This window comes from Mytilus californianus, unplaced genomic scaffold (assembly GCF_021869535.1).
Source record: "Mytilus californianus isolate M0D057914Y unplaced genomic scaffold, xbMytCali1.0.p SCAF_10, whole genome shotgun sequence".
Taxonomy (NCBI): Eukaryota; Metazoa; Mollusca; class Bivalvia; order Mytilida; family Mytilidae; genus Mytilus; species Mytilus californianus.
The window spans coordinates 74,582,928-74,727,106 of NW_026262582.1; the positions used below are offsets into that span (position 1 = coordinate 74,582,928).

The 144,179-nt window shown below is 33.4% G+C and overlaps 5 protein-coding genes and 2 long non-coding RNA genes across 12 annotated transcripts in view; 3 read left to right on the top strand and 4 right to left on the bottom strand.

Moving 5' to 3' along the window:
* Positions 1–8,219: 8,219 nt before the first annotated feature.
* Positions 8,220–20,209, top strand: LOC127718532 (uncharacterized). Of its 3 annotated transcripts, XM_052224601.1 has the most exons (8): positions 8,220–8,307; positions 10,726–11,085; positions 11,978–12,247; positions 13,736–14,026; positions 14,586–14,891; positions 17,869–17,982; positions 18,862–18,910; positions 19,957–20,209. In XM_052224601.1, exons 1-8 carry the CDS (start codon positions 8,256–8,258, stop codon positions 20,132–20,134), a joined length of 1,620 nt encoding a protein of 539 aa, XP_052080561.1. In that variant the 5' UTR covers positions 8,220–8,255; the 3' UTR covers positions 20,135–20,209. The 3 variants fall into 3 exon arrangements, with proteins under 3 accessions (XP_052080561.1, XP_052080562.1, XP_052080563.1); XM_052224602.1 differs by having other exon boundaries at positions 11,978–14,026; XM_052224603.1 differs by lacking the exons at positions 8,220–8,307; positions 10,726–11,085 and having other exon boundaries at positions 11,669–12,247.
* Positions 20,210–26,403: 6,194 nt separating this feature from the next.
* LOC127719168 (uncharacterized) lies at positions 26,404–30,199 on the bottom strand. The gene is made up of 2 exons (XM_052225191.1): positions 29,848–30,199; positions 26,404–26,867 (listed from the first exon to the last, which is right to left on the bottom strand). Exons 1-2 carry the CDS (start codon positions 30,197–30,199, stop codon positions 26,404–26,406), a joined length of 816 nt encoding a protein of 271 aa, XP_052081151.1.
* A 4,118-nt stretch (positions 30,200–34,317) lies between these two features.
* Positions 34,318–50,573, bottom strand: LOC127718533 (uncharacterized). The gene is made up of 3 exons (XR_007989882.1): positions 49,372–50,573; positions 38,433–38,558; positions 34,318–34,562 (listed from the first exon to the last, which is right to left on the bottom strand). It is a non-coding gene; the product is annotated as an uncharacterized LOC127718533 (long non-coding RNA).
* A 1,982-nt stretch (positions 50,574–52,555) lies between these two features.
* LOC127718534 (uncharacterized oxidoreductase YtbE-like) lies at positions 52,556–65,801 on the top strand. Of its 4 annotated transcripts, none has more exons than XM_052224606.1 (7): positions 52,556–52,686; positions 55,460–55,661; positions 56,050–56,178; positions 58,123–58,230; positions 59,507–59,725; positions 61,032–61,179; positions 63,025–65,801. In XM_052224606.1, exons 2-7 carry the CDS (start codon positions 55,471–55,473, stop codon positions 63,082–63,084), a joined length of 855 nt encoding a protein of 284 aa, XP_052080566.1. In that variant the 5' UTR covers positions 52,556–52,686; positions 55,460–55,470; the 3' UTR covers positions 63,085–65,801. The 4 variants fall into 4 exon arrangements, with proteins under 4 accessions (XP_052080566.1, XP_052080565.1, XP_052080564.1 ...); XM_052224605.1 differs by having other exon boundaries at positions 52,643–52,803; XM_052224604.1 differs by having other exon boundaries at positions 52,644–52,788.
* A 5,009-nt stretch (positions 65,802–70,810) lies between these two features.
* Positions 70,811–96,069, bottom strand: LOC127719169 (tereporin-Ca1-like). The gene is made up of 4 exons (XM_052225192.1): positions 96,057–96,069; positions 94,888–94,962; positions 94,113–94,366; positions 70,811–71,239 (listed from the first exon to the last, which is right to left on the bottom strand). The coding sequence occupies exons 1-4, from the start codon at positions 96,067–96,069 to the stop codon at positions 70,835–70,837; spliced, it is 747 nt and encodes a 248-aa protein (XP_052081152.1). The 3' UTR covers positions 70,811–70,834.
* A 3,292-nt stretch (positions 96,070–99,361) lies between these two features.
* On the bottom strand, positions 99,362–118,352 carry LOC127718535 (tubulin delta chain-like). Its single transcript, XM_052224608.1, has 12 exons — positions 118,256–118,352; positions 116,527–116,622; positions 115,829–115,881; positions 115,113–115,191; positions 114,205–114,263; positions 113,066–113,207; positions 111,505–111,657; positions 108,529–108,624; positions 107,801–107,873; positions 106,413–106,557; positions 102,011–102,171; positions 99,362–99,444 (listed from the first exon to the last, which is right to left on the bottom strand). Exons 4-12 carry the CDS (start codon positions 115,175–115,177, stop codon positions 99,376–99,378), a joined length of 963 nt encoding a protein of 320 aa, XP_052080568.1. The 5' UTR covers positions 115,178–115,191; positions 115,829–115,881; positions 116,527–116,622; positions 118,256–118,352; the 3' UTR covers positions 99,362–99,375.
* A 20,402-nt stretch (positions 118,353–138,754) lies between these two features.
* LOC127718541 (uncharacterized) overlaps positions 138,755–144,179 on the top strand; it is a 10,289-nt gene continuing 4,864 nt past the window's right edge. The window contains exon 1 of the long non-coding RNA XR_007989890.1: positions 138,755–138,980. This is a non-coding gene — a long non-coding RNA (uncharacterized LOC127718541). The remainder of the gene's footprint in view (positions 138,981–144,179) is intronic.

Consider the following 144,179-nt stretch of genomic DNA (forward strand, 5'->3'; position numbering starts at 1 on the left):
TTAAAAAAATTCTGTGGAGTAGTTAATTACGTACACTTCGCCTTAATCGAGAAAATCTAAAATTTGGGCGTTTTTTTTAGCATTTCTTCTTGTGGCAATGGCTTTTTACTGAAAAGTGCAGTATAACAATTTAAAAAAAATAACAGATATAAAAGACAAGGATTTTTTTTATTGTATAACATATATAATAGGTAAACAATACAGGTCAAATCGGAAATAATGCCGTGTCTTTTATTTTTATTTCTTTTTTAAATTTATTTTGCGGATAGTCAGGACGACCATTTGATATTCTAAGGAGAGGGAAAGGGGAGGGGCAGGACGATTTTTTTGCAGATTAATTATTCATTTTCACCGGTCGCTATGCATGCTTTTCTTTGGCGCGCGATAATTTATTTTCCCTTTTGAACAAAAATGTACACAACTGCTTCCTACAATTTGTGTTGCAAAATATTCATGTGCATCCTGCCTTGTGCAATGTTGTTTAGTTTCAGCCCTTACTTGTAACAAACCAGGAAATTCATTTTGAAAATCAAAATTAAGAAACATACATAAACTAAACATGAGATACATTTCTAGGCATTTTTTTCCCATACATCAAAACTATCCGTGTTCAATAATTTTATCTAGCACATTTGATTTTTATGGGGGGGGGGGGCTACTAGGATGAAAAAGTTTGTCCTGAATTTTTTTTTTGGTTGTAATCTCTGCTCTGCCTTTTTTTTTATTAGTTTATCCTGACTTTTTTTACATGAATTGTCATCCTCCCTTTTTTTTTGCCAAGTTGCTCATCCTGCCTCTTGTTTTACTTAAAACTCCTGTCCTGCCTTTTTTATTCAAATTTCATCCTAGCCCCCCCCCCTCCATAAAAAACAAATGGTAGCTCCCTAATGGCTAATTTTGGGACATACATATGGCAAATTTTTATATGTGTTTCTTATATCTCAGACTATCAAAACATATAACAGAAAAATTATGAAAGACGAAGACAACCACAATTCTGACCTTATGCATGATTCTTAGGGAGCTACCATTTGATTTTTATTGGGGGGGGGGGGGGGGGGGGGCTAGGATGAAATTTGAAAAAAAAAGGCAGGACAGGAGTTTTGAGTACAAAAAAGGCAGGATGAGCAACTTGGCAAAAAAAAAAAAAGGCAGGATGACAATTAATATAAAAAAAGTCAGGATAAACTAATAAAAAAAAAGAGGCAGGACCGAATAGAGTGAAAAATAAAAAGGCAGGACAGACATTACAACTAAAAAAAATGCAGGAGAAAAATTTTCATCCTAGCCCCACCCATAAAAATCAAATGGTGCCTCCCTTATACAGACTGTCACTTAAAAAACACGTTTCCCTATATGCGTATCTGGATAGGGTTTACATAATATAGAACAATGGGGACAAGATACAGAAAAAAGAAGAAGAAAAAATAAATAGACAAAAATAGACAAAAAATAATATAAAGGATCGAGATTATCTGGATGATAAGATATAAAGAATATAGAATATAGAATAATTGGCAATGAATTAAAAGGAAAGAGAAAGAGAAAACATAATAATTAAAGAATAAAGAAATGAAGGACACCCCCTATCCAGACCCTCACTTATAATACTTTTCGCACCAAATAAGGAATGTAACTACAACCTTTGCACTCTCTCGATGATTGTGTACGAGCAAAACACATTCAATCAGATTCAAACTGAGACTGAACACTTTATGTGGACGGGTTGTATTCGTTACAAATATCCTCTTGTCCTAATCTGTCAATCAAATAGACACTGCATACGTACGGAAATGTATAAAGGTTTGACAATAGAAAATGACACGGGATCCATTACTTAGATTATGTAATTGATATATATATATATCTATTTCTACGTATAGACATAAATAATTTTTCTTGTAGTTTTGACGCTACGTCGAATGACCACAGGAACTGAAAAAAATGTCATTAAATTTGTACAATTTCCCATTAAATTCGATATGTTTATAATTGAATATTAATTAATTACTTTTAGGGTTAGGGTACTAACAAAATGAAAGTTTGAAATCTTAAATTCAAATTTTTTTTAATCACAAACTATCTCAGAACATCGTTAAAATATTAAAATAAATTTTAATAATCGTTCTAGTGTAAACATATTTTATTATTTAAATTCATTGACAAGTTAAATGTTATAAAAATGCTGTTCACGCATGATGTGAAATCGGGGTCAGTGCAACAAGTAATGCGCTGTTGTTTCTATAGCACCACATAAACAAAGTGGTGAGGCCACTATATTTTTTACAAAAAGATGTTGATTTAGAAAACTGCATTGCATTCGAAGTCTTGAGTGATAAATTTGACCTAATCGCTTACCAATGTAATAATAATTTGGAGGCTTAGTCACCCGAGACTGGACACAATTCCTGAATGCCCCCACCGAAGTACTGGTCTTAGCATTCTCAGGGAGGAGATTCCATGAACTTACAGTTGCGGGTAAATAATAATTCGAATACAGGGCTGTTCTTGTTCGAACAGGGGGGGATTAGTGACGAGTTTCTCGTATTATGATTATTTATGGTTGCATGGGATTCTGGAACTTAGTTTGATAAATATTCCGGAGTAATATTATTTTTCATCTTGTAAAAATAAATGAATCTGTGGGCCTCCCTTCGATCTTTAAGCTTTTCCCAACCCGTTTCGAGATATAATCTCTCTATGGACACCAAACTAGTACCCCCAGTTACGATCCTGGCAGCCTCTGCTTGTACTTTTTAGAAAATGACGCAGTCAATTTTCTTTTACCATTGACCAGACTTCCAACCCGCATTCCGAACTCGGTTCCGTATTTTACATACTTAAAGTGAATGTTAGTATGCTCATACATTGGTAAAAGAAAGACAACTCCAGCGTTGCAAATGTACATTTTAAAATAATAGATGGTGTTGACTCCCTTCAATATGTCTTGTTGTGTACAAAATGGAGGTCATTAACCTTCGTGACCGTCGGACAATTTTCAATCATATTGTTGGAAATACAACTGGAATAGAATTAAATTTGTAATTTTCATTCTTTAATTTCTTAACCTGTCATACCTGCCAACTTGCACGATTCAGGCGTGAAATACTCGATTTTGACCCCTTGTCACGATTGCACGATTGTGATCGTGTAAAAACCTCTAAACCACGATTTTGTTAAATTCTACTGTTCCCAATATTTCGAACTTTCCTGAAACTTTTCCCAAGGGAGACAACTGTGATCAGCCAATCAAAATCGTTGTTTCTCCTGATCTTTGGGTATTGTAAACTGCAAATGTGCTAAATTTTGAACTTGTTAGGAACTCAGAATATTGTAGAAATCGTGATCATGGCAGACCAATTTCAATTACAAGAAGGTTCTTACACAGCTTAAGAAGTAAATCATGACTGATTGACAAAGTTAAAAGATACAGTTCAACCATAAACATAATAAACAGTAGCTAATGGACAAATTTTACACTTATGGTAACAGATCATACATGTTGTCATTCTTGAAATTAAATTACCAAATCAATTAAAGTACAATATTCTATCTTTTAATTTTCACAAGGGATCAGATATATTTCCTTCTTTGTGCATATTTTTATATTTGAAAAGTCAACAATCACTTTAATATTCCTGTGACCAATAATCTGATAATCCACCTTTAAGGTTCATCTAATATACACCAACAAAAAAGGCTGTGTTTACAGCATGAAATTTTCTCTGAATGCAGACAAAACTGTGTAATTCTAATAGTTTTAAATCCTGGCAGCACCTGGCCACAACTCCTCTTTTTCCTGTGGTACCTGAAAACAATAAACCGGTTTGGTACATTGTTGAGGTCTGAAAGTGACTTATAACTGCCAACAGCCACATTATTTGGACTCTGGTAGATAGTACATCAGACTGTTATCTCATTGGCAATCACACCCCATCTCCTTATTTTATTACGGGTCAATTATTTGAAATAAATGACTACGGTACTCAACATTAAATCATTTGAAAAAAAATAATTTTGCAATAATTTATGTTGTCATTTTAAGATTTCAGTGTAAGCTTGCTTACTACAGCCTCTTCACAATGAAATTAAGTTGTATAGATGGTGTCACTTTGTTTATAATTGTGAAACTAGTATAACAATACTATTGTCTAAATCTACAAAAATTGATCATGTTTAGGTAACTGAAATAACAATGTGATTTTGTCACTAGGTCATCTGTAACTTATCTCTTGAATAAGGACTATGTTGGGTATAAGAGCTTTCTTACTACAGGCTCTTCATAATCATTTTGTTAAATAATTCTACAAATAAGGGAAACACATTCACATATTACTTTGAATATTGTAGATTGTTCAGGTAGGCTTGAGCTATTTCTTTGTACAGCAGAACAACTAGTAGTTATTTTCACTTCACACACATATATATATATCTTGACAAACAAATAAAAATGCTATAGATTGTGGAAACAATTCATATCTATTCTATCAGTCACCCTACCTACCATAAATTGAAACGTCGCCTAAGATTCAGTAGGTAAATAAAGTAAAAATCAAGACTTGTATCAAAAATATCCCAATATGAGAGACAATGGCGTCATTTTTACTTAGAGCTTTCAGCTCTTTGATTCAATTTTATCAATCAAAAGATGTGTATTGTTGTCCCAGGTAACATCAGCATATTCTAATGATGGTCTTATATATGTTAGGTATATTGTCTCGAGTGTTCGTCTGTCAAGGATGAATTTAAATTTTCGTAGAACATTCAGTCGTTTGTATGTCTTTTCGGTTATAACATTCATATGTTTATGCCAAGTGCCATCGTTTGAAATATGTAATCCAAGGTGTTTATGGGTGGATACCTCAGTTACAGTTACGTTGTTCATGTGAACTACCATTTCATCGTACTGTTGTGTCATCTAATGTATAAAACATAATTTATCAAAATTATTCAAATTATAAGAACGTCTTTAAATCACTGAGATCAATACATAAATTAAATGTCTATAAGAAACATGCATTAACTATAAACATTGCACAAACTATGAATTGACCAATCAGGAGATCATTTGAGCCTTTAGCACTTTTACAATATTCTTAAATTGTAAGAAAATGATATTATATACTTAGTAATATATAAATAACACTTAGCTGAGAGGGTGATAGAGCAGATTGTTACCTTGAGAAAATATTGTCAACTAAGGCGAAGCCAAGATTGACATTGTCTTTTCGAGGGGTAACAATCTGCTCTATCACCCTCTCAGATATGTGTTATTTAATTTATTATACTGAATGTTCTGTTATTACTGTCTATTGAATTTCAAATTCAAAATAATAAACCATGTTGTCTTGTACATAACAATCATTCGTATTTATTAAAGCGCACACTTTAGCAAGCGCCTCCGTGAAGGGTAATAGAGTATTTGCCATGGGATAGAGTAAATTGTCTCCCTCGTATTAACCAATCAAAATCTGGCATTTTGACATGAAGTATGATAAATCATATTACATAACCATACATCGTGATTAAGTACTGCAGAAATTTCTTTGATTGGTTAATTAATTGATTGTTATTTGCATAACGTCCAGTGGAAAATATTTCATGCGTGTTCAGGATGAGAACCCCCTCCCCCAATTAATTCAATAGACATATCCTGCAATAGGGGTAGACCGGCATGGATGGTCGGACATTTGAAATGCTATTGAAAATGGGGGTATTTTTGATGGGGTCAGAAAATAAGCCACCAACAGACCTTTCAGAGTTGTTGCGCTAGTTATTAAAGTGCGAAGAGCGCAATAATTTCTCTAAACGAGGCATCGGATTTAATGTCCTCATTTTGACCAGACTTGGCTGCGAATTTATACATCCCACTCAGCAAAAAGGATGCCCAACGTTTGCAAGTGTTTTACTGCTGGTAATTACTATCCTTTAGAGCCCTATGTTTAACATAACGGTTTTCAATATTTAAATTAGATAAGGTAATACCCATTTAATTCCTTTCTGCACGGACGATTTCGGCGGTCAGTATATAAAGAAAATTTAAGGCGCGCTTGACCAAAGCGACGTTACTGTCAAGATAGTTAGGACACAGAAGCTAGATTTGTACATTATTTCCCACGCACCCTACCTTAGAAACCTTCTTACATATTACCTTTTCAGTTCGTATCGACTTGTGTATGGTGAATTTTGATGCATTTATGTATGTCTGATTGTAGATATGTTAAAAATATTATATTAAATGTGATCTTGTAGCGAACGCACAACCCTATACTGTGTTTGTTTTTTTCAATTATATCTAGTTAAGAAAAAAAATATTCTCGGAGGAGTGAAACGAGGGATAAAATAAAGAAGACCAAAATTGACAATATTTCTTAACCCCACTGAACCTTAGAGTAAATTTTCTTTGGACATTTACTTCAATCCCAGTTAACCGGTTAATCGGTCGATTATTTAAATACATGTGTAGCACCCGGCAATAGTTTTCTCTGATATTGAGTAATGAGGGTCTGGATGGGGTTTACTAAACAGAGAAGTGCAGAATCAAGCGCAAGAAAAAAAAAAGAAAAAAAGAATAGAGACAAAAAAGCCAAAAAATAGATATTAGTGAATAAGGGAAGTTATGAAGAATAGAAAAAAGTGGTCTCAAAAATTAAGGATTAAAGAACAGAAAGATCTCCATCCACACCTTCAATAATCCTTCTGTCCGTTTCTATTACCGCCACCGCTATAATATTGAAATGGAAAGATTCACTTTTCTGTTTAACTAGTTTGACAGTTTTCTACTCAGGATTTTGCTCAGTTTCGATAGTCACAATAAACATATCTGAATTGTTGGAAAATATATCGGTCATTTTACATGAATATGTTTTAAAAGAAAGGCTTTTGTATAATATGAATTTATTATTAAAAAAATCTGGAATCTAACATATACATTATTTTTCAACATTTTGATATTTTCCCTTTCCGTTTATGACTTTTTCTTTGTGGAAATTGGCATTATCTGGACGCTGCAAATTCGAACTTTAAAAAAAATGTCAGTAACTGTATGCTCATAACAGAAAATTCATACCAAGAAAGATTTATAAATATGGCATACGGAATAAAGCAAGTTCATTTTGTATATTTTAAAAATATAGGTCTTTGACCTATATTACGTGAAAATAAGCGCAAAATGATTATTTCGTATTGATACTTATGAGACTAGTTTATCTATCTAATAAAGAATGCGACGATCATAAGTTTTTTAAATTTCTAATCTGAACACTGCATGCTAAGTAAGTGGACGCTTACTAATTTTAAAAACAATGTGTTTCAATACCATTGCTGAAAAAATTGCACATTCAGACGTAAAACGCTCTTGACATAAAGAATCTTGTCATTTTAACTTTAAATAGACATTGATAATTCTGAACTCATAGTGGATGATGCAGAATTAGTGAACCGCCTCGGTGGTCTCGTGGTAGCATGTTCGCCTCGAGTGCGAGGGGTTCTTGAATTCAAAACCCGACCGGGTCAAACCAAAGTCTTGAACATTGATATTTGCTGATTCTCCTCTAAACACGCGACATTTAGGAGTGAGAGCAAAGACTGGTCGGCTCGGAGTCAAAATAAGATATCCGGGTAGGATGGCATGTCTACCAGCTGACTGTTATCTTATGAGCTAGCACGTTGAAAATCAGGATTAGCGGGTCGGTCTAGTACAAAACAGGGTTTATATTTATATCATATTATCATATTCTCGTCTTGAATATGCATTTAATCCCCCACTGGACGTTAAACAGCCATATATCCGACCATCACAATCAGCGTATTTCGTTTGATACATATTTTATTATCGTCGTCCAATCAAAACCAAACAGGTTTTCATGAATCTGTAAGAGTTATATCCCCTTATATACATTGTAACGGCATGAACATGACAATTAAAAAAAATATTGTTGCCTGGAAAAGGTTTTCATGTTTTGAAAAAAAAACCTATTTCTTCAAACACGCATTGCGTTTTCAACCTAAATAAGTACCCTATACAATTTTTGCTAAACTTTCAATGTCAATATGTATCAACCGTGTAAATACAATGTAGTACCATTCTATAATGTCATATACATTTTTTACATGTCTGTTTCCTGTGACCTACTAAGGAAATAACCATGAAATATACGGAAATATAGTTGTTTGCTAAACGTTTTTACAATTCGTTAGTCTATAAGGAAGTTATACAATGGTCTGAGTTTTATGTTAATTTTATAATTACAGAGATGGCAATGAAGGAACATTTTCAATCGTCAATTTTAGTTGGTTTGCTCATAAGTAAGTGGTTTTTATCGGACATTGTCAATTTTAATATGGTATTTATATCTATTCATAATGTTGCATATTGTAAACTCAATTAAAAAAAAGATAAAACGGCTTATACATGATGACATTTTATCTTGATTTTCAATATTAATATAATATTCGTTGTAAGAATCTAATTGATGCTAAATTGTCAAGACAAATGGAAAATGAATTGAAATGTAGTATCGCGGTTTTTTGTCTCGCCGGCGACGAAAGTATAATAATCCGGCGGCTGCTGCGTAAAGTATTTGATTAAAGCTTATATTTCAGATAGAAGAAGACCTGGATGCTTCATACCTTGTGTTCAGATACCTGATGTTACTAAGTTTCTGTCTGTCATATGTCCATAGTACTTGACCTCATTGTCATAGTTGATTGACTGCTTGAAAAAAAAAGTTTTTTGTTAAGTGAAATACTCACTTATTATGAGTAATAGGATAACTATATTTGATTTATGGGCCCCTTGTAACGTCTACTTGTCCGTCAGTTAAGGTTCACCTAACCTCGACCTTATTCCATGGATGAGTGATCAAGGTTAAAGTTACGTAGTCAAGTCCGTACCTCAGATACTATAATTAATAGGTCAACCATATTTGGTGTATGGAATGGTTGTAAAGTGTACATGTCTATGTAGCATGGTTCATCTCACCGTGACCTCATTTTCTAAGAACATTGATAATGTTATTAATAAGTTCATTTGATACTTGTAGTAAAACCTTCATATTTAAGACTTTCAGCATGAATTCAATAAGTAAAACAAGCACGACATTTCAGCGTGTGTACTCTTGTTCAATTCTTGGATTATGGTAAGGGATTATGTTTAGAAATATATCCAGGTTTATCTTATTCATGAAATCGAACACACAAAAGGTGCCAATCTAACGTTTGAAAAAGCGTAATTCATATTTCAGCTGTACCTTCTAATTCTGTATCTAATATTGTAACTAAAAGAAAGAAATACTTGATAAATTGCATGCGTCTAAAAAGCGTTTTTCTGGATCTAAACTGATAATGTTTTATCGGAGAAAATTTTCTTGATATCCTTTATATTTAGTATTAAATCCAACTTTAATAAATAAAACCGATAGACAAATTAAAACTTGAATAGCCATCATCACGAAAAAAGTCATATATCGACAAAAAGCTTTTAATGTTACACGTTTTCAGCAGTTAAACTCGTTTTTTTGTTTACATAATTTGACACTGAAAAACGGGTTAACTACGTTCCAATGCTATGTATTTAGTAAACGTGTCCCGTGTAAGGCAGTATCATGTTTAACTCACTGTTTAACTTGTAAATGACATAATTTGCGTGAATTGAATACTAGACACAGCAATAATACCGTATCTTAGAATTATGAAACATTAATAAATCAGATGAATGTTTGAACATGGTCCTTCTATAAGATGATTGATTGATTGATTGTTGGTTGCTTAACGTCTAGTGGCAAACATTTCATGCATATTCAGGACGAGAACAAATTAACAATAAATACAATAGGTAGGTTCTGTAATAGGGGCGTCCGGGTATAAGGTCGGAGAAATTTAGACTGCCACGGGAAATGAGGATATATTGGATAGGGACAGAAATGTACGGACCCCTCAAAGAGTTGTTGCAAGGGTTCTTAACGTGCAAAGAGCGTGGCACTCTCTTTACACGAGGCATCGGATTTAACGTCCCCATTCTGACCGGACGTGGCTGCAAATTTGTACATCCCGCACAGCCAAACGGACGCCCCACTTTAGCACGGGTTTTACTGCCGGTCGGAGGAAGACCAATGGTGACCATACTTCTATTCCCCAGTCACCCTTGGGGGGTTCTATAAGATGTGCTAACTCGTTCAGGATGAACAGTACAGCGTATCCCTTACTCATCACTTAGCTAAAGACAATGCGTTTTCTTAAAGGGCACACAATTGTCTTAAAAATCACATTGAATCGTCAGCTTCAATCTTTACTCGCATTGTTCAAAATCAATTGAAAATATTACGAGGCTGATTGGCTGTCATACAAGTAGCCTTGACGAGTACGCATACATTGTACTTCTTTCAATGAATCCAGTTTTCTTTAATTTCAACTCCTACGAAATTATGTTATGTGATAAGAAAGATGTGTTAAAGCACCAAATATACACTAGTTTTAGTGGCTGTTTCTAATTTTGTGTTTATCAATTTGGCCACGGTTTTGTATGCTTTTTTTTTTTTAAACTTTGATGGACTCCTTTGGTATCGTCTCATTCCTTTGATATACTGAATGCGCGGTAAAAATGTTTTATTATAAAAAAAAAGTATCGTATTCATCTGATGGGAAGCAGGGAGGATCATTGGTTTCGTATTTCTATCCATTGTTTCATTTAGAATTCGACTAACCAATTTATTTATCCAAATGTAGGTGCGACATTTGCAATAAAACTGATTCTTCAAGGACCAAAATATACAAGAAGGAATGATATTATCTCTATCAATTGTTCAACTGACACCCCGTCTGTTGGATTAGAAGCTGAGATATTAATCAATTCAAAAACTTACACCAACATGAGAACTCATAAAAACGAATGTTTTTCTGCAGTCCAAGGATTGGAGTGTGCAGAAGATGTTTGCCAGTGTTCAAAAAGAGGATATTGGTTTTCACACAAATACTATGTGAATGTAGATAATGTAGAAAATTATATTTTGAAAATAACTTGTGTAATGAAATATGGAGCTGATGGTGGTTACAAAGTTTCCAAGAGCATTTCTATCAAAATAATAGGTATGTACTTGTAATCAGAGATAGCAAAGCTTACCGATACACGAACAATTAACGAGGGTCTAGATGGGGTCCTTCATTTCTGTATTCTTTAATTTTTAGACCATTTTTCTCTATTCTTTATACTTTTTGCCCATTATTCTATATTCTTTATATTTTAGCACCTCATTATTCTCTATTCCTTATTTTTTTTTGGTCCATTTTTCTCTATTCTTTATATTTTTTCCCCCATTATTCTCTATTCTCTAAACCACAATCCACACCCTCAATAACACAATGGGTACCACATAATTAAACGTACTTTCTTTACTGGTAGTGCGGCATTAAGGAGTGAGAGCAAAGACTGGTCGGCTCGGAGTCAGAATAATGTGTCCGGGTAAGGTGACATGTCTTCCTGCGGACTGTTACCTTGTGAACTAGAACGTTAAAAATCCGTCTCAGCGTGTCGGTCAAGTACAAAACAGGGTTCATATTCATATAACATTAACATGTTCTCGTCCTGAATATACATATTAATTTGCTGTTGGACGTTAAACTGCCACCAATCATCATTCTTTACTGGTAGTGATCTTCAGGTTTCAAATGAGTCTTTAAACAACTGCATTTACACAAGAGTTGAAAACTTAACAAAAAAAAATAAAAATAAAAAAATAAATAAATAGAAATCATCCCCGAAAAAAGAAGAGAATAAATAGCCTTGAAGAGCAGATGTAAACATGAACATATAAATCGTTTACATCGGGAATATTTATTTATAAAAAAAAATCATAAAGACTTAAATTGCGCATATCTCGATATTATAAATTACAATGCATATTATATTCTGTGTTTTCAATCAAATTATAATAACAAAATGATTTCTTTTAAACATTACATCTACATTTTGATCCTTTAGATTTTTTAGATCCTACATTGAAAGTTGGTTCACCCCTAGTGGCTGGAACAATTGCACGTGTGACCTGTCAGGTTTTGACAAACCTTAAAGACGTCATTTTGCAGTGGAACTGTGGAAACAATGGACGTGAAAATACAACAAGAACATCTCACACATATATATCAGTGTTAACTTTTAAAGTAAAACCGTTTCATCAAAATACTAATTGCACGTGTACTGGTAGGTTTGATGAATTTCAAGTTTCATCGACTATACAATTGGATGTAGACAGTAAGCATATCAAAATAGTTATTCAAACAACGAAACGCGTTTTTTGTCGTTGTGGTCTTTACATAATCAAAATAGCCACTTATATACCTCGATTAACCAACATAATGACAATTTCATATATAATTTTGTGTAAAGGCAGTTTTTTAAAATTGATAAGTTTAATGAATTTGAATGTCACTTCTAGGTATTTTCCAACCTTTTGCCGTTATCAGCTTGTTATTTTGTATCAAAATAATAATATCTTTTAATGTGGAGGGTCATATTTTGCAAGTCTTTACATGACTGTCTAGAAACGGATGATGTGTTGTCCTTGCGTACTAAAAGTGTTGCTAGAAAAACCTTTTTCGTTTAAATATTACGTTTTAGTTACCAGACAACCAGACAACAGGAATCATACTGTAACATATTCGTTCTGTTCTTGTTAACCTTAACCATTAGCATTGTTTGTTTTGTAAATTATTTCTCACTATTACCTTCAAACAAGATTAGTCGCATGATAGACGGTACACCAATAAGAAAAGAGGGGCGAAAGATACCAGAGGGACATTCAAACTCATTCATCGAAAATAAACTGACAACGCCATGGCTAAAAAAGAAAAAGACAAACAGACAAACAAAAGTACACAAAACACAACATAGAAAACTAAAGAATAACTAAAGAACCCCACCAAAAACTGGGGGGTGATCTCAGGTGCTCCGGAAGGGTAAGCAGATCCTGCTCCACATGTGGCACCCGTCGTGTTGTTCATGTTATTACAAACCCGGTAAATAGTCTAATTCGGTAGGTCACATTCGTGAAAAGGGAACGGGATTGTAGTTACGATATTAGGAACATATCCGCTATCATCTGTGAAACGGTCAAACAACTCGTGATGGCGTCCGTAAAATTTACGAAGGGATGATTTCAACTTCACCATTTGGAACTCTTGATTTAATAGCTTCCTTGTGAGCATCAATCCTCTATCAAGGAAATCATGATAGGAAATACAAGGCCTGGAATATCGTATCAATTGCGAGATATATACTCCGTATGCAGGTGCTACTGGAATGTTGCTACATAGAAATGGAAAGTTCACAACTGGGAAGCTTAAATCGTCTCTTTTGTCGTAAAGTTTTGTTTTCAACCGACCCTCATTGTCAATTTCTAGATGTAAGTCAAGATATGAGGCAGATTAAACTGTATCTGTTGTATCCTTTATTTCTAGTTCGATAGGATAGATGCGTTCAACATATATGTTAACAAATTTCATATCACTGTTCATGCATGCCAAAAAATGATATAATCCGTAAGTTTCAGTAAGTTCTCAATTAGACTGACACGAACTGTACATACCATGTTTAGTATGAATTGAAGCGGTTTCACTTATTATAATCATGAAGGCAAAATTAGGTGGTACATTTACCTGTTAAGGTCTTTGAACTTCCTATACTGGTGCAATGAAAAAATTTTTTTTTTAACTTATTACAATTGTCTCTTTTTTGTTTCAGATAAGCCGATATTAAATTCAACAAAGAACGCAATTTGTAATATATCATCATCCGTACAACTGTTCTGTACACTGTATAGCGAAATGTCTTCATTTGGGTTTAATTCATGGACACATCTATTTAATGGTATAGCAGTACGTGTTCTACACGGAGTAACGTATGGGAATATGTCGATGTTAAACATTTCCTTTTGCTCCTACCAAGATGCTGGAATATACCTTTGCAGTGCATGGAACAAATTTAATGACCAAGCATACCATTCAAAAAGTAGTACAACACTTACATTCAATGGTATGAACTTTCTTAATAAAAAGATAATAACTAATATTTAAAGAAATCCTTATTTAGCTTTGCATCGATATCATTATAACAAATAACAAAAAATCGAAAAAAAATCAATGTGCATTTGTAGTTTAAGGGAAGTAACATTTTGGGCTCATGTTACACAACTTTGCCGAATGTTTTGTGAACCAGAATGTAAATGTATCAGGAACAGAAACGATGTGGCTCATGTTTCACAGTCTTTAATTATAAGTGCTCTTACACAATGCGTATCGCACTTGACTTATCTTAAATGATTTTGTAAAACAATTGAATAATTTTCTAAAACTGTAAGTTATTGATGTTGCACGAGTTCAAGAATACGTTTACTTTATCAAACTGACTTGTAACTATGGTAACTTCCATATCAATGGTCAATCTTTGACTCCGTCTGGTCAGTTAAAGTTAATTAAGATTATTATTATTAAAACTACGATTCCCCTCGTCATGTTTCAGATTTTGTAAAACCGATGAAAAATCGTTATTTCGTTTCATTTCATTTTATTTTGATTTGTTTCTGTTTTTAAAGGTCCACCAATAATTTTGTCAGCGAAGATAGTTAGAGAAAATGTCGTTACAATAACAGTCAATTTCTATTCCACCAGTGATATTCAAAGACCGGTTTGGTTTTCAATGTCAGAACCGATATTCAATACAACGGAGTTCAATGCAACACTCAAAAATACAACTCTATCATTACCAGTGCACAACCAATCATTAACTTGTAAAGGTTACGTTGCGAATTTGTCTATGGGAATCTATAGAAATATGAAATATACTGTACTTCTAAAAAATGAATTTGGAGATACAAGAAAAACCTTCGATTTGCATTCAGGTAAGCTACGCATTCATGTACATTGTGAAATCCATAATATATTCTTAAAATCAGTTTAGATGTATTTTAGGGGACGACCATTTGATATTCTGGGGGGGGCCAGGAGGATTTGTTTTGGATCGGTTATTTATTTTTGTAAACTAAGAGGACAGATTATCTATTTTCTGCACTATTGAAGCAAGATTTTTCATTTTCATTAAAGCAAGGGACTGATTATTTATTTTCACAACTATATTTTTAATATTCGAAAACATACAATTTTTAAATTATTTGTTTTTATGATAAATAATTCATGTATAGTCAAGTCATTATGTACCTTTTAATCAGAATTAATTATTATCCTCTGCAGAAATGAATCTTCTATATCCCCCAATGCATATACATGTATTGCATACATACACAGTATTAAAGTTTGGTTGTAACTAAGGCTCTTTTAAAAGTATTAGCAAACATGTTTCGCCGAGCGGATCGAGGCAAAATTTTTTTTGAAGGGTTTTTGAACCGCTGAAGGCCCAAGAAGCTATAGAACAAATGATGCAAAATCATGCCTTCTGGGTGTTCCCCAGACCCTTTCTTAAACTGAAAATGCAAGTTCTGTTGTAATAATTTTATGACAATATTTTGGTCTCAAAGCAAAATATCACGTTATAGATTCAGTGTAAGACTTAAGTTTCTAGGGACAACATCAAAAGACAAATATGCATGATAAAGCAAAAATGTAATTCACATAGTTAATTCTGTGGCTGCTGTGTTTTTTTAAACTCATGATCAAGTTAATAATAAAATTACTAAATTACAAAATGAATGCAACACTAACAGAATACAGAAGGGCAATCAATGAACAAAAGACAAATAAATAAGAAACATTGATCCCGAAAAATCAGGGGCTACATCTGAGGGAGAACAGAACTTGCTTCTTGCAAGGCACTCACAATGAACACAATTTGATATGGAGACAAGCGTTTGGTTTTGAAATTTCCTACATGAGGCATTTGTCTCAATGTAGTTACGGCCCTGATTTAATAAAAGTGAGGTAAGTGTTCCTGAGACAATTAACCTCAAGTTAAATGAAACCAATTTTCTGACATTTCAAGTATATTAAATTTAAATAATATTTATACTTTTATTATTAAAAGATATGGGAAGTGTTTCCCGATTTTTTTTTTGGAAAAAAAATGAATTTAAGAAAGAATCTGGTGCCATCTCATACTTTCGATTAGACCTGCTGAGTTATTTATTTTCAATACATTGCAAGTCAGGTAATTTATTTTCAAACTACCACAGAACAAACCATTTATTTTTGTGATTATCAAGGCTGAGTTATTTATTTTCAAAATCCTCCTGCCCCCCCCCCCCCCCAGAATATCAAATGGTCGTCCCCTTACATTAAAGACAAGAAAATTAAAATATTCTATAAAACACTACGCAAAAAAAAAAGAAAATCTCAGTTAAGATGATATGGGTGTCTTCCGCCAGCGTAGATTGTAAAATAGCAGAACACAATACAGAAGGTCTGGATTTTTATTTAGGTCAGCAAATGTCGATGCAGGAATGCAATCTAATAATACAAATTTTCATTTAAATGAACAAATGTATGTGATCTTCAGTTATAATGACTCATATTGTTACAAAAGAAGAATATTTGTGCTGGATTTAAATTTTTCTAAACTTTGTAATTGAGGAGAGGAATTTCAGAAAAGTATAATTTATGAAGAAATCTTAAGGAAATATTTCTATATTATGTTTAAGCATGCAAAAACGTGTGGACACCCATTTTTCTTTTGATAATCCGAAAGCATTTTTTACTGCTCTTTGGTCGGGTTGTAATCTCTTTGACACATTCCCCATTTCCATTCTCAATTTCATAAGAGCTCACTTCTTATATTTTTTTCAAAATTCTTTCATTTAGTTAACCTTCTATTCACACTATGATGCGTTTTCTCTGTATAATTTATACAAAATGTGTCATTTTTCACAACATGTAGCTTGTAAAGAAGCTCAGTTATCAATCATTTCTACTATATTTTTGAACATATCACTTTATATACTACATTTTGGCAAAGTATATTTTTTTTAATCATTTTTCGTTTAAACTCGTGATTTGCAAGTTACTGAACATTGTATTTATAAGCATATGCACTATTTATCAGTACATTTTCTTTTTCCATTACTAAATAATCTTTGAATACATTTCACTGGTAGTAATTAGTCTAAATCTGGTTATTCAATATTTGTGATTAATATGTGAATATTTGTGATAATTAAATGTACAGGCACATAACGAATTCCCGATGTTCAGTGGAGGGTGATAGAAGTTTAGTGTTGAACAATTCTTGTAACCAATAAAATCCCCCAAATCAATGCAAAAATCAGAATATACGATTCATATGAGTTCTTAAGGAAGTGAGAACAGGTGCACACATATAGCAAGTGCCTCCTACTAAGGCTTGATCACTCGCTATGAGAATCCGTGAGTGAGAAAGGGTATTGTAATCTATTTTATTCTATAGGTGACAAACTGAAAATAGATTTTTATTTCAAGTGAATCTTTAGACCCTTTTAACTTATGTGCTACTTGTTAACAATCCTATCAACTATAAGCGGACAACCAAAAACCTTTAGTCTAAGACAAATTGACAAAAACCCGGAAAATGTTAACCAGTCTTGGCTATACTTTTGGTCTTTTTCGGCTTTATCAGATATCCATAGTTTAAATACACGTTTGAATTTTTATATTTTGGGCTGGGCACCACTGAAGATATCAGCTATCCATAGTTTTAATACACGTTTGAATTTTTATATTTTGGCCTGGGCACCACTGAAGAGACATTTATTATCGCAATGCGTATATGTGACATAACGTTTGGTACCTTTTGATTTTATAACAATGGACAAATGATAACTCCGAAAGACGATACACATTTAACAAGTCTGTGGAACATGAAACTCATGAACGAGTATGTTTAAATATTTGCAGATCTGATTGTATCATTTGACTTTCGATTTTGGATTTTTGGATTGTCGATCTTTGGAGTATTTTTAGTGGCAACGACAATGACTATTGCAATTCTTAGAGGAAAACAGTATCAAAGTGAGTATATCATGGTGACGATATTTGACTAATATGTTTATTCCAAACGATTTATGTAAATGTTTTTACTTTGGCATTGGCCATGGTCATGCTTTTGCAAACTGATTATGAAGGCTTTACGCTGAATTCTTCGGAGGTGTAATCACTGTAAAATGAATTTTAGTCATAAATAACCACTTTGATCTGAAGATACCATGAACAGATTTTTTAAGAGTTTAAGTTGTTATCTCGGATAGTTTTATTAATTGTAAATTATAAATGAACAAGACTTATTTGATAATAATTTATTGTTTGGTCTTTTTAGACCTGTTGAAACATGTAAATGGCCGTTTCAGTTCCAGTTAAATTTTCTAGTGAATGATTTACGCTTTATTTATGATATCCATGTACAAGTCCTAGATGGAAGGACTAACAATATATCTAAAGACAAATTGGTCAGTTGATAGTTTTCACAATTACACAATGGTATAACCAAATTTAATTGATGAACCATAAGCGCATTTTGAACAAAAATGTACATTATTAGTGGTGCCTTTACTTGAAATATATTTTGCATAATTATGAGCGCTTATGGTGCCTTGTTAAACTTGTATGATTTATTGCAAAACACACTTCGTACTTCCTGTTTTATGTTTATATGTAATACATATATCGCTTTGTTTAACACTTATCCGTGCTGACATAATGTTGGCAAAAATCATAATCAATTTTAATTTGTTGATTGTGTCACGTATTAGAGACAAAGAACTAACTGTAAAACACATGTATTGGCGAAGTCCAAACGCGTTTGTTTTAATATCAACAGATTTAAATGTATGTTTTATATTCCATAGCTCAGTCGATACATTAACGTCTTGTACATTTTCTTTTATATTACAGATGTTGTTCATATTGTTGGTCCACTAGAACGATCACCAACTATTCCTATGCAAGTATCTTGATCTACTAGCATTTGTATTGCACATAGTCATAGAAGTAAATGTAGCTCAAAACTCTACAGTTTGAAAGAGAGTATACAAAAGCCCCAAAGGTTCTAAATTCACAATTTACAATAGAATTTTTAAAGTTTGATATTCGATATACGTAGAAAAATAATTAATTAGAGTCAAAATTAAAAAAAATAGAAGACAGCTTTTGTAGGGGGAGTGTGAAATTTTCTGATTTTCTACTTTATAACAGGCGGAGTATTACTGAAAGAGAAAGGGGTAAAATATCAAAGGGGCATTTATACTCATAAGTAGAAAATAAACTGACAACGCCATGTTAGAAAAAGAAAAAAGAGCAAAAGACAAACAACAGTTTGCAAAATACAACATAAAAATACTAAAGACTGAGCAACAAAAACCGGAGTGATCTCAAGTGCTCTGGAAGGGTATGCAGATCTTTCTCCTTATGTGGTACCCGTCGTGTTGCTCATGAAATTATTGTATTACAAATTATTCTTCCAATCTTAGAGCGAAACTTATGTGTTACCCAAAGAAAAAGTGAAAGCCGCGTTGATAATACGAAATTGAAATATTACTGCAAATTTCATTACAACTACTACTTGAATGATAAAAATGGAAACACAGTTAAAACATAAAAGATTATCTACATTACATCCGTATCATTTATTCTAGATTTAAAATAAGGAGATGTGGCATGTTTGTTAATGATACAGCTTTCCGTCAGAGACCAAATGACGTAGATGTGAGTAACTATAGGTCAATTTCGTACGAACTTCAACAATGACAAAAATGCATACCACATATCAAGCTATAAAAGGCTCCGCCATAACAAGACGTAACACAACTCAAACGAGAGAGCCAATGGACTGATATATGAACTAAACAACAAATAAAAATCGAATATAAGATACAACAACAAACGAAAACTATTTAATTTCAGGCTTCTGTCTTGGGACAGGCACATACAGAATGTGGCTGTTAAAAATTAATAATTCTATTATTCATTGCAATATAACAATACTTTCAGTTATCATTCAGCTCCAGAATCACTGGAAGACGACCATGTATATGAGCGAACAAATCACCAATATCTAGAGCTAATGGGAATTCCACAGGAAAGTCATTATTCTGATATTAAGGAAGAAGAGGATGAACTTCAACTGAGTGGAAATGATGATAGGGATGATTATGAAGAAATTGATTGACAAAAAGAGCTTCTTTTGTAACATCTATAATACTTGGCCCTTTTAACGCAGTTATTCATGTTGTCATGAATATAAGAAAATAAAAAAAAAATTCTTCTTGTTCATGTTGTTTTCTAATTAAAAAATATATCAAATTACAACTTCTCTAACTGAGTATTTTGACTGTTATTACCACTAAATAAATGCAAGGTTATTTTCTAGTATTTCTAATAAGGTTAACTAGTGTCTTGCATTTGGTAATATTGCTGTCGTGTGATGGACCACGATAATCATTATGAGCCAATCGTAATATCGAATTTTTTACAGGATATCAAAAGGAGGACGGTTTGGTATTTGAACGTCATAATCACCAAATCTGATATCATATTCGTTATTTACATAGCAGAGCTTTGTGCATCTATTATGAGTCGAGTGTTGATTGTTTTTGTGGTCTTTTCTGCTGTAAAATAGTTTCTTTTCATGTAGTAAACGTAAAATGATAGGTAATACATCTTCTGACATCAGACTCGGACTTCTCTTGAACTGAATTTTAATGTGCGTATTGTTATGCGTTTACTTTTCTACATTGGCTAGATGTATAGGGGGAGGATTGAGATCTCATAAACATGTTTAACCCCGCCGCATTTTTGCGCCTGTCCCAAGTCAGGAGCCTTGTATTATTTTTAATTATAGTTTCTTGTGTACAATTTGGAGTTTAGTATGGCGTTCATTATCACTGAACTAGTATATATATTTGTTTAGGGGCCAGCTGAAGGACGCCTCCGGGTGCGGGAATTTCTCGCTGCATTGAAGACCTGTTGGTGACCTTCTGCTGTTGTCTGTTCTATGGTCGGGTTGTTGTCTCTTTGACACATTCCCCATTTCCATTTTCAATTTTATATAGTTGAATCGAAGTAGAAATCCAGACAACACATGTCACAACATTCATTAACCAATCAAAAGGGAACATTCCCAATTGCATCTAGCACTTCGCGTTTTTCTTACGTCTGATCTTACTTCCGTACAATTTTCACTGTTTCATTATGCAACGTTTATCGAAACACAATTATGATACGTTAACAGTCTTATAAAGGTTATAATGGGACGAGAATTATTCAACAAGTATATGAAAGTAAAGCATAAAAACGAAACAACGGGCAGACAAATACTAGTCCAAAACACACTATAAACAGAAAACTAAAGTTTTAATCGAATAAATCCAACTATAAACAAGATGTTCTCTCAGATAATCAAAAATTTCTGCTTACTAGCGGCGCATGTCATGTTCATCAAAGAGAGTACACATTTAATGATTTTCGCATTTAAGATTAATCAAACGTGGAAAGAACACGTTGTTTTCCATAAATACCATCTTTTGATATTTTCAGACTTTTCAGTGATTTTCCTTATCGATTTTTGAAATTTTCAAGAAATTTTAAAGTATTTTCTTTTAATAAAAGAAGCAGTATTTATGTATCACTAGTTTTTACTGTTTATACAGTATATTCGCTTTGTTTCTATCTTTATCATATCTATTCGTTTGGTCTGATTATTATTGGTCGAGTGTCACACAAGATCGTAGATACAGCAAATATAAGATGATAAAATAATAAGAATTGACTTAATTTGCATTAGATTTCAGTAATTGCGAGTCATGATTTTTACAGTTTGCTCTTATAAAATTAAGAATGGAAATGGGAAATGTGTCAAAGAGATAACAACCCAACCAAACAGCAGAAAACAGCCCAATATTCACCAATGGGTCTTCAACAAATCGAGAAAATCCTGCACCCGGAGGCGGGATTCAGCTGGCCCCTTAACAAAAATGTGTACTAGTTCAGTGAAAATGGACGTCAAACTAAACTCCGAAACATATAAATGAACTACATAAAAAAAAAAAAACACGCAAGACTAGCAAAGGCCAAATGATCCTGACTTTGGGAACAGGCGCAAAAATGCGGCGGGGTTAAACATGTTTTGTGTGATCTCAACCCTCCTCCTATACCTCGAGCCAATGTAGAATAAACAAACACACAGCAATACGCACAGTAAAACACAGTTTAAAACAAGTCCGAGTCCGATAAGTTTGAATGTCCCTCTGGTACATGTATCTTTCGCCTCTCTTTTATAAACTGCAGTGTTTCAGCTTTTTTTTTATTCAGTAGAATGAGAAGTTAATGAATTGGATGTTGCAATATTCCGATTTGCTGTAAGTTAAAACTGGATATTTACCTATTATGTGCTAAACTTGTGGAGCTTGAACTACCAATGACAGCACCGGAGTTTACCTTTGGCCTTCGATTAGTTTCATGATGTACACAGCTCATAATGAAAGTTAATGAAGACAGATTAATGACCGAACCAACAACATTTTTCTTACATTTCTATATTCGTCATTTTTACACCATTATTGTCGTACATAGTTTCTTAATTATTTGTAAATTTATAAACTTGAGATTGATTATAAACTAGAAATATATTCATACCCCTGTCTTTGGGAACGAAGGTACGTTTTGCTTTACATGTGTACAGAATGTAACAATACACAGAACAGTCCAGTCAAAATATAAACACCTCAAGTTAATAAATTAAAATGGACATATAAATATCCATGCAAAATCTTATTAAGGGTCCCTGTGTGGCCTATGGTGAAGAAGAATAGTTAATCTTCATAAAATATCCTTTTCATATTTGAAAATTAAAGTTTTGAACAATATTTATGTAATTATAACTTAGCCATTGTATGCATTATTGTAGATAAGCCATAACTGTATAAGAACGTCTGCGTTCACATATGAAGCTGTGGTTCTGTGAATATCAGAAAAGATTCCAGAACTTTTTGCCTTTCTGTGATACTATTTTATGGTAAATTACACAACAGTTTATGCTGGTTTTTTTTTTATATTATTTTCAGTTAAAACCTCCTCGCAAATCCACGTAGAAGTCATATCGTTTATTCTTTGAAAATCCAAATTACCGTTGGAAATGAAAAGACAATTATCTGAAAGCGTTAATCTTATATTGCATGATATGGCAATTGTAGACAAAATTATAATAATTTATATATACTCCCTTTGCTAAAATCGAGACAAAACTTGCCGAGCCGTGTTTCTAAAACCTCATGCAAATCAATTTTAAATTTTCCTATAAAGAACATATAACTAAATCATAATAATTGTCTGATCCTATAAGATCTACATTTTATATTTGCAAAAAATAATGTTGCTATTTTTCAAGAGATATTGTAAAAAAAAAAAAAAAAAATAAAATGTGGAGAAAATATCATCGTGACAGCAATCCAACGATACAAAGAATGAATGAAACGGTAAAGAATGAATTTCTGTAAAGAATGAATTAGACGACAACGGACGAATTGCTAGTTAATTCTCAAATCCATATTTCAGAAAGAGTGTAGACCAGAATAGAACGGACCAGATATATCTATCAAAGAGACGGTTAATATCAGGATGATTTTGATGGTCAATTTTCATATTATAAATTGTGTAAATTTTATTTGGTAATTACAAGACCCTACGTTTAAGATCACATACGGTGTGTTTGGTCTTTTTTGTAAACTCGTTTAATATGTATGCTGAAAAACATGTTATATATTGAATTTAGGATTTCGAATGCACCTGATGTATTGAATACCAGAAACGCATGACGTGCCCATTGAAATATTCTCTATTCTATGTCACTGAATTATGTCGATATCGCTGCTTGTGAACCTTCAATTCTTCAGTGGTTATGTGTTTGCATGAAATGGTTGTGAATTTCTATTATATAAATCATCAGTTATGGAAAGCATGGACCATGGTGCTTTATTCTCAGAACATCAACTTTATTTAAAAAAAAAAAAAAAAAAATTGAACAAAGCAGGAATTAGAAAAAAAATCGGTTTCCTAATTCTAAGCAAATTATCTTTAAAAAAGAATTTTAGAATCAAATAATTAATTCTAAATCTTGCATTGGCAACTACATATATGCGGTTTGGGTTGTGGTAATCGTTGAACAACGTATGGTGATCTATAGTAGCTAACAACATTTTGTCTACGGTGGATATATATAGTTGTTTAAATTAAAATTAAGGAATTAATAGTGCTGTAGTTGAACGGTTGTCACCGTCAATTGAGGTTTTTATAGTAGCAAAATTACGTTCCTAATTGTTATAACACAGTGGTAACTTGTCAGAACTTCAAGATAACATACCAGAGTACACTTCAAAAGGATCTTCATTGTTTGTTATTATTACATTATTGTTTTTACACAATGGTCATTGTCCGAACTTGTGGCAAACATGACAGGATGTTGCGTTCAATTATTAATTAATAATCGAATGTTTTGTTTAATATTTCTGTCACTGTTACAGCTTTTATAATTCTATCTATATTACAAGTAAGTATTTTGATTAGTTAACGTCATTCAGATTGATGATTGTTGGTTGCTTAACGTCCAGTGGCAAATATTTCATACATGTTCAGGACGAGAACAAATTAACAATAAATACAACAGGTAGGTCCTGTATTAGAGGCCGTCCGGGATGAAGGTCGGGGAAATGTGTAGTGCCACTGAAAAATAAGGGTATATTAGATAGAGTAGACATCAAAGAGTTGTTACTAGGGTTTTTAAAGTGCAAAGAGCGTGGCAATCTTTTTACACGAGGCATCGTATTTTACGTCCCCAATCTGACCAGACGTGTCTGCGTAATTGTACATCCCACACAGCCAAACGGACTTCCTACTTTGGCAAGGGTTTTATTGCCGGTCGGCAAAAGAAGACCACGAGTGACCAAATGTGTATTCCTCGGGCATTCAGACAACAATCCAACAACAACTACTTCAAATAAAGACCAGATCTAACTATATTGTTCATTAGAATGGCAACTGTCCTTCATGCCTTCAATAAAATTAATCAAAATTGATGTCTGAACTGTATGACAGCAATTTGAAAACCAGAAGCTCCGCAACATGTAACACGATAGGTAAAAATATTGGAAAATAAAGTATATTTTGTCTTGAAAGAACACAGAAGTCACTCATAAAACGCTGATAGAACACATATCCTAACAATACTTTTGTCATTTAGATTAAACTGGTTTCGTCATTGCACATAGTGACTAGTTTATTAAATATTATACTATCTGCACAACTATAAGATAGCAACGGTCATAAACAAAGTGACCGTGGAGAGTTTTAGTATCATTTGTAAACTTTAATCTTTCTCAAGTTGGTATCTCAGAATACGCCTCATCTTTAGTGCATTAGCGGTCAGTAGAAATACTACAAAATATGAACGTTTTAATTTCAACACGGCGATTTAGCCGACTGGTTTGCTCGTCTTTATAACGTCGAAATAGTGTTTGAATTTTACAGAAATAGTACAAAATCCTACTACATCTGACTGCATATATATAAACCCTTTTTATCTCACCACTTTGTAATAACAATAATGTAATACCACCAAACACTAAAAGGCCATGTTTGCTTTTGCTATATCACTAGGCGTCCGTTGTAAACAAATAGTCTGCCGATTTCAATACATTTTGTGATGACACAACTGATGCACTGATCAAGTTTTTTATTGTGTATTTTTCGTGTTTTTTAGTCTTTAGTTTTCTATGATTTTTTTTTTTTGTAGACTCTTGTTTGTCTTTTGGTCGTTTTTCTATTTTTTTTTTTTTTTGGGCGTTGTCAGTTTGTCTTCAACTGGTGAGTTTTAAATATCCCTGCCCTGGTATCTTCTGCCTCTCTTTAAGTTTATTGTTTAGATAGGGAAATGGGTGATCACGTAAAACTGTTTTAGCCCCCATAACATTTTGTATCTGTACCAAGTTAGCAGGTAACCAGGTCACGTTAAAGCAAATAAAACATTTCAATAATACGGTTTTGAACATATTTAAAGGTCACATGTCCTTTCAAATGAGACTTTTAGATCGCAAAGTTTCCCGCCAACACCTACGGATCACGGGTTTGAGGCATGAAAAGAAATGAGTCATTTAAATGGTCTGTACTTGAGTATTAGTCTCGGTCATAGAGATGCATATTAAATTTTGTTTGTAAAAGTTAAGCGTCTGGGTAACTTAGACTGATTGAGTATACATTATCATGTATATTAATTTTGACAAACTCTGCAGTAACAAAAAACCTAACAAAAGTAACATAAATCAATGAGAGTTTTAATTTTTTGTGTGTGTATTTCTGCTGTTTTTATTATTTTTTTTTTTTACTTTATACACAAAAAAAAAAAAAAAAATAACTGAAGTCTTTGTCTATTGGACATCAATATCGTTTTTATTTTTCACACAGTTCTTTCCTTCCATACACAACATGTCTGGCTACTGATCCAATTGTTGTATTCAAATATTTGATATCGTTAAAATCATGTGTTAATTTATAAAATCGAATATATAAATGTATACCATAGTTTTCTGACCAATCAAAATTCTTCTCAAACAGCAGCGGGAGCTGTTGCCAACTTGGTCTTACAAACGTTTTATTTTCAACATGAATTAAATCCGGGTACTTTTTAGATAACAAATACGGCACAATTGTTGAATGATATCCCCACTGACGTTTATTGTACGTTTTGTATTTGGAATACCAAATGTTCAGGAAAGTTGCGTTTTTCTCTGCTAGAATGAGACCATTACTGAGATTCCAATCAACTGCACGACTCAAAGTAAATGGATATTTCCGTAGAGGATCCAGAGATCTAAGTATAATCTCATCTGTGTCAATGTAAATGCCTCCAAACCCTGCAACAGAGATGCTAAAATTAGACTGCATAAACATATGCAAAGTCGTTTCAGCAGAACAAATTGAATATTAAAATGAGGTATAAAAATATATCAATAAAAACGATCACTTATTTTATCATATACTTAGAGTAAATAACTTATATTTTTTACAGTATGATAAAGCATTACATTTACGTGAATTCCATATTTTCCAAAATGGTGCTTAGCGGGCTGATATGTAACATTTATTAAATGCTTCTAGTTATTATCGCATGCCTTTCCGTAAAGTTATCGCATGCATTTCAAAGGAACGTTTTTTTGTGAAAAACATAACAAGATCGAATAAAAACAAATATTAGGAAACAGAAAAATATATTATCAAAAATGCAAAACAAAAAATTAATACATGCATTTTATCAAAGTTTTAAATATAGCTCTTGTCTGCATTTCTTCTGCTGAAGTATATCATAAAAAGATCATTACATGTCATTTTTCATATCATACCCTTCATCGGCCCTCGTTCATCATATCATCCCTCGAGCCTTTCGATATATTGACATAAGGCCGATAGAGTGTCAGATATGAAGTATGCCATGTTCTAATCTATACATATTGATCAATACATACATCGATCAATAAATGAATTGATCAATTCGTACATCGTTTAATAAACATATCAATTAATACATATATCCATCAATACATATATCGATTAATACATACATCGATCAATAAACAAATCGAACAATAAACAAACCACACCCTCTTCACTTACCAAATAAATAATCAATAATTTATACCTGAAATAATCATCAAATTAATAAAGGTAGCCGACAAGTAAGCAAATAACAATGAATACAGCAGGTCCCAACCAAAATCATACCAAAATATTATAATAGACCTATTTGTATTAAAGGAGAGACAATCCAATCCTTATACGTAAGGGGAGACAATCCAAACTTTTTTTTTATATTAAAGGGGAATACTTTTTTAAATTAATGTCCATCATCTATGGGTAAATAAGACAGAACGACAATTTACAACCTTTTCACGAAAGGGAAGGCAACTTATTCAAAACATTTTGACGTAAAGGTTTTTATCAAAAATACAATTTACACATTTTAGTACAGGGGCCAAGGGGAGACAACAAAATGAACGCAAAGACAAACCTATTCCCTCTGGTTGATCAATTTTACAATAACCAAACGCGAAGACGTGGTATGATTGCCAAAGAAAAAATGTCTACCATCGACCAAAAAAGGAATGTTGACCACAACAGATTTGTACAATGTTGTACTCACTCTATCTATCAAAAACCAAAGGTCACGGATGTGAGGGCCACTGCATAAATGTACAAAGATGTACTTACTCTATCTATCAAAGACCAAAGAACAATGATGTGAGGGCCACTACGTGTATGTACAATGGTGTACTCACTCTATCCATCAAAGATCTAAGGACGAGTATGTGAAAGTCACTACATGTACGTACAAGGATGTACTCACTCTATCCATCAAAGATGTAAGGACGAGTATGTGAATGTCACTACATGTATGTACAATGATGTTCTCACTCTATCCATGAAAGATCTAAGAATGAGTATGTGAAAGTCACTACATGTAAGTACTAGAGTGTACTCACTCTATCCATCAAAGATCTAAGGACGAGGATGTGAAAGTCACTACATATATGTACAATGATGTACTCACTCTATCCATCAAAGATCTAAGGACGAGGATGTGAAAGTCACTACATGTATGTACAATGATGTTCTCTCTCTATCCATCAAAGATAGAAGGACGAGTATGTGAAAGTCATTACATGTACGTACAAGGATGACTTTTGTACTCACTCTATCTATCAAAAATCTAAGGAGGAGTATGTGAATGTCACTACATGTACGTTATAGAGTGTACTAACTCTATCCATCAAAGATCAAAGGACGAGGATGTGAAAGTCACTACATGTACGTACAAGGATGTACTCACTCTATCCATCAAAGATCTAAGGACGAGTATGTGAAAGTCACTACATGTACGTACAAGGATGTACTCACTCTATTCATCAAAGATCTAAGGACGAGTATGTGAAAGTCACTACATGTACGTACAAGGATGTACTCACTCTATCAATCAAAGATCTAAGGACGAGTATGTGAAAGTCACTACTTGTACGTTATAGAGTGTACTAACTCTATCCATCAAAGATCTAAGGACGAGTATGTGAAAGTCGCTACATGTACGTACAAGGATGTGATCACTCTATCCATCAATAGTAAAAGGGGCAAGGATTTAATACAATACAGCTTTGTACAAGGATGTACTCTCGTTATTCTTTAAATAACCACAGGACAAGTATGTTTGGGCCACAACAGGTATGTGAAAGAATGTACTCACTATATCCACAAAACACAAAAGGACAAGGAGGTGAGGGTCACTACAGGTATATAAAAGGATGTACTCACCTTATCTATCAAAAACCACACGACAAGGATATGAGGGTCACTATACGTATATAATCAAGAATTTACTCACTCTATCCACAAAACACAAAAGGACACGGATGTTAAGGTCACTACAGGTTTGTACAAGGATGTACTCCCTCTATCCACTAAATACCAAATGACAAGGATTAAAACAAGTATAGGTATGTAAAGAATGTACTCACTCTATCCACAAAACACAAAAGAACAAGGATGTGAGGGCCACTACAGCTACATAAAAGGATATACTCACTCGATCCACAAAATACAACAAAACAATGATGTGAGGGTCACTACAGGTATATAAAAGGATGTACTCACTCTATCCACCAACTAAAAAATGACAGGGATGAAAACCAATATAGGTATGTAAAAGAATTCACTCCCTCGATCCGCAAAACACAAAAGAACAATGATGAAAACCTATATAGGAATGTACAAGCACGTACTCACCTTATCTACCAAAGACCAAAGTAAAAGGGTGTGCGGCATAAGTATGTGCGAGCATGTACTCACTCTGTAAAGCCTGTATTCTGCCGATATCAGCTTTGTGTTCAATATTACCAAGGGGTTTTCCGAATACATCTTCTGGTGGACTTCTTTGAACATGCATTATATTTGGCACCAAAGTCAATAGATATTCCCAGTATGTTCCGAATGGAAGGCGGTCTCCATGTACCAAAATAAGACACGGATTCAAAAATCTACTGGCACTAAGAAAACTAAGAAAATGATAAAAATTCATATCTCGTTTAGAAAACCAAATGTAATGAACTAAGTTTGGGACCGGTTCTTCATCATGACAATTCTCCATTACAAATGTCTGGAGGCATTCGGAATTTTCCGGGAAAACCTGAACTGTTGCCATTCGCTTAACATTTATTAGTTCTATATTAGGTTTTATAATCTGACAATTGATATGAGCTTGCACGTGGTCCGACATATTTGTTATATCAGGCATATCTGCGCATGGTACTTTACAATTGAAATTCCAGTTATTCAAATTTTCCACCGGACATCTAAACGAAGTTTGATTTTTTGTTTTTTCTTCATGAACATCATTGGTTAAAGTAGTTTCCCTTGTTGAATATGTCTTGTCACTTAATAAAGCATGGTTGTGGGATATGCGTACAGGACGGGAACCAACATCGAAAGCTCTCTGGTTATCTAAAACCGGAAAATAAATATGAGTGAGAGAAGGAAAGCGAAAATAAATATAAGAGATAGATACGAAAATAGACAATCTAACTGATATATTATACAAGATGTTCAACAATTTGACATTTAACCATGAAATTAAAAAGGTTACTCAGCTTAAAGACAATCCCAATGACATGTTTTTGAATAAAACCAAATCAATAAAATTGGTTTGTTGTTGTTGGCTGAACGTCATGGGGCAATTTTTTGTTATGCATGTTCATGACTTTATCTAAAAAAATTCTTTTGTATTCACATTTTTTTTTAAAATCTGCAATCAGTTTTCGATAAACGGATTAAATGTTTGCCAGTACTGTCCAGTTTTAAGGATTTGGTCACATATGCGTGTATACTAAAATCATTGTGTTGTTATTCTTACGGCATCCTATTGTTATACTTATGTCATCGTGTAGTCATACTTACGTCATCGTGTTATAATACTCACAATCCTGTTGTCATACGAACATCATCGTGTTGTCATACTTACGTTATCGTGTAGTCCTTCTTACGTCATCGTGTTATCATACCAACGTCATCGTGTAGTCATACTTACGTCTTCAAGGTGTCATACTTATGTCTTCGTGTTATCATACTTACGTCATCGTGTTGTTATACTTACGTCATCGTGTTGTTATACTTACTTCATTGTGTTGTCATACTAACGTCATCGTGTTGTCAAACTTACGTCAGCGAGTGGTAATAGTGACATCATCGTGTTGCCATACTTACTTCATCGTGTTGTCATACTTACGTCATCGTGTTGCTAAAGTTATGTTATCGTGTTGTTATACTTATGTATGAAAAAATGAATGCATAAATTTCCACTTTTGAAGATGAAATTCATCATACATATCCTGTTTGAATTGTTTCACACAAGTCATTGTGGGGCCCTTTATAGTTTGCTGTTCGGTGTGAGCCAAGGCTGTGTTGAAGGCCGTACGTTGATCTTTAATAATTATTGTTTACTTTTTCACATTGAGACTTGGATGGAGAGTTGTCTCATTGTTACTCATACCACATCTTCTTATTTCTATATATGAATTGAAGATTGATTAAGTGTTGTGTGTCTAGCGTCCGGTAGCAGAACAATAGTTTAGAGCCACCTCAAGGCTTTTGAAAATTAAACACATGTTAAAAATATGGCATGACTTGTTGAATACAAGGGCATACATTTAACAGTTTTAAAAACTGTGATTTTTTTTAAATGACACGTCCATCTGTATATATGTATATAGTTGAAAAAATACAGGAATATAAGAGAGTTCCAGGAACGTTGTTGTTTCAATGTGGAGATAGCAAAAGTCGTATCACGTGACATATGTGTATGCACATCCCTAACGTTTTTTTAAAACAGGCAAATTAATAATTTTAATAGATTTCCACTTCAACAAGTTAACCACTTACGTCATCGTGTTGTTATACTTACTTCGTCGTGTTGTCATACTTACGTCATCGTGTTGTCATACTTACGTCATCGAGTGATAACAATGACGTCATCGTTTTTCAAATACCTACGCCATCGTGTTGTCATACTTACGTCATCGTGTTGTTTAAGTTACGTTATCGTGTGTTGTTATACTTACGTCATCGTGTTGTCATTCTTACGTAATCGTGTTATCATAATTACGTCATCGTTTTAACAAAGTGATCTTGTTGTTACACTTTCATCATTGCGTTATTATACTTACGTCATCGTGTTGTCATACTTACGTTATCGAGTGGTCATAGTTAGATAGGTCATCGTGTCGTTACATAAACAAGAAGTTGTTATTCTGATCATTAGTAGAACAGATTGAAAATCTTTTTGGAATCGGCCCTTGTGTGAAATAAATTCAGGGGAAATTGGACAATCATCTTTTCGGATGCGTAATCAGTGCTCTTCGCTAAATAATAATGGACATGTTGGCAATTATACTATAACACATTACCTCCACACAGACATAATTATTTACGACTTTACTTAAATAAAGAGGAATGGCGTTATTTAGTTCTGTTTCTGTGCTTAAAGCATGGTTTTTACATCGTACAAATAATACAGGAATTTACAGGAGTCTTTGATCAACTCTGAATCCTGTTATTAAAACAAAATACTAATTTTCATTACATATACTTAGAAAATAAATAATTTGATGAGAGAATCTGATTCCTCCTTTGGAAAAACAATTGATACTTACAATTACTGTCAAATATGGGTTGTTCCACTCGTGCATAAAATTGTAATAAATTATATACTATGTGTTGGTTTCTAAACATCAAAAGTAGGCCTAAAACTAGGAAAATAATTAAATTTCTCATATTGTTTCACATTTGTTCCTAGTATATATGCAATTGTGTATGAAAAAGAACTCCCATCTGCTGTATTGATGTATCTTTAATTTATGCAAGAAGATGACCAGTGATGACCACGAATCATTAACCGAGTGTGATAAATAAACTGGACTATGTAAATCAATGCATCAATTTCCTCTTTATAGACAAGAAATTCATTATACACATGAATAAAAGGAATGCTTTATTGTTGCTTGTTTAGTGTCCACTGGTAAAACAAACGTTTAGAGCCACCTCAAGGCGTTTAAAATTTGAACACATGTTGAAAATACGACATAAAGCTGGTTGAATTTAAGTGCACATATTTAACAGTTAAACTGTTAGTAGATTTTTTTTAAATGACACGTCTATCTATCTATATGTATATAATATACTAGAACACACCTGTGGCATCGCGGGTTCGTGACTTAATTACAGTACCTACGCCTTATTTTCAGCCTGGATGTTTAGTTTTTGTATTGTCATTTGATAAAGTCATGCTGATTATAAGGTGCACAGTTTTCTCTGCTTTCAAAATCTTTCTGTTTGAATTCGTCCTGGTTTTCTTACTACAACCGGAAACTACTTGTTGATACATGTTAATTTTTTGTTCAATGATTGAATTCCTGTATATACATGTATAATGACGAAGTTCGTGTATGATTATGACCCGTGTATATAGATAATCCCATTTACACCGCTTGGTGGTGCGCCTGACAGAGGATGAACGTCCAGATTAGGTAACAGGTAACATGTTCTATTGGTATCGGTGTCAGATTCGACCCGGGACTTGTTAATTATTGGTAATATTAAATATAATTTTTTATCAACACCATTGTCCTATATTAGTTATATATAAAGTTGAATTATTTGATTCATCGTTTTTACATTAAGCGGGCTAAAAAAGTTGGATCTCGTTACTTTCGAAGTATAGATAGTTAAAAAGATACAGGAGATTGAAAAAGTGGTATCACATGAGATTTTTTTTGTTGACTACGCTTTTTCTAGTTCAACCCCCCACCCTAATGGAACCCTTTTGTATGGTGACATCGCCAATATAAATTAAATAGCACAAAGATTAGAGAGTGAGAGAGCTGCAAATTGTTAATTTTTGTATCTATAATAAAAGAGGGGCGAAAGATACCAGAGGGACATTCAAACTCATAAATCGGAAATAAACTGACAACGCCATGGCTATAAAAAGACAAACAATAGTACACAAAACACAACAAAGAAAACTAAAGACTAAGCAACACAAACCCCACCAAAAACTAGGGGTGATCTCAGGTGCATTTATTTAATAATCCAGGGAGCTCTATAGCGTTTAGCCTTAAACTGCCAATCTACAGTAGCAAGTCTCATATTAAAGGAGTTTAGTTGGTGCCAATAGGAAAGCGTATACGTTTTATAATGTCGTATCAGCTCACTAGTAACTTTATAATTTATATTGGTTATTTTGAAGTTACAATGATAAAGACAAAGTAGATTTTATACAATACATTTAATGTATAAATACAAAAATATATTCATATATGACAGAACGGATGAAAACGACGCTTTACTAGGTGCATTGTTTAAATTACATGCGTCCTCATTACAACAGGTGGTGCATATCCAGCTACTTCCTGTTTGATCACATGGGTCGGATTCCGAATGTTCTTTTATTTGCAGGTGACACGAGGAATTTTTCGTACAGGTCTTGATTATTGAAAGCTGTTCGCTTACCTCTGTAAAAAGAAAACAAATAACACATCACTTAATATGTTAAAGTTATGGTAAATGATAATAATTTAAATATGTCGTATCTGCTTCTTAACAAAATATCTATAAGAGAATGAAATACGTAGTATAATCCTCAATGTCTTCTGTTTACTTGTGTTGATCGGTTGCTGACTCATTGAGGCATACTCCACATTTCGTCCGTACAAAATAAAAAGGACCACTTTTTTACAATATATTTGTGAATAAATTAACGAGTGAAATAAGTCATCAAATTCACATTAGTAATAACGAAAAAAACTGACATGATTCGAACAGGTTTCTAAACACAATACCTCTTACTAATGGAACTTTCGCTAGTTGAAGCAAGGTTAATTATATGTATCAGCGGGAAAAAAGTATGACAAAAAAAAAGTTGGTACAATGTAATGCCCAAACACATAATTAACAGCACCTGGAGTAATGATTGAATTCCATAACCTGTTCCGGTCGTTCATGGCTTTTGGCATTACCTACTGTTAAAAAGTCATCGCATTCACTTGTTCATAGCAATAGCGTCATTATTTAAATGTATAAGGACTTTAGACGGTAGTACAAAGAAACTTATTGAACAATCGTGAAAACAGCAGGAATCCGATATTGTACAGACATTAATATTTGGTTAAAAATAGGTCACACTGTTCTAATTTAAATTCATTTACAGATTTCAACGGTGCAGAATTCTTTGATTTCATTCTATTTATTTTAGAAGAAAACAATGTGGTCGATCGTATGTTAGAACTTCTTGCGTTTTCGATCACCAGGTTAGCTTCGGTGAATTTTTATGATTCATAAATTAATAACAGACTTCTCACGTGTTCATGCTTGCTTCGGACCCAGTTAGAATTTAAACAACTGTACCTAGATTGCAATCGTTTAAAGGTATGATTAATCGCACAGTTACGTCCAATTTATCATGCAGGGCCGATTTCCTTTGAATTCATTCCAGATCAGGGATATTTTGTTAGAGTTCTTAAATCATATATTGTGATTGGTTAACGCGACAAAAGGCATAAATTCCACGATAGATGATCTGAAATTGTATTCTGTGATATTTTAGGCTATTTTTCTCTATTCTTTATAATTTTTGCCCATTATTCTCTATTCTTTATATTTCAGGACCTCATTATTGTCTATTCTTTATATTTCAGGACCTCATTATTCTCTATTCTTTATATTTCAGGACCTCATTATTCTCTATTCTTTATATTTCAGGACCTCATTATTCTCTATTCTTTATATTTCAGGACCTCATTATTCTCTATTCTTTATATTTTAGCACTTCATTATTCTCTTTTCTTTGTTTTCTTGGCTTATTTTTCTATATTTTAATTATCTATATCATTTGCCCATTATTCCCTATTCTGTTAACCCCCATCCACACACTCAAAATTGGTTAAAAATACAAAGACAATAACATATTGTATTGTCATTCATTACAAATGCACACATTAAAAGAATTAACGTTGATTTTTCTTGCCCGTCACCAGTAAACAAAATTTGCAACCAGCAAATTATTAATTGAAGCCCGCAATTCCCTCGAAACAATGCCTAATTTTATTTTGATACATTTCACAGCTGAATTTCATGACTTCTGGTTTACTTCTGATTATTTATCAAAAATATTTAATTTTTTTAAGATAGCCCAAAAGATCAAATTTGAATAATCCGATAAATGTTGCGCATTTTCCGTTTTGTTAACTATATATATGTCCTTATATTCGGTTTTTATCCAATGCAATCATAGGTTTGAACGTTGTTTTCAATTTAGACCTGTTTATATTTTTTCGTTGGGACTTGTATTATATTTGCCTTCGGGTTTATATGATCCGTTCATCCTATTACGACTCTTCAAAATTCAAGAGTCTATCCTGAATTGAGGTAAATTATATGGCCTTCCAAATACCGTTTCGATTCCTAACATCACTGAAGAGACATTAATTGCGGATATGGTGTACTAATTTTGGCACCTCATGTTTGCGGTATACCATCTTTTCCGCATGTTTGGTATTTAATTAATAGTTAAGATCCATTTTGTTACATCTGGTGATCCGTTTATTTGGCAATCGCCAATGGCAGTCAGCAGGGACATCCGTTGTTCGACCTGCTAGTCAAATGCGTTTTGTTAAAATATACTTTTTCACTTTTTTGGTCTTTTGGAAAATGTTGTTTGTGCTGTATTTAGACCCCTCTACCAAGAAATTTGTTTTGCAGGCACACCTATAAAGATTGTGGTTTTTATTCAACGCAATCATAGATTTGAACGTTGTTTTCAATTTAGACTTGCTTATATGTGTTGTGTACAAATTGTAATGTTGTACAAATTATAATTTGTACAGTATTTTTGTACAAGTTATCAGTATTTTATGAAATTCTTTATATAATTAGAAAAAATAAGCACAGTGTCTTTGGTTAAGCTTATCACTTGTTTATTTCTACAACTACACGCTACAGTCTTGCAAATAGTACTGACACAAAGTTTATATAAAAACACTAAACTATATTTTGTGGACATAGAATTTGGTATTAGTCAAAAAATAAAAATATAATCTAAACCAATGATGTGTCCTTATTTGTAGTTTTATGATATAGTGGACAGTGCTTAATGTTAGGTTGAAATATATACATTTGTGAGTAAAACATCAAACTGGATAAATATTAAAGATAAACTTGTATCACCTGGTGAAAGAAGGTGTGTGTCAAAATACTGATAACTTGTACAAAAACCCTGTACAAATTATAATTTGTACGAAATTACAACTTGTACACAACATATGCATTATATTTATACTATTACTGTGTAACATTATTTAGCGGTACATGTTGTTTTGAAGTCTTGTTGATACAAATTACAAATTTTACATTACTTTGAATATACCGTTGTTTGACAAGTATCGAATCCTGAATCACATGACTTCAGATTACATTCTATATGATTAAAACCTGAGTATGAAACTTTTATCTAACAAATATCGAATCCCGAATCACATGACTTCAGATTATATTCTACGGATTATACCTGGGTATGACACTATTGTCTGCCAAGTATCGAATCCTGAATCACATGACTTCAGATTTTATTATACCTCAGTATGACACTGTTGTTTGGCAAGTATCGAAAACTGAATCACATTGCTTAAGATAATTTAATACCTGAGTATGATACTGTTGTTTGACAAGTATCGAACCTGTATCACATGACTTCAGATTATATTCTGTATGATTATTTATACCTGAGTATGACTTAGCCGTCTTACAGGTATCGAATCCAGAAATACATGACTTCAGATTATATCATACCTGAGTAGGACACCGTCGTCTGATAAGTATCGAATCCTGAATCACATGACTTCAGATTATATTATACATGAGAATGACACCGTCGTCTGACAAGTATAGAATCCTGTACCACATTACTTTAGATAATATTATACCTGAGTATGACACTGTCGTCTGATAAGTATTGAATCCTGCATCACACTGCTTCAGATTATATTAAACCTGAGTATGACACTGTCGTCCGACAAGTATCGAGTCCTGAATCACATTGCTTTAGATAATATTATACCTGAGTATGACACCTTCGTCTGACAAGTATCTAATCCTGAATCATATTGCTTCAGATTATATTATACCTGAGTATGACACCTTCGTCTGACAAGTATCGAATCCTAAATAACATTGTTTCATATAATATAAATTATACCTGAGTATGACACTGTCGTCTGACAAGTATTGAATCTCGCATCACATTGCTTCAGATTATATTATACCTGAGTAAGACACTGTCGTCGGACAAGTATCAAATCATTAATCACATTGCTTTAGATTATATTTACCTGAGTATGACACGGTCGTCTGACAAGTATCGAATCCTGAATCACATTGCTTCAGATTATATTCTCCTACACACAGAAAGTTGTTTCGTTCATTTTCACATTTATAACACATAAGACCATTGCTTTCTGGAAAAAAAAAAACGATAATATTACTGCTACTGTCAATTAATCAATTTAGTTTTGAAGCATGGGAGATAACTCTCATTGTTCTTAATTGAATAACAGAGTTCTCCTTTCAAGCAGTAAAGATGTGAGTTAAAACATGTTGAACTCCACGTGGGGAATGATTTATGTACATATGATCTATATATATAAAATACAATAACAGCCTTTGTATAAGGTCGACACGTGGATATATCGACCAAAAAGAAGTATGTCGACTGAAGACGAATCAGAACGTTTTGTTTTGTTTTTTCTTTCTTTGTGTACACACTATAAATATTATTACCCACAATACAATACTGCGATTCGGAAACTGTAATAAATTCATTTGTTTGTATCGTTGAGTTGCTGTCTTTTCTACATTTACCTTACATATCCCTTTATTGAAATTGGGTTTGTTAGACCCCTTTTACACTTGTACGAATTTGAACCGATCTTTATTTGAATCGATCTTAGAGACCAGTTCGATTTACATATGCACAAGCAAGATCGATCGAAATCGATCTTATTTAATCTAGTGCGTTTACACTGCAACTTAAAAAGAACCGGTTTGTCCTATTTACTTTACATTTCGTAAACAAATAATGGTAAAAAAGGAATAGTAGAATAACGTGACTTTGCATTTCGCGCGCACTATGACACACTGCAAAATCATGTAGAAAATAGTTGGATCATTGGAATTGTGTATGCAGATATTAAATATCTTTTTGGTTCATACGTCAGAAGTCATTCGGTCTCTGTCTTTGAAGATGAGGTTTTGCAGCTAAGAAATAGAATTTATCGATTGAGAAGAATGATCCAACAACGGTAGAATCCATATTTACTTTTATTATCCCATCCATCGTTTTTTAGAACACGTGTGTTTTTGTCGCCAAATGTGCGCAGATTTATTTTCATATCCAGTTAAATATAACATTCAACTGAAGAAAGATCGATCGCGATCGATCCAAGCGTTTACACTTGAAGAAAGATCGATTCAAATAAGATCGATCTTTTTAAACCACATCTGGAGGTGGATTTTTTAATTCTGATTGAAGATCGATCTTTCCCATTTACATTTAAAGTTTTACAAGTGTAAAGGGGGTCTTAGTAAAGTTAACTAGTATATATTTACATATATCTATCATACGATAGATAAAAGAAACGTTCATTAAAAAAAAAGTCACATGCTTGGTAAACTCAATTTGCGATAGTAAAACTTACGTTTTACGTTGACCAAGCTTAAAATACAATACACATATCTCAAATTAGACACCAATTCAACGGAAAAAATAAACATGTATGTGATTTGTCGATCTTAATAGCATCAAACGATTATGTTTTATGTCTGTCAGTGGACGTCACCGTCACATGATCTCATTTTATTTCACCCATCAATCATTTATTTTGATAGCTTACAACTACAGTATGTATTCCCTCTGGAGCCTCATCGTGACACGTGCAATTAAGACGTATAGAGCGTTGAAGCTTACGTTATGTGTTATATCCAATTACCTAACTATTACAAGTTATGTAAAACCACAAGGGACTATATTCCAAAGCATTACCGTCAAACTAATCTAATTTTAGATTTAATTGTCAATAACATTAAAGAAACTGAAGCATTCATCCCCCGATATGTCATTGGAATTTCTTAACGCTATCTTAAGAAGTAACGATTTCTTGTATGGAAAGAATACTACATATAGATATGATACTGTCTTCTTTCTTTATTGATGATATAATTATGTAGGAATCTGATAGTAGTAGTTCTTCTGCTAGCTGAAATTTGACTACAGATGTATTTCAAAATATCTAACTCAAAACTGAGCTTGTCTATTTTTTTTAATGTAAAATAAGTTCAAGTATTATGATGATTATGAGAGAAGAAAAAAAAGAAAGGGCATGTCCTATCTATACAGGGACGGATCCATAACTTTTGAAAGGGGACTTGAATTGCATAAAACGTAATATATACTGCCGAGCTGAGCAAGGCGGAATGTTTTTTAGACAATTATGTGCTAAAATATTCTAAAAATCGTGATAGAAAAAAATTGTGTCAAAAGGGGACGTACGCCATCAACGTTTATCCTGTATCAGCCTCTGTTATAGGATTATCACATGGGACTTTTAAAAGGTTTTTTTTCGGTCCCCTTATCGGACTACCCCACTGTGGACAGGTGAAAATGTATTGTTGTATTGTATTTAATATAATTTTCTCCCTTTATTGTAATTTTAATAATAACAACAATCATTATATGAAAATAAAAAGACGTGATACGAATGCCAAAAAGACAACTCTCCACCGGAGACCAAATGGCGTAGAAGTTAACTAGAGGTAACCGAACGGCCTTCAACAATGAGCAAAACCCTTACCGCATAGTAAGCTATAAAAGGCCCAGAAATGACAAATGTAAAACAATAGACAACATAAGAAGAAACTATTATAATAAATATCAGTTGAAAAGGGCTTAACTCTCCAAGATCGATACAAAGCAAACTAACAACTAACACAATCACAAAGGACACAAAGTACAGATCTGAGAGTACTCGCAGTTACTGACAGCTAGTTCAAAGTCAACAACAACTAACACAAACACAAAAGACACAAAGTACAGATCTGAGAGTACTCGCAGTTACTGACAGCTAGTTCAAAGTCAATAACAACTAACACGAACACAAAAGACACAAAGTACAGATCTGACAGTACTCGCAGTTACTGACAGCTAGTTCAAAGTCAATAACAACTAACACGAACACAAAAGACACAAAGTACAGATCTGACAGTACTCGCAGTTACTGACAGCTAGTTCAAAGTCAATAACAACTAACACGAACACAAAAGACACAAAGTACAGATCTGAGAGTACTCGCAGTTACTGACAGCTAGTTCAAAGTCAATAACAACTAACACGAACACAAAAGACAAAAAGTACAGATCTGGGAGTACTCGCAGTTTCTGACAGCTAGTTCAAAGTCAATAACAACTAACACGAACACAAAAGACACAAAGTACAGATCTGAGAGTACTCGCAGTTACTGACAGCTAGTTCAAAGTCAATAACAACTAACACGAACACAAAAGACACAAAGTACAGATCTGAGAGTACTCGCAGTCACTGACAGTTAGTTCAAAGTCAATAACAACTAACACGAACACAAAAGATACAAAGTACAGATCTGAGATTACTCGCAGTTACTGACAGGTAGTTCAAAGTCAATAACAACTAATATTAAATATATCATGAATTAAAAACTAAACTTTCAATCAATACACATCCAAAATTCAATTGATTTGTTGTAAAGACGTCATTAACAGTCAAAGAAAAGTAAAACAATTCATTCATCGAACTTTGAAATACAATATTGAATTTTGACACTAGGTCTCCAAATTCACAAATAGTATATATGAAATTCTTGGCCGTTAATTTATACTTTTGTGGTGGTATGTGACTTTATAAAAACAGTATTTAGCCTTGTGAAAATTCAACGGTAATTCTTTCGATATAAACTTTGTAAGTCTATTTGTGTGTTGTGATATTATTTGTCATATAATTTATAATATTGGATGTAACACGTCTTCTGATAGGCTGAAAGTTTTTTGTCTATCAGCTCAAAGACTCTATCAGCTCAATTTTGTCATGTGACTCTTTAAAAATGAAATTTCTAATTAAATTATAAGGAATGACTGTAATATTTGTTCTGTCTATTCGAAATAACAAAAAAAAAAAAATCTGTGCATACTTTTAAATAACTCGCTACGCGGGTTATTCAGACGTGTACACCACATTTTTTGAGAAAAAAAATATTACAGTCATTCTTAAATGCATGTACGTGTTTTGCGTCCATCCAAATGAGCGTAATTGAAGATATGAATATTAATAAATGGTGATATTAATATAAAACAATGCTATGACAACCTAACAACACAAAAAAGTCATCTTAGATTTGTCATTTTAAACATTTTCAGTTTTTAACAGCATCCATGCATATATATGTATATATGACAATCTCTTAATCGTCTGTTTGTCTTTCCGTCTTGTCGTTTGTGAAGTTGTTTAGTCATAGTGTTTTCAGTTTCTATTTGACTTATGACTTTTGACAATCGGCAATCCTCGGGTGAATCCGCTACTCTCCTTCTATCTTTAGATGAAAGTACGGAATCGGCCGAGTTGTGACGAATGGACTTTTGATTGTACTTTTGGTTACTCTCTAGTCCCTTTTTATTCGTCTTATGCATTTTGATTGTCCCTTTGGTATCTCTCTCGCCTTTTCTATCGGATATATTTTCAGAATGGAATACTTAGTATTGAACAACGGTCGGCATTAAGGATTTAGATTAGACCGCGTGACAAAGTTACTGTCATGGACACTTAATAGCTGTAATTGATTCGGATATATTTGTCAATATCTAACCCATTGATGATGAGTATCTCTACAACATAAACATGATAAAACAATGAACTCTTCCGATAACGATCGATTGTAATGTAAATGGCAAAGACTCGATTTAATAATTAAGTTATTCATATTCACGGACTTCAACTTTGACCTTCCGTCAACTTTTAAAAACAAGGTTTAAGAAGACATTTAGCTGACCACTATATTATGTATTGTTTGCTGACATACATTTTTAAGTCTTTATTTCCTCCAATCGTCGAAATATAAAACACATATAAAGAGACAAAAAAAAAATAATAGACAATGAAAAACGTTCTCGATAGCGCATGAGAACTTTAAGAGAGACGAATTGCGCATCAGTAGATTAGGTAATGTTAATGTTATTGGATTGGTTTCGTGGAACAATAACTCTGTAAATAGTTAACCTAATTCTTTGTTTAAAAAAAAAACAGGAGTTTTGTCTTACAACTGTTCAGCTCTGATTCTGAATATCTGAATAAAAAGTCAATATTTTGTCCTTATATAAGGAGCATGCGCAACAAACGTTGTTTTTTGTTTTGTTTTTGTTTTGTTGCATTCATAAGTAACGAACACGTAGGATTTATTAAGCAATAGCTGAAAATCTATTATATATAATTTTGTGGAAAAGACGAGTCACCCTGTTGAAACATTTTACAATTTGTTTCTTTATCAACAAAAAGTGTGCTTCTATATGCTCCAAATTTATGTGCATTAGTATTGTAAAAGCGACCAGTCGAACTGGTATCGGACTTCCCACTTTGTTTCTGTATGCTCCAAATGTATATATGAATTAGTATAGTGAAAGAGACCAGTCGAAATATTGTGGGACTTTACTATTAACGCCTCAAATGTTTGTGAATTAAGATCGTGAAAAGAAACGGATCAGTCAAATGTTGATGGTTATAGCAATTTGAATAGCTTAAACATGCCTGCATTTGTTTGCACCTGTCCTAAGTCAGGAATCTGATGTTCAGTAGTTGTCGTTTGTTGATGTGGTTCATAAGTGTTTCTCGTTTCTCCTTTTTTATATAGATTAGACCGTTGGTTTTCCCGTTTGAATGATTTTACGCTAGTAATATTTGGGGCCCTTTATAGCTTACTGTTCGGTGTGAGCCAAGGCTCCGTGTTGTAGACCGTACTCTGACCTATAATGGTTTACTTTATAAATTTTGACTTGGATGGAGAGTTGTCTCATTGGCACTCATACCACATCTCTTATATCTACTAAATGTTTGTTTTTACAATTTGCTTCGATAAAAGACAAAAAGGTTAGAAGTAGCATTGAAAAAGATATCTGACGACTGCTTACACATGTTACAACATTTTAAAATGTACTACTATATGCTTAAAATGCATCCGAATTAATATCGTGCAACAGACCATTAGAACTGTTGAAACATGTTCACATTTTTGTTTAGAGGCCAGCTGAAGCCCGCATTCGGTGCGTTTTTTTTCTCGATGTGTTGAAGACCCATTGATGACCTGGGGCTGTTTTCTGCTCTTTGATCGGGTTGTTGTATCTTTGAAATATTCCCCTTTTCCATTCTCAATTTAATCATTTGCTTCTCTTCCTCAAAAGCATCTAAGTAGAAATTATGGATGAGATCAGCTGATCTGTTGCAACATTTTCCAGTTTGCTTTAATACAAACAAAAAGTATACGAATTACTATTGTGGAAGAAATCCATTTGACTCTTCTCTAGGGAGGTTTACAAATAATGAAAATGTCAGATACGTCTCATTACCAGCTTTCAACAGACGTTGTCTTCAATTATATAGATTTATTACTGGAGAAGAAAATAAAGTGTAGAATATCATTGATAGATGAAACAGGAAAATAGAATCGATGGAAACACTTTCTTAGCAGAATGCGCTCAGAATTTCGTCTTTGATTGCAATTAATGCACCAATATTAATTAAGGTTTAACTACACATGATCAAGCAAAACAATATTATTGTCAATTCTGCGAATTAAAACGAACTGTCAAAAGCATTTTCGGTACTAAGGAACTGGTTACTTCGAGCGAGATTTTACCATAAGCTATAGAGTATAGTGAAGAAAGTTGATAAACATATAGAATTGGTCAAAAGATGTTTGAAAAAATGGACCCTTTTAATATCACAGCGTTCTGTTTGGAAGTCTATGAAATATGAACCGTAAAATGGTTTCCGTTTTAGAGTCGTACATTTTCTTCATATCGAGTTTTACGAATTGGAAAGAGTACGTGACAGATACATGTACAATTCAGGGGTTATGGTGGTTAGTTACATTTATGTTTACCGAGACATCATAAAAGAGGGGCGAAAGATACCAGAGGGACATTCAAACTCATAGATCGAAAATAAACTGACAACGCCATTGCTAAAAAAGAAAAAGACAAACAGACAAATAATAATACACAAGACACAACGTAGAAAACAAAAGACTAAGCAACACGAACACCACCACAAACTGGAGTGATCTCAGGTGCTCCGGAAGGGTAAGCAGATCCAGCTCCACATGTTGCACCCGTCGTGTTGCTCATGTTATTACAAACCCAGTAAATAGTCTAATTCGGTAGGTCACATTCGTGAAAAGGGAACGGGATTGTAGTTACGACATAAGGAACATAATGATTTTAAGGTATATGATCAAGTTTTGAGGAAGTTCACGCAAAACATACAAAAGTAGGTATACAATGTATAACATGTACAATTTGGAAATGAAATGAAGTGGAATAAACAATATAATAAAATTACGTGAAGATTATGAAGTTATTTCCCCATTCAGACTTTCATAGTGTATTTCATATAATTTACATCTGCCATGACCATGGGTAAAAGTAAAAATCATTGGTAGTTTTAAATATCACTTTGCATTTGGAACAAAATATCAAATATAAAAAAGTTTAGGCTTCCCATCTATGAATCACGATTCTTAAGCGGAGTGGCACTTTTTAGTTTGTATCGACAAACATTCTGTTTTCATTACTTGTGTCAACATTATGGTGCAAATTTTAAACGACTGTATCGCTTTATTTGGAATCTAATACTTTGTTAATACTAATTAAATAAGTTGCAAAGTAATGTGAATGTCTGTAGACTGCAACCAATTACTTGTTTCAACATTACCATGCAAACTGTCAACAAATGTATCGCTTTATTTTGAATCGAATACTTTGTCAATACAAATTAGATAAGTCGCATAGAAATGAGAATTTCTATAGCATGTATACACTGCAATCTATTATTTGTTTCCGATAACTGACGACCTTACGGTTGTCAAGGATTTAAATGAAGAAAAATACCTTCGAGACTTTTAACATTATTGAAAATAACGGTTTTATTCCGTTAACTGGTATGCATTGTCTACTGGCTGTTATATACCGGTTTACTTTAATGTTGAAAGACCATATATTGGGTTTTCAGTAAATTTTCAGACATTAATTATAAATCTTATGTAGTCTAGTGCCTAGCGCTAGAGCGTAGCTATGTTCTGCGTGCAGTGCATGCATAATCTGTATGCAGGCGGTCTTGGGCCGATTAATGCCCCGAATGGGTCCAGGGCAATACCCTGGTATTGGGAAAGGGTCGAATCCACCCGGAAGCTCATACAAAGAACAATTTGTTTATGTTGGAATTTCATTTTTTCTGTCTGATATTCTTTAGAATTATATGCAATGACAGGATCTAGTTATATATCGATAAAGTGTTGGACTGGTTTATTGACAACAATTTATTTATAAACCAGTATAATGCTACGCTAGTAAGTTGCCTTTTGAGTATGCTAGATAACTCGACTTTTAGGGAGTGATGCAAACCGTATACTATATAAAGTAGTCCATAACATAAGATTATGAATTATATAATCGATTAGGCATATGCTCTAGCGTTGTAGGTTTTGACCGCGATGATGAGACCAACGCAGTCGGCTGATGATGCAATATTCAATACAAAAAAAGTGCACCAATGAAGCCGATATTGTTGTACGTTTTTACAATTGATTAGTATGGGGGAAAGGGTCTGGACAACAAATCATTTCAGTATGCTTGGCATACCGATAAATGTAAAAAAAAAAAAAGGAATAAAGGAAAATTGTTATACACAAGCGAGTCAGCAATCTATCGACTTAGATAAAACATAAAGTAAAAAGGACATCTAGGTATAAACAAACGGCCTTCAACAATAGACACGTGTCTATATATCTAGCTTTAAACCGGCCTGGGCAAGACAGTTTTGAAAAACATGTAACGGAGACTATCAGAGATCTGTCTTTGACGCCAAATTTCGAAATTGACTAATTTATAAAGATATAATAGCTGACTTCCTGATTTCGTCATAGGTAAAGCACACAATCATGTACATGTAGCGGGGTGAAACGAATTGTTGAAATCTGTATACTGATCAGTTCAGTTCAGTTTCTTGTATGTTCCTCCATTAATTGTGGAGCACTACCCATAGGGTATAATTGTAGATCCTATATACACCTTAAAACAGAAGAAAACATATACTAGCCTCCAGTTTTTTTAAATGTTAATGAAGATGTAGGGTATATATGTAAGACTCAGATCGACGTCCGGTCTCTAATCGACGTTCGTTCCTCAAATCGACGTCCAAATCTGACGTCACAATAAGATAACAATCCAAATCGACGGCCAATTTTATGTCTCTCTAATCGACGTCTTTTTTGTTTTTCTCAAATCGACGTCTAATTTTGGACTTCTCTGATCGACGTCCGTTTTCTGGAATTGTCGCAGTGAAATCCCAATTTTATTAAAGGGTGGGTTGAACCTAAAACTCAAAAGATATTGAAAAAGATAATTCCAAAAAATTATACTTTTCATCAATTGGCTGTACGTTTTAATTCTTTCTATTGTTTAAGTCAGAATACTGCCCTATAGATGTCTTTCGGTTATCTTTGTCTTTGACAAAACGAGACAGATAATATAAACAAAGATCAGTTCTAATATAACGTTCTTCTTTTGCTATGGAAACAAAGCCATGTTCTTATTCCAATAAAACATGGTCTCCATGAAAGTGCAACGGCAGAAATCAAAATTGACATTTGTATTGTTGTTGCTCGGCAGGAAATTAAATAAACCATTCTAAATTTAAAGTAAATATCTGTTTATGTTTTAATCGTGAAACGGTTGGTTCTCTATAACGTTTTGGCTTCATCAAATCAAAATGGATGCCTTTCAAACGCTTATTATAGGTCCTGTTCGAAATACAAAAGTTCTAAATTTTCCTATTAGAATCGATATAGGTCTATCATATCATGATGTATGCTCATTTTAACATGGGTAGGCATTATATTTGTCAATATTTTACACTTCGCTAACGCTCAGTTTAACTATATTGACAAATATAATGCCTACCAATTTTAAACTGAGCATAGAGCATAGCATAAACAATTATTTCTTAATTTAAAAAAAAAATAGTGATTGCATGAAATAAGACAACACGATGAGAGTCTCCTCATCGATCAGACGTCGTTTTTTTTATTCGTTACGTTACATTAGACGTCGGTTACAGGATTAGAATATTGGACACCGATTTGAGAACATGACGTTAGATTTCGACGTCGATTTGAGGAACGGACGTCGATTAGAGACCGGACGTCGATCTGAGTCTAACATATATAAGACAGCAACCAAACGACACAAACAAATAATAAAAGACGTCTAGGGGTCAACATATATGGTTTTTAACTTGTTAACTGATAAGTGATATGCAAATAACATTAACTTACTGATTTCATTAGTGTAAGCATCACAAGGATAAAGTTGTATCTTATATGACAAACACACATGTCGAATGTACTATTATAGTTTAAATCACATCACCATTTAAATACTAGAAAATGGTTTTGTGTGTTGAGAAGTGCAGAACAAGGAGAAAACGCGTACACAAAACACCAACAAATACATGAAGGAGAATTTTGGAGGCCTACCACATTTTCTGTACAACGTTTGTGTTTGTTTGTTTTCTTTTTCGGGTTTTCGATATGTGTTTAATTTTTGTTTGTTTATTCGGTATACCTCGACAAATTATACATAAATCTTTCGATGTTTGCCGAATGTGTTATTATCCTAAAATAATACATGTATTTATGAAACCTGATGTTCAGTGGTTGTCGTTTGTTGATGTGGTTCATAATTGTTCCTTACTTCTCGTTTTTTTTTAAATAGATTAGACCGTTGGTTTTCCCGTTTGAATGGTTTTACACTAGTTTTTTTGGGGGGCCCTTTATAGCTTGCTGTTCGGTGTGAGCCAAGGCTCCGTGTTGAAGACCGTACTTTGACCTATAATGGTTTACTTTTACAAATTGTGACTTGGATGGAGAGTTGTCTCATTGGCACTCATACCCCATCTTCTTATATCTATTTAGTACAAACCTGAACATAAATAGGCCAGGACCACGGCAAAAACGACTAAAACTTCCATTCTATTCAGATATTTCCACTCACTGTCCTGCACTCATATTGTCATTTCTACATTTTTAAAATATTCAACGCCAAGTGAACTGTAATTAAAAGTAACTACAATGGGATGTTAGTTACATAAGTTAATATCGGAATATTGACAGCTATAATTGTCAAAGTCACATGGGCTGCAGCAAAAATAACGACATCAGATATCAATACTTGCTACAGGCCAATTCAACTTTTTACACTTTGATCGTAACAATTATTACGTACTCTTTATATCTGCTTACATTATACAGACTTTCATCTTTTGAGGCATCGTTCCTGTAAATGGAATTACGATACATATATATTCCTTTATTGAAATCAGTTTTGTATTGAATACTTTTCGAGGGAGAGTAGCTGTTCCTTTTAATGGTTAATCATTGGTAAATGTTATTTTAATAAAAACATTGAGTTAACTAAAGGAATAAAAGGTGCAATAGCTGTAACTGTTAGATCTCCTGACATTTTACTTTCCGATTGTTCAAAACTACCATAGTCTGTTAAATATAACCGATAAAAACAGAATAATGGTACAGGACAAATTAAAATAACTGCTTCTCGACAAATCTGTTACATGACTTGTGCTTACGACCAAACAAAGTCATTTTCATTAATTTATTGAGTACACAATGTACATGTACGTAATAATTTCGGTTCCCGTTATTTGGAATTCATTTCTAAAACACCCGTGTTGATCATTTGAAAGTCATACACCATACAAGTCGTACACATACGTAACTTAGTGAGAAAATGCACTTCATAAAGTATGTTGTCACGTCGATTTCTGTATTTCCGATCAAATAAAATCAATTTTACTCTTAGAATAACAAAATCTCCTACTAATCACATAAACGGCACTGATTTTGTTTTTGTTTTACATATTTTGAATTGTTCGTCATGTGGTTTACGAAATCTTGAAGATAGCCGCAGTGTAACATATAGATCTGTTATTTACAAGCTTTTAATTTGTCTGCAGTTTTTCAATCATCTAATTTACAGAATCTTGAAATTAGTCTGAGTGCAATATCAGTGTTAATTGTAAGCTTCTAATTAGTCTGCAGTTTTTCCATATTCTAAAACACATTTAGGATAAAGATTATTTCCTTTCCAATACACAAATCATAGAAAGTTCATCGCTTGTTATCTGCCAAATGATTGGTTTTGATCTTTACAATGAAACAAATTAAGTTTTATCTGATCGATTTGGTCCCAAAGCTGATGTAAAGTAAAGAGGAATTACTGGAATGTCTTTCAATTGATTCGAATTGTTTGCTATTAGTATTGTACGCTCGAGGCATGATCAATGAAAGGAAATATCCGAAGATTATAACCCGGAAATAGTGTTATGTTACACGTATTGCTGATACATTTCACAACGGTATAAAACGCTTCAGGTGCGATGCTTTTTGAAAGAAATTTATGCATATGCATCAGTCTCAAAAGACTAACATAAATATATCAACGTGGGGCTCTGTTGACAAGGCATGTAAGATTTTGACTTTGATAATATCTTCCTATATCTACAAAATCAATTGGTACTGACGTTCAATAGGAAATCGGACAAATAAGAGTTTATAGTGTAGAATCAGTGATTTTCCAAATGAGAGAAGGGGCACAACAACGTGTGCATTCAAATAAAATTCTGATCCCACTTTTCTTATACGGTGACAAATTATCAAAAAGATGTGATATGACTGACAATTAGACAACTCTCCATCCAAGTCACAATTTGTAAACCATATATTAAGTGTAATACGTCATATCTAGCTGTTTTAAAAAGTTAAAAAGAATTAATTCGTAACTAATTGATTAATTTTCTCGCTTGGTTGCTATTTCATTGGCGTATATCTCACAGTTTCCAGATCATCCTATATATAATATGAAGTATTTGCCGAATGAAGTCAAGAAGCTATCAATCGACCAAACAATAAACGGTTTCCTGTGGTTGATACAATACGACAGAAAGTACCAACGTTTTATTTCATTACGCTGATTCTAAATCTGGTATTATTGTTCGCGTTGAAAATTCAGTCGGACACCAACTTGAAGGCTATTTTTTTTTAATATATGTTAGATGCATGATTTTTTATTAGTTGTTTTTGGCTTCGTACTATCTGTCAGTCACTGTGAGTTCTCTCAGATGTGTACCTAGTGTCTTTTTGTTGTTTGGATGTACTAGTACCCGGCCACGTGCACTCTGTGCTTTTGTTGGATGAATTTCTATTTGTATCCGTATGATGCCTTTTTCAACTGATTTTTATAGTTTTTTCATGTGTTGTAATGTTACACCGCTGTCCCAGGTAAGGGGAGGGTTTGATCCCGTTTTATATGTTTAATCCTGCCACATACTGTATGTATGTGCCCGTTCCAGGTAAAGAGCCTGTAATTATGTGGTTGTCGTTTGTTGCTGTGTAACATATTTGTTTTCTCGTTCATTTTTTGTACACTTTTAATTAGGCCATTTTTATGACCTATACATGTAGTTGTTAACCTCTACATGTCATTTGGTCTCTTGTGAAAATTTGTCTCCTTTGCAATCATACCATATCTTCTTTTTTTTTTTTATAGATGATGAACTGGATGGGAGGAAGACTTACTGGAGGTGGGGAAAAGGAGGGTCGTCTTTTTTATTCTTAAGTTTATTTGTTTATGTCATTTTTCTCTATTCTATATTGTTTGCATATTTCTTTATATTCTTTTTATTTTAGAACACCATAATTCTCTTTTCTCCATTATTTTTCTGCCTTTTTATATTCTCTATGTTTTGCACATACAGTTATTTTAAGTATAGCCTACTGTAAACCCCATCCGAACCCTCTAAAATAAATGTCAAATAAACACCATTGCAATAGTGATATTGACAAGGGTTAGATGTATAGTAAGTCAGTGTGGGGAATAGAGGTATCACGTTCTTAAGAACTAAAAATACAAACTTTATAAGTTAACTCATTAATTATATCTTTTAAAATGACACGTTTGAATTACACAATGTCATATCAGATAAATTGTTTTTAAATACATTACAAATATGCAATAAAAAAAATATGATCGTTTGCAAATGCCACTTAGTGTAAATAAATTATCATGTAATTAAAACACTATACATCAAATGGAATTAAACGTTCTTTTTGTTTAATGTTAGACGCTATTCAATTTTGGTATTTATGTTTACTAAAGATGAGTAATTTTTTGAAGTGAAAGTGAAAGTAGAATGTAAACAAACCCAATTCATTTTACAAGGTGAGATAACACGCTACAGCCTACACTTAATAATGATGCTTGCTTGATATGGAAATTAGAAACCTCTGATCGCTGTTGGCATGAAAATTTACAACTTCTACGGTATAATGAATTTTTGTACGTCTGTCTAGTATTTTTTAAAAAAGTTTCACTCTTTATGTCAAAATATAGAACAAAGGAATTACACACCAAAATTTGACACGTTTTTGGTCGTGCAATCACAGGGGCTTGTTTAGTGGGTCAGATGAGGTTTTACTGTCAATGACAGTCGCTATCTTATATAAAATGCCAATGTAGGATAGCGATTGCCATTCCCAATTCAATTGGCAGTAAACCCTCGTCTGACAAAAATTTCTGACCCACTTAATAAGCCCCCATGCTGCAATTCGGCAATTATTTTTTTAAAACGATATACTTTATATTGTACAGAGGTATTGGAAACACCGACGCCACGAGGGCGTTGGCACAATTATATGTATGATCTATGATCATCTATCTTACTTGTATCAACATTATCAAGAGATTATGGTTAATCAGGGACTTTCTTTACTAGTATAGAAAGTGCCTGGGTTAATGCAAAGATACATGTATAGATTGCAATAGTTAGGGCATGTAGGAGGGGACTTCCAGTATCTTGACTGTGTTACTGAAAAGCTATTTAAATACAGGATAACCAATTACATTTAATGAAATGGTCGTTTGAAAAGGTATTTATGTATGTATAACAGCTAGAAATATTGCATAGCCAGAAATTAGTAGTACTTTTGCTAATTAATATTCATAATATGTAGATGAGAATTGTACCACGTGATAATAGTTTGAACTGGACTGGCTTGATATCATTAAAATCTTTAAAACACGGATATTATAAGTTGCCCGTCACAGAGTCCTTGTTTATATTCACTCTGATATTTCCGTAAAGTTGTCAGGCGGTCAAAATCAAAACAATGAACGCGAATTTAGTGAATTTTACGTGTTTTCGTGAGTTTATTCTTCTTGAAATAGGGGCATTTTAACTTTACGTGGGAAACTAGAGTTCAACGACTACACATACAAGGTTTGGACTTGCTTATTCTTTGGACATTCAAGTTACAAGTTTCATCCCGGCAACCTTTTTTTGTAATGACCTTGTTAGCCAATTTTCAACACGTAGTTTGCAAATTTGACATTTCAGCCATTTTAGCATGTATTTTATACTGCAATGTTAAAAGCCTCTCGCTTCGATTTTTAAAATAGCTCAGGAACCTTGATTTTTGCAACGACAGTCATTATGTTTCGTTTAAATGGTGTATATTGTTGTGTATATTTATTTTCTGTCCCTGCAACCTGTCTATCACTTAAATTAAAGTTAAAACAGACATTTTTTTTCAAAATTCCCTATCATTTCAATATAATTTCCGTGACCCGTATCCGATTTCTTTAGAATAATATTCAAATAAGCAAAGTGGCGTTGATTTCTGGATATGGATCAATTGTTTATTACAAGTACATGTACCTGTAATTCAATGTACACATGTATCTCATATCCTTGGAATTGGTGCATGTCGTGGACAAAGATGCAAACGATGTTTTATTCCAAAATAAAAATATAATGTTATCCACCAGTTACCTGCAACAAAAACATCACTGCAGGGCAGGTTCGCACATCATTGAAGTATATATATCGTATTTTATTATATATAACTGATTGAAACCCAAGCAAACACTTTGGAAGATCTATCAATCTAGCCAGAATGCGACGAGGTTTGCCGATTGAGACGAAAGTAAGTTGTGTGTGGCTTAATTTGTTTTGTGTCATTTGCTAGTTTAATGTCATCCGGCACACCTCGACAGAACAAGCAATTTAAAGTAGTGAAAATTAGCCGTGTTTTGCCGATTGAAGTGAACATACGTTAATATAAAAAAAGGAGATGAAGTATGATTGCCTATGAGACAACTCTTTACAAGAGACCAAAATGTCACATAAATTAACAGCTATAGGTCACCGTACGGCCTTTAACAAGTTAAGTTTATTTCTTTGTGTTTGTGTCGCCTTGATTGTAAGTTTGCTTTTGAAGATCTGAGATAATATTGCAGTCATTTTTGTTTGCAATTTTAAACCACTTGGTCATAAAAAAAAAGAATACCTTTATTGCACTAACCCTTAGGCTACCTACCGAGAAAAATCACAATCTGTTATTGTCCTGATAGGCATGAAGACTAAAAAACATCTGACACTTGAATGACTCTTTGCCGAATAAAAGAGAGAAAATGCCTACATACCTATAATACCAACTGTCTTTTCCTTTGGTTAAAGTTGGGCAAACCAAAATATGTTTAAGTGTGGCCTTGGTATTAAGTGTTTCTTAATTATTACAAGTTGAGATGATTTTAAGATTCTCTGATTATTAGGATAAATATTAATAGTCAACAAGGTGAAATGTGAACTTTGTAGTTGTAAAGAAAAACTTTTGTCAAGCGTCGAACTATCATACCACATCTTCTTTTTTATATATAAGGAAGGAATTAAGATACAAGAAATATCACGATAAACCGGTTATCGGGGCAATATGTATAGATATCGTAAAATATCAATGTGCAGAAAAAAAAAAAACGATCATCTATAAACATTGCTCACTAACTTTTCGGTACATTCAACGACTGTTGGAAATATTATATTTACTTTAATAATCTACACGCTAAATTTTGCAGTACGTTCTGTCGAAATATCACGCTAACTTAAGTTACTGATATCCTTTTTTTTTCATTGTTGTTTTTTTATGTTGAATTTTAGGATAGTATATTATGACGAAAAGAATGGTATCTATAGCAACAGACATCACCTCTAGATTGACTTTAAACGATGGAGTTTGTATGCCGATGTTTGGTCTTGGTATGTATGAAGCATCTTCTGGGAGCGGAGGAGTGGCAGAAAAAGCAGTCGAGTACGCCTTATCGAAAGGATATCAACTAATAGATACCGCAGAATTTTATGGGTAGGTATATAATTATTATTCACTGATGATTAAAACAAAAATTTCTTGATATTTGGCACCACCCATTAATCATCTTTTGTTGGCGAGATATCCACACAAAACAATTTTAAACATCTAGGGGATCTATAGCGCTAAATGGGGTACACAGAAAAAAGATTAATTGTGCACAATAAATGCCAAACAACTAAGGAAAAAAAAAGGCAAAACAAAAAGAGTTTAGTATAATGGGTAGCTAAAATATAAAGAATATAAAATAATTGACAAAATAGATCAAAATAAATAAAAAAAAAAGTCTTTTTGAAAAAAAGAATAAGTAATAGAGACCCTCATTTGTTTTGCTGAAATAAATGTGCAGTACACATTTATATTTGAATTTATTTCATTTTAGAAATGAAGCCGATGTCGGAAAGGGTATAAAGAAATCCGGATTTAATCGAGAAGATGTATTCGTTGTCACCAAGTTATGGGATAATGGATACAGTCGGTGTAAGAAAATATTTAACCGTAGCTTAAAAATGTAAGATTTTCTTTTCTTCACGTTGTATATTGTTCTTATGGGTTTTGGGAGTCAATATAATTTAAAAAGGAGAAACACAAATCTATTATACATGTATACCAATCATCATTTATAACATGCGTCTTTGCATCGGAATTAAACATATTTATTCTAAAACCAGTTGTTGGCATGACACGGGTTATGTTCTTCTCATATATTTTATGACGGTATAATACTAAACCCCTAACAGGAGGGATTGTGCCTGATATTCATATGATGAAGACATAATCTTTCAATCAGTTTAATTGAGGTCTAGATCTGGAGCTGGCATGTCAGTAACTGCTAGTAGTCTGTTGTTATTTATGTATTATTGTCATTTTGTTTATTTTCTTTTGTTTCCTATTCTGACATCGGACTCGGACTTCTCTTAAACTGAGTTTTACTGTGCGTACTGTTGTACGTTTGTTTTTTCTACATTGGCTAGAGATATGGGGGGAGGGTTGAGATCTCAAAAAACATGTTTAACCCCGCCGCATTTTTGCGCCTGTCCCAAGTCAGGAGCCTCTGGCCTTTGTTAGTCTTGTATCATTTTTAATTTTAGTTTCTTGTGTATAATTTGGAGTTTAGTATGACGTCCATTATCACTGAACTAGTATACATATTTGTTTAGGGGCCAGCTGAAGGACGCCTCCGGGTGCGGGAGTTTCTCGCTGCATTGAAGACCCATTGGTGGCCTTCGGCTGTTGTCTGCTCTATGGTCGGGTTGTTGTCTCTTTGACACATTCCCCATTTCCATTCTCAATTTTATGTCAACTGTAAAACTTTTTAAATTTGCAACTCATCTTACTTATGCAAGAATGTGCAAAACGTGTATGAACTTTAATAAAAACTTAAAATGTCTTTTAATGAAAATGTTAAAAACTTTGGAACATTTTATAACTTAAGACACTTGATTCAAGTGAATGTCTTGAAACAACATTTTGAAATAAAATGAATCGTATATGCCAGTTCCATGCTTGTTATATCAGACTGATTTTTACCGTTTTTTGTGTTGTGCTGTCACACCCCTCCCCATGGTACGGAGAGGGTTGAGTGCTCACACTTATGTTTATCTCTGATGGATAGTTGTGTGATGGGTAATCATATCACATCTTCTTCTTTTAAATCAATCCCGCAATTTTTGTATGTGTACATGACTGTCCCAAGTTAGGAGCCCGTAATGTAGTGATTGTCATTGGTTGTTATCTGCCACATTTTTTTCCCTGATTAGTTTTGTCAAAACTCGGGCAGTAGTTTATTTTACTTCAATTTTTCTGAAGTCAGGGCATTTTATAGCTGACTATACTGTATTGGCTTTTTTCGCATGATTGAAGGCCGTACGATGACCTATTAGTTATTGTGTCCGCTTCATTTGTATTCTGTTTGATAGTTGTGTCATTGGCAACAAATCACATATCTTTATTTCGCTTTGGTAAGTAGAACTCAAGGAAATGGTTTGTTTATTAATCAAAGAAAGGCAGAAGATACTAAAATGTTATAAACAAGCAAAAGTCAAAAACACAATGACAACACAATGTCAAAAAACGAAAATGACAAAAAGACACAAAACACTTTTAAAACAGTCTACAAAACACAACATATAAAACTTCAGATTGAGCAACACGAACCCCACAAAGAATATGAAATGATCTCACGTACTCTTTGTCTCAAATAACCTAGATTATGTTTTAATTATAATGTTTGACAAAGATATTTTGACAAAAAGGGGTACCCTTTGTTAAAAAAAAATTTGCAATTCAAACCATTAATGCGTTAGTAATCACCTGTTTGAATGTGTTCATGTCTCTGCTAAAAAAGCTTAGAACGTATTTAGGAAAAAAGCTGAAGTAAACGTTCCATTGATTTTTAGGGGTTATGTCTCTTTTACCTAGATCTAAATCCTAAATATCATGTTTTATTTTAAAGGCTTGATTTACAGTACGTAGATCTGTATTTGATACATTCACCAAGTAGTGGTCAAGTTGTGGAAACATACAAAGCTATGCTAGAGTTGAAACAGAAAGGCCTGGTCAGGTAACAGATATAATAAATACTTACAGCAACTTGTGACACAGAATTAAGTTTGACGATATCGTTTTATTTTTTTTAACTTTATTATTACAAAATCAGACAGGAATAATGAAGATACTAAATTGGAATAGATGAAAAACGAGACAAGAATACGTGGAATCGTCAGTTCCACGTAAATGATAGGAAAATCGTACGAGCAAACCCGTTTTTTTCATATTATTCTTTGGCAAGTTTTGCAAATTAAATAGGTAGGTTCAGCTAAGTGGGTCGACCAGGACTAAAGGTAGAAATGTCGACTGCTACTAGAGAACGAATGCACGTTGAACAAGGGCAGCAAATTTTCTGACGCTACGTTGACATGCAACATGGATATAATAGATAAGATTACCGCCTGCGCATATTTTTTTTTATAATATATAAAAGCTTTAAAACCAGTACATATATTTTATCGGGAGTTAAAGTACGTGACGAATATCATTTTAATACTATTAGGGACTTTAGGGGACCTTAGGCAAGTTTACATAATAATTCACGTTTTTTACGTTTTCGAGTTCATATTACACGGTATTAACTCATGTCCCTACCGAATGCATACTTTTTACTAGATTGATAAAATGTGGATCATTCTTCAAAATGTATCTTTTTGATAATTTAATTTGCATCAATCAGTTTTCAAACTCATTCATGGCAAAGTATTTGACCTTGTGAATGTTATGCCGGAAACACGCGTTGTGCTCACATAGATCATGTAATAATGTTTGGTGATAAATTATTTTACAACTTAATTACTTTTAGTAAATATGTATGAAGGAGGGGGAAATATTTGAATTTATATTTATATTATGATGCTATAAAAAACGGCGGAGATTTCAAAACCTGTAACTGACAATATCAATGCAGAACTTAAAATGCGAACTCGATCACCGTACATAGGATCCCACTATTATGACAACATAGAATATTCAATTATCAAATTACCGACTTTTTATCTAATTCTAGAATTTATACTTGAAGCAAAGGGAGAACAAACTCTGTTCGCTCTCAATGCAAATCTGAAAAAAAAAAAAAATGAAAACGCAAGTCTTAAGGTACATAAGAATTTTTATTCATTCTTATATCTCATACACTTCACAATGATTGTACAGCTTGTTTTGTATAGGCAGGAGCCAAAGTTTGTCCTACTTTTCTATTCTCCAATGAGTGAAAAGTTATGAAATGGAAATCAATGTCGGCAATCTGAAAACTTCTTTCTTATGCTATTTATCTTTTACATCTACAGATCAGTAGGTGTTTCTAACTTTGGGGTTCAACATTTGGAGGGTCTAGAATCTGCTGGACTTCCAACACCATCAGTGAACCAGATTGAACTGCACCCATGGCAACAGAAACCGGAAATAGTGAAATACTGTCGAGAGAAGGGAATTACAGTAATGGGATATTCTCCTCTGGTTAAAGGACAACGATTTGATGATCCTACTCTTGTGAAAATTGCAAACAAGTATGGGTTGTTTTTATTTTGTAATTTAGTTTTCAACATTAGTAAAATAAAATATAAATTTGTCATGAACAAACATTAAAAGTAGTTTAAAGATATTTTAGCATGCAACTCTCAGATCTGTACTTAATGTCTTTTTGTTGTCGGGATGTACAAGTACCGGTCCACGTTTACACGTTTTTGTTAGATGCATTTCTATTTGTATCCATCTGATGAGTTCAGCTTTTTCAACTGATTTTTATAGTTTGTTCTTATATTGTACTGTTACACCACTGTCTAAGGTTAGGGAAGGGTTGGGCGCCCTTTAACATGTTTAACCCCGCCACTTTCTGTATGTGCCTGTCCCAAGTTAGGAGCCTGTAATTTAGTGGTTTTCATTTGTTGCTGTGTTACATATTTGTTTTTCGTTCATTATTTTGTACATAAATTAGGCAGTTAGCTTTCTCGTTTGAATTGTTTTACATTTGTCATTTCAGGGCCTTTTATAGCTAACTATGCGGTATGGGCTTTGTTGAAGGCCGTACGGTGAACTATAGTTGTTAATTTCTGTGAATTTTAGTCTCTTGTGGAGAGTTATCTCATTGGCAATCATACTACATCTTCTTTTTTAAACTTAAAAATTAAATGAATTTGCAAATGTCTCAGCTATAATATATGCAACTTCTAAGCGGTTGTATATTGGGGTTTAAATTTGCTTTGCAAGAGGCTAGGGGCAACAAAGTACACATTTGTGCTTGATATGATTTGGATGATCTAAGAGAAAATAAGATTAAACGGAATCGGATAGCGCTTTCATGCAACCTTTAGCTCACCATATTTGTCACTGAAAAAATGTTTACGCGATGTGAAAGGTATTTGAAGGAAAGACAGAGAGCACTATGATTGAAAGAAAAAACAACGTAAGGCTCTGCTCAAGAAGGTAAGTAAGAACTGACAGTAGTTTACTGATGTTCAAAATTTGAAACTGAGACTCCATAGAGAATACCAGTCAAGAAAATATATATGAGGGAATCACATCAACTCCAAACAGAACAAAATAAGTTCAGCAGTTCCTCATCTTCTAGTTGTGCATGTCGTTTGCTCATAACAACTTTAACACTGTGATTTGTCTAGCCATATAGTGAATCGTTGTGTTTCTTTTCTGTGTTGTGTTTTATACTGTTGTTTGTCTTTTGTTCGTTAATTGCCATGGCATTGTCAGTTTATTTTTTACTTATTTTGACTTATAAGTTTGAATGTCCCTTTGGTATCTTTTGCATCTCTCTTTCATGAAAAAAGAAAAATGAGAAAATGATTCCATTTTTTGTAGGTACAAGAAATCACCAGCACAAATCCTTATTAGATGGAGTATACAACATGGGTTTATTACCATACCAAAATCTGGAAAACCAAACAGAATAAATGAAAACATGGAAGTATTTAATTGGGCTATAGCGGATGACGATATGGCTGTCTTAGTAAGTATATGAGTTCACAAATTTACTTGTAATTATATCTTCTTGGAAAAAATGAATAAGTGGAGCGTAAAATGGAAATTTACTTGACTGAAGCATCTCTTTTGAAGTTTAAAAATTCTGTGATACATATGAGGACTTAAGGCTCCGTGTTGAAGACCGTACTTTGACCTATAATGGTTTACTTTTATAAATTTTGACTTGAATAGAGTGTCTCATTGGCACTCATACCACATCTAGTTATATCCAATTAAAACCGTTATTATTGGTAGTATAGGTATCGTGATAAAAAGAGAAAGAACTGCACAAAATAATGCAATATTTTTTTATCAAAATGCTGTATTTATTTAGCAAGATACTTCAAAGTATATACCATTACATATATATACCAGCACATCACTAAGATTTCACAAAAACTAATTAATCAAGCTCCCCAAGGATAACTTGGGAATAGAAATATTGTCACTCTTGCTAACCTTCCGACCGGCAGTAAAACCTTGCTAAAGTGGAATTTCCGTTTGGCTGTGCGGGATGTACAAGTACGCAGCCACTTCCGGTCATAATGCGGACATTTAATCCGATTGCATTGTGTAAAGAGAGCAACACGCTCTCTACACGTTTAAAATCCTTGCAACAATTCTTTGTGGGGTCCGTTGCAAGGCAAAATGTGTGTCCTTATCCATTATACCCTCATTTTCCAGTGGCAGTCCGAATCCCCCCGACCTTCATCCCAGACGGCTTCTATTACCTATTGTATGTATTGTTAATTTGTTTCGTCCTGTGCAAGCATGAAATATTTGCCACTTGATGTTAAGCAACCAACAATCAATCAATCAATCTATTTAGTAAAGGAAAGAAAATGTGCACATGTTTAATGTTGAATATATAATTCTTAGTACACAAGCTATTGTTTATATGATTCAGCATTATTCATCTTTTTTATAAAGTTACAGCATTAACAACACTAATCCCAGAAACTAAACATCGACTACTACATTTTCAAACTCATGATTTTCTCATCAACATCACCTGTGTCAACTGTGTGAATTGATATTGATCAATAAACTCATCATTGATACCAAGATTAAAATTTTATACACCAGACGTGCATTTCGTCTACAAAAAAATCATCAGTAACGCTCGAATCAAAAGAGACAAAAAGACCAAATAAATTACGAAGGTTAAGAGCATTGTGAACCCAACACACAGCCTGTATTCCAATTGATACCTTTCTGACCGATTTGTATTCATTTGACAAACAGATTTCAAACATAACATTTTTAGGGACAAAAACAATAATAATGCGTGCATTGTCGTGCTATGGGAGACGCTTTCCCCGTTGTCTAACCCAGTCTATCTTCGTTAGGAGTTATGTGATTCTTTTAGATTTGTTCTCTTTGTTTGCATGTTTAGTGTAGATTAACGAGTACTTAACATAAGGTAACTATATTCAACAAGAAAATTGTACAAAGAGGAACAAAAACTTGTTACGTAGATACTAAGTACCAATAATAAATTCATCAACAGAACATGAATCTCAGCTAATATATAGATAACAGCAATTCGACGTTGCAAAATCTAATGCCGTGAAGGTCATATTTCTAAAAGCGTACAACAAATCGTTGTGATTTGTTAAAACAGTCTGTAACAATGAAAATTCAACCATTGACTTGATGTAATTTTCTTTTAGGTGCTCCGATTTTGAAATGACTAATTGAAACTAAAGGCCAGTTGTTAAAAAAGTTTATTGTTTAGATTTAAAGACAAAACATATACCTGTTTAAATCCTAAGCATGCCATACCAAAAAAAAAAAACATGGATTTATTTGTTTCCAATTTATTTTACAGAACAGTTTCCCTGACAAGTCATGTACCTGGAATCCTTGTAAAATGCCTTGGACAGGCTAAAAAGATGATGTTATTAAACTGATATTGTTTGAAATATGTATAATTTTTAATTTAGAGTTGATAAACTACTATTCAATAGTTTCTTCATTTGTGAGAGACTATTTCACAATTTCAATAGGTGTTTGACAATTAAGGATAACTTAAATGCATGCTTCATTTTTAAGAATGTTGTTTATGGTTGGATTAGATCAATGAATAACATTAAATTGCATTTTTTTATTGATTAATCTCAAAACTTTTCCTGAGTGGATATAAATTGTAGTAATTGTTTAATATTTAATACTTCATCAATTTTACCGATTGACCTATTAAAGGGACATTTGCTGTGAATTTTATGTTTATCGGTTGGACAAAAACTTTCATATTTTATAAATAACATACTGAAAAGAATATCCAAATTACGTAAAGTCCAAAGATACAATAAAAAAATGCGTGGACTCGCTTTAACTTTTAAGCATTTCGTACGTATTTGTTTTTACCAGAAGCCTTCTAATTATCCGTCGAGATGATCTCCGACGACTGCTGACGTCACACAACACGACATAACATATATGTAGACACAAACATAAATGTAGATATAAACATATGAGCGAAATTTAGAAATATTATTTTTTATTCTGCTCCATGAATGTTTAAAACCAAGAAAATAATATATATTATTGTTTGTCGAATTCGTAGCTAATGTCCATTTAAATTTAGAAAGATACGAACTTATTCATCAAATACATTTACACAGTTCTTGAAACATCGAGATGCAACTAACGTCATACATCAAAACAAGTTTGTTGTCATTTTCAAGTTGTTCACAAAAAAAAACGTATGTAAGAACAATAACACATTTTAATATTGTCTTGGACGACTACGCAAAGCAATAACTCTATAAATCCATCATGATATAATTCATTGACAAATTTCGAACCTCGATCGGATTAATAACCGCAGTTATCTGCAATACTTTTTGCAATTGTTTAAGATCTTTTGAAGGTAACACTAACATTCATAATTTTAATCATTTGTATTAATATGATATCAGCGTTAAATTTTATATTTATTGGACCGGCGTTCTCTCTACTCCATGTTGTTTGAAATGAGATGTGTTTTGAATCAAAGTAAACACATATGGTTAGCACGCATCGTCTTTTAAACACCTTTTACAGTTTTGTATTTCACATGTTTCATGTTCGTTTCATTTTCGTTCACTAGACTAATCATAAATTAAAATCAAAACGTAATTTCTAATTTTGTCGGATTTACAATCCCGTCATCGTCTTCATTCTCGAATGTAACCTACCAAATAAAATGTATCACCGGGTCTATACTTATATTAACAACACGACGGGTACCATAAATGAAGCAGTATCTGCCTACCATTCCTGCGCACCTGATACCATCCCCGGTTTTTGAAGGAGTTTGTGTTGCTCTGTCTTTAGTTTTCTATGCTGTCATTGTATACTGATGTTTGTCTTTGAGTATTTTTCTTTATTTGTCATGGCGTTATCAGTTTGTTTTCGACTTATGAGTTTGAGTATTCATCTGGTATCTTTCGCCTTTTCCCCCATAACATGTCATTCTGGATTATGGCGTCATTTTTCGAATGACGGAAAGTGGCAGAACTTTCTACAAGCCATTAGACGAACTTCAGAATCACTTCGATTACGTTCCGTTACAATTTGTTCACGAGAGGATGTTTGAAAATTAAACAAATGGATCCCTCTTTGGGCTTGCGAGAAACCTTATTATACTTTTCATCAGGACGAAAGAAACACAATGTGTTAAGCTTCTACTATGGAACATTAAGGAAGTTTGTCAGCTTTTGACAGAAAAATAAATAAGAGGAACATTTGTCATATCTTAACGTTGAAACTACAAAACTGACATAAATGTCTTTTATCTGTTATTTTGAAAGCTTTTCCCTCTTTTTTATATGCTTATCGATTATTCTCTATGTTTTTGTTTAACAAACCACTGTTTATTTTCCAATCTTTATTTTGTTTTTACATTATTTTCTATCTTTAATTTGTTGGACTATTATTTGATATTCTTTTTTTCCCCTTTATTATCAATCTTTAGGGTCGAATCTACATATTGTTTACTTGTTGACGGGAGGGACAAATCATACTTTATCAAACGTTCACTCATAACTGATACTATCAAAATACTGAATTTATAGATACAAGTTCTTAACATATTTGTTTTGCTTGAAAAAAGTGTTCCTTTTCCCAGTTCCGAATCTTACCTATTTGTTATTTAAAAAATGCGATCGATTTTAGACCTCTAGAAATGGATGTGTCCATGCTTCTTTGAAGCTTTTAAACCAAGGGTTCCAATTGATGAAGTTGCAGTCATCCATTAGGAAAATTAACAGTTGTCATCACAAATTTGTTGGCGTTATCGAATATGAATTCCATAGACCATCACTGATATTTTCCAATTATCACAATCTCGTCCTCTTTTCTTCAACGAATATATATTTAACGAGCAACACGGTGGGTGCTACATGGGGAACAGGATCTGCTTACCGTGCTGAATTACATGTGATCAGCTATGTTTTCGTTGGGTCCGTGTTGTTCAGTCTTTAGTTTTCTATGTTGTGTTTTGTAGATAAGAGGCAAAAAATACCAAAGGATTTCGTCACACTCATTAGTCAAAAACGAACTGACAATGCCAGGACAAAAAACGAAAAAAAGAAAAAAAAAAAAAAAAAAAAAAAGAAGAAACAGTCTACAAAGCTAAACATAGAAAACTTATAGACTACTAAAACACACCCGCGACATCGCACGTCCGTGACTGAAATACCAACGCCTTATTTTTAGCCTGGATTTTTAGTTTTTGTATTGTCATCTGATAAAGTCATGCTGATCATAATGTGCACAGTTTTCTCTGCCTTCGTTTTTTATCCCGTCCTGGTTTCCTTACTACAACTTTATCCCTTATTTTGTATATAATTGTTTTTATATTTTTCAATTTTTATATTTTGCGGGTGAGCGAATCGTCGAAAATATTTCACAATTATGTTTTATTGCATTGTTCTTATTGTTTGTTTTTAGTGGAAGGTTAACTATTCTGGGAAACTTAGAAGAAAAATGCTCACTTTAACTCTGTACCGATACAGTGTGTTAAATGTCCTCCTTTACACCATACCCCATGGTGATGCTCCTATCAAGGAGCAAAATACAGAACATACATACAAACGGAAACTACATGTGACATATACTATTGGTATTAGAATCGGATTCGACCTGAAACTTGTTAAATATTGTTAATATTAATTATGTGGAAAACAAAAAGGCCTGGAATGGTGTAATTGTTATCAACAACATTTTCCTATATTAGTTATATATAAAATTGAATTCTTTGAATGGTTGTTTTTACGCCATGACGACTAACAAATTGGACCTCTTTATTTTAGTATTATAGATTGTTTGTCTGTTGGTAGGTTTTCGTTTTTTCCATAGTGTTGTCAGTCTGACTTCGACTTATGAGTTTGAATATCCCTTCGGTATGTTCCGCTTCTTTTTTCCACATTTTTCGACATATAAATAACTTTCCAAACGCACGTCATATGCATTAAAACAATGTGTTTTTCTGGCTCCGCAACAAAGTTGTCGGGATCATATAGTTTTACCCTTGTCCGTCATTCCATCATTCCGTCATTCTGCAACAAACCATTAGACGCATGTTTTTTTTCCAGATATTTGGATGATTTTTTGGTATGTGTGTTAACCATGATGAGTTACAGATCAAGTTTAAGTTTCGTTCCGCTCTGCTAATTTTTGGCGAAATGACGGGCTTTGGACTTTGATAAATTGTTGAAAAACACAGTAATACGGACTTTTATTTCTAAACTCCTTCAGATGTTGGGCTGAATTTTGGTTTGTGAGTTAACTATTATGAATTACAGATCAAGTTTAAGCTTCGTTACGCTCTGCTAATTTTGCAGAAATTACTGGCTTTGGACTCTGATAAATTGTTGAAAATCAGAATTTCGAATTTGTTTTCTTAACGCCTTGCGATATTGGACTGATTTTTGGTATGTGAGCTAACCATGATGTAATTAAGTTTCGTTCCGCTCTGCTGATTTTTGACGAAATTACGGGTTTTGGACTGATAAATTTTTGAAAATCACAGTTATACGGATTTTTTTCTAAACACCTCCATAGATTGGGCTGAGTTTTTGGTACGAGAGTTAACCATGATGAGTTACAGATCAAGTTTGAGTTTCGTTCCGCTCTGCTAATTTTTGTCGAAATTACGTGCTTTACTACTTTGATAAATTGTTGAAAATCACAGTGATACTTTTTTTTTATACGCCTTCAAATATGGGGCTGATTTTTTGATAAGTGAGTTAACGATGATGAGTTACAGATAAAGTTTAAGTTTTGTTCCGCTCTTCTATTTTTTTCGAAATGACGGGTTTTGGACTTTGATAAATTGTTGAAAATCACAATTATAGGGACTTTTTTTTTCTAAACGCCTTCATATATTGGGCTGATTTTTGGTATGTGAGTTAACCATGATGTGTACAGATGAAGGTTATGTTTTGTTCTGTTATGCTGATTTGCATGTCGTTTCAACACATCTTGTTTGATCTGAATTACAAGATCCGAATTGAAAAACCGTCAATGTATAACTTTAAATTAAGAATATGATATGGAGTGAAGCGTTGATTAGGTAATTATTTGGAAAAAAAACATGTTGATGTGGGAATTTCTCTCTGTCATATAAAGGCACTTAGTGTAGAATATCTCAAAATATCATTGGTTTAAAGCAAACACGTGGGAACTGTGTATATTGAATATCAAATCTGTGTATATTAAATATCAAATCTGTGTACTAGTATATCAAATTATTTCTAATGAACACGGTCAATGGGCGTAGTATATTTCAAATAGAAGGTAAGTAGTGGAGAAACATTTATTTCAAAAAATAATATGTGGATAAGTTATAGAAGAATGGTAGATCGTTGTGTAATATATACTAACGTCCCAGTACCCAAATTGTACCGAGTACCGAAATTGCACATATTCAACAAAAATAGCTTCAGAAATCTTACATGTTTTCTTTGAGACTAAACCATTTATAATTTTATGATTTGACACTATACACGTCTTTTAACATAGGTTAGCATGTTTAGATATACACAAAACTTTCACAGTATATATCAATAGATGATCCATTCACGCAAAAAGTAAAACATGCGGAAACGTCGTCATGCGACGTTCACAAAAAGTCATCTTTTAAAAATGAGCAAATGAAATATGTTACAAGCATCCATTTCTAAAAAAAAATGAATATTAAGCGTGGACTAATGTCAAATTGTTCTAAATATTTGAAGAAATTGAACAAAACATCTGTTATTCAATTTTTAAGAATGTGACTTTAAGCATGGATGCGATTTGGGTACTCATCATTGCAGAATCATGGATCGTTTGGAGGTCGGTTTAAGTCTAATTTTCTACGAGTCACTACGGATTCAAAATTAAAATGGTGTAACTATATAGTAAATAAGGATAGGCCTACAAAATAAAAACAGAATGGAAAATTTAGTCTGATTCATAAAAAAACGTAGCTGAAAAAACTGTCAAAATTGGTGCAATTTGGGTACTCTCACGTTAGTGTGCGAAAGTTAAAGATTATGTCATACTTTTTCACTGTCGTATAATATACAAATGTATAGGTAACTGAACGCGAGCAATCTACAGACTAAGTTTGGTTTTATCTACAGATTTGACGACACTTCATTTGTCAGAGGGCAAATGTTGGCAATTTATTAACAGAATGAAGATCAATGTGTCAAATTTGGTCGAATAAGTTGAAACACCATCATACAGTCGACACTTGCGATTTATCAAATGTTTTATGTTGACCATTTCACTAGTATTGTATAATTCATAAAAAAAATCTGAACTGTAAACTACTATTGCCTTAAATTGAAAAACAAGTTTGTAAAGTGTGTGCGTTTGAAGCAATTTTCTTTTAACCTTCACCAATAACGCTCAAACCTAAACAGATTAGTAAAAGTTATCTAAGGTAAACCTTGCATGATGTTCTCTCCTCTTGTTTTTTAATTTTTGCCATATCTTCGGAATCCTCTGGTTTTATCCATGTAGTGCCATTTGAAAAAATTGTTTTCCACTAACCCCTACTTTTCTTTTCATAATTTGATTAAATATAGTTAAAAAATCTTATCAACTCCTTGTTATTTTTTTCACACTTTTAGATAGAAAAAAGGTGCCAATGTTAAATGTATGAAAAATCTAGAGAGAATCATTTCCCGCCAAATTTTCAATGGCTTATATCTCGAAAACAAGCACACAGACCCTTCATTTTTATCTGCTCTTTGGGTTCCTTTATTTATATACTATCAATTTATAACAGTCTTTTAAAAAACTTATTATTTTGAAACAGAGTAGCGAACATTCTTAACTTTTAATAATCATGTCTTAGATTAGAACTGGTAATTTTTATACAAGTACATATATATATATATAAGCATACAAGTATATATATTCTAGTGCTGCATAATATTGAATAAAACGAATACACTTTTACATAATGCATAATATACTTACAGATAGTGTAACCTTTGAATTAGCTCAAAATACCCACACCTTAATCGTGAGCGGGAAGATTAGTTTATAATAAAATTAATCACGCATACACAAATATGGTTCTTCTACAATACCAGAGCAATTCAACAAAAACAAAAGTGTAAACTTAAAACAGCTTTGTTGAAGTTTTCTCACTAAAAGAGGGTCGAAAAATACCAGAAGGACATTCATAGATCGAAAATAAACTGACAACGCCATGGCTAAAAAAATAAAAATACAAACAAACTAATAATAGTACACAAGACACAACATAGAAAATTAAAGACTAAGTAACACGAACCCCATCAAAAACTGGGGGTGATATCAGGTGCTCCGAAAGGGTAAGAAAATCCTGCTCCACATGTGTATCCAACAAGCCTTATATATAAAGACAAGAGGATATAGTATGATTGCCAATAAGACAACTCTCCACAAGAGACCAAATGACACAAAAATTAACAATTTTAGGTGACCATACGGCCTTCAACAATGAGCAAAGCCCATACCGCATAGTCAGCTTTAAAAGGCCCCGAAATGACACATATAAAACAAATCAAACGAGAAAAATTTACGGCATAATTAATGTAAAACAAAGGAACGAAAAACAAATATGTAACACAGCAACAAACGATAACCAATGAACTACAGGCTCCTGACTTGGGTCAGGGACGTACATACATAATACAGCGGGGTTAAACATGTTACCAGGATATCAACCCTCGTCTAACCTGGTAAAGTGGTGTAACAGTACAACATAGGAACGGCCTATCAAAATCAGTTGAACGAGGTGAACGAGGCTTAACTCATCAGATGGATACACATAGAAATACATTTAACACTACACAGATTGGACATGGCCGGATACTTGTAAATCCCAACAAAAAAAGAAACTTAGTACAGATCGGAGAGTACTCGCAGTTACTGGCAGCTACTTCAAAGCCAATAACAACTAATAATCAAAATCATGCATCTAACACTGTTTTTGTGTTCACTTTGCCCTGGGGGTGTTATTTTGCGTATTACATGTATTCAAAAGTTGACAAGCATCAAACAGTATTTCTACAATTCAATAATTTAAAGATTTAGTATTTGAACAATCAATAGTTTTTACAAGTACAAGAAAAAATCGATAAAAAATCGACAATTGTACAGTATTGAAGCTACCCAACAATAGGTACTTTCTCAACCTGCACTTTCAATGAGTCTGCAAGATCATTTAACTTAAAAGGTCGGACGATGATACGAGCTTTAGCCTTATGACTGGTCCCCATTATTCCAGTGACCTCAAATTGGCTGTCCTTAATAGATATTGTTTTAGTATGTTGGTAATATTCTCCACGTCGGAGATTTAAACCAGAGCCGCTTGTTCCAGACTCCATTTGTTGGAACCAGTCTTTATCTTGTGTTACTCCTTTATCTGTTAACCCAACGCCTAGTTCGTTGCTGTGTAAATCAAAACTGTATGGACAACTCCACATGACGACTGCTCTCTTACTAGTAGACGATATTAACCAGGATGCTGTTCCGTATGTACCTGTAGCGGTATTCCCGGTTTTGTGTGCTACCTGCAAATAAAAAATAAAATGTAATGTATATTTCTATTTTTCTCATTGTCGCAAACTTTCTTTTGTAATATTAAAGACCATAAAGATTAGAATTTAATGGAATCGATATAAAATTGATACCAGGTTGTACATAAAGGCAACAGTAGTATACCGCTGTTCGAAACTCATAAATCGATAGAGATAAAAACAAATCCGGGTTACAAACTAAAACTGAGGGAATCGCATCAAATATAGGAGAACAACGACATAACATTAAAATGTAACACACACAGAAACGAACTATAATATAACAATGGCCTTTTTCCTGACTTGGTACAGAACATTTTAAGAAAAAAATGGGTTGAACCTGGTTTTGTGGCATGCCAAACCTCCCGCTTTTATGGCAACGTCAAACACAACACCAAAACGACAACATCACATGACAGGGCCACAATACAAATAAATGGGAGAACATATAGGACAAAGAAACACACGAATAATAGCTAACAAAAGGTACTAGGCTTAAAATTCAATACGCCAGACGTGCGTCTCGTCCACACAAGACCAACCAGTGACGCTCAGATGAAAAAAGTTTGAAAGCCAAAACAAGTACAAAGCTGAAGAGCACCATGGACCAAAAACTTCAAAAAAGTTGCGCCTAACACGGCCAGGGTTTTCTGCCTGGGACAAGAACATCCTTCTTATTATTTAGAATAATTTATAATTTTGCAAACAGTAAATTTTATAAAATGACTATATAATAGATATACATGATAAAACCGAAGTGGGACTAACTACAGAATAAAAACGGATACAGTACATAAAACAACTTAATCCAACACATAGAAATACACAGCCGAGTTAGCCAAAGCCTCAACGCACAAAGTGACGTCATATTTGAAATTCTAAAAAAACACACAAAGTGACGTCACATTTGAATTTGGTACGACATGGTCGGATAAAAAACTCTAAATGTTAATGTAATAAAACGGTCAATGCGAAATTCAACATAAATGAACAAGTTTATGTAGAATCATTTCTATTTATCGGATTTTATTTTCAGTCATTATCTTACCATCGAATGCAATATATATAGCATGTCTGTCGCATGGGTCAGTACTTACACAAGAAATTAAAAATATTTACTTTGACAAATTACTGAGAGGATCTTTTTTTTTGGCTAAGCCTTTATAAATGGTTTTCATATTTAGATGAACAATGTAACATTTTGTGTTTACAGTTGTTTTCTAATGTTTTGCTGTTAATTACGCTACTGTTACATCTGTTATAAACATGATATACCAGTCACATTATTTGTGACTGACTAAAATTAGGAACCTGCAATTCAGTAGGTGTCGTGTATGCTGAATGTAATATTTGTTTTTCGTCCATTGATTTAAACTTTAGTTTTCTTGTTTGATTTTGTTTACATTGTTTGTATGTCAGAGACTGTGATAGCTGATTATACGTTATGTATTTTACTCTTTTTTGAAGGCCATACAGTGATTTATTGGTGTTTTCTGGTGGAAAGTCATCCCATCGACAATCTTATATGTTTTTGTACCTCATGTTTGTGGTTTACCATCTTTGCCGCAAATTCATAGTCTTCTGTTTGATATTAAATTGATATAAAGATCCATTTTGTAACATCTTCTGATCAAATTATTTGGCAATCGTCAATGGCAGTCAGCAGGGTTTACGAACATCGGTTGTTCGACCTGTTATTCAAATGTGTTTTGTTAAAATATATTTTTTCACTCTTTTGGTCTTTTGGGAAATGTTGTTTGTGCTGTATTTAATAGACCCCTGCAAAAAATTGCAGTTTTTATCCAACGCATTTATGGGTTTGAACGTTGTTTTCAATTTAGACTTGTATATACATATATCAATATATATAAAACGTCTAAAAAAAAGTCAACGAAAATTGGTAAGAAATCGAAAAACATCCTAAACTATCCAAGATCTTTCCCGAGCCACCTGTACTGGCTTTCCGTAGGCCCAAAAGCCTTAAAGACTTGCTGGTGAGAGCTGATTTATCCTCTCAAGCAGGCTCTTCGTCTGTGTGCTCTTGCAAGGGTTGCGGAAACAAACGATGTCTGACTTGCAAACAAATACTGGTTACCCAGACTTTTAATAGTCACTCCACTGGTACAGAATACACCATATTTTGCAATGTTAATTGCAAGACTACAAATGTTGTGTATCTCCTACAGTGTAAATGTGGTAAACAGTATGTTGGCGAGTCAGAACAGCCGTTTCACAAACGAATGAACGGTCATCGTAGCGACTACCAATGCAAGCCAGACCTCCCTCTCAGTCGACATTTGAGATCCCCTGGCCACACTAAGGCAGATCTCAATCGACTGACAATTACAATCATTGACCACAACTCTGCTTGGTCTAGGGAGGATAGACTCACTCGGGAAACATTTTGGATAAAAAAATTAACAACTTTGGCACTAAATGGGATAAATGAAAAGATGTAGTTCGACTCCATACAGTGCTTCACATTTGGGTTATATTACTTATTATTACAGTCTCTGTTTCTATTTCTTTACCTTACTCATCTCTAAAATAAATCTGTTGAATATACCAATTTAAATTGCTTAATTTTTTGAGGGATGTAAAAGTACCATGTCACGTTCAACTGGTTATAACCTTAGTCAAAATTTATTATTATATTTTAACGGCCATTTGTTTGCGATGTTTGTTATTACTCTACCGTTGTCAAATTTGAAATATTAACAAATTTAGATCGTTCAGTGCTGTTTATTTGGAATTCTTATTGACGCAATCGTTCTTGTTACATCAAAACTGTCGTCACCGTTAAAGCTTTAGAATTGTGCTAGTTCATATCGCACATTATTATTTTATTTAAAGCATATATTTGAACTCTCTGTTGTAATTAATCATATAACTTATGTCGTGTTTAACACATATTTAGAATTGTTGAAATATACTTTTTCACTTCTTTGGTCTTTTGGAAAATGTTGTTTGTGCTGTATTTAGACCCCTCTAACAAGAAATTTGTTTTGCATGCACACGTATAAAAATTGCGGTTTTTATCCAACGCAATCATAGGTTTGAACGTTGTTTTCAATTTAGATTTGTTTATATTTTTTCGTTTGGGCTTGTATTATATTTGCCTTAGGGTTTATATGATCCGTTCATCCTATTTTGACTCCTCAAAATTCAAGAGTCTATCATAAATTGATGTAAATTGTTGGGATTTCCAAATACCGTTTCGATTCCTAACATCACTGATGAGACATTATTTGTCGAAATCCGAATATGGTGTACAAAAACCTTTGCACCTTTTGTTTGCGGTATATCATCTTTTCCGCAAGTTTATTGTTTTCTGTTTAGTACACAATTTAAAATGAAGATCCATTTATTACATCGGTGATCCGTTTATTTGGCAATCGCCAATGGCAGTCAGCAGGGTTTCAGAACATTTGTTGTTCGACCTGTTAGTCAAATGCGTTTTGTTATAATATACTTTTTTACTTTTTTGGTCTTTTGGAAAATGTTGTTTGTGCTGTATTTAGACCCCTCTAACAAAAAAATTGTTTTGCATGCACACGTATAAAAATTGCGGTTTTTATCCAACGCAATCATAGGTTTGAACGTTGTTTTCAATTCAGACTTGTTTGTATTTTTTCGTTTGGGCTTGTATTATATTTGCCTTAGGCTTTATATGATCCGTTCATCCTATTTTGACTCCTCAAAATTCAAGAGTCTATTCTTATATAAGGTAAATTATATGGCCTTCCAAAATACCGTCTCGATTCCTAACATCACTGAAGAGACATTATTTGTCGAAATCCGGATATGGTGTACAAAAACCTTTGCATCTTTTGTTTGCGGTATATCATCTTTTCCGCAAGTTTATTGTTTTCTGTTTAGTACACAATTTAAAATTAAGATCCATTTATTACATCGGTGATCTGTTTAGTTGGCAATCGCCAATGGCAGTCAGCAGGGTTAAAGAACATTTGTTGTTCGACCTGTTAGTCAAATGCGTTTTGTTATAATATACTTTTTTACTTTTTTGGTCTTTTGGAAAATGTTGTTTGTGCTGTATTTAGACACCTCTAACAAAAAAATTGTTTTGCATGCACACGTATAAAAATTGCGGTTTTTATCCAACGCAATCATAGGTTTGAACGTTGTTATCAATTTAGACTTATTTATATTTTTTCGTTTGGGCTTGTATTATATTTGCCTTAGGGTTTATATGATCCGTTCATCCTATTTTGACTCCTCAAAATTCAAGAGTCTATCCTAAATTGAGGTAAATTATATGGCCTTCCAAAATACCGTCTCGATTCCTAACATCACTGAAGAGACGTTAATTGTTGAAATCCGGATATGGTGTACAAAAACCTTTGCACCTTTTGTTTGCGGTATATCATCTTTTCTGCAAGTTTATTGTTTTCTGTTTAGTACACAATTTAAAATTAAGATCCATTTATTACATCGGTGATCTGTTTATTTGGCAATCGCCAATGGCAGTCAGCAGGGTTTAAGAACATTTGTTGTTCGACCTGTTAATCAAATGCGTTTTGTTATTATATACTTTTTTACTTTTTTGGTCTTTTGGAAAATGTTGTTTGTGCTGTATTTAGACCCCTCTAACAAGAAATTTGATATGCATGCACAAGTATAAAAATTGCGGTTTTTATCCAACGCAATCATAGGTTTGAACGTTGTTTTCAATTTAGACTTGTTTGTATTTTTTCGTTTGGGCTTGTATTATATTTGCCTTCGGGTTTAAATGATCCGTTCATCCTATTTTGACTCCTCAAAATTCAAGACTCTATCCTAAATTGATGTAAATTGTTGGGCTTTCCAAATACCGTTTCGATTCCTCACATCACTGAAGAGACATTAATTGTCGAAATCCGGATATGGTGTACAAAAACCTTTGCATCTTTTGTTTGCGGTATATCATCTTTGAAGCAAGTTTATTGTTTTCTGTTTGGTATTACATTTATAATTAAGATCCATTTATTACACCTGGTGATCCGTTTATTTGACAATCGCAAATGGCAGTCAGCAGGGTTTAAGAACATTTGTTGTTCGACCTGTTAGTCAAATGCGATTTGTTATAATATACTTTTTTACTTATTTGGTCTTTTGGAAAATGTTGTTTGTGCTGTATTTAGACCCCTTTAACAAGAAATTTGTTTTGCATGCACACGTATAAAAATTGCGGTTTTTATCCAACGCAATCATAGGTTTGAACGTTGTTTTCAATTGAGACTTGTTTATATTTTATCGTTTGGGCTTGTATTATATTTGCCTTCGGGTTTATATGATCCGTTCATCCTATTTTGACTCCTCAAAATTCAAGAGTCTATCCTAAATTGAGGTAAATTATATGGCCTCCCAAATACAGTCTCGATTCCTAACATCACTGAAGAGACATTAATTGTCGAAATCCGGATATGGTGTACAAAAACCTTTGCATCTTTTGTTTGCGGTATATCATCTTTTCCGAAAGTTAATTGTTTTCTGTCTAGTATTAAATTTAAAATTAAGATCCATTTATTACATCGGTAATCTGTTTATTTGGCAATCGCCAATGGCAGTCAGCAGGGTTGAAGAACATTTGTTGTTCGACCTGTTAGTCAAATGCGTTTTGTGATAATATACTTTTTTACTTATTTGGTCTTTTGGAAAATGTTGTTTGTGCTGTATTTAGACCCCTCTAACAAGAAATTTGTTTTGCATGCACACGTATAAAAATTGCGGTTTTTATCCAACGCAATCATAGGTTTGAACGTTGTTTTCAATTTAGACTTGTTTATATTTTTTCGTTTGGGCTTGTATTATATTTGTCTTCGGGTTTATATGATCCGTTCATCCTATTTTGACTCCTCAAAATTCAAGATTCTATCCTAAATTGAGGTAAATAATATGGCCTTCCAAATACCGTTTCGATTCATAACATCACTGAAGAGACATTAATTGTCGAAATCCGGATATGGTGTACAAAAATCTTTGCACCTTTTGTTTGCGGTATACCATCTTTGAAGCAAGTTTATTGTTTTCTGTTTGGTATTACATTTATAATTAAGATCCATTTATTACACCTGGTGATCCTTTTATTTGACAATCGCAAATGGCAGTCAGCAGGGTTTAAGAACATTTGTTGTTCGACCTGTTAGTCAAATGCGTTTTGTTATAATATACTTTTTCACTTTTTTGGTCTTTTGGAAAATGTTGTTTGTGCTGTATTTAGACCCCTCTAACAAGAAATTTGTTTTGCATGCACACGTACAAAAATTGCGGTTTTTATCCAACGCAATCATAGGTTTGAACGTTGTTTTCAATTTAGACTTGTTTATATTTTTTCGTTTGGGCTTGTATTATATTTGCCTTAGGGTTAATATGATTCGTTCATCTTATTTTGACTTCTCAAAATTCAAGAGTCTATCCTAAATTGAGGTAAATTGTTGGGCTTTCCAAATACCGTTTCGATTCCTCACATCACTGAAGAGACTTTATTTGTCGAAATCCGGATATGGTGTACAAAAACCTTTGCACCTTTTGTTTGCGGTATATCATCTTTTCCGCAAGTGTATTGTTTTCTGTTTAGTATTAAATTTAAAATTAAGATCCATTTATTACATCGGTGATCCGTTTATTTGGCAATCGCCAATGGCAGTCAGCAGGGTTTTAGAACATTTGTTGTTCGACCTGTTAGTCAAATGCGTTTTGTTAAAATATACTTTTTCACTTTTTTGGTCTTTTGGAAAATGTTGTTTGTGCTGTATTTAGACCCCTCTAACAAGAAATTTGTTTTGCATGCACACGACGTATAAAAATTGCGATTTTTATCCAACGCAATCATAGGTTTGAACGTTGTTTTCCATTTATACTTGTTTATAATTTTTCGTTTCGGCTTGTATTATATTTGCCTAAGGGTTTATATGATCCGTTCATCCTATTTTGACTCCTCAAAATTCAAGAGTCTATCCTAAATTGAGGTAAATTATATGACCTTCCAAATACCGTCTCGATTCCTAACATCACTGAAGAGAAATTATTTGTCGAAATCCGGATATGGTGTACAAAAACCTTTGCACCTTTTGTTTGCGGTATCTCATCTTTTCCGCAAGTCTATTGTTTTCTGTCTAGTACTAAATTTAAAATTAAGATCCATTTATTACATCGGTGATCAGTTTATTGGGCAATCGCCAATGACATTCAGCAGGGTTTAAGAACATTTGTTGTTCGACCTGTTAGTCAAATGCGTTTTGTTATAATATACTTTTTTACTTTTTTGGTCTTTTGGAAAATGTTGTTTGTGCTGTATTAAGACCCCTCTAACAAGAATTTTGATTTGCATGCACACGTATAAAAGAGGGACGAAAGATACCAGAGGGACAGTCAAACTCATAGATCGAAAACAAACTGACAACGTCATGGCCAAAAATAAAAAGACAAACAGACAAATAATAGTACAGATGACACAACATAGAAAACTAAAGACTAAGCAACACGAACCCCACCAAAAACTGGGGGTGATCTCAGGTGCTCTGGAAGGGTAAGCAGATCCTGCTCCACCACATGTGTCACCCGTCGTGTTGCTTATGTTATTACAAATCCGGTAAATAGTCCAATACGGTAAGTCACATTCGTGAAAAGGGAAGGGTATTGTAATTACGACATAAGGAACATATCCGATATCATCTGTGAAACGGTTATTCCATAACGGTCAACCAACTCGTGATGGCGTCCGTAAAATTTACGAAGGAATGACTTCAACTTCACCATTTGGAACTCTTGGTTTAATAGCTTCCTTGTGAGCAGCAATCCTCTATCAAGGAAATCATGATAGGAAACACAAGCCCGGGAATATCGTATCAATTGGGAGATATATACTCCGTATGCAGGCGCTGCTGGAATGTTGCTACATAGAAATGGAAAGTTCACAATTGGGAAGCTGAAATCATCTCTTTTGTCGTAAAGTTTTGTTTTCAACCGACCCTCATTGTCAATTTCTAGATATAAGTCAAGATATGAGGCAGACTTAACTGTATCTGTAGTATCCTTTATCTCTAGTTCGATGGGATAGATTCGTTCAACATAGTCACCAAATTTTGTATTATTTAGTGAGAGAACATCATCTATATAGCGGAACGTAGAGTTAAAGGATATTGCTAACTTCTTATCTCTCTTCCTAAGAAGCCCCTGTATGAAGTCAGCCTCATAATAATAAAGAAACAAGTCAGCAAGAAGAGGGGCACAATTGGTTCCCATTGGAATTCCGACAGTCTGTTGAAAAACACGTCCTCCAAACGTAACAAATATGTTGTCAATCAAGAAATCAAGCATCTTGATAATGTCAGTTTCAGAGAATTTTTTGTTTGAATCAGAGTGATTCTTTACAAAGTAGTAAAAATTGCGGTTTTTATCCAACGCAATCATAGGTTTGAACGTTGTTTTCAATTTAGACTTGTTTATATTTTTTCGTTTGGGCTTGTATTATATTTGTCTTCGGGTTTATATGATCCGTTCATCCTATTTTGACTCCTCAAAATTCAAGATTCTATCCTAAATTGAGGTAAATAATATGGCCTTCCAAATACCGTCTCGATTCATAACATCACTGAAGAGACATTAATTGTCGAAATCCGGATATGGTGTACAAAAATCTTTGCACCTTTTGTTTGCGGTATACCATCTTTGAAGCAAGTTTATTGTTTTCTGTTTGGTATTACATTTATAATTAAGATCCATTTATTACACCTGGTGATCCTTTTATTTGACAATCGCAAATGGCAGTCAGCAGGGTTTAAGAACATTTGTTGTTCGACCTGTTAGTCAAATGCGTTTTGTTATAATATACTTTTTCACTTTTTTGGTCTTTTGGAAAATGTTGTTTGTGCTGTATTTAGACCCCTCTAACAAGAAATTTGTTTTGCATGCACACGTACAAAAATTGCGGTTTTTATCCAACGCAATCATAGGTTTGAACGTTGTTTTCAATTTAGACTTGTTTATATTTTTTCGTTTGGGCTTGTATTATATTTGCCTTAGGGTTAATATGATTCGTTCATCTTATTTTGACTTCTCAAAATTCAAGAGTCTATCCTAAATTGAGGTAAATTGTTGGGCTTTCCAAATACCGTTTCGATTCCTAACATCACTGAAGAGACTTTATTTGTCGAAATCCGGATATGGTGTACAAAAACCTTTGCACCTTTTGTTTGCGGTATATCATCTTTTCCGCAAGTGTATTGTTTTCTGTTTAGTATTAAATTTAAAATTAAGATCCATTTATTACATCGGTGATCCGTTTATTTGGCAATCGCCAATGGCAGTCAGCAGGGTTTTAGAACATTTGTTGTTCGACCTGTTAGTCAAATGCGTTTTGTTAAAATATACTTTTTCACTTTTTTGGTCTTTTGGAAAATGTTGTTTGTGCTGTATTTAGACCCCTCTAACAAGAAATTTGTTTTGCATGCACACGACGTATAAAAATTGCGGTTTTTATCCAACGCAATCATAGGTTTGAACGTTGTTTTCCATTTATACTTGTTTATAATTTTTCGTTTCGGCTTGTATTATATTTGCCTAAGGGTTTATATGATCCGTTCATCCTATTTTGACTCCTCAAAATTCAAGAGTCTATCCTAAATTGAGGTAAATTATATGACCTTCCAAATACCGTCTCGATTCCTAACATCACTGAAGAGAAATTATTTGTCGAAATCCGGATATGGTGTACAAAAACCTTTGCACCTTTTGTTTGCGGTATCTCATCTTTTCCGCAAGTCTATTGTTTTCTGTCTAGTACTAAATTTAAAATTAAGATCCATTTATTACATCGGTGATCCGTTTATTTGGCAACCGCCAATGGCAGTCAGCAGGGTTTTAGAACATTTGTTGTTCGACCTGTTAGTCAAATGCGTTTTGTTAAAATATACTTTTTCACTTTTTTGGTCTTTTGGAAAATGTTGTTTGTGCTGTATTTAGACCCCTCTAACAAGAAATTTGTTTTGCATGCACACGACGTATAAAAATTGCGGTTTTTATCCAACGCAATCATAGGTTTGAACGTTGTTTTCCATTTATACTTGTTTATAATTTTTCGTTTCGGCTTGTATTATATTTGCCTAAGGGTTTATATGATCCGTTCATCCTATTTTGACTCCTCAAAATTCAAGAGTCTATCCTAAATTGAGGTAAATTATATGACCTTCCAAATACCGTCTCGATTCCTAACATCACTGAAGAGAAATTATTTGTCGAAATCCGGATATGGTGTACAAAAACCTTTGCACCTTTTGTTTGCGGTATCTCATCTTTTCCGCAAGTCTATTGTTTTCTGTCTAGTACTAAATTTAAAATTAAGATCCATTTATTACATCGGTGATCAGTTTATTGGGCAATCGCCAATGACATTCAGCAGGGTTTAAGAACATTTGTTGTTCGACCTGTTAGTCAAATGCGTTTTGTTATAATATACTTTTTTTACTTTTTTGGTCTTTTGGAAAATGTTGTTTGTGCTGTATTAAGACCCCTCTAACAAGAATTTTGATTTGCATGCACACGTATAAAAGAGGGACGAAAGATACCAGAGGGATAGTCAAACTCATAGATCGAAAACAAACTGACAACGTCATGGCCAAAAATAAAAAGACAAACAGACAAATAATAGTACAGATGACACAACATAGAAAACTAAAGACTAAGCAACACGAACCCCACCAAAAACTGGGGGTGATCTCAGGTGCTCTGGAAGGGTAAGCAGATCCTGCTCCACCACATGTGTCACCCGTCGTGTTGCTTATGTTATTACAAATCCGGTAAATAGTCCAATACGGTAAGTCACATTCGTGAAAAGGGAAGGGTATTGTAATTACGACATAAGGAACATATCCGATATCATCTGTGAAACGGTTATTCCATAACGGTCAACCAACTCGTGATGGCGTCCGTAAAATTTACGAAGGAATGACTTCAACTTCACCATTTGGAACTCTTGGTTTAATAGCTTCCTTGTGAGCAGCAATCCTCTATCAAGGAAATCATGATAGGAAACACAAGCCCAGGAATATCGTATCAATTGGGAGATATATACTCCGTATGCAGGCGCTGCTGGAATGTTGCTACATAGAAATGGAAAGTTCACAATTGGGAAGCTGAAATCATCTCTTTTGTCGTAAAGTTTTGTTTTCAACCGACCCTCATTGTCAATTTCTAGATATAAGTCAAGATATGAGGCAGACTTAACTGTATCTGTAGTATCCTTTATCTCTAGTTCGATGGGATAGATTCGTTCAACATAGTCACCAAATTTTGTATTATTTAGTGAGAGAACATCATCTATATAGCGGAACGTAGAGTTAAAGGATATTGCTAACTTCTTATCTCTCTTCCTAAGAAGCCCCTGTATGAAGTCAGCCTCATAATAATAAAGAAACAAGTCAGCAAGAAGAGGGGCACAATTGGTTCCCATTGGAATTCCGACAGTCTGTTGAAAAACACGTCCTCCAAACGTAACAAATATGTTGTCAATCAAGAAATCAAGCATCTTGATAATGTCAGTTTCAGAGAATTTTTTGTTTGAATCAGAGTGATTCTTTACAAAGTAGTAAAAATTGCGGTTTTTATCCAACGCAATCATAGGTTTGAACGTTGTTTTCAATTTAGACTTGTTTATATTTTTTTGTTTGGGCTTGTATTATATATGCCTTAGGGTTAATATGATCCGTTCATCCTATTTTGACTCCTCAAAATTCAAGAGTCTATCCTAAATTGAGGTAAATTATATGGCCTTCCAAATACCGTCTCGATTCCTAACATCACTGAAGAGACATTAATTGTCGAAATCCGGATATGGTGTACAAATATCTTTGCACCTTTTGTTTGCGATATACCATCTTTGAAGCAAGTTTATTGTTTTCTGTTTGGTATTACATTTATAATTAAGATCCATTTATTACACCTGCTGATCCGTTTATTTGGCAATCGCCAATAGCAGTCAGCAGGGTTTAAGAACATTTGTTGTTCGACCTGTTAGTCAAATGCGTTTTGTTATAATATACTTTTTTACTTTTTTGGTCTTTTGAAAAATGTTGTTTGTGCTGTAATTAGACCCCTCTAACAAGAAATTTGTTTTGCATTCACACGTATAAAAATTGCGGTTTTTATCCAACGCAATCATAGGTTTGAACGTTGTTTTCAATTTAGACTTGTTTATATGTTTTCGTTTGGGCTTGTATTAAATTTGCCTTAGGGTTAATATGATCCGTTCATCCTATTTTGACTCCTCAAAATTCAAGAGTCTATCCTAAATTGAGGTAAATTGTTGGGCTTTCCAAATACCGTTTCGATTCCTAACATCACTGAAGAGACTTTATTTGTCGAAATCCGGATATGGTGTACAAAAACCTTTGCACCTTTTGTTTGCGGTATATCATCTTTTCCGCAAGTTTATTGTTTTCTGTTTAGTATTAAATTTAAAATTCAGATCCATTTATTACATCGGTGATCCGTTTATTTGGCAATCGCCAATGGCAGTCAGCAGGGTTTTAGAACATTTGTTGTTCGACCTGTTAGTCAAATGCGTTTTGTTATAATATACTTTTTTACTTTTTTGGTCTTTTGGAAAATGTTGTTTGTGCTGTATTTAGACCCCTCTAACAAGAAATTTGTTTTGCATTCACACGTATAAAAATTGCGGTTTTTATCCAACGCAATCATAGGTTTGAACGTTGTTTTCAATTTAGACTTGTTTATATTTTTTCGTTTGGGCTTGTATTAAATTTGCCTTAGGGTTAATATGATCCGTTCATCCTATTTTGACTCCTCAAAATTCAAGAGTCTATCCTAAATTGAGGTAAATTGTTGGGCTTTCCAAATACCGTTTCGATTCCTAACATCACTGAAGAGACTTTATTTGTCGAAATCCGGATATGGTGTACAAAAACCTTTGCACCTTTTGTTTGCGGTATATCATCTTTTCCGCAAGTTTATTGTTTTCTGTTTAGTATTAAATTTAAAATTCAGATCCATTTATTACATCGGTGATCCGTTTATTTGGCAATCGCCAATGGCAGTCAGCAGGGTTTTAGAACATTTGTTGTTCGACCTGTTAGTCAAATGCGTTTTGTTATAATATACTTTTTTACTTTTTTGGTCTTTTGGAAAATGTTGTTTGTGCTGTATTTAGACCCCTCTAACAAGAAATTTGATTTGCATGCACACGTATAAAAATTGCGGTTTTTATCCAACGCAATCATAGGTTTGAACGTTGTTTTCAATTTAGACTTGTTTATATTTTTTTGTTTGGGCTTGTATTATATTTGCCTTAGGGTTAATATGTTCCGTTCATCCTATTTTGACTCCTCAAAGAGTCTATCCTAAATTGAGGTAAATTATATGGCCTTCCAAATACCGTCTCGATTCCTAACATCACCGAAGAGACATTAATTGTCGAAATCCGGATATGGTGTACAAATATCTTTGCACCTTTTGTTTGCGGTATACCATCTTTGAAGCAAGTTTATTGTTTTCTGTTTGGTATTAGATTTAGAATTAAGATCCATTTATTACACCTGGTGATCCGTTTATTTGGCAATCGCCAATGGCAGTCAGCAGGGTTTAAGAACATTTGTTGTTCGACCTGTTAGTCAAATGCGTTTTGTTATAATATACTTTTTTACTTTTTTGGTCTTTTGAAAAATGTTGTTTGTGCTGTATTTAGACCCCTCTAACAAGAAATTTGTTTTGCATGCACACGTATAAAAATTGCGGTTTTTATCCAACGCAATCATAGGTTTGAACGTTGTTTTCAATTTAGACTTGTTTATATTTTTTCGTTTGGGCTTGTATTAAATTTGCCTTAGGGTTAATATGATCCGTTCATCCTATTTTGACTCCTCAAAATTCAAGAGTCTATCCTAAATTGAGGTAAATTGTTGGGCTTTCCAAATACCGTTTCGATTCCTAACATCACTGAAGAGACTTTATTTGTCGAAATCCGGATATGGTGTACAAAAACCTTTGCACCTTTTGTTTGCGGTATATCATCTTTTCCGCAAGTTTATGGTTTTCTGTTTAGTATTAAATTTAAAATTCAGATCCATTTATTACATCGGTGATCCGTTTATTTGGCAATCGCCAATGGCAGTCAGCAGGGTTTTAGAACATTTGTTGTTCGACCTGTTAGTCAAATGCGTTTTGTTATAATATACTTTTTTACTTTTTTGGTCTTTTGGAAAATGTTGTTTGTGCTGTATTTAGACCCCTCTAAAAAGAAATTTGTTTTGCATTCACACGTATAAAAATTGCGGTTTTTATCCAACGCAATCATAGGTTTGAACGTTGTTTTCAATTTAGACTTGTTTATATTTTTTCGTTTGGGCTTGTATTAAATTTGCCTTAGGGTTAATATGATCCGTTCATCCTATTTTGACTCCTCAAAATTCAAGAGTCTATCCTAAATTGAGGTAAATTGTTGGGCTTTCCAAATACCGTTTCGATTCCTAACATCACTGAAGAGACTTTATTTGTCGAAATCCGGATATGGTGTACAAAAACCTTTGCACCTTTTGTTTGCGGTATATCATCTTTTCCGCAAGTTTATTGTTTTCTGTTTAGTATTAAATTTAAAATTCAGATCCATTTATTACATCGGTGATCCGTTTATTTGGCAATCGCCAATGGCAGTCAGCAGGGTTTTAGAACATTTGTTGTTCGACCTGTTAGTCAAATGCGTTTTGTTATAATATACTTTTTTACTTTTTTGGTCTTTTGGAAAATGTTGTTTGTGCTGTATTTAGACCCCTCTAACAAGAAATTTGATTTGCATGCACACGTATAAAAATTGCGGTTTTTATCCAACGCAATCATAGGTTTGAACGTTGTTTTCAATTTAGACTTGTTTATATTTTTTTGTTTGGGCTTGTATTATATTTGCCTTAGGGTTAATATGTTCCGTTCATCCTATTTTGACTCCTCAAAGAGTCTATCCTAAATTGAGGTAAATTATATGGCCTTCCAAATACCGTCTCGATTCCTAACATCACCGAAGAGACATTAATTGTCGAAATCCGGATATGGTGTACAAATATCTTTGCACCTTTTGTTTGCGGTATACCATCTTTGAAGCAAGTTTATTGTTTTCTGTTTGGTATTAGATTTAGAATTAAGATCCATTTATTACACCTGGTGATCCGTTTATTTGGCAATCGCCAATGGCAGTCAGCAGGGTTTAAGAACATTTGTTGTTCGACCTGTTAGTCAAATGCGTTTTGTTATAATATACTTTTTTACTTTTTTGGTCTTTTGAAAAATGTTGTTTGTGCTGTATTTAGACCCCTCTAACAAGAAATTTGTTTTGCATGCACACGTATAAAAATTGCGGTTTTTATCCAACGCAATCATAGGTTTGAACGTTGTTTTCAATTTAGACTTGTTTATATTTTTTCGTTTGGGCTTGTATTATATTTGCCTTAGGGTTAATATGATCCGTTCATCCTATTTTGACTCCTCAAAATTCAAGAGTCTATCCTAAATTGTGGTAAATTGTTGGGCTTTCCAAATACCGTTTCGATTCCTAACATCACTGAAGAGACTTTATTTGTCGAAATCCGGATATGGTGGACAAAAACCTTTGCACCTTTTGTTTGCGGTATATCATCTTTTCCGCAAGTTTATTGTTTTTTGTTTAGTATTAAATTTAAAATTAAGATCCATTTATTACATCGGTGATCCGCTTATTTGGCAATCGCCAATGGCAGTCGGCAGGGTTTTAGAACATTTGTTGTTCGACCTGTTAGTCAAATGCGTTTTGTTATAATATACTTTTTTACTTTTTTTGGTCTTTTGGAAAATGTAATTAGACCCCTCTAACAAGATATTTGATTTGCATGCACACGCATAAAAATTGCGATTTTTATCCAACGCAATCATAGGTTTGAACGTTGTTTTCAATTTAGACTTGTTTATATTTTTTTGTTTGGGCTAGTAATATATTTGCCTTAGGGTTAATAATGATCCGTTCATCCTATTTTGACTCCTCAAAATTCAAGAGTCTATCCTAAATTGAGGTAAATTATATGGCCTTCCAAATACCGTCTCGATTCCTAACATCACTGAAGAGTCTTTATTTGTCGAAATCCGGATATGGTGTACAAAAACTTTTGCACCTTTTGTTTGCGGTATCTCATATTTTCCGCCAGTTTATTGCTGTTTAGTACTAAATTCAAAATTAAGATCCATTTATTACATCGGTGATCAGTTTATTGGGCAATCGCCAATGGCAGTCAGCAGGGTTTAAGAACATTTGTTGTTCGACCTGTTAGTCAAATGCGTTTTGTTATAATATACTTTTTTACTTTTTTGGTCTTTTGGAAAATGTTGTTTGTGCTGTATTTAGACCCCTCTAACAAGAATTTTGATTTGCATGCACACGTATAAAAATTGCGGTTTTTATCCAACGCAATCATAGGTTTGAACGTTGTTTTCAATTTAGACTTGTTTATATTTTTTCGTTTGGGCTTGTATTATATTTGCCTTAGGGTTGATATGATCCGTTCATCCTATTTTGACTCCTCAAAATTCAAGAGTCTATCCTAACTTGTGGTAAATTGTTGGGCTTTCCAAATACCGTTTCGATTCCTAACATCACTGAAGAGACTTTATTTGTCGAAATCCGCATATGGTGGACAAAAACCTTTGCAGCTTTTGTTTGTGGTATATCATCTTTTCCGCAAGTTTATTGTTTTTTGTTTAGTATTAAATTTAAAATTAAGATCCATTTATTACATCGGTGATCCGTTTATTTGGCAATCGCCAATGGCAGTCGGCAGGGTTTTAGAACATTTGTTGTTCGACCTGTTAGTCAAATGCGTTTTGTTATAATATACTTTTTTACTTTTTTGGTCTTTTGGAAAATGTTGTTTGTGCTGTATTTAGACCCCTCTAACAAGATATTTGATTTGCATGCACAAGTATAAAAATTGCGATTTTTATCCAACGCAATCATAGGTTTGAACGTTGTTTTCAATTTAGACTTGTTTATATTTTTTTGTTTGGGCTTGTAATATATTTGCCTTAGGGTTAATAATGATCCGTTCATCCTATTTTGACTCCTCAAAATTCAAGAGTCTATCCTAAATTGAAGTAAATTATATGGCCTTCCAAATACCGTCTCGATTCCTAACATCACTGAAGAGACTTTATTTGTCGAAATCCGGATATGGTGTACAAAAACTTTTGCACCTTTTGTTTGCGGTATCTCATCTTTTCCGCCAGTTTATTGCTGTTTAGTACTAAATTCAAAATTAAGATCCATTTATTACATCGGTGATCAGTTTATTGGGCAATCGCCAATGGCAGTCAGCAGGGTTTAAGAACATTTGTTGTTCGACCTGTTAGTCAAATGCGTTTTGTTATAATATACTTTTTTACTTTTTTGGTCTTTTGGAAAATGTTGTTTGTGCTGTATTTAGACCCCTCTAACAAGAATTTTGATTTGCATGCACACGTATAAAAATTGCGGTTTTTATCCAACGCAATCATAGGTTTGAACGTTGTTTTCAATTTAGACTTGTTTATATTTTTTTGTTTGGGCTTGTATTATATTTGCCTTAGGGTTAATATGATCCGTTCATCCTATTTTGACTCCTCAAAATTCAAGAGTCTATCCTAAATTGAGGTAAATTATATGGCCTTCCAAATACCGTCTCGATTCCTAACATCACTGAAGAGACATTAATTGTCGAAATCCGGATATGGTGTACAAAAATCTTTGCTCTTTTTGTTTGCGGTATACCATCTTTGAAGCAAGTTTATTGTTTTCTGTTTGGTATTACATTTATAATTAAGATCCATTTATTACACCTGGTGATCCGTTTATTTGGCAATCGCCAATGGCAGTCAGCAGGGTTTAAGAACATTTGTTGTTCGACCTGTAAGTCAAATGCGTTTTGTTATAATATACTTTTTAACTTTTTTGGTCTTTTAAAAAATGTTGTTTATGCTGTATTTAGACCCCTCTAACAAGATATTTGTTTTGCATGCACACGTATAAAAATTGCGGTTTTTATTCAACGCAATCATAGGTTTGAACGTTGTTTTCAATTTAGACTTGTTTATATTTTTTCGTTTGGGCTTGTATTAAATTTGCCTTAGGGTTAATATGATCCGTTCATCCTATTTTGACTCCTCAAAATTCAAGAGTCTATCCTAAATTGAGGTAAATTGTTGGGCTTTCTAAATACCGTTTCGGTTCCTAACATCACTGAAGAGACTTTTTTTGTCGAAATCCGGATATGGTGTACAAATACCGTTGCACCTTTTGTTTGCGGTGTATCATCTTTTTCGCAAGTTTATTGTTTTCTGTTTAGTATCAAATTTTAAATTAAGATCCATTTATAACATCGGTGATCCGTTTATTTGGCAATCGCTAATGGCAGTCAGCAGGGTTTTAGAACATTTGTTGTTCGACCTGTTAGTCAAATGCGTTTTGTGAAAATATACTTTTTCACATTTTTGGTCTTTTGGAAAATGTTGTTTGTGCTGTATTTAGACCCCTCTAACAAGAAATTTGATTTGCATGCACACGTATAAAAATTGCGATTTTTTTCCAACGCAATCATAGGTTTGAACGTTGTTTTCAATTTAGACTTGTTTATATTTTTTTGTTTGGGATTGTATTATATTTGCCTTAGGGTTAATATGATCCGTTCATCCTATTTTGACTCCTCAAAATTCAAGAGTCTATCCTAAATTGAGGTAAATTATATGGCCTTCCAAATACCGTCTCGATTCCTAACATCACTGAAGAGACATTAATTGTCGAAATCCGGATATGGTGTACAAAAATCTTTGCTCTTTTTGTTTGCGGTATACCATCTTTGAAGCAAGTTTATTGTTTTCTGTTTGGTATTACATTTATAATTAAGATCCATTTATTACACCTGGTGATCCGTTTATTTGGCAATCGCCAATGGCAGTCAGCAGGGTTTAAGAACATTTGTTGTTCGACCTGTTAGTCAAATGCGTTTTGTTATAATATACTTTTTAACTTTTTTGGTCTTTTAAAAAATGTTGTTTATGCTGTATTTAGACCCCTCTAACAAGATATTTGTTTTGCATGCACACGTATAAAAATTGCGGTTTTTATTCAACACAATCATAGGTTTGAACGTTGTTTTCAATTTAGACTTGTTTATATTTTTTCGTTTGGGCTTGTATTAAATTTGCCTTAGGGTTAATATGATCCGTTCTTCCTTTTTTGACTCCTCAAAATTCAAGAGTCTATCCTAAATTGAGGTAAATTGTTGGGCTTTCTAAATACCGTTTCGGTTCCTAACATCACTGAAGAGACTTTTTTTGTCGAAATCCGGATATGGTGTACAAATACCGTTGCACCTTTTGTTTGCGGTGTATCATCTTTTTCGCAAGTTTATTGTTTTCTGTTTAGTATCAAATTTTAAATTAAGATCCATTTATAACATCGGTGATCCGTTTATTTGGCAATCGCTAATGGCAGTCAGCAGGGTTTTAGAACATTTGTTGTTCGACCTGTTAGTCAAATGCGTTTTGTGAAAATATACTTTTTCACATTTTTGGTCTTTTGGAAAATGTTGTTTGTGCTGTATTTATACCCCTCTAACAAGAAATTTGATTTGCATGCACACGTATAAAAATTGCGGTTTTTATCCAACGCAATCATAGGTTTGAACGTTGTTTTCAATTTAGACTTGTTTATATTTTTTTGTTTGGGCTTGTATTATATTTGCCTTAGGGTTAATATGATCCGTTCATCCTATTTTGACTCCTCAAAATTCAAGAGTCTATCCTTAATTGAGGTAAATTATATGGCCTTCCAAATACCGTCTCGATTCCTAACATCACTGAAGAGACATTAATTGTCGAAATCCGGATATGGTGTACAAATATCTTTGCACCTTTTGTTTGCGGTATACCATCTTTGAAGCAAGTTTATTGTTTTCTGTTCGGTATAACATTTATAATTAAGATCCATTTATTACACCTGGTGATCCGTTTATTTGGCAATCGCCAATGGCAGTCGGCAGGGTTTAAGAACATTTGTTGTTCGACCTGTTAGTCAAATGCGTTTTGTTATAATATACTTTTTTTTACTTTTTTGGTCTTTTGGAAAATGTTGTTTGTGCTGTATTTAGACCCCTCTAACAAGAAATTTGATTTGCATGCACACGTTTAAAAATTGCGGTTTTTATCCAACGCAATCATAGGTTTGAACGTTGTTTTCAATTTAGACTTGTTTATATTTTTTCGTTTGGGCTTGTATTATATTTGCTTTAGGGTTAATATGATCCGTTCATCCTATTTTGACTCCTCAAAATTCAAGAGTGTATCCTAAATTGAGGTAAATTATATGACCTTCCAAATACCGTCTTGATTCCTAACATCACTGAAGAGACATTATTTGTCGAAATCCGGATATGGTGTACAAAAACTTTTGCACCTTTTGTTTGCGGTATATCATCTTTTCCGCAAGTTTATTGTTTTCTGTTTACATGGTTTAGTACTAAATTTAAAATTAAGATTCATTTATTACATCGGTGATCAGTTTATTGGGCAATCGCCAATGGCAGTTAGCAGGGTTTAAGAACATTTGTTGTTCGACCTGTTAGTCAAATGCGTTTTGTTATAATATACTTTTTTACTTTTTTGGTCTTTTGGAAAATGTTGTTTGTGCTGTATTTAGACCACCTTAACAAGAAATTTGTTTTGCATGCACACGTATAAAAATTGCGGTTTTTATCCAACGCAATCATAGGTTTGAACGTTGTTTTCAATTTAGACTTGTTTATATTTTTCGTTTGGGCTTGTATTATATTTGCCTTCGGGTTTAAATGATCCGTTCATCCGATTTTGACTCCTCAAAATTCAAGAGTCCATCCTAAATTGAGGTAAATTATATGGCCTTCCAAATACCGTCTCGATTCCTAACATCACTGAAGAGACATTAATTGTCGAAATCCGGGTATGGTGTACAAAAATCTTTGCACCTTTTGTTTGCGGTATACCATCTTTGAAGCAAGTTTATTGTTTTCTGTTTGGTATTACATTTATAATTAAGATCCATTTATTACACCTGGTGATCCGTTTATTTGGCAATCGCCAATGGCAGTCAGCAGGGTTTAAGAACATTTGTTGTTCGACCTGTTAGTCAAATGCGTTTTGTTAAACTATACTTTTTCATTTTTTGGTCTTTTGGAAAATGTTGTTTGTGCTGTATTTAGACCCCTCTAACAAGAAATTTGTTTTGCATGCACACGTATAAAAATTGCAGTTTTTATCCAACGCAATCATAGGTTTGAACGTTAAATTGTTTTCAATTTTGGACTTGCAGGGGTTCAAATTAACATTTTGTACTGGAAGGTCCAGGACCTTTGACACTCCAACCTGAAAGGTCCACAACCTAAATTCCAGGTCCTACTTTTACTTGAAATATTTCATAACTCAGTAAGATACAAAATTAATGTGTTTCATTGTCAGTGTCACTGTTGTATAACATGTTTAATAATAAATGTAATTGTCTTGTATATTATGAATTCAAATAATCTTTTTTTTTGGGTATTGGGGAGGCCGAGGGTGTCACTGGTGGTGGGTGTGTTGTCTCAACGTTTGGTTATTAATTACTAATTATACCATTTTATTAAGCAGTTTAAATTCAAAGCTGTTTAAGTGTATCATATCTAGTTGCACTATTATATTAGTTCCTCTGTAAAAATAAAGTAAGAAACTTCCAGATTTTTATTACTGGCCCTTCAAAATTGAGAAGAAATGACCTCATTGAATTATAGTAATATGTTTACACTATAAAAACATCTACATGTAATATCAGCATTTATTAATGATGAAGAAAATTACTGTCACATTCTATTGGATTTTGACATGAAAATTTGTAAACTAAAAGTAATTTTGAGTTTCTGTGTAAAATATTTCCTACTTTTTCTTTCTTTTCATTATATATTTTGGTTTTCAATTCTAGTGTTTATATTTCATCATCATAGATGTATTTTGTCACCTGCCTGGAATTTATTTTTTTTTATTGTATTTGATCGGCAAACCCGGAATTACCCTTATCCGCCCACGGAATTTGATCCGGTATTGTAATTTTCTTCATTTTCGGTTTATGTCATCCATTGTTTTTCAATATTGTTTTTGTCAGTCTGATACGATTTTACTCGGATTTACACATTACTTGTTGGCAATTTTCGGTAAAAAGCTAGCGGTTGAACAAAATGAACATCGATGTCATGAATAATAAAGATGAAAATAAATTTTGAGATTGTTTGGAAATTTAGGTTAAAAAGGTCGGCAAAGTTAATTTTTATTTTCTTTCAAATCGAAGGTCCGTCGGGCGTGGCTAGTAACCAAAACGAAAGTCCGATTGCAATAGTGGAAGGTCGCGGACCTCGGACCACCGCTAATTTGAACCCCTGACTTGTTTATATATATATATACAAAAGATGCGGTATGATTGCGCATGAGACAACTCTACACAAGAGACCAAAATGACACTGAAATTAACAGCTATAGGTCAGCGTTAGGCCTTTAACAATGAGCAAAACCCATACTGTATAGTCATTGACGGGGTTGAACATATTAGCGGGATTTCAATTCTCCCTCTAACCTGGGACAGTGGCGTAACAGTACAACATAAGAACGAACTATACAAATCAATCGAAAATTTTTTTGTCATTTGGTCTCTTGTGGAGAGTTGTCTCATAGGCAATTTTACCACATCTTCTTTTTTATATTAACTTATCAGATGAATACAGATAGAAATACATATGACAAAAACACATCTTTCTGTGTAAATAGTATATGGAAACGTTTAAACCGGTCATGAGAGTCTGCTACTTACGAACTGCTCCCTTTGGCCTGGTCTCACTACCACCGGTGGAGCTTGAATAATGCCACCATTGATGTATGATTCGGGGTAAATCAAAGGGTATTTGGTCCAGTTTTCTACTTCCACCGTACAGGCAACACTATAACCGGAACCACCTAAAAGTCCATTCAGTACACTTGCACCAGAAGTGACAGCACTGGCAGCCGATCCAGCAGCCGCTATAGCAGCTGCCCAGTCTATTAAACCAGTCACTCTGGCAAATAGCCCTGAAAGTTAGAAATATCTAATTATGTTCAAAGTGATATATAACTGTTTTCAAAGCATTTTGAAAATAGGACTTTGTGAACGGATTTAAATTTTATAAATCACTATTACGTTTATGTCAAAACATTTTCTTGACTTAGAAATAACACAGATTTCAGTTTCACGGTCATGCATAACAACTTTAATTTGAAGATTCTAGCTATCACAAATGCCTAACAATCATCGGCAAACCTCGGCAAATTCCGCTACCTTTCAACTAAGATCTGCCAAATGAAAAGCATAGGATTTTTAAGAGTTTTCTTCCTTATCAATGTTGTAACAAACTCCTCAAGGATAGAGCAATAACTAAAGATTTCGATAATTGTTGGTCCTCAATGCTCTTCAACTTCGTACTTTATTGGGTTTTTTTCAACTTTTTTTTATTCGAGCGTCACTGATGGCGCAAATACAAAATTTTAATTCTGGTATCTTTGACGAGTTTATGTATCAATTCAATCCGTCTGAATAGCTTTTCTGAATTTACCGGCACCTTCAACTACGGAAAACTTATTTTCAATTTTTGCTTTTGTTTCTGTCTGTGGGTCATAAAAAAGATTTTCTACAAATTTAAAAGAAAGTTTAACAAAGGAAAAGATTTCTAAAATGTCTTTTAACAACAGACTGAACCTAAACATGTTAAATGTTGATTTCACAGACGCCGCCGCTGACGTAAATTCAAGTATCCTATCTTTAACATGTTGGCTCGGTTCCAAGTTGTGTTCTACAGTTGGATAGACAGAACGACGAGCGGACATAGCGATTTATATATATACTTTTTTTTGGGGGGAAAAGGGGGAGGGTGGTATACAAATATGTACATAAAAGCATAAGACTGCCTAAACATCCTCAATGCAAATATTGACAAAAAATGAGTGCACGTACATACCAGTAAGACAACATAGTAGAAGGTCAATTCTCATGTTTGTGGACGTTATGATTAAGTTTAAGTGGCATATGTTGATAACCTTTTGCTCCAGACCTATTCTTACTATGTTGATAACCTTTTGCTCCAGACCTGTTCTTACGATTTTGATAACCTATTTGATTTCTCCTTACAAGCAAAGGTTATACGGTTAATGTGTACAGGCGACATATGCATGAATTTAAATATTATTATCAATTAAAAAGTATGGAATGGACAAAGGGACAACAGCAAGAATAAAATATTCGTACAAATAAAAGATCATGTCCAATTGTGGACTGTTGTTGATCCACACAAAATGCCCAGTAACATATGTGCAACGTTCACCATTTCAATAATAAAACTTTTTTTAAATGACCAATAATTTAAGTTTTCAAGGATATACAATTGCAAATTTCGATGTTAATAAACTGAAAATAAAATGAAAGTATAAAACCCTAACTTTCTTCACTGCACGATACATCAATATGATTGATTGGTGTTTGCTTTACGCCGCACTCGAGCGCAAAAAGTCTATATCGTGGCGAGAGCTAATTCGAATATTTTGAAAATTTAATACATCAAGATGAGACTGACTACCAATCGTGTTAAAGTTCAAGTTCGAATTAGAGCGATAGTTGAAATTCGAATTAAGGTTTTGAGTAAGTCAAGAATCAAGTTCGACTAGTAATATAATTTGTACTTCCCAGAGCAACTTGACAGGTGCCACTAGTGTATCAGGATTATCTTACCCGTACCTAGCATTTCATATATCCATGTGTTTTTTTATTATTTTATTTCACAATCTTTTATTGTCTACGTAGTGTTTTGTGGAAATTATTTCTCTGTAAGTCGTCTCTCGATATGTTGCTATGGCTTTGTCAGTTTCTCTTCGGTGAAATCTGCAAGACGACCAAGTACACCATTTAAGAGATTACTGTATCGTATTTGAAGCTTTGCGGACGTCCATCGGTAGTTTTACTGTCGAACATTTAGTTTACCTGACGACGCGATACAGTTATCTCTTTTATAATGCAAAACAAATTCATAATTAAATTTCAATCATGATTTCAGTGTAAAATTTTCATTAAGCAAATTCTGCGAAAAGATGTTATCTTCTTTGGTCACTAAACTAGATGACGTCATAAGTATGCACCTATCGTTTTCTGGCTTCTTGGCCGCTTCAGAATGTAATAAAATTTGATAAAAAGAAGATTTTTAGGCGCAACAAGTGAGTTTTTTTTGCTTATTATTGTAGAAATTACATAGCAATACATTCCGCATTTCAAAATGTCGGCTTTCTTAGTTACAGACAAGGAGATAGAGAATTTTACGCTTACTGTCATCCAATCAGAACCATTGATACAAAATAATTGCACTAGAAACAGTCTTTCCATACACAAAACACAACTAAACATTTGCTAATATTTTCACAGTACTTGAGAAACGGAGAAACAAATCGATCCAAGAAAACTAAAGATTGACTTTTGAACCATAAAAAGTAGGTAAAAGTCAGATGAGCCCTTCAACAGACAAGTACAGCGTACAGTCATTCCATGCACCAAATGCACAGTTGGCCTATTGCTCATAATATGAAAACAAGAGCCGAAAAGCTGAAATGTGTCGCTTGTTTTACTTACCATGAATGATTGTATGTTGATAGTACTAACGATAAAGTGTTATAAATATAAAATAGAGAATGGAAATGATATATATATATCACCTTGTGATCCGTTTATTTGGCAATCGCCAATGGCAGTCAGCAGGGTTAAGAACATTTGTTGTTCGACCTGTTAGTCAAATGCGTGTTGTTAAAATATACTTTTTCACTTTTTGGTCTTTTGGAAAATGTTGTTTGTGCTGTATTTAGACCCCTCTAACAAGAAATTTGTTTTTGCATGCACACGTATAAAAATTGCGGTTTTTATCCAACGCAATCATAGGTTTGAACGTTGTTTTCAATTTAGACTTGTTTATATATATATATATATATATATGTATCATTTAAACTAAACATTATCAAGTATCCATGGAAATGAGGTCAAGGTCAGATAAACCAAGTCAGATATAAACATATACTTTTTAACTATTTCATACACCATAAATGACCAGTTACTAATAGTATAAAAGAAACAGACCAAACCAAAAAATTTTAATATTAATTAATGAACCATGAAGTTGATGTCAAGGTCAAAGGATCCCTGTCAGACAGACATGTACACATAATTATCATTCCACAGACCAAATATAGTTATAGTATTTAAGAAGAGGACATAACTACTTGCATGCAACACTGATCAATGAAAAAAGTGAAAATCGTCTATATCGAACTGGACTTCCATTTTAGATCAGTCACAACATATTACATTTTGACAAAAGTGCACACGCTGAAATGGCTCACCTGCTCTGTTAACCAGGATTGATTTTATGTTGACAGTTGTAAAGGTCAACGTTTACTACATGTATCACATAAACTTGACGTTGTCAATGAACCCATGAAAATGAGGCCAAGGTCAGAGAAACTAAGCCTGATAGACATGTAAACCTTGTGATCATTTCTTACACAAATTAAAGAACCTTTCTGAACACGCTCGCATACACATCACCCCCACATTGCCACTGAACAAACAAAATCTCACCAGATTCCTAAGTTCAAAGACTCACAACTCTACAAAAGTCAACTGATAAAAATGTTCTTGTGGTTATGCTCATTAACATATTATGTCCTCATTAAATACAAAGTTTCATGAAATTCTGTTGTGTGGTTTTAGAGGAGTTGTGATTACAAACTGTTGCAGTAGTATATTTAGTCCAAAATTCTAAATTCAAAGGGGCATATATAACTCCTAGAAAAAAATCATAATTTCCTGTCCATATGCATATCTACATAGAATGTCCTTATTATCTACAAACTTTCAAGAAATTCGGTTGTGTGGTTTCAGAGGAGTTGAGATGACAAACTGTTGCAGTAGTATATATTGAGGCAAAATAGTTCAAAAGGGTGTTACTCCTAGAACAAAAATTGAATCATAATTTCCTGTCGATATGCATATCTACATAGTATGTCCTTATTATCAACAAAGTTTCATGAAATTCTGTTGTGTGGTTTCAGAGCAGTTGCGATGACAAACTGTTGCAGTAGTATATTAAGGCATATAAGTTCAAAGGGGCATAACTCCTAGAAAACAATTGAATCATAATTTCCTGTCGATATGCACATCTACATAGAATGTCCTTATTATATACAAACTTTCAAGAAATTCTGTTGTGTGGTTTCAGAGCAGTTGCGATGACAAACTGTTGCAGTAGTATATTGAGGCAAATAAGTTCAAAGGGGTGTAACTACAAGAAAAAAATTGAATCATAATTTCCTGTCGATATGCACATCTACATAGTATTTCCTTTTTTTTTTTTAATGTCCTGTACCAAGCCAGGAAAATGGCCATTGTTATATTATAGTTCGTTTCTGTACGTGTTACATTTTAATGTTGTGTTTTTGTTGTGTCGTTGTTCTCCTCTTATATTTGATGCGTTTCCCTCAGTTTTAGTTTGTAACCCAAATTTGTTTTTATCTCTATCGATTTATGAGTTTCGAACAGCAGTATACTACTGTTGCCTTTACTTATTAGATACAAAGTTTCATGAAATTCTGTTGTGTAGTTGCAGAGGAGTTGCGATGAGAAGTTGCGATGAGGACTGACGGACGGACGATACGACGAACGGATGGACAGACATATTACATACAGGTCAAAAACATTATACCCAATGCAATAAATAATGTGGGGTATAAAAATTGGTCCACATAGTATCTTAAAGACAGATTTACTCATAATAAGTGAGACATTTGCGAGTTTGAATGTTCTTTGGTATTTTTAGGCTCTTTTTTTTACAAACCAAAAAAAATTTTAAAAACCACAGTGCACATAAAAATGACAGAAACTTTGTCATATATGCCTATATAGAAGGTTTTAAAGGCTCTTGATTATAGAAAAAAAAAAATAACATAAAAACATAAGACACACATTTGTTTTGATGATCATGACTATTAAAATCAACAATTTTATTTATACTTCATGAAAATGCACTTTTATAATTCTGTATAATGTCTTCTACAACATCAAATGCTTCTTCAAAATCCTCCTGAAAAAGATAAAAATCAAATCTTAAAAAATTACACTGTTCCGCTATTTCATATTTTAGCTTTGAATGTTGAATTTTAAAATGCATTTAAGTGTGTTCATAGATATAAGAATGTGGTATGAGTGCCAATGAGACAACTCTCAATCCAAGTCATAATTTGAAAAAGTAAACCATTATAGGTCAAAGTACGGTCTTTAACAAGGAGCCTTGACTCACACCGAACAGCAAGCTATAAAGGGCCCAAAAACTAGTGTAAAACCATTCAAATGGGAAAAACCAAGGGTCCAATCTATAAATGAGAAATGAGCAACATTTATGAACCACATCAACTAACGACAAACACTGAATATCAGGTTCCTGACTTAGGACAGGTGCAAACAAATGCAGTGGGTTTAAACGTCTCAAAAGGTACCAACATTCACCCTTACCTGAAACAATAATGTAACATCACTATAAAATATCAATAGAAATGGTATAACTCAATCAAAAGACATATGAAAACAAACAAGTGAATATACACTGAACGAATAAATTAGATCTATGACACAATTTAAATACAAAATTAATAAGGAGTGAGATAATAAACAATTTCAGAAAGTCAACCATATATCCTAGAACAAAATGCCGCCATATACATGATATAATGATGTTAACCTTGAACAAAATGCTGCCAAATAGAATACATGTTATATACACAGGTAAATGAAAATAATTTTGTTTGCTGCTTAAAATGATTTCAGACCAGGATTTCCAAAGCAATAACTTCATTATTCTTTGTCTTTCCTTGACGTCGATGATTAGCTGATTATTTGTTACCATTGATTAAATATTTAGACACTAGATTTGATTTTTGATTTTTTTGCGTTTTAACACGTTTTTAGCACTGCTATGGGGCTATTTCGTGACGTCCAGTTTTTTTTATTGGTGGAGGAAGCCGTAGTGCCTGGAGAAAACCACTGACCTTCAATAGGGAAGCTGACAATCATAGTCAATTAAGATTTGAGTCTAGTGCACCAGTTCCAACTCACAACCTCAGTGTCCCTTTTAGACATTTGAAATGTGTGAATCCACTATTGTAACTTTTTGTCATATAGCTCAACACATGTTTCCATACTAAAACATCTATTGGTTTCAAATATTTGACTTTGAGCATTCCTGATGAAAGTGAGATCATACAAACACTTTCTCCCTGCGTTGAAGACACATTGGTGGCCTTGGCTGTTATCTGCCATTTGGTCAGGTTGTTGTCTCTTTGACATATTCCCCATTTCCATTCTCAGTTTTACTTTGAACCGATACAATTAACAAACTATTATTTATAGAATAACTAATTGAAAAATTCAACTAGAGAAAAATATTCAATGAGTGCATAGATGCCAACCCCCTTTTGACACAATCAGTAACAATCTATCAAATTTTCAGTATTTTGAAAACTTTTCAGTTATCATTCAATAAAGTTTTTTTGAATGACATTTACCAAAAAAATTACTGACGAATGGTTGCAAAGTGATGTGCAATAACATGTTTCGTTAAACATGTTATCTGTAGTATGTATTCCATTCATTAGTTGTTCATAATTGTTTTTTTTTTTTTTTTTTTCAATAGATATCTTGGTTGATATTTGTGTACCATTGTTTACTGGCATGTCCTTTCAATTTATATAGTTTTCTATGTCCCTTGATTTTTAGTACATCTATATCAATGACAATACTTGGGTGTTGGAAGTATTTTTTTTAAAAAGAATAGTAAAGTTAAATGGTTTAATGTGACAAATACATAATCCTTTATGATTTCACACTCAATGTTTCATTCAAATGTCAGTTAAACTTAAACTAAACACCATCTTACTTACATTGGTTACTTCATCTAAACACTATCCTACTTACATTGGTTACTCCATCTAAACACCATCCTATTTACATTGGTTACTCTGTCTAAACACCAACCTATTTACACTAGTTACTCTGTCTAAACACCATCCTACTTACATTGGTTACTCTGTCTAAACACCATCTTACTTACATTGGTTACTCTATCTAAACACCATCCTATTCACATTTATTACTCTGTCTAAACACCATCCTACTTACATTGGTTACTCTGTCTCAACACCATCCTACTAACATTAGTTACTCTGTCTAAACACCATCCTACTTACATTGGTTACTCCATCTAAACACCATCCTATTTACATTGGTTACTCTGTCTGAACACTATCCTATTTACATTGGTTACTCTGTCTAATCACCATCCTACTTACATTGGTTACTCCGTCTAAACACCATCCTACTTACATTGGTTACACTGTCTAAACACTATCCTATTTGCATTGGTTACTCTGTCTAAACACCATCCTACTTACATTGGTTACTCCATCTAAACACTATCCTATTTACATTGGTTACTCCATCTAAACAGCATCCTACTTACATTGGTTACTCCATCTAAACACCATCCTATTTACATTGGTTACTCTGTCTAAACACTATCCTATTTACATTGGTTACTCCGTCTAAACACTATCCTATTTACATTTGTTACTCCATCTAAACACTATCCTACTTACATTGGTTACTCCATATTTGTTGTACCAATGGAGATAAGCTTTTGCAGCAAATTTGACCCTTGACCTTTCATAGACTGTCTCGAGGTATTCTACTATTGACTCTGAATTTGATGCTACTGTTATCGAAGCTGTGTCTTTTGGTCCAATACTGTTGGTCTTGGCTGAAACAAGAAATTATTGAAGATATAAGATAAATTTTTTACTGACACATAATGTATGTACTTCTCTCGTTCTTAAAAATACTTTCCTGAACAGTTGATTAATTTTTGTTTTATACCTAAATAATTTAATTTTGGATGTAACGCGTCTTCTGATTGGCTGACGTTGTTTTGTTTATCAGCTCATAGACATAATTTTGTCATGTGATCGTGACGTCATCAACGTTTTTTCATGGTTTACTCAGGTTTAAAATGGAATTTAGAATTAAATTATAAGAAATGACTGTAATATTTTGTCTGTCTATTCGAAATAACATAAAAAATGTGGTGCACACTTTAAAATAATCCCCTACGCGGGTTATTCAGTGTGCACCACATTTTTGATGTTATTTCTTCATAGACAGAACAAATATTACAGTCATTCCTTAATTAACATATAGTTTTATGGTTTCCTATAAAAAGACAAGAACATTTGTTGTTTATTCCTGAATTGCAATTTATTCTTTTTGTGTTTTCTTTCAAAAGACACCTTAAATTTCAGTGTACTGTGGATTCATTATTATTCGTTGGATACCAATTTTCATTGATTTTGTGGGTACAGGGGAACCACGAAATTAAATGTTCAAAGAAATAATTATTTTCTGTAGGATAGTACGCAGAGCTCGGCATAATCACAAAATTAAATATCCACGGTCATGCAAGTTTTCCTTAATCCACAAAAATGGTACCAATGAAAATAAATGAATCTACAGTAACTGTTTTGCCAGATATGTTGTATGGATGAATATTGTATGTTTTCCATTATTGAGGCCCCACATGGGGTGTCCAGGTAATCACATAATAAAAAACACCACGAGGAGGCTCATTATTAGCCAACACAAGAATTGGAGTACCCGGTAGCTGTTTTGGCATAGATGCTTTATGATATCAAAAGACTTAAAAAATCAATTAATTACTATATTTTTGTTGAACAGGTGAAAATTAAATAAAATTCTGATCATGTTTGAAAGAAATTTATCATCATACTGTTAAAATTAGTTTTATTTTACATGAAATTCAAATTCTTTTTTGGACCATATCATTTTGAGAGGTTTTAGGTGTTTCTCATTAGATACAATACTTTTTTTCTTCTCTCATTGGTCAAACTTTTTAACTTTTAAACTGCTCGACAAGTTGAGAGATTAAAAATAGAAAAACTTAGATGTCTACTAAAGATTATGTATCTCTAAATGTAATTGTCAACACTATTTATATAATAATGTTGTGTTTAACATTGACTATGCGAAAATAGTAGCCAGGGTGAGAGACAATAGTGCATGACTTGAAGGGGAGTGCACTATTGTCTCTCACCCTGGCTACTATTTTCCATAGTCAATGTTAAACACAACATTGATATCATTATTATACTGACTGTTTACTATTTCAAATAGTGCCAATAGTGTAATTCTATGTAAACAAAAAATGCTTTATACTATGAAAAGAAGCCCTATATGTAACTCTGCATATAAATATGCTGTCTTAAAGAAAGTTGACTTTGTCTACTTGATTGCTAGAAAGAGTTACAAATGAATAGATTCAAAAGTATGTGTTTTGAGGTGAAATGATTTATTTAAACTCTATCTGAATATAAATCATTATTAACCAACTTACTACAATATGTATAGAAATGCCCATGCTTTATAAAAGGAAAATTTCAACAACTGGTCATTATGATCGGAGAAATTGCTACAGCCATGCATTACGAAATCTCAGTCATGCATTACGAAATCACACCCGTGCATTACGAAATCACAGCTATGCATTATGAACAGATGAAACGGGACATCGATTAAATCAAAATGTTGTTTATTTCTTCATATAAGTGACAACTTTTTTCATTTTTTTTTAACTTAATATCATAAAAAAAAGTTTAAATGATGTTTAGTGTTTTGTAACGACTTGAAACAGAAATATTACACAGCCTTTTTCGAGTACGACTTTCGATTATTATCACTGTTTCATTTCCGTTTATCAATAAGCAGAACGCAGACTACTCAGAGTAAGAATAGTTAAACTGTCTGATTTATTCTTCCCAGCTACTTTATATTTGCTAGATGAAATGAATTGTAATAGCATAAAATAAAGTACTTGGATGAGAAATCAGAAATTACATCTGACAATGTTGACCAAAAATCTATCGTAAATGCAAAAAGACATCAAGTTCAGCTATGAATTCCTGTATCTTCACGGTAAGATTCTTACTCTTTGTTTAATCGAAGAATTAAAACCATTTACGGTAAACAAAGTGTTATGAACTTGCATTTTTGAATTGGTCCTGTTATAGATTCGTGGTTAGCTGTATTTGGATCCGAGACTCGAAGACTGTTCTTGAATGAAGTTGCCTTAGTTGGAGGTGGTAAAGGGGGGTGCTTGCACGGAAAAAACGTGAAATAAGACATAATTTCACGTTGAACGTGAAATAATTTCTGTCATGAACGTTGCACGAAAAATAAAGACTTTGATGTGAACCTTTTGTGACCGTAGGCTGAGTCACTGTCTTCTTGTATATATGAACTCTCTGTTTCACTTGATATTACTGATTTAGTATACACATTTATGATATAAATGGTTTACAGCTTTTAAAAAAGTATATAACGAAAAGTCTTAACTTTTAAAATGCAAATATCCCGCAGACACGAAAGTGTATTCTTGATCTATTTCACTGTCTTTATTACTGACAAGAATACACACGTTGTCATGTTATCCGTGCCACCAGCTACCACGACTCGTGGTTAAAAGTATCAGAAATAGGAAGTTTGAACTGAGAGATGATGAAAAGTGCAAACACGTTAAAGATCATCACTGTTAAGATATCGATCCTATTCAAAGTCATTCTTTTCATTTTACCAAAAAATTCAAAGAATCGGCAATGAGGTAGCATGTATCTAGGAGATCCAAAATGTGTTCACAAGTTAAAAACATATCAGATTTGAACTTAATATGAAGTCATTATGTAAAGTTGTTTCTTAGATCCCTGCCAAGTGTTTGAATTTTATTTGAAAAATACCGAGCAAAACACGTTGAACGAGGCAGCTGTCTTGCACGACTGAACGTAAAAAAAAAGTAAAAACACGTTGAACGTGAAATAAAAAACAGCGATCACGTTGCACGAAAATAACCCTTTACCACCATTCTAGTTGGTAAATAAAAGTATCAATATATGGACTTTTTCATATTGGCCCTGTAACATGCCCTTGGCGCTGCCTCAGGGCCATTACAACCATCCTTGGCCATTATTAATACCTCGGGCATGTTACAGGGCCAATATGAAAAAGTCCATACATTAATACTATATTATTGACTGGTTAAATAAGTAGAATTCTTCTTAAGCTTGTGCTAGAGGTTGTCTTAAACTTGCTGTGAGGTACCTATATTTTGCTCATTGTTGAAGGCATGAACTCTCGTTGACTTCAAGATGAAGAAGTACCAAAAGGCATCGTGTCATATAGCTTTGATTGCCCGGTATTGTTTTGGATTTTGTCTAAAGAAGGTTTACTCCATACCCCTTCCATGTCATTCTCATTAACCTTTTCCATAGTACTCAATAACTTTTAAAAACAGTGATGTGTTCATAACTATTTATCTGTAACAAATGACTTCTAAAGTATTCAAACAATTTTGGCTTCAACGGCAGTAAACAAAAGTAAACAAAGAACAAAAACGTTCTAACAGAAACTACAGTATTTTAAAGTCTCTTAAAATGTCAGAAAAATTTAAATGATATCTACTATTTTCCCTCATAGTTTAACTGTAATACATTGTAGTTAATTAATTGTCAGGCTAATAAATCCAACCCAGTTGTCTATCAAAGCAACTAAGCTCCGCCTCTGCACATGAAATCGAAAATGATTGACATAAAAATCAATAGTCTGTTGCAACAGCAATGCATATTATTTTCGCATAGTGCAGTTAACTCTATACATTTCTTTTAAAAAATATGCAAAAATAGAGCAATTTTACTATAGAAGGACATTCTTACAGGAAGTATAATAATTAAACATATTCTTTAAGGTTTAGTTAGCTATAAAACCAGGTTTAATTTATCATTATCTACATATAAAATGCCTGTCCCAAGTCAGGAATATGGCATTTGTTATCCATTTGTTTGATATGTATGAGCTTTTGATTTTGCTATAGGCTCAGGACTTTCCTTTTGAATTTTTCTCAGAGTTTGGTATTTTTGTTATTTTACTTTTTACTCATACCAGTCCAGATATCTATAGGAAAGGGATTCCAGCTGACAGTGTTGAAAGATTTACGGAACTTTTTCTCCAGCACCTGTGTCATCTGAGGATAAAATGTCTCTGTACTGTCACCTCGTGCTATCACTACATTACCTATACTACCAAACTGATGCTGTATAAGGAAAATATATGGTTCTCTCCTCTTGATTTATTAAATAATATACAGTGAAACCTGTTTTAAGAAACCACCCAAGGGAGAGTCAAAAAGTGGTCTCATAAGACAGGTGGTCTTTTAATACAGGTTCAATTTATATGAAATGCATTACAGAGAGACCTTAAACTAATGGTCTTTTAACACATGTTTTGCTTCATACAGGAAGTTTCTTAAGCAGGTTTGACTGTATATACATGTGACAGATGAAAACAGGGACAGATAACTGTCAATATTTCAACCAATAAACTACCTTAGTAAATGTAAACAGGGACAGGTAATTGTTTATAATTCAACCAAAAAACTAAAAGATGAGAATTTTTAATATTTTCTTTTTTTTTGTCTTTTTGTTGTTTGTTTGTTGTTTGTGCTGATCTGATTAACAAAGCCTTTCAACTGACATTTATTCATTTTTTTATTGTTACGGTCACATCACTGTCATAGTGGAAGGAATACCCAAACAAATTTAAACATGCCAAAGGGAGTAAGGTGACATATAGTTGCTTACATCCACAACAATTTTTCACTTGTGGATAGTTTACTCATTGGCAATCATACAACATCTTTTTACTATTAAATTGAAAGATCATGATCATTTTCAATCAACAAATTGTGTTAAATGCACACCTCTGTTATTTTTGAAATACATAGTGAATATTCTTGATTAATATATTTTTCTGTTAAATTATTAAAGTATCATTTCCATTTACACTAAGGGGTATGTCCTCCTTTTTTGTTTTCTTTAATTTTTTATGCTGTTCTCTTACACTTTAAGGGGGCTCGGTGGCCGAGTGGTCTAAGTAGTTACTACTGTAATCACTAGCCAGTCAACACTGAGGTTGTGAGTTCGAACCCCGCTCGTGCGGGTGCTCTCGACTCCAATCTTAATTGACTAGGATTGTCAGTTTTCCTATCAAAGGTCGGTGGTTTTCTACAGGCACTCCGGCTTCCTCAACCAATAAAAACTGGCCGCCACAAAATAGCCCAAAAGCGGTGCTTAAAAGTGGCGTTAAAACACCAAAAATCAAAATCAAATCAAATCTTACACTTTATATTTTGCTCATTGTTTTCTATTCTATATATTTCAGCAATACCAACCAAACAGTCCCTATTTGTTTAGTTTTTTCTGCCCATTTTTCAGTATTCTCTTTTCTGTAAACTTAATTCTGACCCTGATACTAATTACATATAAGGATACTACATTTCCTTTGCTATCATGTCGCCTAATGCCTTGACTCATCTGTTTCTGTAATCCTGCCCAAGACAGCTTACTGTAACAGCAAAAATAAAGCATATGTTTGATTACTGCAAATTCAGAAATTAATTCGTGCATTTATTATTGCGATTTTGTCATTTTAGACTAAAATGCGATTTTAACTGTTTGCGATATTGAGAAAAATCCTGTTCAATTCATATAAAAATTTTCAAATTGCGAGTTTAAGTTATTGCAATTATAACACTGTCGCATTTTTCGCAATAATAAAAACATCGCAATAATTTCTAAAATTTACAGTAGTATCTGTACATCTCCAATAATTTGGAGCACCACTACATGTGAAGCTAAAACTACCAAATAAAGATCCTTTTGCAATAATTTTAGACATCCTTTCAAAACAAATATTTTTCAATTGTTATCAGATAAGTTTAACCAGGTCCAGAAGTTGCTTGAATATACTGTAAATTAAAAAAATATTGTGAGGTTTCAATTGTGAGGTATTTATAACTGCAAATAACGTGACTGGGTTGGATTCCCAATTATAAAGACTTGCATTTTGATATCAGATACATGTATTTGTATGCAGGTTATCCTGAAATAGCACAGATTATCTTGTATTTGTGTCCATATTTCAAAAATTCACACCAATAAATGAACTAATTAATTCCTGAATTTACAGTACCATTTTTTACTTAATTGTTTTAAGTTACCTTTTAGCTATATGATGGACCTGTATAAATTTATTTGCTGGAAGAGGACAAACTGATCTTATCATCTCCCAAGGTTCCATACCTATACTTGGCCCACTACAAAACAAAAAATATGAACTTGCAATTAGAATACAAAAATGTAATGCATACATTGATTAACTCCTCTTAAGCTTGTAAACTCTATCTACTGTCTGGTTTATCATATGTTACAGGAAGTAAGTTATAACGGAAAACTAGAGGCTCCAAGGAGCCTGTGTCACTCACCTAAAATAATGTGGGGTCAACAGACATATTTTTTAAAACTAGATACCCTAATGATGATTATGACCAAGTTTGGTTAAATTTGTCTCAGTAGTTTCAGAGGAGAAGATTTTTGTAAAATTACAAAAATTTGTTAAAAATTTACTATAAAGAACAATAACTCCTTAAGGGGTCAATTGACCATTTTGGTCATGTTGACTTATTTGTAGATCTTACTTTGCTGAACATTATAGCTGTTTACAGTTTATCTCTATCTATAATAATATTCAAGATAACAACCAAAAACTGAAAAATTTCCTTAAAATTACCAATTCAGGGGCAGCAACCCAACAACAGGTTGTCCGATTTGTCTGAAAATTTCAGGGCAGATAGATCTTGACCTGATGAACAATTTTACCCCCATGTCAGATTTGCTCTAAATGCTTTGCTTTCAGAGATATAAGCCAAAAACTGCATTTTACCCCTATGTTCCATTTTTAGCCATGTCGGCCATCTTGGTTGGTGGGCGGGGTCATTGGACACATTTTTAAAACTAGATACCCTAGTGATGATTGTGGCCAAGTTTAGTTAAATTTGGCCCAGTAGTTTCAGAGGAGAAGATTTTTGTAAAAGTTAACTACGGACGACGGACACCAAGTGATGAGAAAAGCTCACTTGGCCCTTTGTGCCAGGTGAGCTAAAAAGGCCATAAAATAATCTTCTTTCAATTCAAATTGATGTAGGAGTGATCACTTTTACCAATTGTTGACAAAGGTGATAACGTACACGATTATTTTAAACATGGTGAGACAAAACAAACAATTTGCATGTAAAAGGAGACCATTTTTAATGGATTCATGTCAAAGTTTCAACACAATTTTAATGTAATGGGAGACAATTCAAACTTTTTTTTGGTGTGGTGGGAGACAAATTAATTTTTTGATATGAGGCCAGCTAACTTTTTACATATTATTGTCATTTAAGGGTTGACTATTTTATCTTTTTATGGAAACTTGCTGTTTACCCAATTTGTCATGTGAGTGGAGGCAATTCAAAATTTTTTGGTGGAAGCAGTGCTTATTTTCATAGCTTTCTAGAGACTGTGTTTACCTTCTTTTTTTATGTTATAGGAGACATGGTGTAAGAGAAGACCCTTCATATCTGAATTTAAACTTATGCCAGAGAGTTAATCAACATTTTTCAGGAAAGATGTTACAATTTTACTATAGATTTGAGAAAAAAACTTTAAACACCATATTTTGGGTTATTTAATAGGGTCAATCAAAACTTTTTGATGTAAGAGTTAACCATTCTGATGGATTTAAGTCAAAAACGACTTTTTAAACCTTTTTCTAAAAGGAATCAAATCTTTTATGAGGAGGGGAATACATTTAATGTTTGCCATTTTTAGTGCAAGGGGAGACAACCAAGCATTTTCTTTTTATTTAGTGCAAGCAAGTGAACATGTTTTACAGTTTTGAGACTATTTACATCCTTTAACATAAGGGGAAATAATCCATACCTTGTTTGTGAAAGAACTGACAGTATATAGCTTGTTTTTAAGAGGTTATTATTTCCTACCCATTTTTATATAAGAGAGGAACGCATCAAACCTTAAAGTGTAAGCATATGACTATGTCGTATAGATTTGGGGAAGAAACTACTATGTATGCCCCTTTTTATACATTTTTTATTTTTTTCATTTACGATTTTTAAGAATTTGTGTATAGTGTAATTATTTATACTGTACTATGTAAGGTGAAATAAAATAAATCTCTATGGTGAAAAATTGTATATTTTTTATTTATTAAAGAAGGTACCATAAAAAAATATTTTATGAGTAAGGGGAGACAATTCAAGCTATTTTTCATGTCAATATTATACAAATTCTTTTCTTATTTAATAAACTGTTATAACAGAGATATGTCTCGCTTTTTGGTAATTTCGATTAATGCAAATGCTGAAATTCAAATAGCAACACTTTAACATGTAAGTTTTGCAAATATTCAAAGTCAATGAACCATGACTGAAGGTACAAGGCTTAACAATCTCCATGGAAATGAGATGTGTCAATGCTAATACAACTGCATACCAAATACCATTGACTTATCATAATTAGTTCCCTTTAAACAAACCTAAACACAAACTTAGACATGTAAACTAAGCAAAATTTCAAAGTCATTAAACCATAATTGAGGGGGTGGGGTCAAATAATCTCCATTGTAATGAGATGTACCAATGCTAATACAAGTGCATACCAAATATCATTGACCTACCACTAGTGGTTCCCCATAAACCGACTTAATCACAAACTAAATACATGAAAACTAAGCAAAAGTTTTAAAGTCAATAGACTATGACTGAGAGGGTGAGGCCAAATAATCTCCATGGAAATGAGATATGCCAATGCTTATACAACTGCATACCAATTATCATTAACTTACCACTAGTGGTTCCCCATAAATTGACCTAATCACAAACTAAATACATGAAAACTAAGCAAAAATTTCAAAGTCAATAGACCATGACTGAGGGGGCAGGGACAAATAATCTCCATGGAAATGAGATATGCCAGTGCTTATACAACTGCATACCAATTATCATTAAATTACCACTAGTGGTTCCCCATAAACCGACTTAATCACAAACTAACACATGAAAACTAAGCAAAAGTTTTAAAGCCAATAGACCATGACTGAGAGGATGAGGTATAATTGTAAGGGGAGACAATCTAACCTTTTTGGTGACATGGTATCTGTTGGCAGGAATACTCCGCCTAGAGCAGATGCTATAGAGCTGTTCATGGCATCAAAAGAAACACTCTCCATCTTTCTCTGCAGTTTTCCGAGAACATCATCATTATAGGTCAGAACAACACAGTCAGTATTCCTGAAATAGAATCGTCTTTATAATTATGTCTCTAAAATAGAAACTGTATTTGTAAAAGATCAGTAAAATTGGAAAAATATAAGGTTATATAGTATGGTTCTAAATTTTACTAAAACATAAAAGAGATTTATTTTTAATGCCACTATCAACACTATTGTGCTATTCCGTGGTGGTCAGTTTTATTTGCGGAGGAAGCCAGAGTCCCTAGAGAACCACTGACAACCTCAGTGTTGACAGGCTAGTGATACAGTAGATTGACTATTTTGACCACGCGGGCTCATAGGCCCTTACATAAAGGAGAATTTGAAAAAATATATTACAATGCAGAAAACTAAGAAGCTGGCAAAAAAATAAAACAACAGTTAGTGTTGGAACAAATTAGAAACTAATTATTAATTAATTGAGGATCCATAAATAATAACATAATGACAGCAATTTATGTTTTAAGAAATAATATAAGAAATAAGCTCAGGGCCTAATCTAGGATTTTTGAGAGGGAGAAGTGACTTCTCCTTCCATGAGAGAGAAGGGAGAAGTAGTAAATTTCTTGGAGAAGCAAGATTCCATTACCCTTAGCTTGCATATGAAGTGTTTATCACTAAGGAAATTATTTTATATGCAATAAAAAATATACTATTTTTCATATATGTTATTGTACAAAACGTATATATAGTAAGTTCTAAATAAAAAGGTTTAGACCATATATTATATAGTTGGTGTTTATCTATTGATACCATTTGTACTATCAACCTGAATTTAAATCTAAATAAAATCTGTTGCTGTGTACATGAGGGAGTACCCTAGTAATAATATGACCTTAAGGGTGGGAATTGGCAACTGACAAGGAAAATCAAGTTTTCGAAACGACCCAGGACTTATACGTGTTGATCAGTAAGGAAAAACAAACAAATCAGCTGAGTGATTATGCAACTTCCTTAGATGAAAAAGATCATGAAATGATAACTTAAACAGACAGTCAGTTTTCCGTTTGAACAGTTTTGAATGTATATCCGAGGATGTTCAAAGTCGCCGTTGTATTTATTTAATTTGATCATCGACAGTATTAGTCCTTGGTCGTTTCAAAAACTCAATTTTCTTTGTCAGTCACCATTTTCTTTTTTACCTATGCGACTTGTAAATCACAAGTTGACTCCCATTTACCGATTTTGATAGCGATTTGACTTTGTATGAAGTCAGTAAGTTTGTGAAATTTAGCGATTTTCCAAATTCTTTGGCTACTTAATTCGCTGGCGAGATTATGGCCTGTAAGTTGATGAAAATAAAACTCTAAAATAGGGATCACAAAAAGAATCTCTTAATTTAGAGTTGTTTATCTTTTTTTGCATTTAAAATTTCTAATTTCTAGGACTAAACAAATTGTCCCACATTATATTACTTGTAATTTTACCTTTGAAGGTATGACAGTGTTAGCAAAGCATTATAGTTCTGTAATGGACTTTCTCCTGTCAAACATGGCGCAACAGTACAGGAAATCAGATGGTTCATGGGATATTCCTCCCTCATGGCCTCACACAGACGAGATCCTAATCCTACAAAATATACAAGTCTATGTAAGGTTCTACTTGGAAGTGATCCTCACAGTACAGGAAATTAGATGGTTCATGGGATATTCCTTCCTCATGTCCTAACACAGACGAAATCCTAATCCTAAAAATATACAAGTCTATGTAAGTTTATGTTTGTGAATGATCCTCACAGTACCGTAAATCAGATGATTCATGGGATATTCCTCCCTCATGGCCTGATGCACATAAACGAAATCCTAATCCAAAAATATACAAATCTGTGTATGGTTCTGTTTGATAATGATCTCAACAGTACATTGATAATAATTGGATAATCTCTTTTCTTAGAATATATAGATCTCTATAAAGTTCAGCTTGATATTTCCTCAAATCACAAAAACACAACAAATGGAACATTATAAGGCCTTGTGATTGGTTTGGGTTGTCTCCCTTTTCTCAATTACGGTACTTTACATCAAGATATATATGGAATAAATGACGAGAACAGTTGTGAAATATATGTTGCTGAAACGTTTTATTTTTATAAGTTTGGACTTAAAAGTTCTAGTATATGACCATGTAGAATATGTTAAGAACAAGTGTTTTTTGTTTAAAGCTGATTTATAACAAGGACCATAACTCTGCACAAAATCTTCAGACTGGCACAAAATTGAACTTGATCTGTAACTTGTTATGATAAAATAATATACCAAACATCAAATCAATATCTTCAATCACGAAGAAAAAAGTGTTGAAAACTGATTTGACAGACTAACCGATGGACAAACAGACAGATGGATGGATTCTGTGCAAACCTAAAGTCCCCTTCGACTTCATGGGTAGGGGACTTATTATGCAGTTTGTAAATTTACAAACCAGTTTCAGCCAAAAATAAATCTCAACATCGATAAAACTTAGATATATAAAAATTTGAAGACCAAGGGGATATAACAAAACTTGTTTCATTCACATGAGCTATAGTACTTACTTAATGGACAGACCCATACATATAAATACTGACCTGATCCTGTTCCACCAGTTAAACTGTGCATCATTATACACCCACTGTACATGTCACATCTGTAAAAAAAATAAATGAACTTCATCACTCAACAACTTCCTGTTTTAGCGAAATATTTGGGCGGAGGTATCATCAGTGAGCTGTAGCTCACAATTTCACTTGTTTTTCCTCATTCCTTGAAAATAAGTACTCAAGAAAATAAATAACAAGGAAGTATTTGTCTTTTTTCGTAAATGTTTTAAAAATATGTACCACTTGGATCTTTCCTTATTAAACTGCATCAAGTTGATTCGAAAATTGCAAAATTAAATAGCTGAGAAGTGGACTAGATAGGGTAAGAAGTGAAATACTGTAAAAATTCAGAAATTATTGCGATGTTTTTATTATAGCGAAAAATGCGTCAAGTTTATAATCCAAATAATTTAAACTCACATTTTGAAATTATTTTATATGAATTAAACAAGATTTTTCTCAATATCGCAAGATTAAATTAAAATCGCATTGTAGTGTAAAATGACAAAATCGCAATAATTTGTGAATTAACAGTAAAGTATTCGCGAAAATAAGTTGGTTTACAGTATTGTAATTTATTGGCATTAAATGATTTTGTATATAGTTTTGACCTTGTGTTTGAAAATCAGCATCAAGTCAGTAACTTAGACCGTGTGTTACAGTTCAGTACTTGTCCATTGGGCTTTAAGGATGTTTGGGGAATTCTGAAGTCCAAATTATTGTATATTTTTTTGTCTTGTTAGGGTTCTGTCAAAATAAAAATATCTATGCATCATTAAAAGTTACTGTATTCTGATCAACAGACAAAAATATGAGAAAATGAGATCAAAATAACAATTATAGCAATACTTACATGACTATTGTTATCACGTTTTCTGCAATAAAAATATTGTTACCTCTCAATTTCTTTCCTGACTTGGTTGGCAGTATCCTCTAGTATGTGATCTTCTCCACTCTTCATAAATCCATGATAACCTATAAATCATGCAAGGAAACCTTTGTGAGTCTTTCAAGAAAAAAAATGTGTTGCTGATCATCCCCAAATAATACATGATGTATAGATTATCGTTGAACATCTCAACGAGATTGATTTTCTCGCTTGAGCCGGTACGGCGAAAGTGAGAAAGGCAATCAAGTTGAGATGACCAATGATAATCTGTTAATCGCTATTTTACCTATGACGACATTGTAAATTTCATGTCAATTTCATTAGCAATGCTGCATGCCCCTTAGTTTCTATCTATAATTTCTCATATCACTGGACTCCGCTGAAAAAGGAAATTATCAGTCTGACAGCAAGATCAAAGGAAAATTTCGTAAAATAGTGAAAAAAGCAAATATCACAAAGTCCATGTTTGTAATGGAATCAACCAGAGAAAATTCAAACCAAAAATTAAATAGCAGATGTACATGTACGCTTTCATGTCCTGCAAAGGAATTTGCGCAAATTTGGTGGAATTCAGTTCAGCAGTTTTTGGTCAGCTATTATTCAACTATCTAACAAATAAATGCAAGCAAATATTTTTGAATTTACATACATGTACAGTTATTCAAAGAGTGATTTAATAGAGGGAGACAGCTCATGCATTGTCATGGCGATATATATATATACCTAATGCCCAATTTGTTCCTCTTCCTCTCTTTCCAGATACAATGTTTCCATCTCTGTAAAAAATAAATATTTATGAGCCTTGACAAAGTCAGGAACCCCAGACCAGCAGTGGCAATATCTTCCCTAGAACATTTTAAAGGATCAGGGTCAACTGAAAAGATAGTGTTCATGAATTTTGAGTATAGAGTACTAGTAAATTTCAAGTTATAAAGCATTGGGGCCTAAGTTAAAGCATAATGGTACTAGTACTACTGATATGTAAATTAGAAGTTGTTTGTTGCTGTATATCTTTTTTCTTTTCTTTTCTAGGTATATAAGGCTGTTAGTATTCTTGTTAGAATTGTTTTACGTTTGTCATGTTTAGGCATTTTACAGCTTGCTATGCAGTTATGGGTTTTGTTCATGAAGGTTGTATTGTGACCAAGCTATAGTTGCTGCTTTAATGTCATTTTTTCTCTGGTGGAGAGTTGTCTCATTTGCAGTTATACCATATCTAATTTTAGAATTTGTACTTTTGCCATGTTTTTATTATTGCAAAAATTGTGATAAGATCAAGATGTCTTAAAAATAAAAATAATAAAACTTAATTCTAAAACTGCAATAAAAATAAATCTTCCATTCCACAATAATAAATGCAAGCAAACATTTCTGAATTTCTAGTCCTTTATTTTTGTACTTATTCATGTTCATTTACTCACCTTATTTTGAGACCTTTACAAGCCTTTTGTACATCTTTTGGCTCACTATCTACATGTACAGATCTTTGTTTTCCATCAGGGTGTATAAAAGTGTGTCTGAAATAGCAAAAAAATAATAGACTTAGGTGATTGTAAAACAAAAAGACAAATGAATAATCTAAGTATTTTCTAGTTTGTCCTTCACCTGAAAAAAATCGTCAATTAACCCACCTTTATGATGTCATTTACAAGATATAGGGGATCACTGGTATCCCTGCACTATTAACGTTCATCAAACATCTAAGTGATCGTCATTGTGCAGGATAAACTAGAAATAATGTCTGTTCTGTAGGTACTTAATCACAATTCCCTAATGGCAGCAGTGCTGATTGTCAATTATGAGAATTCAATTTGCCCAAATAATTCATGCAATATAGCATCATAGTTTTCCAACCACTCGCTCAACATGAGAACAGAAGTGACAATGCCCTAAAAGCACGAATGATGTTTACTAGCATGACTATACCAAAGATTTTGACGGAAATGCATCAAACTCAAAAGTTGTCTATTAGCACAGTCTCTCTCCTTTAATCTCAATGCATGCATGTGTGATTTCATAAAAAAAAAGTTAAGTGAATGTTAAACCAAAAGTCTTATCTTTTGTGTGCTTTAATATTGGTGCAAAATATTTCAAGAAATATACAAAAGAAATCATAAAATAAGATAAGATACCATTTGAGGCGTTCAGACATCTACTTTGATTTCAAAATGGTGTCCATGATTAAGTGATTTTCCAAGATATATCACTTCTGGAAAGTATTAAACATCAAACTCAGTGAAATTTGGTAAACCCATATTTTCAGAAAATATAAATCGAATGTGTTGGAAATTGGGGACAATAGAATTGTATAGAGTTTGAAATGTTATACCCTCTGGAAGTGAAGAATTTTGGACAGGAGTGGTAGTCCAGATAATTATGATGTCTTGAAAGGCTATTTTATTTTTGGCACTGGCTACAGTTACATGGAAATGTAACAATAATAAAATAATTACTGTTACATTGGAGACTAATTTCCGGAATACAGGGTTGGGTAAGGAACCGATTAATTACGAATGTAACAATAATATTTGTGTCTGATATACAAGTTATTGCTGTAGGGAAAAGAACCTTTGCAAAAAATCCATTTATACAAATTCAGCAAAATATTTTATCATGTGAAGAAACCGTCAAGTTACTTGGAATTGATATTACCAACTAAAATTTGATGCACATATAAGTAACTTGTGTAGAAAGGCATCACAACCATGACAACAGCTGAATGTTCTCAAGAGAATTGGATCCTTTTTAACCAGATTAAATAAACTTACAATTTTTCATACTTTCATTTTGAGTAATTTTAATTTTTGCCCTTTGGCTTGGCATTTTTGTACAGAAAAAAATTCTAAAAAACTGGAAAAAATACAAGAGAGCACTAAGATTTGTATATGACGATTATTTATCATCCTCTGAAACTCTTCTTGAGAACGCAAAGGTTCCACCCTACAAGTAAGACGCATCAGGACAATGGCACTTGAGACTTATAAAATTTTAAATAATTAGGCTCCTTTATATTTACAAAATTTACTCCAAATTAAACACACTGAATATTCTTTTAGATACAGTAATATTTTGGAAATACCACAGGTAAGCACTACCTCATATGGAAAAAATCTTTTAGCTTTGCTGCTGCTTCTTTATGGGATAGCTTACCAGACCATTGCTGGACTGTTAACAGCTTCTCACATTTTACAAGTCTTGTTCAGTCCTGGAGTGGAACAGACTATTTTTGCTCTGCCTGTTTTTTCTGAAATTTTGTTTTTACATTTTAATAATTACAAGAGTTGAAATTTTTACTTTATAAATTATTTAAAAAATTTTAAACTGAAATTTTAAAAAATATTCCTGTATTAGTGCTTCATATATATGTTTTGGTATTAGCAAGATACATGTATATGCTAGAGTTAAATGTGGTGCTTTTTTTTTTTTTTTATTTATTTGCATGCTGCATGTATTGTTTTATTTGTTATTGCATATGTTTTTATATTCGGTGAAAAGCTCATTAGAGCTTATGTTGTAGTATGTTTGTCAATATGCCGAATCAAAATAAAGTTTAACTTACTTACTTACATTTGTCTAACGGTCACATTGCGTTATTGTTACATTCAAGAATGCCATGTACGCGAGATTTATTAAACCTAATTAAACCTTCTATACTGAGTTTTGTTGCTTAATTCTTTGATATTTACTAGACATGCTAGATGATATTTGTAAAAATGATAATAATAATAATATTATTTATATTCAACAAATAGTTTTAAGATAGTTATTTAGACAGATTAATTGTTTTGATGTCCTTAAAGATACTGCTTCAGTTTAGTAGTGCCAAAGGCCAAAAAATATAGTTCAATGGTTTGTTGTGTTCAATTCTATGTATTTAACTGCACACCTACAATGTAGCATTCAATGATTACTGTCATTATACTTAAAACAATGGATGAAGTGATTCCTATTACCAAATTTGTTTTGGGTGAACATTTGAAACTTGGGATGCAATTGAATCGAAACTAAAACAATATCAAAACTCTAATTTTTAACTTCAAAAAGTGCAGAATGGAATTGGCTGCTTGAAGTGGTTTCACCAAAAATGCGTCGGACTAAAACTTGCCCCAAAAACAACATACTGGATTTGTAGAAACTGTCATTATAAATAAAAAATTTAAAAATTGTATGCAATATTGTAAATATCAAATAAAAGTTTTCAAATTTTATTATAATACGGGTAGCACGATTTCCCGAGGATTACAAGAACAAAATAATATCCCGAGAACAAACTGATTTGTCCCGATAACAAGATTTTACATGGTGTTATATTGATAACCAAAGTGAATTTTCCTTGGTAGTCTACCCCATATTATAATTTCGCTGTGTGGATCTAGAGTAATGCGTTTTCGACACCTTATGTTTGCATGTTTTTGAACAACTTCGGACTCTCCAAAATCAATAGTAATTTTATTGTCTTTTAAATACGATGTACCCAAAATAAATGGATGGGACGTTTGCTCCAGTATATACACTTGTAAACAATGTTTATCACCCTTATAATACATTTTCACTGTAGCAGTACCTTTTACCTGTACATTTTGGTCATTAGCCAATTTTATATTGTCACCATTATTTACATCAATCATCGATTTACACGCTTGTGGAATAGAATTGTATAAACTTGTGGACATAATATTGATTGAACTTCCCGAATCAAGGAGTGCTGCAACTTGTACAGAATGAAATTTAACATGTAAATAGATAAACTTAGAGTCTGTTTGTGCAATCGAAAAATTTTCGTTGTCAGAGTAAAACTCGGATGTATCATTGTCACTATAACTACTATTCTCACTAAAGCTAGGTACATTATTAGTATTAGTCAAAGTATTTACAATCCCTGAATGACGAAAAGGAGCAGGCTCTCGATATTCGGCACCATTTACCTTCCTGAGGGGCCGTGCCTGGTGTCCCCCAGGAAATTCGGGTTTCCCTGTTGAGCGAATTGATTGTGATAGCATTCAGATGCTGTATGGTTTGGTTTAGAACATATCTGACAAACAACACGATTCCTATTATAGTTATCAGTTTTTGCTTTGAATTTTAGGCATTGACCTGCACCATGTCCTGACTGATTACATAGCTGACAAGAAATGTCAGTCGATATCGTTCCACTTCCATTCCAATTGCAATACCTTTTAGCGTGTCCGGTACAACTACAATTAAAACAACCTGATGACTGTCGTTGGTCATTTTGTTGAAATGTCTTATCAGGGGTCAGTCTCTTCATCATGTTAGTTAACTCAGAAATTTGCGATTTCATCTCCGATATATCATCGGAATGTGGAGCATTTCGAAATGAGGGACCTTTTCCGACAGCGGCGCATTGTTCGTGAATTCGATATTTGTATGCCTCGCCTGCTTTGGCAAATGATAACGCTTCTGATTGAGTTTTTGGATGACTAGTCCTAACATAAAACGCTAGTTTCTCAGGTAGACCATTGATGAAACGAAACATAATTTCATGTTCAGGTTTAGCTAATATTTGCCCCTTTTCTTGAACTTGACAAGAAAAATCTTCAATTTCCTGTGTTGGACCCAATTGCATATTGTGAAAAGTTTCACTTTCTATAACTACCGAAGGATGCTGCCAACCAATCTGAACATATTTGTCAGTAAATAGTCTCTTTACAGTGGTCCATGAAAGATCCGGGCTAAGACCGTTAAACCAAGTGAGGGCAGGTCCCTCTAAATGAAGATGAAAAGCAGCAACTGTCTTTTCATTTAAAATGTCTAGTTCGTGAAGCTTACAGAATGACTCAAATTCTCGTAGAAATTTTGTTCCATTGTCTTTAGGATAACCCGCAAATTTTCGGCATGTACCCAATTTTTCCATTACTGCAATGCTCCTGTATTTTGAACTTGAATTTATGATTGCGGGGGTACTTGTGCTAAATGTTACTTTCTTCAAACTTTCGGAATTGAATTTAATATTTTGTCTAGCGGAAACTAATTGTTCATCAATATCAGCAGGTGTTAATACAGTTTTTGTGAAGTATGGCTGAATTGGGTCTATTTCAGGTGTTTCGGGAGTTTGTACCATTAAATATTTTTCTGCAAAACTAGAGTCAGAATCAGACCTTGTAATTGGTGTATATGTTTCGCCCAAACAATTTTTGCTAAGGAAAGTGTCACTTAAAACGGATTTGTCTGAAATGTTATTAAATGACAGAAATGTTGGGTTGAGGTAAAAATTTTCATCGTCACTGCCACTTTGATTCATGAGTGTTCGAGGGAAATGCAATCCAACATAGTAAGTTCAGAATAAAACGCTCGACAGTAAGTTCATAATAAAACGCAAAGACATAAACAAATTGTTTTTCTTGTTTATCGTGGCCAAGTGCGAAAACGAGGTGCCATGTGGCGATGATGTGCTGATGCTGAGTGTCAAATTTTCAATGTTTATGTAGGAAAATCTTACTGTGTTCATACACTATTATAACGATGATGTATTAAAGTTATTACTAAATTCGGGTACCTCCACCATCTAGGGAAGCTAACTCACATTTTCTGGGTAGGCTGAGGCACATATAAAAACAAACGTTTCTCATCAACATTCTATTCTAATCTCTAAATTCTAATTACAAAACAATATACGGAACATAATATTGAAGAAACTATACAAAGAACGATAACTCTATGAAAACTCACTGACCATGGCAATCTACATTCTAACATTGTTATAAATGTGACCTAAATATAATATTTAAGTTATTCAACAAATAATAAGGTTAAGAGAACAAATATCTACATCGAACAGAAAAGGAGAGTCTATAACACTACAACTCTGCAAACCACCTCTGGACGCCTCAAATATTTTTTTTCTTCATTTTTTTTCTTCTTTTATAAAAAAGTTGTACCAATAACAAGTAATATGATGTCAAATGATTCTTATACACACACAATGTAATCCGGAAAAATAGTGATGAATCCGGAGACGTTTTTCTTTATATGGATTATATTGATAATCGACTTTACCTTAACAGAAAAATGATGCATATAAACATCTAAAAATTTGTTTAATTAGACGTAATGTAATTGATTTTACCGTTTTATTGTATAAAATCACTGATTTTCTCAGTGGTTGATGGTTTTTTTGTGTGTTCGGTGGTGTGCGGTGGTGTTCGGTGGTGAAAAGACCCACCCGGGCCTGGGGGGCCCGGCCCCCCCTTTCGTGGGAAAAATTTGGTTGATTATATAGGGAATCACTGAAGCGTGACTGCAGCCAAGAGTTCAAATGAAGTAATATTTTGCCACTGTATGGCCCTCAAAAATGAAAAAACCCGTATAGTCGGTTGTAAAAGGCTTTGACATGAAAAATGTGAAACAAATATGTTTCTTCCCGGTTACGATCGAGTCGAACTCTAGCTGTAGTTAAGCCGGTGTAATTGACCGAGTTGGGCGCATCTCAAACAGACAGGAGGCCTGACTAAAAGGAAAAAAGTGGATGGTATTTACAATTAAAATAATTAAAACTGTCACGCGGATGTTCGGGAAATTAATATGACTTACGGCCTAATTTTAACAAAACAATTAATACACGAAAAATAAATATTACAAACGTGAAACAACAATTTATTAAGCATTAAATACTACATGATCATGACGTGTGCAGGGCCGTAAATTACATGGAGGCATGTAGGCAGTTGCCTCCTAATGCGGGCTGACAAAAAAAAAAAAAAATTTGAAAAAAAAAAAATGGTTAAAATTATTTTAATTTGATTTGATGTATGATCAAGAAGAAGGTTTATTCAGCCAGGAAAAACGACTACTGCAAACACTAGCAGAAACTCGATGGACATCACGAAATGATACATTAACTTGGCTGTTGAAACACAATGACAAGGTGCTTGACATTCTTGATGAAATTCAAAACCAAACCGTCGGCAACTAAGATGCTATACATCTTACAAAATGAAACATCTTAACTTTTAAATATTAGTAGTAGCAGTCGCAACCCCGTTCCTACTAGGATACCTAGGACCCTTGTCCATAAAACTTCTACATGTATCTAAAAACTGGTGGAAGCCGGCCCACGTCCAAGCTACGTTCACTAGCTACATCTTTTCTCGAGATACGGGAAAATGCCGAAGAAGCTTTTGATGGACATCTACAATCGAAAATAAGAACGACATTACGATCAACAAACCACGATCATCCGCACGCCAACGCCTTAGGGCAAATGCAGTAGCAGAAACTGTGGAACAGCATTACCGGATCAACATTTGTATACCTCTGATTGATCACATCATTAAATATCTCAATGACAGATTCCCGGAAGATATTAAGCCAGTGGTTTACGAAATTTACTTGCTACCACGGTATTTTTGTAACTTGACGGAAAACATTATAGGCTTTATTGCTAATGAGTTTATAAATGATATCTCATACCCTGATGACTTGCCGCAAGAAGTTCAAGAAGATAGAAAACTTTTACGTCTATTAAGCAGATTGGGTCAAAATTTACAATAGATCAAGCAATCAAACGCACGCTGTTCTACCCAAATGTGAAACAAATACTATTGCTACTGTTATCCTTGCCAGTTAGGTCTTGTAGTTCTGAGAGATCGTCACGTTTCCGCGCTACGGCGCCTTAAAACATGGAACATTTCAACCGTGACGGAAAGCAGATTGTGTGGTCTGGTTATGCTACCCATACATAGAAGTGACAATGTTGGCAATACTGAATGTATATGAGTACTAAAGAAATGGAATTCGTCCGGGCACAGACAAATCGCCACAGCATTTGACAAAGCCTTACCGAATAAAATGTTCAAGCAATTAGTGTTACGTTATAATAGTTTAAATTTGATAATTAAAGTCATGAGTTATTAAGTATGCAATTCATTTTAAGGTTTGAAGATGTATTGTGTCTCTGAAGCGAAGTAAAAACAATCGATTGGGACAGCTTAAAAGGCAGGATAAACCACAAAAAAATGCCCAACTTCAGGGGGCCATTCGTTTTAAGTTTGCAAATTTTTTCCCTAAAACTAAGTAAAAATAGCTTTCGAAGTTCCTTTAAGCAGGTTAAAGCGTAAAAAAATCTAACTTTACCGTCACACCTAATCTAACGCTGGTTAATAACTGTATTCAATATATTCCAGGCGCCAATTAATTGAAATGTAACAAAAATATAACAAGTTGTGGGTTCTTGCGAGGTACATGTACATGGCATACAGCATGTATAGGGAAAATTCCCGAAAAAACATAATTTTCTGCATAAGAATTGGTCCAAAAAATTTTCGCCTCGCTCTGTTCGGTGAAATGTTTTAGCCTCGCTTCGCTCGGCTTTTGATACTTTACTGCCTCCACTTACAGGGCAGGTAATTTACGGCCCTGAGTGTGCCATGCACATACAGAATTTGACAGAGTAATTTGTGTTTGTGAGCAACCAATCCATCCTTCTATCTAACCTTGGACAGCGGTGTAACCGAGCATAACATAAGAAAAAACTTAAGTTAAAATTTCATAATGATCGTTTGGAATAAGAACATAAAGTTTAGCATGATGTAATTGTGTTTCCGTAATTTTCATTAAACTACTCAAGTTGTAGCAATGACGAATGAATAAATCCAAATTAACTGATAAATATATATATTCGTACTGTCTATTAATATGGATATGTTAATTTGCATTTGCACTAACGTGAGTGTACCCAAATTGCACCTATTTTGACAGTTTTTTCAACTACGTTTATTTATGATCCAGACATAAGTTTCCATTTTGTGTTTATTTTGTAGACGTATCCATATTTACTATATAGTTACAGCAGTTTAATTTTTAATCCATATTGAATCTTAGAAAAATGGGTTTGTACCGACCTCCAAGCTATCGATGATTCTGTAATGAGGATTACCCAAATTGCATCCATGCTTAAATTCACATGCTTAAAAATCGAATAACAGATGTTTTTTTTATTTTATTTCTTCAAATATTTAGAACAATTTGACATTAGTCTATCCTTACTATTCATTTTTTAAGAAATGAATGATTGTAACCTATTTTATTTGCTCATTTTTAAAAGATGACTTTTTGTGAACGTCGCATGGTGACGTTTCCGTAGTTTAACTTTTTCCAGTGAATGCTTCATCTGTTGATATATACTGTGAACGTTTAGTGCATATTTAAATACATTCACCTATGTTGAAAGACGTGTACAAACCTTCATATCTCCCGAGGCAAAGGGAAATGAATATTTTATTCCACTGCCTATGCTTTGTTTACTATCAATACATTAAATATTATTTTGCATACATTTTTTTATTATCCGCTTGTTTTTGTAAGTCAAACTAAACACGACATACCCATTGATAAACAGTAAGGATCAAAATTTAATTATAAGTCTTTTTGTTTTATCGTCTGAAATAAATTTGAACATGATAATGATTTTTGCTATCGCTATTTTAAGAAGAATAAGAAGTTCAAAACGTTATGTACATTAACCGCGCGTAACGTCGCACGAAGTAATCCCGACATTTCAGAGGGGAATATGATCCACAGAATGGAATATGAAGATTTGTTCAATGACACGTGGGATAGTCTCAACCAATCAAATATTGATTAAACTATCAATATGTTAAAGCAGTGGAATAATTACTAAAATAAAACATCCTTGCATTAGCATATCAAGATTTAAGTAATGCATACTTGGAATAGTAATTAATGACGTGCAGCTTCTGTACTTTTATTTCAACTACGTTAGGTATCGAACTCTCTGCCTGATTACCATCGCTTTATACCGGCATTTGGTTCTGCAATTATTTATTTCCCGCGTTCAAGTCTCTTGACTACTTTTGACATTGACGGTCAGTTCTTGCTCGTATTGGCGAGTGACATTTTTCAAAAAGACGCCTCATTAACGACTTTAGTGCACCCACCTAACATACGGCTATATTATATATCATTCGAAAGCTTATTACCTGTACTTTCTGTTTTGCCCGGTTGTCAATAATTCGTACGGTGCAATTTTCGTCAAATCAAGGTCAAAGGTTAAAATTGAACATTCCTAAATTTTGCCAGAATTAAACAAAAAGCCATTTTCTGATACTTGTAGGGATTTTTTTTTCTAAACATTTTCTAAACCTTATAAAACAAATTACCATAATATCAAATCAAATGCAAACTTGAATGTTGATTGCGCTTTATTCACAGAAAATTGCATTTCTTTAAAAAAAACTTTCAAAAATCATAAAATTGCAATAAAATCTGAATATTTTCTGAAGTTTCAATATTTGTACGTCAAAAATAGAATAGATTTATCGTTTATATGCCGAGAGAAGTTTTTCATCATTTAAAACTGCAACTTATATGATATAAGTCAAAATGCAGCCTTCTAATGAAGCTTTTGCAGTTGCCCTTATAAACACCATCTGTAAATGGGGATCATTTTGCTTTTATTAGCTGGATATTATTGCCAATATCGGCAGATAATGATCAACTATATTTAAAAGAAAGAGTGATGGAAGAACTTTAAGGAATAAAAAGGTATATTTGGTAAAAAAAACTAGTTTTCCGATGTGGAAAGACATGTAACGAAGTTCATTCTTGTTCAATGTTCGAATGAAAACTGTTTGTACAATGCACTTTTTAATATCAAATTCGGCGAATTCCTTTTAATGTTAGACCATTATTCTATACTTTATTAGTTGGTTTATTAAATATGACTGAAAATTAATAATTCAGATTGATTAAGATTGGATACCCTTCCTGAGCAACTGTAATCAACATACTGGTATAGTGTTTTAAGAAGTGTGTGTTTATGTCCTACTTTTTCGCCTTGGTCATGCTGTCATCTGTTTTTCTTCGACTATGGTTAATGACTGCCTCCTTGTCATTTATTCCTTCTTTAAACCAAAGAAATGAAAACCATAAGGTTCAAAGCTGAGCGAAACAAAGACAACAGAACTTAAAACTCAGATATTATGCAAAATATAAAAAAGTAAAAAACTCCAAGTGAAAATTCAAAACGGAAAGTCTCTTATCAAATGACAAAACTAAAAGCTGAAACACAACAAACGGTTGGAAAACAAAAAATTGTAATGAGCAATATTCTTCCAACATTGCTTGGTAGAATAAGGAAGTTCAAAATGCACATAGTTATACGTGAAGGGATTCGTTTCATAATAGACATATTCAAATAGAGTTAAAAATAGTAATCTCTTAAAATTTACCAGAACATACCTGCTTTCAAGCTATCTCATAAAGTTAACCCCAATCTTATTAAAATTTAGATCTCTGATCTAGTTATTCTAATACGATAAATGAGCAGGCGAATTGTGAAAGATCTGAATTTTAGTCAGATTGTTTTAACCCATGTTTTTAACACTTATACATAACATTTAGTACGTTTTTTTACATGTACATGTATATCACTTATAACAGTTGTGAGATCGTCGCACCATTAAAAACCCGAATGGAAAAAATATGAAAATAAAGTGAGACAATCACCAAAAGTCTCTGTCTGATCAACAACAGAGGGCTCAGTACACAATAAATATGCACAAAAAATAATTTAAGACTAGATGACATAAAACCAATTAAAAAACTGGATAAATAAAGGAAACAGTAGTATACCGCTGTTCAAAAGTCATAAGTCGATTGAGAGAAAACAAACCCGGGTTACAAACTAAAACCGAGGGAAAAAATAAACAACAAAAACACTGAAGTGCAACATAAAAAAACAAACGACAATGCAACATACATAGAAACGAACTACTGCCACTGGATGAATTCAACCACAATTATCATTTCTCACAATTGTATTGATATTAAAGAATAAAATAACTTCATTTTAACCATAATTATTCTTAATGTACATGTACTATCTTTAGGTTAATATGCCAATGTCCTGGACCAACCAATGCTTAACAGATGATCTACTAAAATAGTGTTTTTTTCTAATTGCCTTCAAATACTTTGAAGCACATCTACATTGAAATTTTAATGCAAAATCATGGCCAATTAAAATTGAAATAAAAGTGGTTCAAATGCATTTACATTTCTGTTTCTATTAAGCAACATTACTTGTTACATTTAGCTGAAGTAAACATCAATATCAAAACTGCTTTGTTTTGTAAGAGGTTGTCTACTTTTACAAAAGGTAGTTAATGCTGATTGGTAGATTTGTGTTCTGACACATACACAGTAATTTCGTCATTGATACTAATAACTATAACTAATGTATTGTTGATGGTAATTGCCAGTTTTCCTGCCGATGTTCGGTGGTTCCTTTGGCACTTCGTGGGCCTAAACCAATAAAAACTGATCGCCGCTAAATACTTTAGTAGCTAAAAATGCTTAACCGAAAATTGCGTCAAACATCAACAATTCATCAATCATCTTTATATTACAATGTATGTATATGTAAACTATTCAGGGAGTGTATGTATTGTTATTGCAAAGTGCTAGAATTTCTATCTAAAAAATTAATGTAAGTGAATATAATTGCGAAAGTCTCAATTTATTTACAAGAACTACGTAGTTTGATAAGATTAAACACCTTGACCAGGCATAAAGAACATTTCAATAGATAGCTTATAATAGTTTTCATTTCCTATGTCAATGCAAGATGCAGTAAAAGCAAACAAAGAAACATATAAATATTGAAATATTGAAATATCAAAGTTTCGCTCCAAAACTTTCCCCTTAAAGCATGAATGACCTGTGTATTTTGTCCTTTAACATTTTTTCACTTTTAAGATTTATGTTTTTGAACCTAATATTGACTACATACAAATGGTTTTGACAAAGAACAGCTTAAAAGCTATCTTTTTTGCAGATGGCGTTTTTTTTGGGCAACTGCATGGTTGTTATAATTGGCTGTGTAATCAACAAGGAGCGTAATTGCAGTAATCTAATTATGTCAAAAACATCCTAAGCACTAAATAAAGCATTTAATTTGATTTTATGGTGAATAACAGTTGAATCTCAGTCAAAAATTTTGGTTTTCAAGCATTTTTGTCATTTTCAATGGAATTTCTGGAAAACGGCGCTATTTATTAAAAATCCGACATAAATATCACAAAGTGCTTTTGATAAGTTACTATTGACATCTGTTCTAACAGAATTCCGTATGTCCATACAAAATATTATTATTCAGAAGACAGAAAATGCAAAAATGCTGACATCTTGTAAAATTAAAAGTTGTCTGTTCTTGACCTTTCGTTGTGATTTGACGGAAACTGCTCCATACGAATTGTTGACGACCGGGCAAAAAAGATAGTACAGATGTTGTGTTTTCGAATGATATATGATTTATCCGTATGTTAGATGGGTGCATTAAAAATAAGTTTTTATGGTTAATGTCACTTGTCTAGTGTGAGAGATCTTTTTCTGCCCTTTGACGTTTAAAGACATGGTCAGGTCAACGATGACTGAGGACAGATTATGTGGTTTAGCCATGCTTCACGTCCATCGTATGGACAATGTTGAGCAAGTGAACACAGAAGCTATCGATGGGATCGTAGTTGCACAAGAAAGTATCATTCACAGATATTGACTAGGTTCCACTCTGAGCTTTATTAAAGTGTTATTAAAATGTGTGTTATTGTTAATGAAGCGTTGGCCACACACACTTGTCCCGCTTTTTCTACTATCAAACATATATCCTACTGTAAATGGATACATGTTTGATGGTACAAAATTCAAGTCAAGTATCTGATAGCCTAATGCAGTTCTTCATAGGGTAAACATATGAAACAAAAACGGTAAATATGAAACAAAAACGGATGTAACAAGTTTTATTTCGGACCCAAATATTACAATTTTCGGCCGGGGGTCTTCGCCCCCCTGAACCCCCTATTAACAAGGGTGCCTCAATCGGTGGCCCCCAGACCCCTGTCTCGTTTGTTTCCGATGCCTAGTTACGGCCCTGAAATTACAATGTTGACTTCATTTAAATATGTAACACCTATCAAAAACATAGAGTAAGAGTGTACAGAGTGCATATTTGCCCTACATATATATATAATATTTGTATTTAATTTAATGAAAGTACCGTTATGAAAATGGGGTTCGCTGCACAAATGCACATTCACTACGTGCAAATAATAAAACAATTTCGATTGTGGAGAATCAACACGTATTTACAAGACTCCTTTGCAATTTTCACTTTGTGCCACAGGCTCTTGGGGAAACGACCCCCCTTTATTATTCTTGTCAGTAAATATTCTTGAATATAATATATTTCATCTCAGATATTGTCACTTATTTTAAGTGTTTTGTTCTTATCAATACGATATTATAATAACAGTAGATAATTACTTTTATTGAAATGTTATGAGACGCAGAATATTGCAAAACTTGATATTGCTTTTGTTATATAAAATTAGGCATCAAGTTTCCTCAATTGAATTCTTTCATATTTTTCATATCGGGGCCTTTAATAACATATTATACGCGATATTGTTTTTTTTATCATTGCTGATCATGAAGGCCGTACGATTCCGTGTGTGTTTCGATACTCTATTGATACTCTTAACATGTCTTCCTGTTGCTGATATTTCAGGGTTTTTATCTGTGTTTGTTCTTTCGCGTAATGTATCCCGTGAACTATTTAAATGTGTTTCATTTTTAATTCAGGTTGAATTTAAAAGTAAAAAAATATTTATCCGTAATTTTCATGAAACTGTAAATAACCTAATGTAAGGATCCTCCAAGTATCATTCGTAAAATATTTCGTTTACATGTCGAAATTGTTTCGCAGAAGATATTTTATTGTTTTAAGTAATGGCAATGCCTGACATGATGCTTTTTAGCTAGATGACCTAGAAGGTAAACTTAGGTGCTTTTTTATTAGTTCTTCTCTTTCGAAAATGTCTTCTCTGAAGCCTGGTTAAAGTAAAAAAAAAAACCATATTAATAAATATACCATGTATATTAAATATTGCATGCAACTGACGAGATATATATTGGAGGGCGTTTAAATATCCTATCGAACTTATAACTCTCTATAATTTAAATAACAATAAGTAACCTACTTCTTGTAGGTTTGAGATATAAAATGTCCCAGACATGCTTTCTGGTTTCTTGTGTCGTTGGTTGCTGTCTCTTTGAAACATGTAAATTCATAATCTTTAATGTTGTTATAATTGCCACACAAAACAGTTGTACATGTAGTAGTTACCTGTTTAACAAATTATGCATCTTCCAGTTGACAATTAAATTGCCTTTCAAATATAACAGCATTTATAAGTAAGAATCAATGCTATTCCACAAATTAAAATCCTACAGGATTTACAAAACTAACACATTATTCAGTGTCATTTCGTAAGCATACTTACCAAGGGACATAACTCAGTCCTACGGAATTGATATGCATACATTGTACATGTAACAGCCTACTCCTCAACCATTACAACTTTAAAATATCTTGATATTATACGTTGACTAATTACCTTTATTGAAATGTTCTGAGACGCAGTTTATCGGCAAAACTCGAATATGTTTTTGTTAAATAAGATTATGCATTACGTTTCCTCAAATAAATTCTTTCATATTTTTCATATCGGGGCCTTTTATAACATACTATACGGTTGCGTGTGTGTTTAGATACTCTAACTTGTCTTACTGTTGCTGATAGTTCAGTTTTTTTTTCTTTTTTATCTTTTTTTATTATCTTTGTTTCGCATAATATACGCTGTGAACTATTTAAATATGATTGCATTTTTAATTCAGTTTAAATTTTAAAGTAAACAAAATATTTCCGTAATTTTCATGAAACTGTAAATAATCTAAGGATCATGCAAGTATCATTAGTAAAATCAAATCGTTAACATGTCGAAATTGTTTCTAAGAAGATATTTAATTGTTTTAAGTAATGACAAAGCCTGAAATGATGCTTTTTCATGTGGTTTTTCAGCAATACGTTTTGAAATTTCTTCATATTTTTTCCCGGTTCCATATTTAACATCTAAAATTTTCCCTCAATTATTGGAAGTAACATTTGTGTGTGAGATTGCTCTTGATTTAAAGACATATGTGACAGCCTGAGCCATTCTCTTCATTGTGTCAGTTGTTTGATGAAAAGTGTTCACCTATTAGTATTAATATAAAAAGGCTAAATTAACCTCAAACTTGTTAAGTTTAACTGTTGTAGACTTTTTTTGAAAGAATTCCTTAATCAAAAACAACAATTTTTTTTTTACAAAGATATATCTGCCCTGAATTTTTCAGACGCATCAAACAACCGTTTTTTGGGTTGTTGCCTCTCAATCGGTTATTTTTTAGGAAATTTTTCAGTTTTTGGTTATCATCTTGAATATTATAATAGATAGAGATAAACTGTGGAAAGCTAAATTGTTCAGCAAAGTAAGCTCTACAAATACGTCACTGTGACCTGATCAAAATTGTCAATTGACCCCTTAGATGCAAATATCAAATTCAAGTTAGTTTTATCAAGCAATTGTCGAACTTGCAACTGCCTGATTTTTATATTTTTCGCTTTGTGTATTTCATTTTTAATCCCGAGACAGAGATATCTATATTTATGTCTATTGCTTGAATAAAAGATAATTTTCTACTTCCGTTTTTTTATGTTTTTTTTTTAATAATGGCGTATATTGGTTTAAACTTTCCAATCTGGGATTGTTTCAGCCTTAAAGGTTGCTCCTGCATAGCTTTAACTTTTGAGTTATTATTTGTAAATTGTCAACATGTCGGTAATATCGGTGGTATTATGTTTTCCAGGATGCATTTCTTCTACTTAGATTGGTTATGGTACGAATTAGATACCAAAAATACAAACAGGCGGAGAATGAAAACTCATAAGCAGAAAATTAGCAAACAAAATCACGGCAATAAAAACAACTACAGTCTTCAAAATACTACATACAAAAACACTCTGAATAAAATATCATGTATTTATTGGTCTTCATATGCATTGATAATGACAAATAAGAAAAATAGAAACGTGAACTATATGTTAACGAAACAGCAATCCAACAACATACAATACAGTCTTAAACTGTATACAACAGTAGAATTTTAAAATTGTGTGATCCCTGTACGAATCGCTAAGAAAAGATGGGAATAAATCAAACAGAATATTTAACTCCTGCAATAACAAAAAAGTCAAACATTTAGTTGAATAACTACGTGTAGTGATACACATTGTGGAGGTTCTTAATTTTGACCTAAGTAGAAACATGTGACTAAATAAAAATCACTTATTTCACAACTTATCTCAATGTTCCTCTGGTAGAACGTGCAATTTGAATAGTTAGACAATAAAAACAACTGAAGATGTTCCTGTTAGAATACAGTTTGACCGAAATATAGAAGTGTGGACCTCTTTCGTCTGGCTGTACAACTCACGCAAAAAAAGAGTCATACGATTTGCTATGTTGGATTAATAAATGTATACATAGCAAAGAGTTGTCGAGTATGGCGAACGTAATTCTCTCTGCACGTTAAAAACAAAACAAAAAAAAAAAAAAAAAAAAAGACTGTCACGCCTCACTGGATGGTCTGTATATGGTCTGATGTAATAAGTGGACATCTCAGATCCTATCTACTACATGTACTACTTGTACTTTTATCGTGGCTGCCTGAATTTCCACGTTTTTGCTTCTTCTTTTTTTTTTGGTTTAACTCACCTTACAGAACTTATTTAATAAATTCATTTTTTAAATATACATGTACCTAGTCTCTAAAAGTAAAATTGTTCTTACCACGAAAACAGGCGCATCCGTATAAATTATCGGGTTTATTATATATTGATATCGTAAAAATTCAGCCAAAAACCACAATGTGAACCTTTTTGGAGAGTATGTGAGCGCAGCGAACGAACGAACAAATAAGTTAACAAAGTGTCGAGCGGCTGATTTTTTTATAATATTTATAAGTTCAGAACACTTTAATCCTTTTATCATTCTATGTCTTGTAATTTCATCCTTATTATGACTGACTGACGACGTCTCTTTACACACTGTGACGTCTCTGATAACTTCTTTCCAGACATCGTGACCGTTATACGAGAACTACGGAGCGACTGAGCAGGGTACTATAGGCGAACTGAAGAACGATACCATTTTTATCACCGGATTACTTATTGAAATATTTGCCACTGGATGTTTCAAAAGCAACAATTAATCAATCAATCAACAATTAATTTTCCCTCTTTGATTGTGTGTCTTATAAAACGTAGGGTGTCGATAATTTTGACAAAAAACACTTGATATAGCCTGTTGAGATCATTTCAGGAATCGAATTCTTACACTTTTAAACATCTCGTTTGATTATATATGTCCGTTTACCAACAATGGACAGACTTTATAGGTCGAATCATAAATCAATGAAAAGTCCGCTTATTAACTGTTAAATTCATTTTCTACTAATCTCTGTCTAGTATCCGACTCGAAGTGTTTTTCAGGACCACGTGTCTTGATTTGAATGTAATATTTACCACTGGACATAAATCTCCAACCTTCTGCAGGAGTTTGATCGAATTGTTATTTCACACAGTTCACACATTTGACTGTGCTATTAATCTTTCTATTGTAGAACTACAGATATTGTCATTTAAAAGGTTTTATGATCTGGAACATTGTGATTGAGAGTTTTGTTTATCAACAAGACTTTTATTTGGTATATTTATAAATGACATAAACAGTTTTACAGGTTCTTTAATTTTAATATCTTAACGCTTAAATTCAGGACGCGATTTAAAATTTGATGTATGGTATATATACTTGTCTAAAAAGATCATATGACTTTTATTTTCATATTCTTTGTATATGTAAGAGAATGATAACCCTTTCTTCATGATTAAGTACGAGCGTTATATTAATAATTTATTGTGTAACAGTTGCGGATGTTTTTAATATACACCAGTTATTTTGTTTTATTGAGTCTGCTCGATGAGCTGTTATGAAATAGTTACTTTCAATATTCATTATAAAAATATGATTAACTTCGTACAAGCCGATGGGTTAAACCTGTTTGAAAAAAGCCTGGGATGGAGTAACTTCCCTTGAAAAGAATATTAAATAGAGTATTTTGTGCGATTCACCATCCCCTGGACATTCTCGACCGCTTGTTAGATTAAAATATAGCATAGAAACTAACACATTAAAAGAAAACATGCTTTAAAAAAACTGGTATTACTCACTAAAAAATATGTATTGTAAAACAGTGAATTAGTGTAGCAGCTTTGCGTTACAATTGTATCGCACATATTTTATCAAAAATAGGAAGATCTTAATCAAGCTGCGACACGAGGTACTCTCGAGAGAAAACTACTTTTGATCCTTGAACCTACTATAGAAGTGGGATATTTTTTTAATATTATAATCTCTTACAATAAATATTGTCCATTATCTCACAGTCTATAGAAATCGAAGCAAATATCAACATCCGTTAAATTGTTTTCTTACAACGTCATACGAAGCTTTTAGCCCGGGTTTTGTATTTCAGTAGTTATTGCTGTTTGATGTCTGTCATATACTGCATAGGCGGATCCAGGGGGGGGGCGGGACCCCCCCCCCCCATTTTTGTGGGAAAATTTGAATGATTATATAGGCCCCTCCTTAGGTTAGTCAGTGGGCCACCCTTAGAAAAAGTTCTGGATCCGACACTGTACTGGTATGTATTTTGTATATATATTTTTTTTTTAGCTTAAATGCGACCGGTTGTTTTGTTATATTCATACTTTTTATATTTCATCAACATAGTATACAAGTTATAATTAAGGCCACACAAAACAAATTAGGCCTTGATAAATAAACATGATAATAACAATATCATAACACTATATAAAAAAGTGTATGTGCACTATTGAGGCCATGCGGTCAGATACAAATTCTTATATTCACGTCATGTATTCATTCCTTATCTGTGTTTATGCTTTGTGTCAATTTTCACATGACTGGCACTTTTTTCTTATGATATAAATATTGTTAAAGGTATATTACTTATTTGTATGCTAGAATGGGCCTCGGTGGCACAATGGTCAAAGAAATTCGACTACTGTATCACTCGCCTGTCATTACTGAGGTTGTGAGTTCGAATTGCGCACTTGGCAGATGCATTCTACTCGAGACTTAATTTACTACCATTGCCAATTCTCTTCCAGGCGCTCCCGCTTTCACAAGAAATGAATACCGACCTCCCCGAAATAGCCAAAAGTGCTACTGGTGGCATTAAACGCCAACCAATCAAAAATTATATATAAGAAAAACTGTGACAAATTCTAATTGGTGCCAACAAATAGTTCGTTTATGATGAAATTACGCCGACAGTTGAAGTAAACAGTTTTGTGGTCTTTTAGTGTTTCACTGAATTTTGTCGTGAATAATTTATACCATTCACTTTTTCGTGTAGGCTTATATATCGTAGAATGCAAGTTTTATCAAACTTGATGTTGGATAACACTTGTACTATTCTCATTTGTAAAAAAAAAATATCGTATTACTGACAAAACTTATTTGTTTCATGCTTGATGTTTACTAACGTGTTTAAAGTAAATCTGAAGCAACATATTTTTAGATATCTAAATATATCGGAACGCACTTAATCACGGCATTTTTAAATTAGAACTTTTATTTGCAGTGGCGGATCCAGAGAGGGGGGGGGGGGGGGGGGGGGGGGGGCGGGGGTTCCGGGGGTTGGAACCCCCCTTTTTATGACGATTAATGCATTTGAATGGGGACATATAGTTGGAACCCCCCTTTATCCTGGGTTAGGACAGCTTCAGTTGTATATCCATCATGACACGTGTGTGCTCAATATTAACCCTCGCATGCCAACTAAAAGTATAATACTACCTTTTTATTAAGAAACGATAGAAATTCGCATTCATCAAGCACACTCGTGTTCTAGCATTAAATCATACAAAATATTAGAAATAGAGAAATGTGGAATAAAGAATAGTTGATAACAACAATAGAGAACAATGAAAGTTTATTGTTTTTTGATTTTTTTGTCGTATAATGAAAGCATACAACAGTTTATTTCCTCCAAAAATTGTACCGATTAAAAGCTTGATTTTACTTCTTAACGTTGCTCTTTGTTGACCGAGTACCAGGGTTAACTGTCGACAAACTATAAACTCCGCAGTTAAAAGTCGTTAATATTTATGAAAATAGTCTATTCCATCCCTTACGTATACTGTTGAAAGTTAAATATATGACACGAACATTATAATTAGCTACTTCATCGGAGAGTTTTCAATATAATTCGTGTTAATAGCCATCATTGAATAGGACAAATTATAACTAAGTAGTGTTTCCTGTTGATAGTTGGTCAATTATATCTCATCTATTATGAAGCAAATTAAACTAAACTACAAAACGGGTCTGACGAAAGATACGTATCGTGTCATAAAAAAATCGTGCATCTCGATTGTAAAAACGTCATAGGTTTAGTTGGTTTAGACGAAGCGTGCACGTCTCTTTTGCATGGGAGATAAGAACGATCAGCTAGGTCAAACAAGACCAGAGGCAGGCAGCATATGCAGAAAGTAGGATGACACGTCTTGAAACCAGCACATTAAATATCCGCCTCAGAGTGTATGTCGAGTACACAACAGAGTTTTAAATTTCACTTTTCTTAAAATTTCTTTATATAGCCGTGTGTGATATGATGTAATGTCAAAATATTTGGCTATTCCTATTATCCGATTAAAGTAGTGTATTCTCTTGTATCTTACTCAATGGAAACTGAGCATTTGTAATTGCATTGCAGATTACATATTAGAGCGCCTACACACGATATGCATTTAGCTACTATTAACTCGTGAATATCCAATATTTGTATTCCTTTTACGCAATGGACATTCAAAAGTCCTTTATTTGGAGGAATGATTATATTTTGTATAGAGTTTTATTTTCAACAATCGTTCTAGATTAAATTAAATTCAATGAAAAAACCGAAAAACTATGGCTTGGATTCCACCCCGAATGTTGCTTGGTTGCCCCTGCAACTGCTCCCTATGAAGGAGAAGAAATACATCAAATGAACAAAATATAGCGGATAGTGCAGATTTATTACCTTTTGATTTTCAAGGTTAGTGTTACTACATGTATGCAATGAACAAACAAACTGTGTCAAAATTAAACGAAATGGGTCATGTCAAACGATTTAAAGATAACATCAATCATGGAACACAACTTGTTCCCAACAGTCTACAGTCAATGTGAAGCTTAAATTAAAAAAAATAAAACATGTAAAGGCTGTTCCAGCCAAAAAAAAAAAAAAAAAAAAAAAAAAAAAAACAACTTCAGTAACACCAAGTCTGGAGAAAGAGTCGAAACTTCACATCAGGGAGATAATGCAGCTAATATAGGATAATTTCCAAAATTCTGTAACAGAAAAATTTCATCTAAAATACTCGTTTATTGATGCCCGGTACCGAAGTACTCTATAACAAATAATTAAATAACTTTTTATGGAAATCCAACATTTGATAGCAGTAATTATATTTATGCTGCTACCTTCACTTTGTCAACTTTATGTAGCTGTAGGTGAATGTCAGTCCAGCCTTAACTGTATTTTGAAAAAAAAAATATAATAACTATTTCCTGATGTTAACATTTTGAACGGAGAATAATGTTACATACTAATTCAAATATAGCATGACTGTATATTATTTTGTTATGAGAATTAATCATTAAGTTATTCGAGATTTAAAACATGTCCACGGTATTTACTGTCTGCTTTTTGTACATTTTGACAGTTTTTCGTGTTTGCAAATCTGACGAAAATACAAATATACAGATTCCTTTAATGGATAATGTAAAGGCGCCACTTTTTGCTGATTTAAATTTGTCAACCGTGGCTCAACAACTGAAGAGAGTAATTCAACAGGAAGTGAAGCGCAGCGTACAAAACAGAATTAATGGTAAGTAAGTAGTAAGGGCAAAACAAACAAAACTAAGAGTAAGTCTGGGCAAACTGAAAAGGATTAAGGGTAAGTCAGGAAAAACAGAACAGGAGTAAGGATAAGTCAGGGCAAACAGAACAGGATTAAAGGTTAGTCTTGGCAAACAGAACAGGATTAAGGGTACGTCAGGGCAAACAGAACAGGACTAAGGGTAGGTCAGGGCAAAAAAAAAAAAAATTAAGGGTAAGTCAGGGCAAACAGAAAAGGACTAAGGGTAATTCAGATCAAACATAACAGGATTAATGGTACGCCAGGGTAAACAGAACAGGATTAAGGGTACGTCAGGACAAACAGAATAGGATTACGGGTACGTCAGGGCAAACAGACCAAAATTAAGGGTACATCAGGGCAAACAGAACAGGATAAAAGGTAAGTCAGGGCAAACAGAATAGGATTAAGGGTTAGTCTGGGCAATCGTAACAGGATTAAAAGTAAGTAAGTACTCTAAATCCTACTATGTTTGCCCTGACTTACCTTTATTCTTATTATGTTTGCCCTGACGTATCCTTAATCCTGTTCTGTTTGCCTTGAGTTACCTTTAATCCTATTACGTTTGCCCTGGCTTACTTTTAATCCTATTATGTTTGCACTGACTTACCATTAATCCAATTTTGTTTGCTCTGACGCACCTTAATCCTGTTCTGTTTGCCCTGAGTTACCCTAAATCCTATTCTATTGCCCTGACTAACCCTTAATCCTCTTCTATTTGCTATGACGTATCTTTAATCTGTTCTGTTTTCCCTGAGTTACCCCTAATACTGTTCTGTTTGCCCTGACTGGCAAACATAATAGGATTAAGGGTAACTCAAGGCAAACAGAACAGGATTAAGGGTAAGTCAGGGCAAACAGAACAGGATTAAGTGTAAGTAAGGGCAAACAGAACAGGATTAAGGGTAACTCAAGGCAAACAGAACAGGATTAAGGGTACGTCATAGCAAACAGAACAGGATTAAGGGTTAGTCAGGGCAATAGAATAGGATTACGGGTAACTCAGAGCAAACAGAACAAGATTAAGGGTACGTCAGGTCAAACAGAACAGAATTGGGGGTAAATCTGAGCAAACGGAACATGATAAAGGGTACGCCAGTGTTAACAGAAAATAATGAGGGTAACTCAGGGCAAACAGAACAGGATTAAAAATAAGTCAGGGCAAACAGAACAGGATTAAAAGTAAGTCTGGGCAAACCGAACAAGATTAGGGATACGTCAGGGGAAACAGAATAGGATTAAGGGTAAGTCAGGGCAAACAGAATCGGATTAAGGGTAAGTCAGGGCAAACAGAATAGGATTACGGGTACGTCAGGGCAAACAGAACAGGATTAAGGGTAAGTCTGAGCAAACAGAACATGATTGAGGGTAAGTCAGGGCAAAGAGAACAGGATTAAGGGTAAGTCAGGGCAAACAGAACAGGATTAAGTGTAAGTCAGTTCAAACAGAACAAGATTAAGGGTATGTCAAGGCAAACATACCAGGATTAAGGGTAAGTTTGAGCAAAAAGAAGAGGATTAAGAGTAAGTCAGAGCAAACAGAACAGGATTAAAGATAAGTCAGGGCAAAAAAAACAGGATTAATGATAAGTCAGGGCGAATCGAACTGGATTAAGGGTAAGTCTAGGCAAACAGAACAGGAGTAGGGATACGTCAGGGGATACAGAACAGGATTAAGGGTACGCCATGGCAAACAGAACAGGATTAAGAGTACGTCAGGGCAAACATAACATGATTAAGGGTAAGTCAGGGCAAACAGAACAGAATTAAGCGTAAGACAGGGCAAACAGAACAAACTTAGGGGTACTGTGCAGTCTTAAGGAAGACATATCCAATATTGTAATTTATGTCTTTATTCATACACAGAACCTCCGGGGAGGGTACAAAACTGAAAAGATACAAAATAAAACAAATTACCATGTTTGCAACTAGTGTTACCTAAAAAATTACAATTATGTCACTAACTGATTGCCATAACTTGTAAACCACAGAAAACTGCATGTGAATGATCCAACAGTTACCTACATGTAGATAGACATTTATACAACCTTACATGCAAAAGATATCTTCATACACACAAACATTTATGATATAAAGCAATCCTAATCAATGTGAAGTAAAAATTGTAAAAAAACTGTACGTTCATTAAATGACAATAATGGCGTTCCATAGAAATATTTTCTTCAAACAAACTGAGTAACGCAGATTTAAAATCAAAAATTTAAAGGGGCAACGTGAGACCAGACAGGTTAATTATCTTAACTTATACATGAATACTCAATAATAAGCAGTTAACGGGCGTTACAAGGATGTAAACAAATACCGGTCAAAATGCACACAATTCACCACTTTACACAAAACATACAAAAATTACAGAATGATCACTTATCCGGTGATCAGCAAAGTTCATAATACAAGTAATAAAAACTTACTCTGTGGTATCAGCACCATTATAAAGGAAATACAATGAATTTTCTGTAGTACAACTTTAGAAACACATTTGGCGGAAATAAAAAATCAATACATATCGACTAATAAAAAACCAAACAGTGCGGATATGTAAAAAAATCCGGGAGTCAGCACACTCCCCTCCTGATATCATAAGAAATCACTACATACATAATCAAGTTCAATTCATAAATACACAATAAATGAAAACTTATAAAGTTCACACAGTATTATCTGTTGATAAACCCATGTACATTATCATAATGTTATTATCAAGATTATAGTGTTTATTCAGGCTCAACAAGCAAAACGATTTGAGATATTGGTCTCACATAAGTTACTGGTTGACCATCACGAATGATTCGAAGTTCAACTTTACGAGTTTTTCTATCCTCACTGGGGAAAACTCTTTGAATGATACCAGTTGGCCAGTAATTTCTTGCACACTTATTGTCTTTCATGAGTACTACTGTTCCAACTTTAACATTTTGTTCATCCGTTTGCCATTTAGGTCGTACTTGTAATGAATGTAAATATTCCTGTCGCCACTTTGCCCAGAATTGTTGAGCGAGAAATTGCACATACTTCCAATGATGTCTTATAGAGTCTTTTTTCTCAAAATCGGGAAATGGACAAATGTCGTCTGCTGTTTTTTGAGTGAGCAGAAGAGACGGAGTGATCACACTTGGTGACTCGGAGTCATATGATACACATGTCAATGGTCAGTTGTTGACAATTGCAGTAACTTCTGCTAAAAAGGTGGTCAACATCTCATGAGTCAAGTCTTTGAAACGGGTTTCTAACAGCAATGAGTCCAATATTCTCCTAGACACTCCGATGAGTCGTTCCCATGCTCCACCGAAATGAGAGGCATGGGGCGGGTTAAACTGCCATGTAATTCGATTGTTGTTTAAAAAAGTTCTGAACATTACGGTCTTCAACAAATTGAGCAATAATCGAAAGATCCTGAGTTGCCCCCACAAAGTTTGTACCTCTATCGGATCTCACGTGTCGAACTGGTCCTCTAAGTGCGATGAAACGACGCCAAGCATTTATGAACGAAGAGCTGCTCAGTTCCTCAATAACTTCCAGATGAATAGTTCTAGTAAGCAGACAAGCAAATAACAGAGCCCAACGTTTTAATTGGGATACATCATCTCGTGTACGACGAAACGTAACTGGCCATGGGCCAAATGCATCAACCCCTACATACGAAAAGGGGGGACTTGGAGTTAACCTGTCTTTCGGCAAATCAGCCATCTGCTGAGTACAAAGTTTTCCTCGTAATTTCTTACACTGCACACACTTCCGTATGACTGAATTTATAAGACGTTTAACACCAACAATCCAATAGCCTGCATTTCTAATCGCTGCTTATATAAACGATCTACCTTGATGCGCAACCTTAACATGATAGTGGCATATGAGTAGAATTGCAATATGATGTCCTTTTGGAATAATGATAGGTTGTTTACATGAGTCACTTAGCTCGCTATGTTTGATACGTCCTCCTACTCTAAGAAGTCCATTTGAGTCGAGAAACGGGTTTAAGGGTAGAAGTGAACTATTTCTTGGGAGACGTTTGTTGCATCCCATTAAAGAATCTATATCCTCTTGAAATCCTTCTTTTTGAACTTCCTTGACGATGAATCGTTCGGTTTCCAGTAGTTGTTCTACAACATTCATGGTATTAGACTTTAATGTTTTTACTGATTTGTGATGTTTAATTTTGCTTCTAATACAATTGATCGCTGACACGAGTTTTCTCCACTCAGAGTATCTGTCAAATCGAGAAGAGACTGATGCTAATGGCTTACTTTCTACAGACGTAGTTTTGAGAGTTTCTATTTCAGGTCTGACCTCTCGATCCAATTCAGGATCAACTAAATTATGATCTGTTTTCGAAGTAGGGTCAATTTCTTGTAGAAGAAATGATGGTCCGCGAAACCATGTAGTAGTCCGAAGAGTTGCTGCCTGTACGCTTCTTGTTGCGATATCAGCTGGATTCATTTCACTAGACACATAACGCCACTGTCCAGGGTCGCTTGAAGCACGGATTCTACTTATACTATTACAGACATAGACGTAAAACCGACGACTTTTGTTGTTGATATAGCCAAGGACAACTTGACTACTAGTATCTGTATAGAAATACATGTTTTCAGTTTCTATTTTCAGGTGTTCTTTGATGATGTCGGTCATTTCTACTGCAAGTACAACGCCTCACAATTCTAAACGGGGTATAGTGTGCCCTGTGGATGGTGCAACCTTTGCCTTGCCCATTACAAAACTTATCTCAGTAGAATTTCCATCACTAAGTTTTAGGTATGCTACTGCACCAATTGCTTCTTTCGAGGCATCAGAAAAGATATGTATCTCACGCAAAGTTGCTGTGGCAAATGACACTGTGGTATACATACGAGGTATTCGCAAAGTTTCAAGACCTTTGAGTGAAGCTACCAATGCTTCCCATTGTTCCAGATACGAATCTGACAGAATGTCGTCCCAGTTAACTACACTAGATCCTATCATCTCTCGTAGTAACAACTTTCCACGAATTATCACAGGGGCTGCAAAACTAACTGGGTCGTAAATGCTGTTAATAGTGGAGAGTGCTCCACGTCGAGTAAATGGTTTCACATCTTGGGATATTTGAAATGTTATCTCGTCAGTTCCTATATCCCATGACACACCTAAGCTACGCTGGGTCGGAAGTTCGTCT

Coding starts and splice junctions, on each gene's coding strand:
- LOC127718532 (XM_052224601.1), top strand. CDS start 8,256: ATGGCAATGAAGGAACATTTTCAATCGTCAATTTTAGTTGGTTTGCTC. Junction 14,892..17,868: donor AACCTTCGATTTGCATTCAG/GTAAGCTACGCA, acceptor AAATATTTGCAG/ATCTGATTGTATCATTTGAC. Junction 18,911..19,956: donor CGATCACCAACTATTCCTAT/GCAAGTATCTTG, acceptor CAATACTTTCAG/TTATCATTCAGCTCCAGAAT.
- LOC127719168 (XM_052225191.1), bottom strand. CDS start 30,199: ATGGCAACAGTTCAGGTTTTCCCGGAAAATTCCGAATGCCTCCAGACA. Junction 26,868..29,847: donor CAGAATACAGGCTTTACAGA/GTGAGTACATGC, acceptor TCTCTGTTGCAG/GGTTTGGAGGCATTTACATT.
- LOC127718534 (XM_052224606.1), top strand. CDS start 55,471: ATGACGAAAAGAATGGTATCTATAGCAACAGACATCACCTCTAGATTG. Junction 55,662..56,049: donor GATACCGCAGAATTTTATGG/GTAGGTATATAA, acceptor ATTTCATTTTAG/AAATGAAGCCGATGTCGGAA. Junction 59,726..61,031: donor CTTGTGAAAATTGCAAACAA/GTATGGGTTGTT, acceptor CATTTTTTGTAG/GTACAAGAAATCACCAGCAC.
- LOC127719169 (XM_052225192.1), bottom strand. Junction 94,367..94,887: donor TTCCGTAGTTGAAGGTGCCG/GTAAATTCAGAA, acceptor TCTAACTTTCAG/GGCTATTTGCCAGAGTGACT. Junction 71,240..94,112: donor CAGGCCAAAGGGAGCAGTTC/GTAAGTAGCAGA, acceptor TTTTATTTGCAG/GTAGCACACAAAACCGGGAA.
- LOC127718535 (XM_052224608.1), bottom strand. CDS start 115,177: ATGAAGAGTGGAGAAGATCACATACTAGAGGATACTGCCAACCAAGTC. Junction 113,208..114,204: donor AACTGGTGGAACAGGATCAG/GTCAGTATTTAT, acceptor TATATTTTGTAG/GATTAGGATCTCGTCTGTGT. Junction 107,874..108,528: donor GTCCATCATATAGCTAAAAG/GTAACTTAAAAC, acceptor TTGCTGTTACAG/TAAGCTGTCTTGGGCAGGAT.